This window comes from Mastigoproctus giganteus, chromosome 7 (assembly GCF_048544385.1).
Source record: "Mastigoproctus giganteus isolate SK-2022 chromosome 7, ASM4854438v1, whole genome shotgun sequence".
Classification (NCBI taxonomy): Eukaryota; Metazoa; Arthropoda; class Arachnida; order Uropygi; family Thelyphonidae; genus Mastigoproctus; species Mastigoproctus giganteus.
In genome coordinates this window covers 23783529-23927707 of record NC_143581.1, presented here as the reverse complement: position 1 = coordinate 23927707, position 144179 = coordinate 23783529, and the positions used below count along the sequence as shown (strand labels likewise).

The 144179-nt window shown below is 36.3% G+C and overlaps 1 protein-coding gene across 1 annotated transcript; it reads left to right on the top strand.

Annotated features, from left to right (window-relative positions):
- The first annotated feature begins 47422 nt into the window (after nt 1-47422).
- Nucleotides 47423-134831, top strand: LOC150082652 (G1/S-specific cyclin-E1-like). Its single transcript, XM_090378230.1, has 11 exons — nt 47423-47489; nt 47872-47924; nt 48073-48160; nt 48283-48336; nt 91810-92154; nt 97763-97909; nt 112250-112345; nt 114385-114525; nt 120953-121064; nt 133167-133324; nt 134691-134831. Exons 2-11 carry the CDS (start codon nt 47911-47913, stop codon nt 134829-134831), a joined length of 1296 nt encoding a protein of 431 aa, XP_090234356.1. The 5' UTR covers nt 47423-47489; nt 47872-47910.
- The last annotated feature ends 9348 nt before the right edge of the window (nt 134832-144179 follow it).

Below are 144179 nucleotides of genomic sequence, written 5' to 3'. Positions count from 1 at the left end.
TTCTTCCAGATCTGCAGCTTCCTTCCTCTGATAAGGTTTCTTCTTGTGTTTGGAGTTGCAGTAAAGCGTTTCGTTTGCACACACACACATACTGAAACTTTACCCCCCTACAGCAGTAGCGCAAGCAGAAAAAAGCAAAAGTTGTTTTCAATTACAGACTATCGCTTGCTCGAAGTCTCCGAAAATGAGTTTGGGCATTATCATTAGTAAAGGGACATGATGCAAGAAAGCAAGCTTATATAGCATCAGCCAAAAAAAAACAAAAAAAAACCTTATTTCACCCATCCACTTGCTGCAAATGTTTTTCTAGTTCTGCCTTGAATCTATTTAAGCTATCAACTTCTACGACAGATGAAGTTTGTTCCAGCAATCAATCACCCACTGGCTAAAGGCAAACTTCCACACATCCTACAACTATCTTTCCTCAATTTGAATTTATGCCCTCTCAGGTGATTATTCTGAGCAAGAGGAAGAATACCATCAGCATTGAGCATGCTCAAACCATTCAAGGCTTTATACACCGCTATTAGATCACCTCACAGGTGGCTAGTCTCCAGACGTAGTAATTTGCAAAACTTAAGCCTTTCTTCGTAAGAGCAACCCTTTTTTCCATTCACTAATCTTGTTGCCCTTCTCTGTACTCGTTCCAGCAGCTCTCCATCCTTCTTAAAATGAGCCCTCCAGACCTGTATACACTACTCAAGGTGTGGCTTGACCATTGCCTTATACAAGGGGTTAATCACCTCCTCATCCCTGCTAGAAAAGTTCCTGTAGATCATTGACAAGACACCATGAGCTACTCTTGCAGACCGTCTGCACTGATCAGAAAACTCCATATCTGCCTGCACAATTACCCCCAGGTCCTTTTCATTCTCTACCACTCTCAGTGTAGTACCACAGTTTATATGTTACTTGGGTTACTGCTTCCCACGTGCAGTTCTTTACAATTGTCAATGTTAAATGGCAGTTGCTACCACTCAACCCATCTGCTCAACTTTTCTAGATCCTGTTGCAGCAGTGTACTGTAATTAACAATCCTGCCAACCTTCATATCGTCTGCAAACTTGGACATTAAGCCTGATATACTACCATCAATATCATTAATAAATACAGAAAACAATGATACTACCGAACTGTTTGTGTGTTTATTCTCTAATGTCTGTGAAGCCAAGAATGTGTGGTAAAATGATTATATCTTGCTGCTGGCCAGGTAGCATAGTAGAATCACCGTCCTTGCCACAGTGGGTGAAAAAGACCTGAGTTTGAGTCCCATTGATGACGCAAGGAATTTATATGGGCTTTTTCGCAATGTGACTCAGTTAGTTGGTCTCAGGCATGGGTAGCAAGGTTTCTCCTCTTGGAAACTCTGGTTTTTCTTCCAGCAATCAGAAAATCGATCTCAAAACATACTCAATTTACAGCAGTATACACGGAGCATATGGCCGTAGTCGTTGATGCTCCTAAAACCATATTACAACATAAGGCAGTCACATTGCGAAAAAAAAGGCCCATGAAAATTTCTTGTGTAATTGACGGGATTCAAACTCAAGTCTTTTCCATGAATGGAAAAGGCCTTCAGTGTGGCAGAACACGCAGATTAATAAGTATCAATCTGTGGGAAGAATGGCAATTATATCAACTATACTTCCTACGAGGGCCAAGTTTGAAGTGAAAAATGGCTTACATCAAATTCCAAAAATCCAGTATGAAGCGTTGTTTCGTAAAAATAAAAAAACATGTAAAAAGATGAACCATATTGCAGAATTAAGTTATGTGTGTTGTGCTATAGCAACTAAGGTCACGAGGAGTCAGGAATGGAATTAAAATTAAAAAAACCCTGTGGTTTCAGGGTTTTACCCTTGGCACAATCAATTTGGGGACAGACCAAACACACTCCTGCCAATTATATGTTTAATTAATTTGGATTATGTTTAAGAATTGAGAAACCGTAGGAAAGTGGACACATGGGAAGAAAGTTGGGAACATGTCATTCATATATTTAAGATGAATACAAGACTAATCATTAAGGATGAACATTGATTTGTTAACTTAGGGGTTCTTAAACTGTGGATCGTGTTCCTTCCCCCCTTCGAGGGTTGCAAAATTTATTTAAATATGTCAGGTTTTAAGTTTTTTTTTTATATTCAATGAAATAGTTTATCTCCATTTATTTGATTTACAGATTAAAAATTAATTATTAAAAGGGGTATATTTATTTCTTGCAGTCATACCTAAATTCATTTAATATTTTAGATCACAGTACCACAAAATTTGAGAACCCCTATGTTAACTTATACAGTATTTTATAAATGTAATTTGTTTTGAATTATTAAAGGCACTTTGCATAAAATTCCCACAGCTAACATAAATATTTGGTGGCACCAGGCACAAATCAGTATGTTGGGGACAGTGTAGTTTATATCAATTCTTGACATAACCCACCCGTTTCAGGTATGGCATAGTTTTATCAATTCTCAATATAACTACTATACTGCCAAACTTTACTGGACACCTGTAATGTTTCAAAGAATCTTTTATCGATAAATTTAATATAATGCCCATCCTTGACCTTCATAACAGACTGTATTTCTTCATTGAACTCCAAACCAATTTTTAATAATAGAAAGGTGGTATTTTTGGTCTGTTCCTACTTCAGCAGAGATCAATTAAACTACCAAATGCAGACATGCACATTTGCACACCCATGCCTTCAGTCACTACAAGCTTGGGTTTTATTGGCACATTAGCAACTAAGGCTATAATGCGCAGTCACTACAAGCTGTGCAGTACGAGTGCTTATACATAGAATGCTTGCTGACCAGAGCCCATTGCCCACATCGGGTACATGCGTTTATCTGCTCACTGGCTATAGACACACAGAAAGCAGTTGGCTATTATCTGTCATCAGTTCTAGGAACTTGTGTCACACATGCTAGTCTGTATGTGTACATTAAGTGGTATGTAGACATACATGTGGTGTTGCCAACTTTAAAAAACTTTAATATTTTAAAGAAGGCTGATCACTGATTAACAAAAACAGTTTAACGCAGCAAAAATTATCAGAGAAAAGACTTGCATGAACTGAGAGTATATTTTCTGTGAATCCACCATTTTACCAATTCATTCCTCCAATTGGTGTGTGGCAACAATATAATCCCCACTGGTCAATTCGGTGACCAGTCCTGACATGCTGTTATTGTGTGCACTCCCATTAATTTATGATTCATTTAAGCTGCTTGAAGGCACTGGTTCCTAGAAAGTGGACCATCTGTATTCTTTGAGTAGGCACCCTACGACATGGGGCATGTCACCTGCCACAGTGTAGGCAGAGTTAAACTGTCTAGAATGTCATTTTACCATTTATTGACCATTATATGACATTTATTGTTGCAGGAACAACAATTGATGGTCCAAGCTCAAACAATGAGAAACAGCCGCAACAGCAGCTAGGATGGCATACTATGATAAATGTTCTTCAACAGCTGCCATACCAAAACACGGCCATCAAGTCTGAAATTTGCACTTCATAAAACAGCTTTCCAACATTCCCAGGTCTAATTTATGGACTGTGCACCACACCAATCAATTCTGAATTGTGTGCTGTGAGATTTGGTCAGCATTAAGTGCTGCAGCGCTTCTGCAAAATCCAATACTGTCGAGCTCCCTACATATCATTCTTCTATTAATATCAGTTCCTGTGACTTCCCTGATCCCCTTATTGACAATATTCTTGTTTATACTCCAGAACGACCACCAGGTCAGTGGAGTTTACAATAAATCAATCAATACAAATATTAATCATATTTAGCAGTCACGGGCTTGAACCCCAATCCACTCAAAGAGCATTTGCTACTGCACTCGTGCTCCTGACCATTCAGCTTGTCAGGCCTTATTATGTACTACTCTTCGGGACACCCTCCAGTTTCATTCCATCAATTTCTACAGCCTATCCAAATGTTTCCCATCTGTAGTGGCACCATGATATTTCCACTTTATTACATTAGCTATAATATTCAAGGCAGAACAAGACAAACTATTATAGGGGTGGCCAGGTGATGTGGGGAGTTGTTTTTTTTTTTTTTTTTATTTGGCTGATGCTATGTAAGCTTGTGTTCTTGCATCATTTTCCACTATTAATATTAATAAATGATCCATGTTGCAGTTTTGTTGCAATAACACAAACAAGCTGATTGCTCATATGGCATTCCATGGTGATTCCCTATTAGTTTGTTAAACTAAATACCCTGACCAACCTACTGCTTACTTCTAGCACAGTTGCTTTTATATATATTCCTGATATAAAATTCTATTGTATTCAAGCAGTGTCTGGATACTTTTGACATTACAGTAAGCTCTAATCTGGGCTCAAAACATGAAGGGGGGACAACTCTATTATATATTCAGGACTGTAGTAGGCTTCAATTCCTTTTAATGGACAATAAAATGCTCTCCATTGAATACAAGTGATGAAGGATTTTTTAAAGTGATATTTCCCAAACATCACAAACTGAAGTCTCCAGATCTGAATTCTGCTGTATATTTTAGAAAGCTGTGAGGAATTACCAGCTGACCTTCTGGAGGAGTATGCTTTCGCTACCATTTAGAAGTCATTAATTCCATGCAAGTCTTCAAGTGTTGTCATTGAAGACTTTCAAGAGTAATTGTATTTGCTATAAGGTTTACATCCTCAGCTGGCCACTCTTTTAAAGATGCATATTGTACCGGGATTTGAGTAACCAGCAGAGAACACAAGCTAATTTCAGGAATTAAATCAATTAAATAGACTTACTCCTATGTTTACACAAAGTCTTGTTGAGTCAATATATTTTCATACTAAATTTCATTGATTGGAGTCAAGTTATTTGCAAATTATTCTTTGTCATTGACTAGTATACTCACCTTTGGGAAATTCTGCTTAATTTAAAGTAGCTCAATACATGATACTCATTAATAATTAAAAGATGATTACTTATGGTGTGTCAAGCTTCAAAGCAACTAAAGCTATGAAGCATAAGTTTATTGTCCGTTGTTCGGTCGGTCTTTTTTTTTTTTTTTTTTTTTTTATGAAACCCCCAAACACAAAAGGAAAGGTATCAAAACATATAGTACTTAGTGCTGTGCATAGGTTGAAGGAGATGGGGAAGGAGGACATGCCTGAAACTTTGTTCTGGTAACTAAACATGTGTTTCACCACTTCAAGTCTCCAATAAGCAAAGTGGTGGTATTGCACCGATTAATGAGCGTCGTCTGCTGTTCAATGGTTAAAAAACCTGAGTTTCAAAGAGAATAAATACCATGCAACACAAGACTAACTCGCATATGTTGTGGAAAAAGCCTATAAAAGTTTCTTCTGTCATTGATGGAATTCGTATTCAGGCCTTTTCTACCTGGTGTGGAAGGATGGATAACCACTTATGAGAAAATTAAAACCATGCGAGATTTAAATTTTTTTCCACAATAGTTATATGGTTTGTAATTTCTGGTTACCATGTACAAACAGATTTTTCTCCTAACCTGTTAATCTAACATGTGAACATACAGGAAACATAGATGTAGAGAAATTCCCCCTGTTATCGGCTGTCACTGTGTTATGCATACATTGCACCCACTGACCAGGTTTGCTGGGTTTATCCATAAATTTGCAGTCAGTAACAGAAAAGTTAAAAATTGGATGTTTATGATATAAAGGCAGTAAAAATACAGAACTAAGAAATTCCCAGAGAGTTTAATGAATGCATACAATGCTTCTTCCATTTGGAAGGATTAGAATCTTTATTTTAATAAATACAAATTAAAAATAAAAAAGCATGCTGGACCAGATTCAGATTAAGCCTATTATCATAACAATGATGACAATAACAGCAATTAAATTAATATAAATCACAGCATTTACATTTTTCCAATTTAATCAACAGAGCTGGGGATGGAGGGGACTATCTCTTCCCCCACCGGATCTTCCACAGCTATGGCAGACTTATTTCATCACACATATTTCAACTTCCAGGCTTCCTGCAGTGCACTCATCTATTTTAAGTTATGCACACTACTTCAAATGATGTTTATGACAAAATCAGCTTTCATATGTATTTTTTATTTATGCATTTAGTGTTTTGGTGTTAAACATTAACTTCTGAATTTTAGAGCCATAACCTTTTTATGTATGTAAAAATTAAACCATAAAAAAGTTTGGTTTCTCTGATGTCCATAAAAAGTAATTTTTATAAGTTGGCAACCCTGTTAAAGATGGAACAGAACAGTTCCACTATTGTACATAAAGTCACTATTACAAAGTTGTGAAATTTTAATTTTTCTTCATACATAACAAAAATTCATTCTTCTATAATATTTTAATGAGTTTTACAATTTTACATTTGATGGTACTACACTTCCTTCTACCAAAACTAAGCAGCTACTTTATAGTCATTATTGACATGGTCACTTTCGATATGTGAAAATTATTCTATACAACTGTGAATTTTCTTTAAGGAAATTTTGATGCTGTTGCTTGTATTTTTTAAATTAAAAAATCTGAACCGTTTTGTATGTATAGTTCCAATAGCTATTGGAGCTATACATACACTTTCAATCCCATCACCAATTGATACTGATTGATCAATAATTTCTTGGTGATAAATGCTTAATGAATCATTTGATTAGTTATAGGGCTTTAGATCTCAGTGTAGTTTTTTTCTCTCCCAAGCAGCCTTTCTGATTAAATTTATGTTTCGAATTAGGTAAATTCACTATAACGTTATTTTTAATTTTTATTTATTTTTAATTCTTAATATTGAAAAAAGGTCTTGTCAAAGTATTAGCAGAACATTTTCTTTTAAAGCAAAAACTTTCTCTTTTCTCCCTTTGTAGAAACTATCATAAGGAACAGTCTCAACAGCAGGTCCTTGCTTATCTTTGACAACACACTTCACCATCTGATTAATGTTGAAGACCTGAATGACAACATATTCTGATTCTGACAAGAAGAACCAGCCATCAGTTTGAGAGTTCTGGAAGGGGTACCATATTAGGAAACCTACTGACAACATTGCAGCATCACTGGAGGAAGCCATTCAGGCTACAATGAAGGGTGTATAACAGAATATATGGCTGGAATGCATTGTATCCCTAAAATCCAGTTACATATTGTAGAATTGCCAGATGAAACTGGCTCTGACAAAGCATATGTAAGTAACATGAAGGAGATACTGAAATTTCTGGAAGAGGAAATGCAGCTAGCGCTGCCAGTAAAACAGCTCATGACAAACATTTTAACTCCCCCCACAAAAAAAGACTGTTTGATTAAACAAGGTACATACATTGCATGACTGTCTTTAGCCTTAACAGTCATAAGGCTCCAACTTATTAAACTCAAATCTGTTAGTGTAATCTGAATGGTTTTTCTTTTAGTATATAAATTTAAGTTCTTATTGCTCATTACATTAACTTTGCCCCAGTGGCAAAGTTAATCTAATTAGTATTCTGAATATATGTGGATGTGTCAGTGATGTCCCTGCAACAACAGTAATTGCATTGTTCTGAGATTTCCACTACCTTGGGGCCTTGGAGAAACTGTACTTTGGTAAATCTGGCCTTGGATTTATGTTATGTTGTTTGTTATTTGATTTTTAGGAGCATTAGCGACTAAGGCCATATTGCTCCGGGGATATGCGGTGGTCATTCCCTGACCTTTCCGCATCCTCCGTATTTGGTGGTGATGGGCTCGAACCCAGGTCTAATCAAGAAGCGCATGCTACACACTGCTGCCCCTTCCCACCTTGCTACGGAGGCACCTGGATTTATGTTATGACATCATGTATGCCTAACAGGAAATTATCTCTATGTTAATAATTACTGATATCATCTGATTCGGCAGTGCTACCACTCAACATTAACAATTTTGTGAACTTATTTATATATTAGAAGAAGAACTCTAATAATTCTTTAACTCTTTGCTGCCAATATGGTGTCTGAGAGATATCATTTTTTATAATTTTTCCATTTTTTTAAATTTGAAAAAAAAAAAAAAAATCTCCTGTGCCTGTGTTACTTTCCTCATCAACCAACATTCTCTAAACAATTTATATAGTATTTTATGTTTTCATTAATATACTGTGAATAAAAAAAAAAAATCAATTTTTTGTTTAGCATTTAACAGACACCAAGTGAGACACAACATCTATGTTTCTTGTAGTCAAGTGCCATACTCATATGGGAGTCTATGAGATGCCAGTGAGAGCTGCTTAATCTTGTAGAGCTTTGGCTTACCCACCTTCACAGAAACTAAATGTGAATATCTGTCAACAATACAATACATTCATGTGGCATTTTGGCAGATGCCACATGACCATATTTTAGCAGATGCCACAGTACGTTCATGTGGCATCTGCCAAAATGCCACAGGTATCTGCATTTCAAGCTGGGAATGGGTGAACTATAGAATTCTAAGAAATACAATAAAAACATTATTATTATTGGTTTCTCATATTTATTTTCATTAAGCCTATCGACTGATTTTATTGATATTTTGTAATTGAGTTCAGCAGATCATTAATAGCTTTCACATGATCCTCAAGTCAGTAAAAAGCTAAAAATTAATTTTTTTATAATTAAAGCAAAAAAAAAAAAAAGTGTTTTGCACAAGAATATCTGCTCCATTGCATAAATGACCAAGGGTTAATTAACTGCTCTAAATTTTGCATAAGCTTTTCCTTTTCTTAATTGAGCACTTGTTTTTATGCTATAGTAAATTATTGCGGTACAACAAAATAATTAGCAGTCATCTGCAATAATCTACATGCAACAGTTTACCGAAACTGAAACAGTTGCTCTTCACATTTTAAAGGCATCTGATCATGTTTGACATAAAGGTCTTCTAAATAAGCTTTCATCTTATTGACTACCAACTGTTTTTTGTAACTGGGTACCAGTTTTCTCTCTGACCACTCACTACAGTTCATAGTAGACAGCTCTGTCATCTGACTTCTCCACTAATGCTGGTGTTCCCCAGGGTTCAGTTCTTTCTCCCAGTCTTTTCCTCTTGTATACTAATGACCTTCTTGCATTGACTGGAAATCCTACTCAGAGTTTTGCTGATGATAGTACATTGCATTCCACCTTCCAGTGTGAAAAACCCTGCCATGTACAAATAGCTTCAACTTTTAAAATATCCACTACCAATTTGTTAAATGATAACTCCAGGCAATTCTCCAATGGGACAAAGACAACTCAGTTAATTCAATGCTTCTAAAACTCGATTCTGTCTTATATCTTGCAGAAAGGATTCTGCTGCTCCAATACTTATCTTCGACAACACTCAGATTTCTAGACAAGATCACATATCTCTATTAGGGATTACCTTGACTTCTAATCTCTCTTGGCATAAGTACATCATAAATATTACTTTCTCTGCATCTAAAAAACTGAGTTTTCTCTTTCATTCTTGGTCCTTTCACAACTTTGCTTCTAAACAGCTACTCACTCTTTACAAATCTCAAATCTGCCCTACAAGAATACTGTTCCAACATCTGGGGCAGTGTTCCCATAACCTCTCTCTTGTTTATAGACTCCATTCAAAAGAAGGCTGTTAGGTTAATTAATAACCCAATTCTTACAAAGTCTCTCCACTCTCTGTTTTATAGATGTTCTGTTTCTGTTGCATGCCTTTTTCTATAGATACTTCTAAGAACACTGTTCTTCTGAATTGGCTTCTATAATTTCCCCTCTCTCTCTCTTCTAAACCAGTTCAAACACGTGCCACAGCCAGTCAGCATCCTTTTACTGTTCAACTTCAAATTCATAGAACCAACTTTTCTTCTTTCTCATTTATTCCTTCAACTTCTGTTTTTTGGAACAAACTCCCTTCACATGTATTTCCTGAAAATTATAATCTACAGAAATTCAAGTCTAATATCAATAAGTATCTTTTCTTATATCTTCTCAACCGTCAACACATGCACAGTACAAAGTACTATAGGTTCTAATACTTTTTGTGTTTGTGGTTTTCATAAAAAAACAAATAAAAATAGACAAAAATATTACGATTAGCTCATTAACTGCTGCACTCTTTAACCATAAATACTCCCCCACCCTAATCTCTGTTACTTCTAAAGCTGCAGTCTATCTTAAAAAAACAAAGATGCTGCCGTGAAGGTAGACAACAGTTTTAGCCATATGGTGAAAGGTATCCCTAGGCTTTTGCTTTAGTACTTTTTATCGCTTTGCAACCTTTCTATGATATCTTTTTCTGCTATATTAGTTAATTGTATCATATAATATAATATACAAAAAATCACAATACTGCATTCCTTCCTAACCTATTTCTTCTGAATGAAAATAGGAGACTTTGAGTAGAACATCTAATAATTCATCTACTGAGCATCAAGAAACTCATTATATAACATTTAATAATTAGTATTTGAATTAGTATTGTAATGGCTAAATAATTTTTTGCTCTGACCAAGAAAGGCTTCAGTTCTGCAAATTGTGGCATCTTGAGACTAGGCACCTATAAGGTGATCTGATTGGGGTGTTTTAAGGGTTTGAATAGCTTAAGCAAGCTCAATGCTGATGAGATTCTTCCTCTTGCTCCATGAGGGGACACAAATTCAAACTGTGGAAGGACAGTTGCAGAACAGATGTGTGCAGAAGTATGCCTTTAGTCAGTGGATGGTTGATTGCTGGAACAAACTTCCATCTGTTGTTGCTGTGGAAGTTAATAGCTTAAATAAATTCAAGGAAGAACTAGACAAACTATTTGAAAGAATGAATCAGTGAAATGAGAGGTGTAATTTTTTTTTTTTTTTTTGGCTGATGCCGTGTAAGCTTACTTTCTTACATCATTTGCCTCTGCTAATGCCAATGCAAGGAAGTGGACTTTCTCTGCATCTGCCAAAAAAAAAAAAAACTCAAACATTCAATACCTTCCCAATTGCCAAAAAAGTGTCTGTCTAATTCTGCTTTACTTTAAATTTAACTCAACATCTTGCTTCAACCACTGTGGCCAGCAGTTTATTCCATCAATCCACAACACACTGCCTAAAGAAAAGGTAAGCTTCATGAGATCCAACATTCTGTTACTCCCAAAAATTTTATATTTGATACCTCTTGTTCTTGTTTTTCCTACCACTGAAATTATACTTCCCTCAATCATTTTACTGATTCTGTTCAGGGCTTTACATAGCTCAGTTAGGTCCCCAATGAGATGTCTAGTTGCCAAGCTTTGCAGTCTGCACCTTCCAAGCATTAACACATATACATATGGATATAACACATGAACATTGATTGACACTCTTAATTTGGTTGCCCTTCTTTGAACCCTTTCTAGAAGCTCTATGTCTTTCTTCAGATGTGGCCTCCAGACCTGAATATATCTGGTGAGTATGGGCTTGGCACACCCAGGGTCCTGAGCTGGATATCATCATTCTTCTCTTTCTTGGTGATTCCTTTCTCTCTCTCAGGGTTACTCGGGGATTTTTTTTTTTTTTTTTTTGGCTGGTGCAGGATAAGCCTCAGGCTTCCTTGCACCATATAGCTAATTACAATAATAATGATAATAATAATAATATTCCAAATGAGTTCTCAGCATTGGTATATATAAAGGGACAATGACATATTTTTCCTTAAGTAATAATTGAGTTCTAGCAGCACCAAGGCTACATCTGCAGCACTTATAATCTTGATCACACCACTCTGGAAACAAAAATAATAAATAATGTAAACTATTCTAATCATATTCCTATTCAAGAATGTTTATTTGTATATTTTCTGTTAAATTTTATACAAAATGTTAGAAAATAATAAAATTCATTACTTTAAAATCCAGTTGCTTGATAATTTTTTCACATAGCAAGTAGAGACACAGCAAACTAGTACACCTGAGATTCTTATATTGAATTTATGAAATGACAAAAACAAAAGTGAAGAGTGCACCATTCTTCACAGTTTCAGAGGCCCTTCCCCACTCTGCTTAAAATATTCCATAAGTAATGTCTTGCATATTGTTGCAAGCAGTTTTACTGACATCATATTGCTGTTTATGCTCCCCTCTAATCATATTCTTGGAATTTTATTATGACCTCTTCTGGACTGCAAAACGAAAAAAGATTTCTTCAAGACTGGCCCAGAGCAGTGTAACAAAGCTTCCTTTTTTAGTCCAATAAAGGTTATGAATCTGTGGTCCCAAATGAAATTAAGCCCTCGTGCCTCAAATGAGTTTGTTACGCTGCCGGTAGCAATTTTAGTAATACCTGCCTCAATGACCATGAACAAATGTTAATTATACCTACTGCTGCAAAATATAATGTCATTACAAGAGCTTGCACTAACAAAGGAAGGGGGGGAAAGAACCAGTGTAATTTACTTTATATATGTAAAGCATATAGTTATGCTGACACACACACACATCATTATAATTATTTGATTAATTTACTTTTTTGTTGATGCTGAATAAGCTTCTTCCTTGCATCATTTGCCAGTATTAATATATTTAAAGCCAAATTTATAATTTTTCCAGAATTAGTTGCATTCCCACTTCCTCGGTTTTCTCCTCTTGGACTGTTGTAGCCAGTACATTTAGATTATACAAGGAAGAAACAAAAATTTCCAATACTGAATTTTTATTTAAACAAATATAATATTCGCAGATAGCTGACATTGAATTTTTAAAAACAATGTTCTTTCTACTTATACATTTTTTTCATCAGTTATATAATTACAAAAAAAAAAACTTTAAAATCTGTTTCTGAAAAGTCCTAATTGTCTTGATTTTCCTGGCCTGCCTTGTTTAGTCCTTTCCATAATAGCATAATGAAAGAGGATTAATATTTGAAGCAGGTTGTTATTCTGTGTGCCTGCCAGACAAAATTTAACAGCCAAATCATCCCACAGCTGCAAGCCTAAACAGATTCTTGGTAGGAAATTACAGAGCAACAGAACTGCCATCTGTTGGCCAGTGAAAAAATTTTATGAGAATGGAAAATCTTGAGCTGCAGCTATGAAGAGATAAAAGCACTTTCAACGAAGAGGTTAAATGCATTTCAATGACAGCTGCACAAAAACACATTCTTGTGCTGAATTTACAATTAAACAAAAATTTATTACGGGTAGTACAAAAACTGGTACTGACTAAATACAACTACAAAATCAATTTAGCAGCTTGTAGCCTGTTCTACAGTATCTTAGTGGAGAAAATAAAATTAAAGAATAATATCTTAAATAAATCATATTTACCAGCATTCAAAAGTTGTGCCATGTATCCCATTTCAATCTGATTACATGTGCAAGAACAGGCACAGGCAAAAACCAAGTTTAACAATATTGAACTGTCATCTAGTCACAGTTGGTAGAGGGGGAAAAAAACAAAAACAAAACATTTCTCTTAAGCATAAAGAGAACTGGTGAATTTCAATATTTCTTATCAAAATTTTCACTGTCTACATCAGGGGATATTATTCTATGGTGTGCATGTGGGATGATTTCATAATTATTCTAATAAGGTATGCATTATGAGAGCCTTAACAAGAAAGTGATGGGTTTGCTAGATACAGTATTTCACTTAATTTGGCAAGCCACGTTTAAAAGACTGATAAATATCTCTTCAATGGGTGTTTAACACTTTAGTAATTATTTCTATAACTGTCACAATATATCAGTCCTATTTTTAAATGTAATAATCTAATCATTATTAAGCATTACTACTTGTTTGTGGAATGATCATCACTCATTAAATTCTGACCCTGTCTGCCTTATATTATAAAGCAAATGTTACCATCAAATGGCCATCATCACGCTATAGCTTTAATCGTAATCGAATATTAAGGTTAAGTAATGAAATGTGGACATTATAGGAATATTAGAAACATGATGCCACTCTGGCACAGAGGATGCAGAATTTGAGTATAGTGAGTACAATGTGTACAGGAATATGTATATTATAAGGAGGGGGTTTTGCTTTCATAAAGGTGACTATGGTAGTCTCAGACAATTTTTAAATTCTATGTAGTGGGATCAACTGATGATGTTGCCAGCAGCAAATTCTAAATGGGAAATTCAAGGAAGAATTAATCTTGGAAGTTACTAGGCTTTTCATACCAACTAAGAAATACTTCAAGGTTTAGGATTAGTGGATGTCAGGTGAACTAATGAGACTAGTGGCAGAGAATAAAAATGCATGAGATGCTTATAAATTATCAGGCAACACAGAAGCCTATGGTAGATATAAGCTAGTCTGTAATCAAGTCACAAAGTAGGTTAGGCAAGCAAAGGTGAATTATGAGAAATCTTTGGCAAAGAAAAACAACAAAGACTTCTTTATTTATGTAAACTCTAGAAGGAAGGGGATGAATCAGATTGGTGCACTTGATATCAATGGTTTGACTATTGATCCTGCTCAGTTAGCTGATAGACAATGTGTATTTTGCACCTACGTTCACAGATGAGGAATTCCGTAGGGAAGTGGAGGCCAGAAGCTTATCAAACTAACAGGGAGCTAAATGATTTTGTAATAACTGAGAGCAAAGTGAAGGAGAAATTGTTGAAGTTAAACGTAAGAAAGGCACCTGGAGTGGATGGGATCTATCCAGTTATATTAAAGGAGACAGCAAAGGAAGCAGGCAAACCCTTAGCCATAATTATGAGAGCATCCTTGGACTCAGGGATTGCCCCCACAAACTGGAGATGCGTAAATATATCCCCAATTCACAAAGGGAGATCACAGGGTGACACAAGTAACTACAGACCTGTTAGTTTAACTTCTCTTCTGGAGAAAATAATGGAGTCACTGGTTAAGGAAGCGATGCAGGATCATCTAGACAAGATTACAGTTATAGTTCAGACACAGCATGTATTTGTTAAGGGGAAGTCTTGTCTGACAAATTTGATTAGATACTATGATGTGGTCACAAAGGAACTGGATGCAAAGAATAATTTTGATATCATATAGTTGGATTTTCGGAAAGCTTTTGATACTGTGGCACATGGAAGACTACTATACAAATTGGTGCAGTATAGCATTCAGGGCAAGTTGCTACAATAGATAAAAGGATGGTTGAGTGGGAGAAGACAGAGAGTGGTTATCAATGGACTCTGCTCTTCGTGGAATAATGTTATTAGTGGAGCCCCCCCCCCCAGAGTTCGGTGTTGGGCCCATTGTTGTTTTGTATATTTATCAATAATATTGATGAAGGTATATCAGGGTTAATGTCTAAGTTTGCAGATGATATGAAGCTTGACAGGGTTGTTAATGACAGTAATGATAGTACACTACTGCAACAGGATCTGGAAAAGTTGAGCAGATGGGCTGAGAGGTGACAACTGAAGTTTAACATTGACAAATGTAAAGTACTGCATATGGGTAGTAGTAACCCCAGAGTACCAACTGGGTGGTACTACACTCAGGGCAGTGAAGAATGAAAAGGACCTGAGGGTAATTGTGCAGTCAGATATGAAGTTTTCTGAGCAGTGCAAAAAAGCTGCAAGAGTAGCTCATGGTGTCTTGTAGTGTCATTCCTGTATATCACAATCGATGATATACAGGAATTTTGCTAGCAGGGATAAGGAGGGGGGTGATTGTCCCCCTTGTATAAGGCAATGATTAGGCTACACCTTGAGTACTGTACACAGGTCTGGAGGCCTCATTTTAGGAAAGATGTAGAGCTGCTGGAACAAGTACAGAGAAGGGCAATGAGATTAGTGAGTGGAACAAAGGATTGGTGTTATCAAGAAAGGCTTAAATTCTGCAAATTTAAGTTTCCGGAGACTAGGCACCTGCAAGGTGTTCTAATTGAGGTGTATAAGGCTTTGAATGGATTGAGCAAGCTCAATGCTAATGGGATTCTTTCTCTTGCTCAGATTAGAATTCAAATTGAAGAAAGACAATTGTAGAATAGATATGCAGAAATTCGCCTTTAGCCAACAGATGGTTGATAGTTGGAACAAACTTCCATCTGTTGTAGTGGAGGTCAGAAACTTAAATAAGTTCAGGGCAGAACTAGACAAACATTTGGAATGAATGGATGGGTGAAATGGGAAGGGTTTTTTTTTTTTTTTTTTTTGGCTAATGCTAAGCTTGCTTTCTTGCATCATATGCTTCTACTAATGCTAATGCTAAGGGAAAGGGAATTTTCTTTTGTAAAGGTGAGATCACAATGGTCTTAGCCAATTTTTAAATTGTTTTCAGTTTGAGTAAGTGATGTTGTTAATGAATGTAGGTGCTAAATGGGAAGTAATCGTAGAAGCTACTAAGCTTTTTATACCAAATAAGAGAGATGTTCAAGGTGTAGACCTAAATGAGTCACAATGACCGATGAGCCTAGTGGAAGAGAATAAAAAATATATGGAACAGTGGAGAAGAAAAATGCATACAATAATTATAAACTATTGAGGGACACAGAATCCTACAGTAAGTACAAACTGGTTTGCAATAAAGTCACTGAGGGGGCAGGGACATTACGCAAACTAAGACAAATTAGAAGTTGTCTTTAGCTAAAAATACAAAGAAAATTAGTAGAGAAGTCTTTGCTTATGTTAACAATAGAAGGGAAGGGATGAATCACATTGGTCCCTGGACATGAAAAGAATAACTACTGATGATCCTGTTTAAGTTGCTGTCAAACTGAATAAATATTTTGCAGTGATATTCACACATGAAGATGTTTTTAGAAGGGAAACCAGAAATTTAACTAACTTTAACTGAGAACTAAATGATTTTATGATAAATGAAAGGAAGGTGGACGAGAAATTGTTTAAGCGTATGAAATCTATCCAGTGATATTAAAAGGATCAGCAAAAGAGATAAGCAAAGCTTTAGTCTAATTACAAGTGCATCCTTGGATTCAGGGGAGGTGCATACAGACTGGAGATGTACAGATGTCTCTCCTATTCATCAAGGGGGATCAAAGGGTACAGAGATTACAGGCCTATAAACATGATTAATGTGCTAGGGAAAATAATGGCTCCAGTGGTTAAATAAGTAAAATGCAGGATTAGTTGATATGAACACAGACAGCAATCACAACAAATATTTGTTAAGGGGAGAGCTTGTGTGACCAATCTGTTTAGCTAATATGAAGTCATCACAAAGGAAATTAATGCAAAAAATAATTTTGACATCATATTCTTACATTTAAGTAAAGCTTTTCATATTGTTTCTCATGAGCGACTGCTGTACACACTGGAGCAGTGTGGCATTAGGGGCAAGTTACAGCTACTAATAAAGGTATGGTTGTATGGCAGGAGACAGTTGTTATTTGGTTTTTAGGAGCATTAGCAACTAAGGCCATATTGCTATGGGGATATGCGGTGGTCATACCCTGACCTTTCCGCATCTGGTGGTCACAGGCCCGGTCTAATCAAGATGCGTGTACTACGCACTGCTGCTCCTGCCCACCTGGCTACGGCAGGAGACAGATTGTGGTCTTTATGGAGTAATGTTATTAATGGAGTCCCTCAGGATTTGGTACTGGCCCTTTACTGTTTTCAATATTTATTAACAATGTTGAGGAAGTTATATCGTTTAATGTCTAACTTTCCAGATGACATGAAGATTGGCACGTTGGTTGATGACAGCAATCAGGGTAGGCTACTCCACCAACACCTTGTCAGTATCAGCTTACTAAAATCATTAATTTTGAATTTATATAATTTTCCATACTTCTCTAATGTACTATGTTAAAGTCATAGGAAAAGAGAAACAAGGTTCCTGAAATTACACTTCCTCTTTTTTCTTGGAAATGACTAGACTCCACTGTATAGTGCAAGTCTGCCCAAACACAAATCAACCACAGTGGATAGTGGTAATTGAAATTTTAATTCCCTCAAAGTAATTAAAATTAAACAACATTAAACTACTCGACTTAACTACAAGACAGATATGGGTTCTCTCTCCCTGTCACCAATGCCTACTAAGTACGTGAGTAAGCTATTTGCCCAGATTAAATTTTAAGAGCAGTCTGAAAGAAAAGTTCTAAAAGGAGAAAGTAAATGCTCTACTACACATGATGTGGTAATGAAGAGTGTATTCATTGGATAAAATCTCAGTCTTGATTAGCACCTAGTTTTCAGTGATTGATAAGGTTTTTCTCATGTGGCCTAGGTTTTCAAAAAATGAGTTTTCATTGACAGAGATGGGGCCCTTAAAAGAGTAGAGGCAGAAAGAGCAGTCCCCAGCTTTTTTGATATACCAGGGTCCTGAGCTGGATATCATCATTCTTCTTTTTCTTGGTGATTCCCTTCTACTTCTCTCTCTCTCTCTTTCTCAAAGTAATTCAGAATTTTTTTTTTGGCTGGTGCAGCATAAGCCTCGGGTTTCCTTGCACCATATGGCTAATGATAATAATAATAATATAGTTTGGGTGGAAGGAAGAAAGGTCTGAAGCAGGTTAAGTGGACATCCCAGAAATGCATTGATCATAATTGCATGACAGAATTTCCAAGTTGAAAAAGTAAGGTTAATCCTTAGATTAAGTTTGTACAGTGGAAAGACAGGCAAGTGAATGGTGAAAATCAAAAAGGAAAAACCTATGGATCAACCAGAAATCCAGGTGAGAAATTAGAGGACTGTTCCAGATGTCACAATGAGAAGAACTGGTAATTAAACCATAGGAAGGCAAACTTCAGTAAGGGACTGTAAGTACAACCCTTTGTTCTAATTTTTTCCCAACAGTGAACTGATCAACAACCACAGGTTTGCCTGAATTAGGAAAAGTGGGCTTTGCATATGGTTCTCCTGAGCTAAAGGTTGCAGAAAGGTTGTAAGAGCAGACTGAGACTGAATGAATTTATTTGTGTGAAGTGCATCTAGTATATATGTGCGTGGGTATATTTGTATATGCTATTTTATTTAGAATGTCTGCAAAAGTCTTTAGAATGCTGACAGTTTATGGATCAATTTTCAGTACTATTAATATGCATAAACAAGAAGTATATTTAAATCTTAAGAGATATAAGAACAATATAGTAACTGCAACTGGGAAGATAGTCATATCATCACTATTGCATACAGCTGTTGAAGGAGTTCAGTAAAATTAAAATTGTATTAGAACTGTTAAACAAAAGATGCATTCCTACTTGTGGGACTGGTAAAAGGCAGGATCATAAGGAATGAATACCAAGGTTATTGTAAGGGTAGCTAATATTAAGAAATTGCAACCACAAAATTCTGTGGTGCAATTTGGCCATAGTAGCCCTTGTGCAAAAAACCAAAAACAACAAATTTGTGTTTGAATTAAATATAGAATTTTTTTTTTTTTGTTGTTTGTTTTACCAGAATCTGTTATTATTGTCTCGACCTACTGCTTACATAAGTTGGAATAAAATCCCCGACTGGAAAATTTTCTGACATGCAGAGGCACTAGAATCTTAATTGGCTGTTGTTGTTATTTGGTTTTTGGGAGCATTAGCAACTAAGGCCATATTGCTTTGGGGATGTGCGGTGGTCATTCCCTGACCTTTCTGCATCCTCCATATTTGGTGGTCGTGGGCTCGAACCCCGGTCTAATCAAGAAGCGTGTGCTACGCACTGCTGCTCCTGCCCACCTGGCTACAGAGGCGCCTTAATTGACTGTAATCAACATTTTTTTAGGTAGGGAAAAACTGGCTTATGGCATTGGGTTTGCACCTTCACATTATTTTGTGATTGCCTAATATTGGGGTAAGCTAATATCTTTAACCAGCATGTACTTTAAGGCAGATCAAGATAAAACATGACCCTACAACCTGGATAAATTAGGCAGATAAGCTAAAAATAAAAGTGGCAATTGAGGTTTAACTTGGCACTAAGCACACAGTACCTGTCAGATGCGTCATCAGAAAAACTTTTGAGTGTTAATTTTAGTGAAGTTGTTTTTGAAGTAATATTTTTATGTTTTTCATAGAGTAATAATGCAAAAGAATCTGACAAGTCCTGTGCAATCATTTTTGTAACCTTTTGTACTTTATAGGCATGTGGCACCTCAGAGGTCACATTCTCATTTCATGTGTATATTTCAAATTCACATTAAACAACTGTTGTTTTAGCCTAAGTTACCCACCAGTTATGCTGTCTAACTTAGTAAACAGCTGAAAACATGTGGCAACTCTTGACAGGGTTTGTTACATCTGTTCTTGTAATTATTTTTGTGTATAGTTTGTGAAGTGAGTAAGTATTCCACTTTTTTTTTGTTTTTTTTTAAATTTAAAACCGCAGAATCTTCTCATACATTAAATTAGATTCTATTCAATTTATGTTCCATTTATTATATAAAAATTAATTTGTTATCTTGATTATTATTGTAATTTATTTATTTAGAAAAAAAAAAACATATTACTGATGACATCTTTGGTCACTTATGAGTATTGAGAATTGTAAGAACAAAGAAAATACAGTAATGCAAGAAGTTAGTTTGTCATCACAAAGAATAGCAGCCACAAGCAGAGGTGATGTGGATTATAAAGCCTGCTGGGAGTCCTCATGGCTCAAACAAATGTATGGGCTGTGTTAGGGTTACCATGAGCAAATACAGGTGCACATATGCTTGTTTATACAATAAAGCTAGAAGAGTTGTAAACAAATGTGATGAATCTGAAGTACTGGTTAAATCACCAAATGCGTATGTTGCAGGGATATCGTAAATTTGGTTCCCCCTCAAACATAAGGAATGCATAATTTCAATGTGGCAAGTACAGGAAGGGCAGAAGGGGTGGGGAAGGAGTTGTGTTCTTGGTTAAGAAGCACATAAAATCTGAGGCAATGCATCCAATTTATGTGGGTGGCAAATGCAATGTTTTTCACATTATCATTGTTTTATTTGTTACAGAGCTAAAAACTACAAAATTAGATTTAAAGTGTTTGCATCATTCTGTACCTCTGGTCCAAAGATAGGATAGCTTTTATCTTTAACTTAGTACTGTATATATTATTTCTCCCTTAATTATCAAGTTCCAAAGGGGGTTAGGCAAGCTAAGCCATACTACAAGAGGACTGGCAAAAAATGCAAAGACTTCGTTACTTATATTAACACCCAAAGAAAAGGAACGAATCACAATGGGCCACTAGATATGAATAGTATAACTATTGCTGATCCTGCCCAAATTTCTAAGAACCTGAATAGATATTTTTCATCTGCATTCACACGTGAGAAATTTTTTATGGATAATAGGAATGCCAGAAGTATATCAATTCTAAACAGGGAGCATAATAATTTTGTGATAACTGAGAGGAAAGTGGAAGAGAATCTGTTAAAGCTAAAAGTAAATAAAGAACCTGGAAAGGATGGGATCTACCCAATTATACTAAGAGAAGCAGCAAAAGAGGTAAGCAAACTTTTAGCCATAATTATGAGAGCATCTTTGGATTCAGAGGAGGTCTCTATGGATTGGAGATGCACAAATGAATCCCCAGTTTACAAAGAGGAATAAAAATTGAGTAATTACAGACCCGTAAGATTGACTTCTCTTCTGAGGAAAAGAATAGAGTTAGAAGTTAAATTGTTGCAATCATCTTCACAAAAATAGAGTTATACAGAAATCACAGTATGGATTTGTTGAGGAGAGATCTTGTCTGACTAGCTACAGTGATACAATAATAAAGAAACTGATTGCAAAAAGTAATTCTGGTATCATATATTTAGATTTCAATAAATCTTTTGAAACTGTTACACACAAAATACTGCTGTACAAATTGGAGCAGTGTGGTATTAGTGGCAAGTTACTGATATGGATAAAAGGATGACCTAGTGGGAGAAGACAGAGTGGTTATCAGGTCTTCTTGGACTAATGTTATTAGTAGGGGTGACTGCTGGGCCCATTGTTGTTTTCTGTATTTATTAATGATACTAATAATGGCAATGAAGGCATATAAAATAAATTTTCTGTTTATACTCCAGGACGACCAAACAGTCAGAGGAGTTAACAAGATAGATAGAATACAAGAAACAGCACCGTATTCAGCAGTCACGGGCTTGAACCCCGGTCACTCAAGGCACATGTACTTATGCACCCGCGCGCCAGACCACTAGGCTATGGCGGCCTATATGGGGCTTAATGTCTAAATTTACAGATCAATGAAGGTTGGCAGGGTGGTTAATAACAGTAATTAGGTTTGTTATTTGGTTTTTAGGAGCATTAGCAACTACGGCCATATTGCTCCGAGGATATGCAGTGGTCATTCCCTGACCTTTCCGCATCCTCCGTATTTAGTGTTCACGGGCTTGACTGCTGGTCTAATCAAGAAGCGTGTGCTGCTCCTGCCCACCTGGCTACAGAGGCACTGCACAGTAATTAGGATATACTAATGCATTACAATTATGAAAAATTAGACAGGTGGTTCAGAAGTGGCTACTGAAGTTTAACATTGACAAATGCAAGAGTACTGCTACCCATACTGCATATGGGTAGCAATAATCCTGTTAACATACAAACACACAACAAATTATTATAAAAAACTATGCAGTATCACACTTAGGTTGGTGGAGAACAAAAGAGACCTGTGGGTTATTTGTGCGGACAAGATGTCAGGCCAGCTCAAGAGGTTTTGTCAATAAAATATAGGAATTTTTCCAGCAGGGATAAGGAGTTGATTATTCTGTTGAATAATGCAATGATTAAGCCACATCTTTAGTACTGCAATGAGATTTTGAAGCCCTGTTATAGAAAAGATATGGCCCCTTATGAATGGGTGCAAGGAAGAGCAACAAGGTTGGTGAGGAGAGCAAAAGGTACTCTTACCAAGAAAGACTTCTTTTTTGCGAACTGCAGGGTCTGGAAACTAGACACCTACGAGGAAATCTAATTGAGGTGTTTAAGGCTTTGAATGGATTGAGTAAGCTAAATGTTCATGGCATCCTTATTCATATTTAGCAACACACATAAAGGGATATAAATTTAAATTGAGGAAGGATGCTTGCAGGATAAATATGTTGCAATTTTCCTTCAGCCAGTGGATAGTTGACTGTTGGATAAAACTTAAATCTAATGTTGTTGGAAGTTGGTAGTTTAAAAGGAAGAACCAGGACAAATTATTGGAGTGGATGGACAGATAATGTGAAAAGTTTTGTTTTGTTTTTTTTTGCTGATGCTATGCTCTTTGCCATCTTCTTCCTTTCATCATTTGCCTCTACTAAAACCAGTTCTGACCAAAATGTTTTTAATAGTGTAGACTCCCATTATACAAAATATTTATCCACACTTTGTGGTACTGTCTGTGATCAGGCCTTCATCAGCAACAATACAATTTTTAAAACATCAACAAAAAATTATAAACTCACAAAGAAAATGATATTTAATGAATATGAAATAAACTAATTAAAAATATTTATTTTAAATATACCAGGGTTATTCAAAGAATGATCATAATTTTATACAATATACCTTTATTAATCATCCATATTTTGATGGTCCTTTTCAAAGTAGTCCCCATTTGACGAAATGCACTTACTCCAACATTTCTGCCTTTCTTCATAAACAGGGTGGGAGCCATTCTTTGACATGCATTTGAGAATCACCACCAGTGTCTTTACAACTTCTCCTGATGATTGAAAACATTTTCCTTGCAGTTCCTTCTTTAACTTTGGAAAAAAAAAAAAAAATCACAGGGTGCAAGGTCAGAGCTGTAGGGTAGATGAGTAACAAATTTGACATTAATGCTGGCTAAGGAGTCACGACTATATGAGCAATGTGAAGTCTCACATTGTTGTGATGCAGCATTCTCGCACCTGCATGCAGTTGTGGTCATATTAGCATTAGCATTAGTAGAGGCATTTGATGCAAGAAAGCAAGCTTATGCAGCATCAGCCAAAAAAAAAAAAAAAAACCACTTCCACTTCACCCCTCTGTTCGTTCAAAATACCTGTCCAGCTGAGCCTTAAACTTATTTAGGCTATTAACCTCCACCACAAGGGATGGAAGTCTGTTCCACCAACCAACCACCCGCTGGCTAAAGGCAAATTTCCGCACGTCTATCCTACATCTGTCTTTCCTCAATTTGAATTTATGCCCTCAGGTGATTTTTCTGAGCTAGAGGAAGAATCCCATCAGCATTGAGCATGCTTAAACCATTCAAGGCTTTATACACCTCTATCAGATCACCTCGCTGGTGCCTAGTCTCCAGACACTGTAATTTGCAAAACTTAAGCCTTTCTTCGTAAGAGCACCCCTTTGTTCCATTCACTAATCTTGTTGCCCTTCTCTGTACTCGTTCCAGCAGCTCTACATCCTTCTTGAAATGAGGCCTCCAGACCTGTATACAGTACTCTAGGTGTGGCCTGACCATCGCCTTATAAAATGGAATAATCACCTCCTTATCCCTGCTGGAAAAATTCCTGTATATCATTGACAATACTCCATGAGCTACTCTTGCAGCCCGTCTGCACTGCTCAGAGAACTTCATATCTGCCTGCACAACCACCCCCAAGTCCCTTTCATTCTCTACCACTGTCAGTGTTGTACCAAAGAGTTGATACGTTGCTCTGGGGTTGCTGTTTCCCATGTGTAGTACTTTACATTTGTCAATGTTAAACTTCATTTGCCACCTCTCAGCCCATCTGCTCAACCTTTCCAGATCCTGTTGCAGCAGCATAGTGTCAGTAGTGTCCTTGACAACCCTGCCAACCTTTGTATCGTCTGCAAACTTGGACATTAAGCCCGATATACCATCATCAATATTATTTATAAATACAGAAAACAATAATGGACCCAACACTGAGCCCTGAGGGACTCCACTAATAACATCAGTCCACGATGAGCAGTGCCCATTGATTACCACTCTCTGTCTTCTCCCCCTCAACCACCCCTTTATCCATAGCAGCAATTTGCCTCCAATGTCACACTGCTCCAATTTGTGTAGCAGTCTTCCATGTGCAACAGTATCAAAAGCCTTTCTAAGATCCAAGTATATAATATCAAAGTTATTCCCTGCATCCAGTTCTTTTGTGACTGCATCATAGTATCCAATCAAGTTGGTCAGGCAAGACTTCCCCTTAACAAAACCATGCTGTGTCTGAGCTATAACTGAAGTCTTGTCTAAATGATCCTGCAGTGCTTCTTTAACCAGTGCCTCCATTAATTTTCCTGGAACAGAAGTTAAGCTCACAGGTCTATAATTACTTGTGTCAGCCTTTGATCCTCCTTTGTGAATTGGGGTCACATTTGCACATTTCCAGTCTATGGGTACCTCCCATGAGTCCAAGGAAGCTCTCATAATTATGGCTAAGGGTTTGCTTACTTCCTTTGCTGCCTCCTTTAATATAACTGGATAGATCCCATCCACCCCGGGTGCCTTTCTTGTGTTTATCTTCAACAGTTTCTCCTCCACTTTACTCCCAGTTATTTCAAGATTCTGTAGCTTACTGCTAGAGTTGAATACACCTCTGGCATTCCCCTCGCTGAATAACTCCTCATGTGTGAATGTCGATGCAAAATATTCATTTAGTTTGTTAGCTACCTGAGCAGGATCATCAACACTTGACCCATCAATATCAAGTGGACCAATCTGATTCATCCCCTTCCTTCTAGAGTTTACATAAGTAAAGAACTCTTTGCTGTTTTTCTTTGCATCCCTTGCCAAGGATTTCTCGTAATCTGCCTTCGCCTGCCTAACCTCCTTTGTAACTTGGTTGCATATCAACTTGTATCTATCATAGGCTTCTGTGTCATGTGTTAATTTGTATGTATCCCATGCATTTTTCTTCTCTGCCATATGCCTCATTAGTTCATCTGACATCCATTTTGGCCTAAACCTTGAACAATATTTCTTAGTTGGTATGTAAAGCCTAGTAGCTTCCAAGATAAGTTCTTTGAATGCTTCCCATTTTGAATTTGCTGTTGGTAACATCATCAGTTGGTCCCACTGTATAGAATTTAAATACTGTCTCAGTCCATCGTAGTCGCCTTTACGGAAGCAATAACCCTTCCCTTTACCCCTAATGGTAGTTACCTCTTTGAGTAAATCCCACTTCAGCACACTGTGATCACTGCCACCTAGTGGTTCATTTATCTGCAGATTCTTAATGCATGAAGAATCACTGCTGATAATCAAATCAAGAGTATTACTCCCTCTAGTTGCCTCCCGAACATGCTGATGTAGAAAATAATCATCCAATAAATCCACAAAAGCCCTGCTAGTGTGTGAGTAACCAGCCCCCAAAATCCAGTCAATATCTGGGAAATTAAAATCTCCCATTATAAGACACTCTGATTTACTGGCCCACTCTATTTCCCTGTACAGTTCCTTATTATACTCATCAGAGTCATTAGGCCTATAGCACACTCCTACTCTCAATTTTGATCTCCCAATGTTTATGTCACACCAAACTGACTCCACACTGCACTGTCCAGCGATGTCGACTGGCTTCACTTCCTTGGTTTTTATGTGTTTCTTAACTAATAGCATAACACCTCCCCCCTTCCTATCCTGTCTATCCTTTCTGTAGACGTTGTACTCCCCAAATTGCAGTTCCGCATCCCTTATATCTGTGTGACACCACGTCTCTGATATCCCAACAATATCTGCCTTCGATGTTTTGAGCAATACCTCAAATTCATCAAATTTATTTACTAAACTCCTAGCATTGGTGTACACGCAAGTATACCTGCACCTGTTTCTATTCTTAGCTACCCTAACACAACCCATGTGTTTACTTGTGCCGCAATGGCTCCCAGCAGTCTCTGAAATACCATGCATCTTGTTTTTCAGGCTTCTGCTCATTCTAATAGAAGCAGTGCAAGAATCTCTTTCACCTCTGCCAGTGGCTACTGTCAATCTATTGGTCTTTGTCTCCCCCCAAGCTAGCAGTTTTCCGACCCACCTAACACTGCCTCGATAGCATCAGCAAATATTCTTGCACCCTTTCTATTTAAGTGTATCCCATCCCTGTAGAAGCAATCTCTCCTGTTAACAAGTACAGTCCAGGCTGAAAAAAATTCTACCCCTTGAGCCTTGCACAATCTTTCCAGGGCCGAATTGATCGACAAGGCTCACATCATATACTCCCTCCTATCGTGTCTGGGCAGAATTGCAGACACTTTCAAATTCAACCCTAATATGCAACGAACATATTCCTGCAAAGTGTACAGTTCTGCAGTAAGGTCCAACAACAGTTGTATGACATGCCATGATATGCTGGTAAACCATTCTTTGAATGTCAAAACAAGAGATGACCATAACCTTCATGCAGAAGCCACAACTTCTGCTTTTTTTCAGTGCTGGTGATGATGTAGACTTTCAAACAGAGTTTTGTTGCTTGCTCTCTGGGTTGAAATGATGAAGCCATATCTCATCCGCTGTTATCACCTTATGCAGAACCTCACCATCTTCAGTAACCATCAGTAGCAACTCCTGACAAACCTCAATGCAAACATGCTGTTGCTCAGATATGAGTAGTCTTTGAACCACGTGTCATATGTGTTTGTGCACTTGGTTCAAAGAGATCACAGAGAATACCGTGCACATGCTTCCTCCTGATATTCTCAACATCTTTGCCAGTTTCCTTACTGTTATATGATGATCTTCTCTCTTCTCTCACATTTACAGAAGCAATGTTTATGGTGATAGCAGTGGGTGGAACTCTGGGACCGTCAATTTTTTTTTGATTGAAGCATGTCCATGTGTCCACCTTTTAACATTCTAAGCCACTTGTGAGCTGTGCTTTCTGGAAGCTTAGATTCACCATAAGCCTGTTTTGACAGTTCATATACTTCAGCTGGTATTTTCTTGAGATGGAAACAGAATCTGAGAGCAGCATATTGTTTCTCGCGTATTGCATCCATTGTTGCGTCGTAGGTCTGAACGGGCATAAATTTGACCGGCCACCATGATCACACTGTGCGCATGAATCAACTGCGCAGTCACTATGTGACGCAGCTTAGTTTGGTCTTAAATTCTGCATATTGGCTAGCAACAGCAAGCAGTACGGTTGTTCATGAAAAAATTATGATTATTCTTTATTGAACAGCCCTTGTAATAAATCATAAAACACTGAAAAAAATAATTTAATAATATACTAATTGGAAAATATAGGAAACATGATGCTTGAATCCTTGTACTATTCTTGGTAATCTTTAGAAGGAATAAATGTTTAACTTCTCCCTAATTGTTTGATTTATAGGTTTATAGATACTTAGTGGAGGAAATAGTATTTCCTATCCTTTCCCTAGTAGAAAGCATTATTTAGAAAGTCCTAATACAATTAAAACCAGTGGCAAACCCTGAAATTTTGGCTGGTTAGGAGGGGAATCTAACTATCTATATACAGTATATATAATAAATCAATTATGAACCAAACTAGCTCAAGACATAAAATTAAGTCAAGTAAAGTAGAATAATAGAACAGATTATTGCCATTGAACCACTGATTAAATATTACATCAGCCTGTAATATAGGAATATATGGAGAGTTAGACAATTACACTAAATAAAACACTATGAGAAGTGTAAAGAGAGAAATAAATCTAGTGCAAGCCAAGAGTGGAAACTATAGCTTTCCAAAGTTTTACCATCACAAAACCCCACCACAAAAAAATAAACATAATATAATTATAGTATTTACATATCTTTTAGAAGGGGAATGGAAAACACACATATGTGCTTGGTGAGTTTTACAAATATCTTTTATATTAGGATGAATGTGGGTCAAGTTCACTTGCATTTCCTTATTTAACATTTTTAAAATTACACATTTCACTGTTTTTATACTGGTTATCACTGAAAAGCCTGCTTCACAAGAATAGGTGGTTGAAAGCTGCAACAAAACCATGAGAGCTCATTTGGGCAAATTATGAAAATCTTCTTGCAGTGACATCCAGATTACTTTCTTAGAATTTTAACTTCAAGCCCTGACTATTTTTTCAGCTCTGCAAATTCCTCTTCTTCTGCCAGAGAAAGTCCATTTTACAATGAAACAAAAGGATTTCTTATCCAGTCATATGCATTTGTGTTCAAATCTGGAAAATACTCTTCAAGTTTATGTCTCAGTAATATGAGGTATTCACACACACAGGGTAACTCAGAAATTTGTTTTTGGCTGGTGCAGCAAAAGCCTCAGGCTTCCTTGCACCATATGGCTAATAATAATAATAATAAATCTTTTATACCTTTCTTCAAATAATAATCAGAAGCTTTTGGTAACGTTTCATAACTGTCCTCTTCAACTTTCCTGGACCAAATTTTTAATCTGTCTCTGAGCAGTCAAAATGCTCTCACCCTTTTCTTGCATACTGGAATTTGTTTTGTTCAGGAGATCATTTATCAGATAGAAAAGATAATTTTGTGTACCAAGTTCATTTTTTAAAAAACTTATAAACTTAGTTTTATTTTCACACTCAAATAACTCCACTATTGCATCCTTCAGCTCATAAATGCAACTTAAAACTTGTGCCCTTGGTATGGAGGAGAAGGTTTTGTGTGTTTTGTACCCATTTCTTGACATATATAAGCAAATATACAATTTTAGAGGCCTGCTTTTAATAAAGTTTACCATCTACACAGTTGTGTCTGAAACTATCATTAAGCATTCACCAATAGTTTTTTTTTTTTTTTTGCAACAACACCTCTCGGTGTAGAAAGCAATGTGTGGTTAGTATTTTCTCATTTTTTTTTTGCCAAGGAAATAAAACCTTTTGTAGCCCCTGTAACTGTAGGAGAACCGTCTGTCCATTTCCAGCACAATTTTAACATAAATTCATCTTTTGCATTTACTCATTTAAAAAAAATCTTCTCTTGTAGTAAGCATGATTTCTTTTTAGCATAAATACTGTTCAATGGTTTTCCTTCATAAATAAAACACATGAAAGCCAAGATTTGAGCAAGTCTGCTAACATCAATAGATTTGTCCTTGAATTGCAAACATGGTACTGTTTTCCCAAATTTAACTCTCACCAAATTTCCAATTTTTTTCAGATATATACTGAATTCATGGCCCAATTGTGTTGTCAGCCCAAGAATTTCCTAATTTTATTGGAAATTGGCTTTGCATTCACGGTCGAACATAGTTTTTACTATGGCGGAGCATTCCGGAATTATGGTTTTATCGCCAACCGAGTGTGGTAGCATATTTTTTGCAATTATCTCAGCTACTAGATAACTTGCTTCGTGAGATTTATTGGAGTCTTAAACTTCTTAGTAAATAAAGCACTCTATGTTTCAGCATATCTCTGAAATAATTAACAGTTTTTTCCTGTTAAATTGGCTGTGTTCAGTAGAAAAATGTTGAAAATTTTTATTTGGTACTATACTTGCATTAGCCAGTTTTTCTCCACAAACTAAATGCAAAGGCATAGGACTGCCCTCATCACATCACGTGAAGCCCACTAGCCAGTGAGTAGTCAACAGACTACTCAATGGCTGTGGCAGTAATAGCATCAATCATGTAGTGCAGCCAGTTGTGATCCAAACTCTCTCATCCTAGTAGAAAAGACTATATGTGATATCAACTATACATATAGTGAGTAATTAGTCTTTGCCTTCTTCATTTGAACCAGACAATAACCAGTTATCTTTGTTGCTGCATACTGTATTTATAAAATCCATCTGCTATCTCATTGCTAGTGTTAGTAGCTAACACTAGCAGCTAAAATAATAGTATTTGATTTGCAAAAACAGTGTTTGTAAAGAGTACATTAGGTGGCATAATGGCACCTGCAAGGTGTGACTTGTTTATGGATAAGTATAGAGCTGATAAATTGTGTGAATTTAAGGCATTCCTTAACAAACAACAATATATATTTAATAAAAAAAAAAAACACATAAAAATCAGTATGTTTTGGCAAATTTAATTTCAACTCATTTAAAACCTTTCACAAATACTTATCTTTAGTGACACTCCGATTTCTAGGCAAAATGATATATCTCTTTTGGGGATTACCCTGACTACTTCTAATCTCTCTTGGCACAAGCACATTACAAATATTGCTTCCTCTGCATCTAAAAAACTTGGTTTTCTCTTTCGCTCTCGGCGTTACTTTTCTTCCAAATAGCTACTCACTCTGTATAAATCGCAAATCCGCCCTGCCATGGAATATTGTTCCCACATCTGGGGTGGTGCCCCCAAAACCTCTCTCAGGCTTCTTGATTCCATTCAGAAGAGGGCAAGTAGGTTAATTAATGATTCATCTCTAACAGAGTCTCTCCACTCACTTTCTCATAGACATACTGTTTCTGCTGTTTCACTGTTCCATGAACAGTGCCCATGGAAGTTCTACAGATACTTCCATGGGCCCTGTTCTTCTGAATTGGCTTCTATAATTCCCACTCTCTCTTTCAAAACAGTCCGAACACGTGCCGCCACCAGCCAACATCCATTTACTGTCCAACTTCAAACCCACAGAACCAACTTTTCATCTTCCTCATTTATTCATTCAACTGCCGTTTTCTGGAACAACCTTCCTTCATACGTATTTCCTGAAAATTACAATCTACAGAAGTTCAAGTCCAATGTCAACAAATATCTTCTTTCGTCTTCTCAACCTCCAACCCAAGCACGATACTAAGTACTATAGGTTCTAATACCTCTCATGTTTGGGGTTCACATTAAAAAAAAAAAAAAAAAAAAAAATGGCAATTTATTTAAAAATTTAAGAAAACTATAATTACATGCTCAGAAATATTCAATATGGTAGGTCTCAAAGTATGCAAACTCAGAGTACATGACTGACCCCCTAATTCACACTTATGTTTGTGCCTTGTAGTTATGGCTTTTCTGTTTTACGATGGCAGTCGGCTATGCATTAGAGGGTAAGGTTGACATCATAATAGTAATGTAGTATCAGATTTTTACTTAGGCAAGTAAGAATTCTGTACTTAAATTAGATGATACATGATGGATTAATATGGACAATAATGTGTCTTTAGCTTAAACACAGCTTCCCCTAAAATCATACTGTTCATGATGACACACTCATCCCGATCTTATTTATTTAAGATTTATGTATGTATGTATTTATGTAAGATTTATGTATTATTGATGCCTTTGCACTATACTTATACATAGATTTATGTACATTTAGTTTGCTCAAATAAAGTTTATATATATGCATACATGGGTTATAGGAGTTCACTTAGTTTATTTATTTGACCTTAGTAAATAGTTTTTTCTAGGGTTAACCCCAACATAAACCTTGCATACTTGGAGATCCTACTGTAATTCTCACAAGAAACACAGCAGCTGAACATATCAATGATATAGCCAATGAAGGCCAATTAAGTAGTATTACTAAAGACTTTTTAGCTTACTCCATAGCTATTGATAAAGGTACAAATACTGAGGATGTAACTCAGTTTGCAGAGTTTATTTGTAGTGCATCACAAATTTGATAATACCAAAATATGGTCAAATAAAGTTTGACCATATTTTAAAAAGAGTTGTATCAATTTCCCCCAGGGGCTCACATCTGGTGAGTATGGGCTTGGCACACCCAGGGTCTTGAGCTGGATATCATCATTCTTCTCTTTCTTGGTGATTCCTTTCTACTTCTACTTCTCTCTCTCTCTCTCTCAGGGTAATAGGGAAATTTTTTTTTTTGGCCGGTGCAGCCAAAATAATAGTGTCCAAGGATCAAATCATTGCCAGTTTTTTTCTTTTCTTACTGATGTTGAAAGTGAATACAATGGTTTTCCATATCACATTGAAATCTTTTGGCTTTCATGATACACGGAGTTGAAAAATTTTTATAATTTGGGATGTAAAATTATTATATTTTTAAAGGTGAGCATGATGACCAACATAAAAAGTATTAAATGGTGGAAAGATTTGACATGTTTGATGAAAGTGCTTGAATGGAGTAAACCTCCAACTTCAAGGGAAAAACAAACTCATAATAACAATGTACGAAGCATTTTTCTTATTAGCTATATGGTGCAAGGAGCTCACATCTGGTGAGTATAGGCTTAGCACACCCAGGGTCCTGAGCTGGATATCATCATTCTTCTCTTTCTTGATGATCCCCTTCTACTTCTATCTCTCTCTCTCTCTCTCTCAGGGTAATTCAGAATTTTTTTTGGCTGGTGCAGCATAAGCCTCAGGCTTCCTTGCACCATATAGCTAATAATAATAATAAAAAAATATATATAATAATAATAAAAGTGTTTCAAACAAAATATTGGCCCTCAGAAATTCAATTAAAAAATAACAACTAGATTCATTTTGAAACTGATAAGTTTGCATGAGCTTTACCTAGGGTTCAGTTGTTATGCAAATATTACTGGATCATTTAGAAATCACTTTGAAATTAGATTTCAAGCTTTGCAAAATGAAATTGTTCATATTCAATGCATAATTCAAGTTTGATTACATAGATCTGCAAATGGTGCTCATTGAATTGCAATACAATTCAATTCTAGGAAGAAAGTTTAGTGCCAATAGAGGACCAAACTTTTATTTACTTGCAGAATAAGTCTGAAAAATAATTCAATTTGACTATGAAATATATGCTATGTAGGCAGCATATATTTATGTGAACAGCTTTTTTCACTCATGAAAAAAAAACAAGAAAACAGAGAGATCACAACTGACACGGCCGACCGGGCTAGCCGAGTGGGTAAAGTACCTGCCCGGCAACCCAAAGGTCGCGGGTTCGATTCCCGCCTCGGGCTTGGATCAAAGTACTGCAAAAACCTTGGGAGGTGCAATATGGCCACAGAAGCCGATGCGCCAACAACTACCAAATCAAAAAAAAAAAAAAAAAAAAAAAAAAAAACAACTGACAGATAAACATTATGTCATTGGAAATGAAAGTTGTATCTACAGAAAATATTAAACCCGACCTCAAGAAGAATTACAAACAAAAGGTGCCAAGTTTCAGGTAAAAAAAAAAATTTGGATGATTAATTTTTTTTATAATGTAGTTTTCATCTACTTATATATTTTATTTATATGGTTAGAATTTTATTTTTTGTATTTCGTATTATAAAAAATAAATACCTCAGCTAGTCTATAATCTTGTTACCTTTACTGTGCTAGCTACTAGAGGAAACCAACTGTCTTTATTTACAAATGCATCTATGTTGCATTATGTTTGGAAGTCTGCAAACTTGGACATTAGTTTAATGTCCAAGTTTGCAGATGATACAAAGGTTGGCAGGGTTGTTAAGGACACTACTGACGCTATGCTGCTGCAACAGGATCTGGAAAGGTTGAACAGATGGGCTGAGAGGTGGCAAATGAAGTTTAACATTGACAAATGTAAAGTACTATATATGGGAAACAGTAACCCCAGAGCAACGTATCAACTCTGCGGTACTACACTGACAGTGGTGGAGAATGAAAAGGACCTGGGGGTAATTGTGCAGGCAGATATGAATTTCTCTGATCAGTGCAGACAGGCTGCGAGAGTAACTCATGGTGTCTTATCAATGATATACAGGAAGTTTTCTAGCAGGGACAGGGAGGTGATTATTCCCTTGTATAAGGCAATGGTTAGGCCACATCTTGAGTACTGTATACAGGTCTGGAGGCCTCATTTCAAGAAGGATGTAGAGCTGCTGGAACGGGTACAGAGAAGGGCAACAAGATTAGTGAATGGAACAAAGGGTTGCTCTTACGAAGAAAGGCTTAAGTTGCAAATTACAGAGTCTGGAGACTAGGCACCAGCGAGGTGATCTGATAGAGGTGTATAAGGCTTTGAATGGTTTGAGCATGCTCAATGCCAATGGGATTCTTCATCTTGCTCAGAATAATCACCTCAGAGGGCATAAATTCAAATTGAGGAAGGACGGATGTCGGATAGATGTGCGGAAATTTGCCTTTGGCCAGCGGGTGGTTGGTTGGTGGAACCGACTTCCATCACTTGTTGTTGAAGTTGATAGCCTAAACAAATTTAAGGCTCAACTGGACAGGTATTTCGAACGAACGGAGGGGTGAAATGGGAGTGGGTTTTTTTGGCTGATGCTGAATAAGCTTGCTTTCTTGCATCATATGCCTCTACTAATGCTAATGTCGAGTGTCATAAGGAAAATCCCACTTTATGTGGGATTAACATTACTGATAATACCATATCAAATGTAATGTCTAATTTTGCAGATGACAGAATGGTTAATGACAGGAATAAAGTCATACTACTGCAGTATAATCTAGAAAATTTTGGCAGATGGGCTGAAAAGTGGCAATTGAGGCTTAACATTGATAAATGCAAAGTTATGGATAATAATAATCCCAGTATGGATAGCAGTAATCCCAGAAAAAACATACCATTTGGGTAGGGAGAATGAAAGGACACACAAGGGAGAATGAAAAGACCTAGGAGTAATTATACAGTCCAGCATGAAGTTCTCTGAGCAGTGTTCACAGGCTGCTGGGACAGCTCATGAGCTTCGGTCAATGACAAAAATTTTGACCACAGGGACAAGGAGATGATTATCCCAGTGTAGAAGGCAAAGGTTCAGCTGCACCTTATATACTATATGGAGGTCTGAAAGTTTCATTTTAGGAAGTATAGATCTATTGCAACATGTGCCAAGAAAAGCAACATGGGACAAAGCATGTGGTTACTGACTAATGGGGCAACAAAATTACACTAACCAAGGAAAAGTGATCTTCTGTAAACTGCAGCACCTGAAAATTAGGCACCCCCAAGGATATCAGACTGAAGTTGTTGTTGTTTTTTGGTTTTTTAGGAGCATTAGCAACTAAGGCCATATTGCTCCGGGGATATGCGGTGGTCATTCCCTGACCTTTCCGCATCCTCCGTATTTGATGGATCACGGGCTCGAACCCCGGTCTAATCAAGAAGCGTGGGCTACGCACTGCTGCTCCTGCCCACCTGGCTATGGAGGTGCCTCTGACTGAAGTATTTAAGGCTTTAAAAGAACTGAGTAACCTAAATGCCAATGGCATCCTTACTCTTTTTCAGATGACTCGCACATAAGGGTGCGGGTCATCTGAAAAAAATTAAATTGCGAACCATCGGATACAAATTAAATTGAAAAAAACAAAAAGGATGGCTGCAGGACAGATGTACAAAAACTGGCTTTCAACCAGAGTAATTGACGAGTTGGAAAGACAACTTGTGTAGTCGAGACCCACTAATTAGCGGATCTCGACTACACAAGTTGTTTGTCCAACATGTCTAATAAAGTTGAGACTTGAGAATTTCCAGTCTGACACAGTAATTGATTGCTGGAACAAACTTCCATCTAATTTTGCGGAGGTGGGTAGTTTAAATTTAAGCAAGAATTAGGCAGGCAATTATTACAGAGGATGTTTTTTATTTTATTTTTTAAGTTTTATTTTTTTATTTTGGCTGATGCTGTATATATAAGCTTGGTTCCTTGCATCATTTTGCAATACAAATACTAACGCTTTCAACTTTTTATTGATTGATATTATTATTATTAGCCATATGGTACAAGGAAGCCTGAGGCTTATGCTATACCAGCCAAAAAAAAAAAATTCCCGAGTTACCCCCTGTGTGCGTGTGTGTGTGTGTGAGAGAGAGAGAGAGAAGTAGAAGACATCACCAAGAAAGAGAAGAATGATGATATCATCAGTTTATTGATTTATTGATTGATACATCATCAGTTAACTTGATTATATTAACCCAGTGGTTTTTGCTGCGGCACCCTAACAACATTCCAGGGGTGCCAAGTAATTTGGGTTTAAGTTACTTAAATTTATTATTATTTTTTTTATTTATGTTTATTTCATTATAAAGCGGTGTAACAGAATCTTTTTAATTTTGTGGTGATTTATAATTGATGTTTACTTAGTACCTCTATATAAAGAATAAAATTATTATATACTGTATATATATATATATATATATACAGGGTGTTTCAGTTAAATGTTTCAAACTTCTAAGAGGGGTAGGGTACATCCTGACAACTCGAAATCATATAGCAATGTGGGGTCGGAAATGCTTTCCTGAAGCGGTGTTGTACACAGAAGCACCATAAAGAAAAGAGACCGTAAGTGAGAAATCGTTTTAATAATACATGAAAAGAAGCAAAAGGTACATGGATTAAAGTAAGTGTTCGAAGTTTCTTCCACGGGCTACAATGCACGCCTCACATCTCCGACGCATGGACATCCGAACATTCTGGAATACTCCAGGCGAATTTCGAATTTCTTCGGCAGCTACTGCGATTCTTGCAACCAGCTCCTCAGCATTGTCAACAGGGGTGTCATAAACTAGCGATTTCATATGACCCCAGAAATAAAAATCAAGACATGATAGGTCGGGTGACCGAGCAGGCCAACGCACGGGACCACCACGTCCGATCCACTGTTGACCAAATGTGACATCCAGGTAGTTACGAACATCTCCGCTATAATGGGCAGGGGCTCCATCGTGTTGGAACCACATTGTCTGTTGCGTCGATGCAGAAATCTGTTCATCTCTCAAAAGTTGTGGCAATACTTGCTGCAGAAAGATCAAGTAGATAGGTCTGGTTAGACGACACGGTAACAGGTAAGGTCCGATGAGGTGATCTCCAATAATACCGGCCCATACATTGACCGAAAATTGAATCTGTGCTGCACGACGTCGTATTGCATGCGGGTTCTCGACCGCCCAGATATGGTCGTTATGTGTGTTGAAAATTCCTTCCCTTGTCAAGGATGCCTCATCGGAAAACAACACTTCAGCAGGAAAAAGGGGATTTGTAGCACATTTTCCAAGGTACCACTGTGCGAAAGTAATACGAGGTGCATAATCCTCCGGTTGCTGTGTCTGGACACGCTGTACGTGAAACGGATGCATGTATATATATAATTTGTATTATGAAATATAATTTTTATAATTATATCATTGTAATAACTATCATATAACATATATATATATATATATATACAGAGAGAGAATTGGATCTAAGAGGCAGAAAATTGAGTAGGGGTGCTGCAAAATAAAAAAATTACTTGGGGGTGCCGTTATTAAAAAAGGTTGAAAACCACTGTATTAACAGAATTAATTCAATTCCATATTCTAATGCCATGACCTAGTAAATCTTTAGCTTGATGGAGAATGTGTGGCAGATTTAAAAGAAATAGGCAGACTCCTAACACTTTCAGTAGTACATACATAAATTATGTTTTTGACATGCAGGTTCTGGACAATACATTCCTTTGATGTATGAACGGTCTTGAATTTTTTTTATTACTTGCTGCTATCTCTTATTTTTGTTATTACCTGTTGACCTTAGTTGTCCAATTTTTGGCCTACAAAAGCCAAAAATGAAAAATCTGTAGAATTCATATATAGAATTTGATTAGCATTAGCAGAGACATACAACACAAGAAAGCAAGCTTATGCAGCATTAGCCAAAAAAAAAAAAAAAAAACCTCCCATTTCACCCCTCCATTCATTCCAAATGCCTGTCCAGCTCAGCCTTAAATTTATTTAGGCTATCAACTTCTGCAACAAGAGATGCAAGTCTGTTCGAACAATCAACTACCCACTGGCTAAAGGCAAATTTCCGCACATCTATTCTACAACTGTCTTTCCTCAATTTGAATCTGTGCGCCCTCAGGTTCTTAATCTGAGCAAGAGGAAGAATCCCATCAGCATTCAGCTTACTCAACCCATTCAAGGTCTTCTACACCTCAATCAGATACCTCACAGGTGCCTACTCTCCAGGCACTGCAATTTGCAGAACTTAAGCCTTTCTTGGTAAGAGCACCCCTTTGTTCCCTTCACCAGTCTTGTTGCCCTTCTTTGTGCTCGTTCTAGCAACTCTACATCCTTCCTAAAATGAGGCCTCCAGACCTGTACCGAGTACCCTAGGAATGGCCTGACCATTGCCTTGTACAATGGGATAATCTCACTTCCCTGCCCCTGCTGCAAAATTCCTATATATCATTGACAAGACTCCATGACCTGCCCTGGCATCCCGTCCGCAAACTTCATATTTGACTGCACAATTACCCCTAGGTCTTTTTAACTTTCCACTTCCCTGAATGTAGTACCACACAGTTGGTACGTTTCTCTTGGGTTATTGCTACCCATATGCAGTACTTTGCATTTGTCAATGTTAAACTTCAGTTGCCACTTCTCAGCCCATTTGTCCAACTTATCTAGATCCAGTTGGAGTAGCATACTGTCTTTACTGTCATTAACAACCCTGCCAACCTTTGTATCATCTGCAAACTTGGACATTAATCCTGATATACCTTCATCAATATCATTGATAAATATATAAAACAATAATGGGCCGAACGCTGAACCCTGGGGGACTCCACTAATAACATTTGTCCACGAAGAGCAGTGTCCATTGATTACCACTCTCTGTCGTCTCCCACCCAACCATCCCTTTATTCATTGTAGCAACTTACCCTTAATGCCATACCTCTCCAATTTGTACAGCAGTCTTCCATGTGCAACAGTATCAAAAGCTTTCCTGAAATCCAAGTACATCCAATGATAAAACTGAATCAAATAGTACATAAATATATGTAGAGGATACTGCTGTATCAAGAAAGTAATGACTTGTTTTATTGACAATTGTCTTTTTGCAAATTACTTTAGTGCTGGGAAGCTTAATGATGCTATGTTATGTTATTATTTGGTTTTTAGGAGCATTAGCAACTAAGGCCATATTGCTCCGGGGATATGCAGTGGTCATTTCCTGACTTTTCTGCATCCTCCGTATTTGGTGAGCACAGGCTCGAACACTGGTCTAATCAAGAAGCGCGTGCTACACACTGCTGCTCCTGCCCACCTGGCTCCAGAGGTGCCACTTAATGATGCCTGTTTCCAGCTACACTGCCTAGCCACTTTATTATGACCATGGAGACTTAGGCTACAGGCAGCAGTCAGTGCAAAACTACGTAAATTGAAGAGATCATATGGCATGCAGCATGTGCAGGAAAGTGCTATAAAATGTGACCCAACTAGTTCCCAAATCAATTTACAAGCAATAGACAGGATCTAATGGCTTTTTAAAGAGCTATGATCGTCAGTGTTTATTTGGCAGGTGCTATAACAGAGATGAAGCTGAACTTGTTGAATGTCAAAGACTATTGTCTTTCACAAATAGAAAAATTCCTCAAAAGCATAAATGTACAAATATAGCAAAAAATATAAGGAGTGTCTGGAGCAGATTATCGAGTGTTACTGTCACCAAACAGTAAAAAATATTAACCTCTGCATTTAATACAGGGACATCACAAAGTAGCTGTACACTGCATCGAACCATAAAATGGAAGCCACCAGCATCAGACACAAACCAAAAAATATTGGTTGTATTGGTGCCATAAATGCAATTCATGTAATCCAAATTTACACTTTTCAGCACTGTTGAGAAAATGCAAGTATGGAAGAAAACAAACAGGATACTGGAATATTGCTGTTATGTTCTGACAGTACAGGTTACTGGAGATGGGATGGTGTGGAGCATGTTTTCGTGGTATACCCTTGGTTTCCTGATTCCACTAGAGTGCACTGTGAATTCCAGAGCATATGAACTTCATTATTCAGCAAGTAAACCCACCAATATTGCATATTCCACCAATCTTCCACCAAATGTGTAGTGGAAGATTACGCTTTCATTAAATGTGTGGTTTAAAGAAAATGAGGAAGACTTCAAGCATCTGCCCTAGGCCAGCCCAATTTCCAGATCTCAATCTTATCAAGCATCTGTTGGATGAACTGAAAAGTGTTCGTCAGCACCACTGTGTGTCAACATCACTTCCACAAATTTCAGAGTAAATAACTATTATTTACTCTATAATTCCTCCTAATTCCACTTTAAAGGCAAGCCCTGTGTATTTCTGCTCTGATGTTACTTGGCAAAGATTTCTTTGAACCTTGACTTTCTCAAATTTAACTTTACTAACATTGAATTAATTTTCCTTGGTAATTTGTTCACAACTGCAGCTGGCTTCAAATTTCTAGTTGTACAAAATCAACTGAGTGGAAATGATTGAGACTCTGCTGTTACCAATGATGTTACACAATTTGTTCATTTACTAAATAAAATGGCATAGTCCTATCCTTATGCCAAAATTTCTTGATTTTTTTCCTAACTGATAACTCTTCAAAGTACATATTTGGTGATGGTCTGTTCTTTAGAATGGCCCCAGTCCAAGGCCATTCTCAGCATCACATTACATCCCATCCCTCTTTTCCTTGGCTGGAAAACCTTTCAAATATCCTTATTTTAATATCTGCTCAGATCATTTCACTGAAACTGTTCATGTAGATATGTATCATCCTTTATTTAAACCATGGTTTTTCCAAACAGTGTACTAAAGCTGTTTAGGTTAAGAATATAGAGTATTGGCTTGAATACACAGTGATTTGTGAATCATTAACATCATTTTCTACCTATACCAAAGCTTGAAATAATTGTAAAGAAGATATTAATTAATCAGAACTCAGTTTTGAAAAATAGGAAACTTTTCCCACTATAAAGTAGGAAACTTGCTTTTTGTTCAAATGGTAGTTTCTGTCTCCTGCAAAACTGATTGGCTACAACTTGAGCTCAACCACACTTCCATGTCTGTTACATCTTGATGGTTGCATCTTTGTTTAAAGATAAAGTCATTAGCATCTTATTTTTCCCTCTAACTCCTATACTGATAAGCTTTATATCTTCTCCTGACATGGCAACAGCCTCCATTTATTGCTATTCTTGATCTTTGGACAGTAAGACTTCAGAAGAATCCTAAACAACCTTGATACCAAGATGCTTTTAGGATCTGATAGCATTTCTTCACTTGTCTTTAGTACTGTATTAGTAGCGTCAAATTATGCAAGAAAGCAATCTTATAAAGCATCAGCCAAAAAAAAAAACAAAAAACTACACACTTCACCCATCCATACTCTCCAAGAATTTGTATAGTTCTTTCTTGAATTTATTCAAATCACCCACTTCCACAACAACAGATGGATGTTTGTTCCAACAATCAACCACCTGCTGCCTGAAGGCAAACATCCACACATCTATCGGGCAACCATCCTATCTCAACTAATTTCCTGAGGTATTTTTCATTTCCCACTACCCTAAGTGAAAAGTACCACATAGTTGGTAATTTAAGCCTCCTCGTGTGTAGCTTCAGCAAGAGAAAGAATCCCATCAACATTTAGCTTATTCAATCCATTCAAGGCCTTATACACTTCAATCAGATCTTCTCACAGGTGCCTAGTCTCCAGATGCTGCAATTTGCAGAACTGAAGCCTTTCTTGGTAAGAGACCCTTTTGTTCCCTTCACCAATCTGGTTGTCGTTCTCTGCACCCATCTACATCCTTCCTAAAGCGAGGCCTCCAGACCTGTATACAGTACTTAAGATGTGACCTAACCGTGGCTTTGTACAAAAGGATAATCACCTCCTGATCCCTACTAGCAAAATTTCGGTATATTTTATTATTATTAGCTATATGGTGTGAGGAAGCCTGAGGCTTATGCTGCACCAACCAAAAAAAAAATAAAAAAATTCCCCGAGTTACCCTGAGAGAGAGAGAGACAAAAGTAGAAGGGAATTGCCAAGAAAGAGAAGAATGATGATATCCAGCTCAGGACCCTGGGTGTGCCAAGCCCATACTCACCAGATGTGAGCCCCTGGATTTCATTCACAAAACTCCATGAACTGTCCTGGCAGCCCATATGCACTGCTCAGAGAATTTCATATCAGACTGCACAGTTACCCCCAGGTATTTTTCATTTTCCAACACTGAGTGCTCATAATTGGTATGTTAATTTGGGATAACTGCTACCCATATGCAGTACCGTGCATTTGTCAATGTTAAACTTCAAGTGTCATTTCTCAGCCCATTGACTTAATTTCCTAGACCGTGTTGAAGTGTGCCACACTGCTCCAATTTGTACTGAAGCCTTTTATGAGAAACAATATCAAAAGCCTTCCTGAAATCCAAAGTATATGATATCAAAATTATTATATTTTACATCCAGTTCCTTGTTACTGTACCATAGTATCCAATCAGATTGGTCAAACATGACCGTCCCTTAACAAATCTATGCTGTGACTGCAGTATAATTGCATTCCTGTCTAGATGGTCCTGCATTACTTCTTTAACCAGTGATTCAGTTATTTTCACTGGAACAGAAGTTAAACCAACAGGACTAATTACGTGTGTCTACGTTTGATTCCTCTTTTCAAATTGGGGATATATTTTCACATCTCCAGTTCACAGAAATCCCCAAATCCATGGATGCTCTCATAATTATAGCTAAGGGTTTGCTGCTTCCCTTCATATAATTGGATAGATCCCATCCACTGCAAGTGCATTTCTTATAACTCCAACAATTTCTCTTCCACTTCCCTCTCAGTTATTACAAAATCATTTAGCTCCCTGTTAGAATATGATAAACTTCTAGCCTCCACTTCCCTAGAAAATTCCTCACGTATGAATGTAGATGTAAAATACTGCTTCAGTTTGTCAGCTACCTCAGCAAGATCATCAATAGTCAAACCATCGATATCATAGTATAATCTGAGTCATCCCCTTCCTTCTAGTGTTTACATAATTTAGAAGAGATTGAGAAGCATGACATGTGTTTTTTAAAAAACTGAAGTGGCATAAAATGTTAGTGCCAGAGTTCTTGATTAGTTGTGCTTTTTGAATGACAGAACTTCCCAGCAAGAGGCTAGAGCAAAATTCTGGAATTTTGAAAATGATGTATTCATTCATGGAGCAAATAATGGGAGTTAAACTGAGGATGAAGTATATATAAAGTGATCTCCATTATATGCTGTGGAGAAGGAAACAAAACAATTAAGAAATTTATGCTGAACATTTTCTAACTTGCTTATTAAATATCTGTGATGGGCAAACCATATTATATTACAGTGGTGAAAAATGCAGAGGGCTAGTTGTTTTTAAAAAACAAGAGTGTTGCTGAAGAATAAAATGCATTACATGAGTATTTGATTAGATCTATGAACTTGAAAGCATACATGGGCAATATTCACCCCACCCCTGTTTTTGAAATAGCTAAGTGCAAAAAGTACAGTAGTACGTGCATTTGAGTCCACATAACTACTAAATACAATAATGTATTTAGTATATACATTATTGTATGTTATGTATTTAGTAAATACATTATTGTATTTAGTGATCATGCATTTTCTATCTTGTAAACTCCTCTGAACCTATCCTGAAGTATAAACAGAAATTTTATTTATTTTGTATTAGCATCTGCAAGCTCTATGGACAAGTAAACTTTGTATGTCAATAAACATATGAATACAATTTTCATATGAGAATTTTATATGATATAACTTGATAAGCATTATGAAAGTATGAATTTTTGAAAGTGTTTCTAGTTTTATTTGCTTTCACTCTTATTTGAGAATATTACTGAAAATGTGATTCTTCAAATGAACTTAATATAATCCCATAATTTTCCATACTTTCTTCAAAATTCCTTTTACCTCTTTGATCAGGGTTGTTCAGCCTTCCTGTACAGGAAACAATATTTAAAATTTTTTCTCACCATCAACTCACCAAGCAAATTTTAGTACAGCAGCAGCTACAAAGAAGGGTTAGAAAGAATTCAGAACTAGGTGGACACTCATTTGCTATCTTGTTTTCATATTTTAGATAGAGTGAGCATATTTTCATATTGCAAAATTGGAATTCTGGGATACTTAGCAGAAGTAATGACATCACAGGTAACACATTAGCATATGTACATCGCACACATATATGAGACCACCATTGCCAAGTGGTCAGGAGTGGGAGTGCAGTAGTATATGCACTCTGAGTAGACTGGGTTAGCCCCTAACTGCTAAATATGGTTGATATGCCAACCCGCATGGCAGATTATGGTCCATTTTCCTTCAACATGAATCATTGAGGAGGCTTCCATCCTGCAGTGGATTGATAATGGCTGCAGTTTACCTTTTTATATATATGTTAGTTGAACCCAAAGATGACAATGAAGTTATGAGTTATACAGCAACATGCACTTTGCATTTTTTTGTGTTTTCCATAGATCCATTCGCAGTTTCTAGTCTATATTCTGTGCTCCTCCCCATTATTTTCTTTTAACCTTTATATATATATATTTTTTTCTTTTTGTGCTTTAATTTGATTTTTTCAGCAGTTTTTTTCCCATCAGGGGTGTCACAATATTTCCTGAACTGTGTACAACCAGAATTGTACTTTGGTATTGTAATTCAGCTTCACTCTATGGCAGTAACTGCTAGAATGAATTGGTTATTGCTCTTGACTGCTAAATTTGGTTAACTTAATCAAATTAACCAGTGATGTGTCAATCAATACAAGAGGAAAGTTGGATGCTCTGGAACTAGGAAGGATGGTGGCTGCCTATATCTGGTGAGTATGGGCTTGGCACACCCAGGGTCTTGAGCTGGATATCATCATTCTTCTCTTTCTTGGTGATTCCTTTCTACTTCTAACTCTTGTGTTTTCTCTCTCTCACAGGGTAATTCTGAATTTTTTTTTGGCTGGTGCAGCATAAGCCTCAGGCTTCCTTGCACCATATGGCTAATAATAATAACTACAAAGATAATAAAAATTTGTAACTTCAACATGGAAATTCAAGTATTTTGTTGAAATATTTATTATTAATTAATAAATGAAACAGTTATTAAAACACAGTTCTTTTGTGCTTTTATATTTTCATATGTAATTAAAAAATATTTTTTAAACAGAATATAACTGTCCTTTTTGAATTAATATTTACTTTATCAACATAAATTCTGGGTTTGCATGGCAGATTCTAACCCATATGCAATACTGACCAAAATTCCCACTCTGCTTGGTGAGAAAAATTTCCCTGATACACTTTGCAGTAGGGCCCAGCAAGATTGAGTAGGAAAACTTGGTTACCTATTGTAATCTACTAAGATGAAAACAAATCTGGACTTAATTACTTTATTAACAAAAATTTTTCGTCCTTTATTTTGTACGCACCTCTGTAAATCTGCTGCTGTTCGCTAGAATTATTATTATTCTGTCTTCGGTCAATAAAATAATAATAAAAAAAAAACTATTTGAAATTACTGAGACAGTTCTAGCCTTAGGCCTCTACTATTCACTGACCCCTCCCCATACTTTCTTTTTGTTTATGCATATACAGTATATACACACAAACAAAATAACATATATTAAAATAAACAGTACTTGGTAGAAATCGGTTTATATCCGGAAATTGATATCTAGTCCCATATTCTCTAAATTTATTCTGAAATATGATCAATTTACATAAACCTAATAATGATCGGTGAAACCTGATTGGCGGATAGCTTCGGGCTAATGACATAGCAAGTGTGCAAGTTCAAGCGGACAGATTCCTTTATATATGAAGATATATTTGTGGTGTACTGAATTTTTATAATTATCATTTTTTATAATTGTCAACACAAGATATTTATTAGAAATATATAATTTTCAACACAAGATATTTATTAGAAATTATCTGAAATTTTATTCTAAATCAGCAGATTTTCAAGTCAATGAAATATCGTTTATATTACACCAGAAAAAAAAATTTCTAGTGCAATTAAAAACTGTCCTGATTATTATTCAGGTCCTTCAATAAGCCACAATTACTATAATTTCCTAAAAATTTGTTATTTATTATCTTCCTTCAAATTTCGCGCATTATTACATACAGGCAACCAAATACTTTTCGACGAACCTTGACCAATTACGCACACGGGAGAAGCGCATGCCCCGAGGGAAAAAGATGGCGCTCAAGTATAACAGCTGTTCACCAGATAACGTTATCTAAAGTTAACTCGTTAGAAAAATTAAGTGTGTGACTTAAGAAATATATTACATTAAGTACTAAATACTGGTACTACGTCATATCTCCAAATGTTATTATTCCGTCGAAAAATAAGGAATCAAAACATATCGCACTACCACTAGAAAAGAGATTTTTTCTTAGACATAAAAGCAGAATGAGGCTTTGATTCTTGAATCATGAAAAACATCTATAAGTTGCTTGCACTAATTTATATACTGTTGGAATTCTTATAAAATCAATATAAATTAAAACAAGGAGTCAAATATATCATTTTTTTTTCTTCCTTTCTTTCTTTCTTTTCGTTAATAAGTAGCACAACTGCTGTTTCTAATTGCTACTCTGAATAGATTTACTCCGAAAAAGGAGTAAACAATCTTTGGCTGCATATTTATATTTTAAAAGTTATCATGTAGTTGGAATAAAATCTATATATACAATAATTGTTAATTTAACAAAAAAGCATTTATTTTGTATGAACAACTATCCCCCTCTAGAGGTAAAGAAAGAAAAAAAAGGGGGGAGATTTCGTACTTACTGCATATTGTCAGCTGTAAAGTTTGTAATCACCTTTTTATTAGTAACTTTCTTTAACTTGCAGATTCTTAATTAATAATGTACTTTTTACGTTGCAGTTTTACTTTAAAAATGTACTAACTGCCAAATAGTCTAACAGTGCTGATGTGACATCCGTTGCTATGCATGCGTAATCAGGCTGCGTATACCGCATTGGCTTTTGGCGCGACACCGGTTCACTCAGCTGGCAAGCAGGGAACTTAGACAGTCAGCAGGCGGGAGGTAAGAGTGGAAGGATGTGTATTGTAGTAGTTTCTGAGTTTTGGTCACTCTGAGCGTGTTTAATAAGTATGTGTAATTATGTTGTAATTTTGGGACGAAAGTTCCTTAATAATAATATAAAAGAATGTTCATAACGCCATTTAATTTATTTTTCCTATTATATAGCAATTTTCCCATATAAAATATATGTAGATGCACTGATGTGCCGTGCAGAAATAACTTAATTAACGTTTATTAATTATGCACTCCTTCAATTAAACATAACTCAATATGATTAAAATAGATCCGCTGAACTGCTAAATTATGTAATTGTAATCCTTTTTATTAATTTAATAGAAATAATCTAGGACTGTCCCGCCAAAAGTGTCGTTCGTTTTGTTTCTGGGCACTAATATATATGTAAATAAATGCTTATACAATTATTATTATATATTTTTTTTATATATAGGAGAAGACCAAAGTTTTACGTAAACACAGATGTTAAAAGATGTCCAACCGTAGGTTAGTAATTTATTTATTTATTTTTTTTTTTTAACCATAACGTACGTTTACAGTCGTTTTCATCTCCGTTCAGTGATCTATTTCACTTTCTCACGTTCGATGAACTTGTTCCGGCTGCCTAGTGATATTACGACTTCTGTTCTTCCAGTGTATGGCACCCTCGAGAAAGAAAAGTGGATAATAGACCTCAACCAGCCATCCTTAGAAGAAAAAGGAAATCGGAATGGGATTCAGAGGTATTTCATACTATTTTTCTTTTTGTGGGACTTCTTGTTCGTTGGCTGTAGCCTTTGATTACTTTTAACCTTTTCCTTACTTTTTTTTCTTTTCCTTTTTTTTTTTTTTTTTTGTTGTTTAGGATGAGCAAATTGATAATGAAAGAAATAAAGAAGCGAGAAATTCTGCAAGTCAGGTAATAATATTTAATAAATGTTTCACTAAGTTTATTTTATGTAATTTTATTTATTTATTTTTTTTTATGGCATTTCCCGCCAAGCTTAGTCGCGGGTAACCGCCAAGTCACTTGTACTTAGCATTTTATATCTTCTTATAGCAATTCATAAGCATCAGTCCATGCTTTGAATTTCAGTGATTCTAAATATTTTAAAAATAACTTTTGTTCAACTTAAAATAAAAATTTATAAAGTTTTTATTTTAATTTATTTATGTATAACTGCTTGTGCTATTTTGATTTTGGTAAAATTAAGTATTTCGATTACAATAGTTAACTGATTATAACAAATAGTTTCTTTGTTTTCGTAAGGGCAAAATTTTACTGATTGATTTCTATTGTTATTGTAACTTTCATATGAAAATAAATGCATTGGTAGCGTAAAATGAATTTGCCATTAGAAACAGGGAATTTCGATGAATGCCTACTAAATATAACAACTGCTAATATAAATTTAGCAACTACTAAATATAACAAATTTTATATGCAATTAGTCTGAAGTAATTTTGGGGGGGGGACGCGATTTTGAAAGATAGTTGGATTTGTAGAGATACTAACAGACTTTCAAATAGAAAAAAAATAATTCAAAGATTTCTATTTTATTACTCTTAATGCATTAAGGATTTCTGGCATTTTTTAAAATAAACGAATGAAGGGGCGAAATGGGAAGGGTTTTTTTTTTTTTTTTTTTGCTGATGCTGTATAAGCTTGCTTTCTTGCATCATAAGCCTCCACTAATGCCAATTTTATATAGTCTGCCTGACTGAATGTAAAGAAATGTTTAATATATTGCAATAAGTTTTTTCCTCAAATGTTCATCTTGTGTGTGTTGAACAGAATAACAAAAAAGTGGAAACAATAAGGCAGAAAAATTAATAGGAAGTAGCCTAGTGCAGTATTTTTTTTTTTTTTTTTCTCTCTCTCCCTCCTCTCATTTTATATATACAATGTCTGATGAACACTAGTGGGGCATGAAAAAAAAAAAAAAAAAAACCTTATTATTATTATTTTTTTTCTTTTGTTTTAGCCTTGGTACATAGGCTACTACAATGTAGCTGTATGCAAGTATTTTTTTAATTCCCATCCCCTACCTCTCAATCAGTTTGAGAGGTAGAGGATGGGTATCTTGTTTAAAAATCTGTTTATAAGCAGATTTTCACAATTTCCTGAGCTTTGCTATACAGATAACTCAAATTAAAAAAAATAAAAGCACTAATTTACAAAAATAAATATATTAATTATTGTCTTAACATAAAAAAAAGTTCGCATGCAGCAAAATATTTATTGCTTAGTCTCTTAATTTATCATCATTGATACTGAGATATAGTAGAAACTTGTTAACAAAAAATTAAAATTTGAAATTAAGATGCACAACTTCCAATTTAAATTTGCTATCTTGGAATTAAGAACATTTTTCAGTGGCAATTTGTGCACCATGTTGCATGCAGAAATAAAAAAATAAAAATACTGTCTTATGTTCAAAAAGAATGAAATCTTGTTTTAAACCAGTGGTTTCTAACCCTTTTGAGCCTGTAGCCCCCCCCTGCATGCCCTATGGGGTAATCAAAACTTTTTTTTTTTTTCTTTTCAGAATGAAAGAGTAAAGTTTTTAATAATAAATACAGCAATAACTAATTTGAAAGTGAAACATGCTGCACTGTTTTTGCCAACATAATTTAGACAAGTTAATTAATAACTGTATATTATAGTACTCCAAATGTTTTGGGAACACCGTTGATTCATTCCGAAATAAATAGTAAAAAAATGTTTAGATATCTAAATAATGCCAAATCCTCCCGTTACACCTTCCCAGGCACCAAGCTATAAGCAACAGGTGACAAAGAAGCATTCCTGAGACAGTCAGGAGATAAGAGGTTGTTCTTAATTGGATGCTTAGGAGTCCCCTCAGGCAGGGGTGTGTTCAGGGAGAGCAGAAGAGCTTGTCCCCCCAACCATGTGCATAACTGGTCCTAGATCCATCTAAATAACACTCAAAAACCTGGTTATCATCCCCCCCTCCTATGATGATACCTGGATACAGTATTGCCCCAGGGGTAATCTGGCCCTTTGCTGCATGTTGGGCTAAATGTCAGAGGATGTGGAAGTGATTCATTCTTCTCTCTGGCTATGATATTATGTTGCAGGTAGTAGTGATGGAGGCATGTGATGCAAGAAAGCAAGCGTTATGAGCTTATGTGGCACTGGCCAAAAAAAAAAAAATTTCACACATCCATTCCCTCTAAACGTTTGTCCAGTTCCTCCTTGAATTTATTTAAGCTATCAACTTCAACAACTACAGATGGAAATTTGTTCCAACAGTTAACTACCCGCTGGCTAAAGGCAAATTTCCGTACATCTGTCTTTCCTCAATTTGAATTTATACCCTTTCAGTTTTGTAATCTGAGCAAGCAGAAGAATCCCATCAGAATTCAGCATGCTCAACCCATTCAAGGCTTTATACAACTCAATCAGATCACCTCGCAGGTGCCTAGTCTCTAGCCACTGCAATTTCCACAACTTAAGCCTTTCTTGGTAAGAGGACCCTTCTTTCCCCTCACCAATCTTGCTGCCCTTTTCTGTACATGCTCAAGCAATTCTACATCTTCCTAAAATATGGCCTCCAGACCTGTATGCAGTACTCAAGACATGGCCTGACCATTGCCTTATTCAAAGGGATAATCACCTCCTTTTCCCCTACTAGCAAAATTCCGTATATTGTTGACAATACCCCACGACCTGCTCTGGCACCCTGTCTGCATTGCTCAGAAAACTTCATATCTGACTGCACAGTTTACTCCAGGTCTTTTTCATTTTATACACCCTCGGTGTAGTACCACACAGTTGTTCTGCTGTGGCCATAACATGAAAACTTTTTTGTGTGATGATGATAAAGTGGTGTATAGAGTTATCTGGTTCTTGTATGGCTTGGTGTCTATTGCTGGATTCCTTGTATTAGCTGGGCGCCTCCGTAGCCAGGTGGGCAGGAGCAGCAGTGTGTAGCACACACTTCTTGATTAGACCGGGGTTCGAGCCCGTGACCACCAAATACGGAGAATGTGGAAAGGTCAGGGAATGACCACCGCATATCCCCGGAGCAATATGGCCTTAGTTGCTAATGCTCCAAAAATAACAACTTGTATTAGCTGCAGGAGGGGGAGAGAACTCTGCCAGTGTTTCTATTTACTGTTTCTTAGTAATTGTTTTGGATGTGGAATGCTTCAAGGAGTTTGCTGGTGTGTACTATTTAGTGCTTCTGAATCTCAGTTGAAGAAAACTTGGTCCTCAGAGATTCTGTAATGGGTGTCATTGCTTTGGGTGACGTTCCACACATTTTATGGGTTGAATGTATTCATCAGTCCAACTTCTCATCTGTGTTTGGTTGTAAATATTTGTTATAGATTTCTGTTCCATTTAAACCAAATGTTAACACAATGCTTCTTTGCCAATTTGTAGAGAGACTGTCTTGAGGTAGTCTATGTACTGAGGAGGAAGAGGGTGTAAAAATTCTGTAGTTCTCTTAATAGTTAATCAGGTTTGCAGGGTATTGATTGTGTTTCAGCATGTATCTGATGTTGTTGGTTATGTAGGTTTAATTGTAAATTCTCAGGTTTTCTGAAGACAAAGGACTGAGCGTGTTGTTGGTGCAGACATTGACCTCTAGAAATAGTTTCGTTTTATCCCTCTATTGCAAATTTAATATTCATCTAGGGGTAATTAATATAATTACAGACGGTATTAAATTCTTCACTATGGCTCCAAATTAGATAAATCTTTCGCAAATCAACTATTTTTTTTGGGCGGGTAATCAATCCCTAAATGTTCTAAATCTTCTATGTATTATTATTAGCCATATGGTGCAAGGAAGCCTGAGGCTTATGCTGCACCAGCCAAAAAAAAAAAAACAGTTACCCTGAGAGAGAGAGAGAGAGAGAGAGAGAGAGAGAGAGAGAGAGAGAGAGAGAGAGAGAGAGAGAGAGAGAGAGAAGCAGAAAGGAATCGCCAAGAAGAGAAGAATGATGATATCCAGTTCAGGATCCTGGGTTTGCCAAGCCCATACTCACCAGATGTGAGCCCCTGGGGTTGTACTTTGCTGAAAACTAGAAAGTGGGGTTCTCTGTGTTTAAGCCTGCCTCTTTTTTTGACTTCATTAAAGGAAAAATAGGCTTGTCCAGTCCAGAGCTATGTCATTAATTTCTAGGAATTTGGGGGGAACAGTTGTGACAGGCAGTATCATTTTACTGGTGAAAGGAAATTGATGGCTTCTGGGAGAGAGTAAGCTTTGACCTAATATTAAAGCTTATCAGTATATAATCATCTTGGATTTGATATTGAAGTTGTTTGTTTGTGTTAATGAAATCAAACAACTTCAATATTAAATCATTGGAAACACTCAATGGGGGTGGCAGAAGTAGTAGCCTTCTCAGGTGGGTCGGAAAACTGATAGCTTGGGGAGATACAAGGACTAATAGATTAACAGTAGCCGTAGGCAGAGGTGAAGGTGATTCTTGCACAACGTCTATTAGAATAAGTGGCGACTTGGAGTGAGAGGTGTTGGGGGTTTCAGGGACGGATGGCAGTCATCCTGAAATAGGTGGGTATATGGGATGTGTTAGGGTAACTAGGAATAGGAATAGGAGCATGTATAGAAAATAAATTTGATGAATTTGAAGTGTTGGTCAAGACATCAAAGGCGGATATTGTTGGGATAGCAGAGACGTGGTGTCACACAGATATAAGGAATGCTGAACTGGAATTTGGGGAGTACAATTTGTACAGACAGGATAGAAAGGGAGGAGGTGTTATGCTGTTAATTAAGAAAAACATAAAATCAAAAGAAGTGCATCCAGTTGATATAGATGAACAGTGCACTGTTGAGTCAGTTTGGTGTGACATAAGCACTGCAAAAGCAAAAATAAGAGTAGGAGTGTTATAGGCCTAATGACTTGAATGAGTACAATGAACAATTGTACAAAGAAATAGTGGGCTAGTAAACCGGAATGTCTTATAATGGGGGATTTTAAATTCCCAGATTTTTGCAGTGCTTATGTCACACCAAACTGACTCAACAGTGCACTGTTCATCTATATCAACTGGATGCACTTCTTTTGATTTTGTTTTTCTTAATTAACAGCATAACACCTCCTCCCTTTCTATCCTGTCTGTACAAATTGTACTCCCCAAATTCCAGTTCAGCATTCCTTATATCTGTGTGACACCACGTCTCTGCTATCCCAACAATATCCGCCTTTGATGTCTTGACCAACACTTCAAATTCATCAAATTTATTTTCTATACATGCTCCTATTCCTATTCCTAGTTACCCTAACACATCCCATATACCCACCTATTTCAGGATGACTGCCATCCGTCCCTGAAACCCCCAACACCTCTCACTCCAAGTCGCCACTTATTCTAATAGACGTTGTGCAAGAATCACCTTCACCTCTGCCTACGGCTACTGTTAATCTATTAGTCCTTGTATCTCCCCAAGCTATCAGTTTTCCGACCCACCTGAGAAGGCTACTACTTCTGCCACCCCCATTGAGTGTTTCCAATGATTTAATATTGAAGTTGTTTGATTTCATTAACACTGGAACTTGTGGGTTGGTCACATACACTAGTCAGACTTTTGTGGATTTATTAGATGATTGTGAAGCCGACCGGGCTAGCCGAGTGGGTAAAGTACCTGTCCGGCAACCCAAAGGTCGCAGGTTCGATTCCCGCCTCGGGCTTGGATCAAAGTACTGCAAAAACCTTGGGAGGTGCAATATGGCCACAGAAGCCGATGCGCCAACGACTACCAAAATCAAAAAAAAAAATTAGATTGTTTTCTGCAGCAGCATGTTCGAGAGGCAACCAGAGAAAGTAATACTCTTGATCTGGTTATCAGCAGTGATCATTCGTGTATTAAGAATTTGCAGATAAAGGAACCACTAGGTGGCAGTGATCACAGTGTACTGATGTGGGATTTACTTAAAGATTTAATTACCATCAGGGGTAAAGGAAAGGGTTTTTGCTTCCGTAAGGGTGAGTACAGTGGTTTCCGACAGTTTTTAAATTCTGTACAGTGAGATCAACTGACAATGTTACCAACAGTAAATTCTAAGTGGGAAGCATTCAAGGAATTAATTAGCATTAGCATTATTAGCATTAGTAGAGGCATATGATGCAAGAAAGCAAGCTTATTCAGCATCAGCCAAAAAAAAAAAAAAAAAAAAACCCTCTCCCATTTCACCCCTCCGTTCGTTCGAAATACCTGTCCAGTTGAGCTTTAAATTTGTTTAGGCTATCAACTTCAACAACAAGTGATGGAAGTCGGTTCCACCAACCAACCACCTGCTGGCCAAAGGCAAATTTCCGCACATCTATCCGACATCCGTCCTTCCTCAATTTGAATTTATGCCCTCTGAGGTGATTATTCTGAGAAAGATGAAGAATCCCATTGGCATTGAGCATGCTCAAACCATTCAAAGCCTTATACACCTCTATCAGATCACCTCGCCGGTGCCTAGTCTCCAGACTGTAATTTGCAAAACTTAAGCCTTTCTTCGTAAGAGCAACCCTTTGTTCCATTTACTAATCTTGTTGCCCTTCTCTGTACCCGTTCCAGCAGCTCTACATCCTTCTTGAATGAGGCCTCCAGACCTGTATACAGTACTGAAGATGTGGCCTAACCATTGCCTTATACAAGGGAATAATCACCTCCTTATCCCTGCTAGAAAAATTCCTGTATATCATTGACAAGACACCATGAGCTACTCTTGCAGCTCGTCTGCACTGCTCAGAGAACTTCATATCTGCCTGCACAATTACCCCCAGGTCCTTTTCATTCTCCACCACTGTCAGTGTAGTACCGCAGAGTTGATACATTGCTCTGGGGTTACTGTTACCCATATGTAGTACTTTACATTTGTCAATGTTAAACTTCATTTGCCACCTCTCAGCCCATCTGTTCAACCTTTCCAGATCCTGTTGCAGCAGCATAGCGTCAGTAGTGTCCTTAACGACCCTGCCAACCTTTGTATCATCTGCAAACTTAGACATTAAACTTGATATCCCATCATCAATATCATTCATAAACACCGAAAACAACAATGGACCCAACACTGAACCTTGAGGAACTCCACTAATAACATTAGTCCACGTTGAGCAGTGTCCATTGATTACCACTCTCTGTCTTCTGCCACTCAACCATACCCTTATCCATAGCAGCAATTTGCCTCCAATGCCACACTGCTCCAATTTGTGCAGCAGTCTTCCATGTGCAACAGTATCAAAAGCCTTTCTAAGATCCAAATATATAATATCAAAGTTATTCCCTGCATCCAGTTCTTTTGTGACTACATCATAGTATCCAATCAAATTGGTCAGGCAAGACCTGCCCTTAACAAAACCATGCTGCGTCTGAGCTATAACTGAATTCTTGTCTAGATGATCCTGCAGTGCTTCTTTAACCAATGCCTCCATTAATTTACCTGGAACAGAAGTTAAACTAACAGGTCTATAATTACTTGTGTCAGCCTTTGATCCTCCTTTGTGAATTGGGGTTACATTTGCACATCTCCAGTCTATGGGTACCTCCCCTGAGTCCAAAGAAGCTCTCATAATTATGGCTAGGGGTTTGCATACTTCCTTTGCTGCCTCCTTTAATATAACTGGATAGATCCCATCCACCCCAGGTGCCTTTTTTATGTTTATCCTCAACAATCTCTCCTCCACTTTCCTCTCAGTTATTACAAAATCATCCAGCTCACTGCCAATGTTTACTTTACCTACATCATTCTCCTTCCTGAATAACTCCTCATGCGTGAATGTAGATGCAAAATACTCGTTTAGATTGTTAGCCACCTGAGCAGGATCCTCAACTGTTGAACCATCAATATCCAGTGGACCAATCTGATTCATCCCTTTCCTTCTCGAGTTCAAGTATGTAAAGAACTCCTTTCTGTTTTTCTTTGCATCCTTTGCCAAGGATTTTTCGTAGTCTGCCTTTGCCTGCCTAATCTCCTTTGTGACTTGGTTACAGACCAACTTATATCTATCATAGGCTTCCATGTCACCCATTAATTTGTATGTATCCCATGCATTTTTCTTCTCTGCCACATGTCTCATTAGTCCATCTGACAACCATTTAGGCCTAAACCTTGAACAATATTTCTTAGTTGGTATGTAAAGCCTGGTAGCCACCAAGATTAGTTCCTTGAATGCTTCCCATTTTGAGTTTGCTGTTGGTAACATCATCATTTGGTCCCACTGTATAGAATTTAAATACTGTCTCAGACCATCATAGTCGCCTTTACGAAAACAAAAACCCTTCCCTTTACCTCTGATGGCAGTTACCTCCTTGAGTAAATCCCACTTCAACACACTGTGATCACTGCCACCTAGTGGTTCATTTATCTGCAGGTTCTTAATGCATGAAGAATCACTACTGATAATCAGATCAAGAGTATTGCTCCCTCTTGTTGCCTCACGAACATGCTGATGTAGAAAACAATCATCCAATAAATCCACAAAAGCCTTGCTAGTGTGCGAGTGACCAACCCACAAATTCCAGTCAATATCTGGGAAATTAAAATCCCCCATTATAAGACTCTCTGATTTACTGGCCCACTCTATTTCCCTGTACAATATATTATTATACTCATCAGAGTCATTAGGCCTATAGCACACTCCTACTCTCAATTTTGATTTCCCTATGCTTATGTCACACCAAACTGACTCGACACTGCCCTGTCCATCGATGTCAACTGGCTTCACTTCCTTTGACTTTGTTTCTTAATTAATAGCATAACCCCTCCTCCCCTCCTGTCCTGTCTATCCTTTCTATACACATTGTATTCCCCAAATTCCAGTTCCGCATTACTTATATCTGTGTGACACCACGTCTCTGATATCCCAACAATATCTGCCCTTGATGTTTTGAGCAATACCTCAAATTCATCAAATTTATTTACCAAACTCCTAGCATTGGTGTACACGCAGGTATACATGCACCTGTTTCTATTCTTAGCTACCCTAACACAACCCATGTGTTTACTTGTACCGCAATGACTCCCAGCAGTCTCTGAAATATCCTGCATCTTGTTTTTCAGACTTCTGCTCATTTGAATAGAAGCAGTGCAAGAATCACTTCCACCTCTGCCAGTGGCTACTGTTAATCTATTAGTCCTTGTATCCCCCCCAACTAGCAGTTTTCCGACCCACCTAACACTGCCTCGACAGCATTAGCAAAAATTCTTGCACCCTTTCTATTTAAGTGTATCCCATCCCTGTAGAAGCAATCTCTCCTGTTAACAAGTACAGTCCAGGCTGAAAAAAATTCTACCCCTTCAGCCTTGCACAATCCCTCCAGGGCCGAATTGATCGACAAGGCTCTCATCATATACTCCCTCCTATCGTGTCTGGGCAGAATTGCAGACACTTTCAAGTTCAACCCTAATTCACGGCTTTTTTTCAACAGTGACCTGTACTTGCTAAGTAATTCCGCCGGTCTCCTACTCTTAATATCATTAGTGCCAACGTGTACAACTATATCACCTTTTGTGCCCTTAAAAGATGATATCCGCTCTACAACGTCATCAACCTTTGCCCCTGGCAGACATACCCTGGTCCTATTCCACCTATCCTTTTTACAAAGCATGTTCCCCGTTTCCCTGACAATAGAGTCACCAACAACTACTAGTTCCTGTGGGACCAGTGCATTCTGCCTAGGGGGCTGCCCCTGTGTTGCCTGATGACCAAGTGCAAGCTCTGGCGTTGATGTGGGCAGCTGAGAGCTTGATGGGCTTCATACCTATTAAGAAATATTGTTCAAGGTTTAGGCCTAAATGGTTATCAAATGAACTAATGAGACTCGTGACAGAGAAGAAAAATGCATGGGATGCATATAAATTATCAAGCAACTCAGAAGCCTATGGCAGATATAAGCTAGTCTGTAATCAGGTCACAAAAGAGGTTAGGCAGGCGAAGGCAAAAGATGCTAAGAAAATCCTTGGCAAAAGATGCTAAGAAAAACAGCAAGGATTTCTTTACTTATATAAACTCTAAAAGGAAGGGGATGAATCTGATTGGTCCACTTGACATCGATGGTTCGACTGTTGATGATCCTGCTCACATAGCAAACAAACCGAATGAGTATTTTGCATCTACATTCACACATGAGGAATTAAGGTTTGAAAATGGCAGAAGGTTATCAAATTGTAGCAGGATGCTTAATGATTTTGTAATAACTGAGAGCACAGTGGAGGAGAAATTGTTGAAGTTAAACATAAGAAAAGCACCTGGGGTGGATGGGATCTATCCAGTTATATTAAAGGAGATGGCAAATCAACTAAGTAAACCCTTAGCCATAATTATGAGAGCATCATTGGACTTAGGGGAGGTTCCCACGGACTGGAGATGTGCAAATGTATCCCCAATTCACAAAGGGTGACACGAGTAATTACAGACCAGTTAGTTTAACTTCTGTTCCGGGTAAAATAATGGAGTCACTGGTTAAAGATGCATTGCAGGATCATCTAGACAAGACTGCAGCAATAATTCAGACACAGCATGGGTTTGTTAAGGAAAGTGTTGTCTGACAAATTTGATAGGATATTATGATGTGGTTACAAAGGAACTCGATGCAAAAAATAATTTTGATATCATATATTTGGATTTCAGGAAAGCTTTTGACACTGTTGCACATGGAAGTCTATTGTACAAATTGGAGCAGAATGGTATTAAGGGTAAGTTGCTACAATGGATAAAAGGATGGTTAAGTGGGAGAAGACAGAGGGTGGTAATCAAAGGGTGCTGCTCTTTGTGGACTAGTGTTATTAGTGGAGTCCCACAGGGTTCGGTGTTGGGGCCACTGTTGTTTTGTATATTTATCAATGATATTGATGAAGGTATATCAGGCTTAATGTTGAAGTTTGCAGATGATACAAAGTTTGGCAGGGTTGTTAATGACAGTAATGGCAGTGTACTACTGCAACAGGATCTAAAAAATTTTTGATCAAATGGGCTAAGAAGTGGCAACTGAAGTTTAACCTTGACAAATGCAAAGTACTGCATATGGGTAGAAGTAACCCCAGAGAAACGTGCCAACTGTGTGGTACTACACTTAAGGTGGTAGAAAATGAAAAAGACCTGGGCGTAATTGTGCAGTCAGATATGAGGTTTTCTGAGCAATGCAGACAGGATGCCAGGGCAGGTCATCGGGTTTTGTCAATGATATATAGGGATTTTGCTAGCAGGGAGAAGGAGGTGATTGTCCCTCTGTATAAGGCAATGGTCAGGCCACGCCTTGAGTACTGCGTACAGGTCTGGAGGCCTCATTTTAGGAGGGATGTAGATTTACTTGAACGTGTACAGAGAAGGGGAATGAAGGGATCCTCTTACCAAGAGAGGCTTAAGTTCTGCAAATTGCAGTGGTTGGAGACTAGGCACCTGCGCGGTGATCTGATTGAGGTGTAGTGTATAAGGCCTTGAATAGGTTGAGCACGCTGAATTCTGATGGGATCCTTCCAGTTGTTCAGATTACGAACCTAAGGGGACATAAATTCAAATTAAGAAAGGACAGATGTAGAATAGATGTGTGGAAATTTGCCTTTAGCCGGCGGGTGATTAATTGCTGGAACAAACTTCCATCTGTTGTGGAAGTTGATAGGTTGAATAAATTTAAGGAGGAACTGGACAGGCATTTGTAGGGAATGGTATGGTATTTATTATTTTTTTTTTTTTGGCTGATGCTGCATAAGCTCATGCACTTGCTTTCTTGCATCACATGCCACTACTATTAATATTGGCAAAGATCTTAAGGATTCCAAATTGTTGCAAGTTCATTGATTTCGTTTTCAATGAGAAGTTTCTTCAAAATCTGCTTTTTTTTTTTTTTTTTTTTTTTTTTTTGCTAATGTTTTGTGAGATCTTTATTGAGAGGGCCATAGTGGGAGAGATTACTGAGAAGGTGCATAATCTCCACTTTGTATACCTTTCCTCCTTATATAATATTACAAAGCCACCATAGTGGGCTTTGTAATACCAAATTACCCTTATCAGCTCTGCTGATGTGTAATTTTATTTTTTTCTGAAAATGAGAAGTTCTTGCTGAGTTTGGCAGTATTGAAGGAGTGACTTGTTGAATTTATGAAAAGTACTAGATTGAATCTAATGTAAGTGCTTCCCAGGTTCTAGCATTTTCAGTATTTTTAACCAAAATGCCCAAATATGAAAATACCTCTAACTAATATGGTTAATTTTAAGATACATGGTCAAATTGTACTCCTTTTTTGACAGACCTTAATTTCATTGTAAGTGAGAGGTGTGCAACGGAGATTGGGAATAAGTTTATTCTAAAATAATCTTGCCTCTTTAAGGTTGGGGACTCCATGGGTTCTGGAAGACCCATTTCCTCAGTCTCTGGGTTTACATTTTCAGCTGTGGGGGCGGGGTACTGTCTGGAAGATTAGTGGCATTATGCCAGTTCTCTTGAATTAGTATTAGCTCATACAGAATTAAGGGCCTGTTTGGTTAAGTTCCTGTAATCCCAGCTCTGCATTCAAAGATATGAGAGTCTAGATTTTAAATCTTTGTGGGGAGTGTTAAGTACCAGAATTACCACTTCTGATGATAAAATAGTCATTCCTGGTGATGTTATAAAGACAAATTGCACCTCAGTAAAACTGCACAGTGGTGATGGCTTTGTTATATTAGATATGGAGGTATATAAAGTACTACAAAAATAGATTAACCTGAAGGAAAAGAAAATGCAAATAAAAGTAGAGTACAGATATGGTGGTGGTTTTTTTTTTTTTTTATTAATGCTGATGCCATATAAGCTTGCGTCATCGAAAAGAGAAAAAATAAATTTTTCACTACTAATCACTAAAATCAAAACTGCATTCAAAAGGTTGAATTTCAGAAATTTGGAGCTCCTCATCTTTGCAATATGAAGGCCCACAAATAGGATCTTCCCCAGGTTGATTTTAAGTAGAGTGGCTCCCAAGATGCAACTTAGTCACATTTGATTGAGTTATTGAAATTGGCCTCCCTAGCCACTTGTGGAGGATGCTTTCTTCTGCCATTTACTCTAATACTTTGCCTGTAAAACTCCTGATTTCAATGCAATCTGACAACCATATTTTTCAAGATGAAGATATGCTGATAAGCTTTGAAGTCAAGTCAGTGTTTACTGGTGTTTCTCTCCCAGAAGCCTCGCTGAATTGATTGAATCAAAAAAGAAATGTTTGACGAACATGTAAATAGAATTACAAAAGTGTGCAATTTTAAAAAAAATTCAAAATTATAAAACAAGAGAAGAGACAGGCATAATGTCAGTAAGTTTTACCTCTCAAGCATCGTTGCCAGAATCGACGTCTTCAGCTGATAAGTACACCACTGTGGAGGTTGACTGGAGATTTAGAAGGGGACGCTGCTCAACCTTACGAAAGAACACATTAATGAATGACTGGACAGTGGCTTTTTCCTTTTCATTGTAGATTTCTTTGTAGCAAGCAAGCATATCATTCACCCCTGTGTTAACTTTTAAAAATCGTTCACTGTCAGGATCCATCTTCTCAAACCTTGCCATTGCCATCTCTCTGGTGGTTAAGCGTCTTGGTTCCTCATTTGGTTCATCTTGAGCTTCGTCAGCATTTTCTTTTTTCACTATCGCTGCCTGCAAGTCAATAAGTTCTTTGTTACATAATTCCTTCTCTTCTTCCTCTAACTCCTCCACGTCTTTGGAATGAACCTCCAACTAAAGTAGCTTTTCAACCTTTACAATCTGATCTGTAACTTCTTCATATGATTTGTCTTTTTCAAATCCTTCGAAGTCTTTTATGTGCCGTAGGCATATTTTCTTTCATGCGCCATTTAAACAACTTTAGTAATTTCCGCCCAGGCCTTATTAATGTTTAAGATGGTGTAGTAAATATTGTAAGATTTCCAAAAGTCTCTTAAAGTAAAATTTTTCTCATCATCTACTGCAGACAATGCCTGAGCAAATGTTGTGCATAAATAATATGCTTTTAAATTCGAAATAACACCCTGATCCATAGGTTGGATGAATGAAGTCATGTTTGGTGATAGAAATATGACTCTCACATTCGAATTGAAATCTTGATGCATAGGATGCCCTGGAGCATTATCTAATAGAAGCAAAATCTTGAAAGGAATGTCGTTGTCTTTACAATATTTTTCAACCTCGGGAATGAAGCAGCATTTAAACCAATCCTCAAGGAGAGATATTGTTATCCCTGCTCTCTGGTTCGATAGGAAATGCACGGGTAGGGTGGCTTTATTGATGCCCTTAAATGCATGAGGATTTTCAGAATGGTACACAAGCAGTGGTTTTAATCTGTAATCTCCCACTGCATTAGCCCCAAGCAAGAGCATGGCCCTATCTTTTGACGCCTTTAAACCTGGCATTGTCTTTTCCTCTTTGGCAATCTATGTTCGACCCGGCATTTTTTTCCAATAGAGAGCAATCTCGTCAATGTTAAAAATTTGCTGTGTTGTGAATAGCTGCCTTCATCAATAATTTTTTCCAACATATTGCAGAATTGGCACTAACGACTTTAGCGTTGTGGGAACCAGCATGCTGCTTGAACCTATTAAACCACCCATTGCTTGTCACGAACTTGGGTTGGAGTTTGCCATACTTATCCTTAATATCTTTATAAATACTTGTTGGTTTTGCTTGAATGGTCATTAGACTCATGGGGTGCTTGCTTTTGAATCTGATGATTTTCCATCTTTGATATAGCACTTGAGTGCTGTTTTGTGATCATCGTTGTTGATCTTTTGACATGTTCTTTTATACATGAACTGTCCTTTATAGTATTCACCATTGAAGCAGCGAGACCTAATTCCCTTGCAATAGATGACAAACTTTGTCCTGCTTTGTACTTCTTAATCATTTTCATCTTCATTTCTAAATCAATTTTGTTTTGTTTCCTGGCACTGCCACCACTTGCACTTTCCCTTTACCATTGTAATAAGTAAATAGGAATGAAGAGATTCTGAAAATTTGTTTTTTTATATGATTGAAGATTTCAGTGAAGGGGAACACATTTCACCATAATAGCATAAAAACTCGCACAATTGCAGTTATCGGTATTATTGCAAATGCAATAAGATCGAGTTTACTACCCATTTATAATTAGATGCACTAACAGAAAAGCCCAGTTAACCGAAAAGTGCATATTGTTTTTTTGGTTGTGACCTCCAGAAATGTCCTTTAGAAAAATATCACAAAGGCGTTCAAAATTGATTCTTATAACGGGAACATATGATAACGATGAAAGTGTAGTGCAATTTCCATTTTAAAAATGGCCTTTTAGAGAGAGCTTAGTTATATAGTGAAATTTTCAACTTCCAAGGGCTTGGAATGAATTACAAAAAAAAAAAATAATGTTATTGTGTTCACATTACAATATTTTCACGATACCTCCATTTATTCCTATGAGATTCAAAATACGTTTCCGCAATTTTTTTTTAAGTTTGCACCAGCCTGCAAAAACTTAATTTAAGGTTGAATTTCCGTAAGTCGAGTAATAAGTAAGTCGGGGAGGTTCCAGTATAGTATTTAGAGCACTCAGATGCCATTTTTGGGTGTTACTAATGACATTTTGGTAGGGAGGAAAAGAATATATGGTTAAAGTTTAAATGAAATATGACAGAACCATTGGAGTACAAGTAATACTGGATGTTACTAGGCTATTTATTCCAAAAGTAAGTTTAATAAGGGTAAGAAGACAGTGGTTTTACCCAACTAACAGGACATGGCTCATTAATCTAAGCTATGTGATCTAGGTCTGGAAACAGATCCCTTGTGCTCCTGTAGGTTCAATGAGACTTGAGATCATATTTTGTGTGACTGCCCAATTTATGAAGAATTTAGAAATAAATTAAGAACTAGCTTGCCTACACTGCATAGGGAAACTGAAAGAGAATGGTTCAGTGATGGAAAATGTTTTAAGCTATTACAGGAATTTTATAGGAGCCTATTTCTTAAAGGAAGCAGCTATCTATTTTTATTAGTGTACATTAGGTTTTTAGTATGATTATACTTTTTTTTTTTTTTTTTTTTGCTGGCATCAGTTAAATATTGCTGATGTGGGATTGTGCTTCGTGACTGTTTTTACTTTGGTGGGCTTGTAAAGGGAAATTATTTTATTAGTTTTGCTTTGTTTTCTGGCATCAGTAGAATTTACTGATGAGAGATTGTTCCTTGCAGGCTGGTTAAAGAGAATTTTTAGGTTTTTTTTTTTGCTGGCTCCTGGGTTTGGGGAGATGCCGGCACCCATCATCTCCACTACTGCCGTTGCGTGTGGGATTTTTGTGCTATTTACAACTGCAACGTGCCGGGGATGGACCCCAGGATGCAGTTGCCCTGGTGGTGCCTGCTGGATAAGAGGTCTTCGTACTAATTTTTTTTTTTTTTTTTTTTTTTTTTTTTTTGGATGTTCCATTTGGATACACGATTATAGTTGGAAATGGACATCAGTCTGGCTGCCACCAGAGACAGTTATACATAAACTGAACTTGAATAGTACAATAAATAAAGCCAGGGAAACCAAGGCTGTGTATGAGGAAAGCATTGACTAAGAGAGCAAAGAATGGGGACAAGGAATTTTTCTTGTATGTGAGTACAAGAACAAAAAAAGCGAATCAGATTAGTCTTAAACAATCCAGCTGACGTTGTGGATAAATTGAACAGGTACTTTGCACCTGTCTTTACTGATGAAAGACCCTTTATGTTGAGAAGAGGATGTGCAAGTGAGGCTGAGCCATATTAAATTAGTGATTTCATAATAACAGATGATTATTTATTAGAAAAACTTTTGAGCATAAAGGCCAGTAAAGCTCTCTGAGTTGATGGCATATACTCCAGTTTTGAGGGAGAGCATATTGTGAACCACTGAGGTTAATTATGAAAGCATTTTTGGACTCGGGAGATTCCTTTGGATTGAAGAAGTGCCAATGTATTGCCAATACATAAAAGCGGTTCCAGTTAGTCTGACTTCAATGGTAGCAAAAATCTTACAGGTAGTGTGCGAGTGCAATCCAGGGACATTTAGATAGATATGGCATTCTTAAGGACACACAAGACGGCTTTGTTAAGGGTAAATCATGTTTAACTAAATTAGTAAGCTATTTTGACACAGCTACTACCTGGATTTAGGGAATCACCTCGATATAGTTTATTTGGATTTTAGCAAAGCATTTAACTCAGCCACTCATGAGAGGTCTGTATAACCTTGAACAGGCTGGGATTACTGATAAGATTCTAAGATGGATTGCTGTGTGGCTTCAGGTCAAAAAGGTTAATGGATATTCTTTGGAATATCCATTAACCTTTTTGGATATTCCAAAGGTTATCCAAAAACAATACCAATATACCAAAATCTTTTCGATTGGTGTAATGTCAGGATTGGGGTTCCTCAAGGATCGGTTCTTGGACCACTTGTTTCTCATCTTCATAAATGAGATCACTGAAGGGATAGAAGGCATGATGTCAAATTTTGCAGACGATGTAAAGATTGGCAGTCATTAATGATTATTACAAATAGTACTCCTTCATCATGACTTGAAGATATTTAAAAGATGATAAGAGAGGTGGCAACTATGTTTTAATGCTGCTAAATGCAAGGTCTTACACTTGGGGAATAGCAACATTAAAACATTTGGAATACTGTGTTCAAGTATGGAGAGCTAAACTGAAAAGACACTGGGCTTCTCGAAAGGGTCCAAAGACCAGCAACTCAAATGGTGAGATTTTAGCATTAGTTGAGGTGATGCAAGAAAGCAAGTTTATACAGCATCAGCCAAAAAAAATAATAATAATAATTAAATAAATGAAAAAATAACCTTCCTATTTCACCCATTCGGTCACTCCAAATCTTTGGCTAGTTCAGCCTTAAATTTATTTAAGCTATCAACTTCCACTACAACAGATGAAAGTTTGTTCCAACTATCAAACACCCGCTGGCTAAAGGCACATCTATTCTGCAACTGTCTTTCCTCAATTTGAATCTATGCCTCCCCAAGTTCTTAGTCTCAGCACGCAGAAGTATCCAGTATCCCATCAGCATTGAGCCTGCCCAAACCATTCAAGGCCTAGTCTCCAGATGCTGCAACTTGCAGAACTTAAGCCTCTCTTGGTAAGAGTACCCCTTTGTTCCTCTGACCAATCTTGTTACCCTTCTCTCTCTCTCTTACTCATTCTAGCAACTCTACATCCTTCCTAAAATGAGGCCTCCAGACCTGTATACAAGGGGATAATTACCTCCTTGTCTCTACTAGCAAAATTTCTATATATCGACAAAACTCCATTATCTGCCCTGGCAGCCCATCTGCACTGATCAGAGAACTTCATATATGACTGCACAGTTACCCTCAGTTTTTAATTTTCCATCACCCTGAGTGTAGTACCACACAGTTGGTACATTTTTCTTGGGTTACTGCTACCCATATGCAGTACTTTGCATTTGTCATTGTTAAACTTTAGTTGCCACTTCTCAGCCCATTTGCCTAACATTTATAGATGCTGTTACAGTAGCATACTGTCTTTACTGTTATTAACCACCCCACAAAACTTTGTAGATGATACAAACTTGGACATTAAGCCTGATATACCTTCATCAATATCATGGATGAAGCCCAGCACTAAACCACGTGGTACTCCACTAATAACATTATTCCACGTAGAGCAGTGTCCATTTATTACCACTCTCTGCTGTCTCCCATTCAACCATCCCTTTATCCATTGCAGCAACTTGTGATTAATGCGATACTGCTCCAATTTGTAAAGCAGTCTTCCGTGTGCAATGGTATCAAAAGCTTTCCTGAAATCCAATATGTAATATCAATTTTTTTTTTTTTTTTTTTTTTTTTTTTTTTTTAACATCCATTTCCTTTTGTAATCAATCGTAGTATCCAATAAAATTTGTCAGACAAGACTACCCCTTAACAAATCCATGCTGTGTTTAAACTATTACTGCAGTCTTGTCTACGTGATCCTGCATCACTTCTTTAATCAGTGATGCATTATTTTCCCTGGAACAGAAGTTAAATTAGCAGGTCTATAATTATTTGCACCACCCTTTGTGAATTGGGGATACATTTGCACATCTCCAGTCCATGGGGACCTCCCCTGATTCTAAGGATGCTCTCAATTATGGCTAAGGGTTTGCTAACCTCCTTCCCTGTCTCCTTCAATATAACTGGATAGCTTCCATCCACCCCAGGTGTCTATGTTCAACTTCAACAATTTCTCCCTCACTTTGCTTTCTGTTATTACAAAATCATTTAGCTCCCTGTTCAAGTTTAGTAAACTTCTGTCCTCCCCTTCCTTACAGAATTCCTCATGTGTGAATGTAGATTCAAAATACTCCTTCAGTTTGTCAGCTATCTGAGCAGGATCATCAACAGTCGAACCACCAACATTGAGTGAATCAATCTGATTCATCCTTCTAGAGTTTCCCTAAGTAAAGAAATTTGTTTTTCTCTGCATCCTTCGCCAAGGTTTTCTCGTAATCGGCCTTTGCTTGCCCAACCTCCTTTTTCAACATCATTATTACCAATGTATCTGAGATTCTCTTCCCTAACCTTCCTCTGATACTCAGAATCCTTGCTGTGGTCATCCATCAAAAATAATTTGAGTTATTGTAGTTATAGTTGTTAACCAATCAGTTTGCCCATTATCAGAAGTAACTACTTATTGTATTATTTAAATTTAGTTTATCCCTGGTTAGCTTAAACAGAAGCCCCCAGGGATCAATATTCCCAACACTGAAAACCAAATCTTGCCATGCCTTAATCTTATAATTATAAATGGCTTTATAATACAACCCCCTTTTAATTTTATACAAATCTTTATACACATCAGCTTCAAAAGCACCCCAACTTCTCAGTCTGTGGTACTTCCTCCTTAGGTCAAACACCTCATTCCTTAATTCAGTTGACCACCAAGGTACTTTGTGTGAAATGTTTCTCTTATGCTTAATTGCGAAACATAAAGCATTCAGTAACATAGACTGGACATAACACATTCTGTAGCTGTAACAATATTTAAAGATTGGACATTTAAATCTAAGCTATTATGCAAACAAGACAAACTTTCTTCAATTAATTGATTTAAAGTTTAATCTAGTGTGATCTTGTAACATAGGCTTATTTAACTGACCGTTGTATAAACTCGAATAAAACAAAATGGATCTGTGATCGCTATTAGTAAAGTTATCCTTAACATACCAATAAGAAATTCTTCTATCTAAAGACTAACTAATGTGATATCACTATTAAAACTGCCATGTAAACTGTCAAATGTATATGGCTTATTAGGCAAATTTAAAATATTCAAATTATAACATAAAATAAAATCCTCGAACTGTGCCCCTTTGCTGTCTCCAAAATTGCTGTTGCGCATTATTGACTTAGCATTTGCATCTAATGCTATGATTACATTACTGCCAGCTACAAATTCCATAAATCTTTCTAAATATCAAATACTAATGTCAATACTAATTGCATGAGAACGGTGTAGAGACACTACAAACTGATATTATGGAAGTGACAGTGTGCACATGTAGCATATTCTGAACAAAAACTGCATATAACAGTTACATTTAAACTTTTATTGAAAACAACGATAGCTGTTTTCGGCTTGGATGTTACTGGAAAACCAGTCACTTCATATGTTTCTTCAAAAACACCAACATATGGTTCTTGCAAACATAATACATCTATAACTATGATCTCATCCATAACCCTTCTGCATCTTTGACCATTTAATTGCATAAACTTGATCAATTCTACATTGTTAACATCACAACCTCTAGAATTTATACCACTATTATTCATTAGAAACACACATACTGGCAAAATCTAATGCTTTTATATATTCTGGTCACAGTTCCTACCTCTCCTTTTACAATTTATACATTTAGGAAGCGAATCTTTATTTTGACAATCGTTATAAATATGACCAGGCTGAGCACCGCAGCCACAAATAAAAGATTTGCGAGTACAATAGACTGAATAATGTCCACGTCCAAGATACTTGAAACATTTAGTAACTATTACAAACTTTCGAAACTTATGGCAATTATACCCAATAAATATTCTGTCATTCTTCAAGATACCATTATACACCTGTGGGACCAGACCAATCACCCAGTTTGTCACCCGCTGTTTAGATCCTGTACTAAATCTGAAAGTTGCACCTTGTGCTTCTTTCTCTGTAAAACCAAAATCCCTGAACTTTTTGCAATATAGATCTTCCAGTATTTCTTCCTTGGTTATACCTTTCAGCACATCAAATACTAAAATTGTTGGATTAGCTAATCTACCCCTATCAGAATTAATTCCCTGTCCTGAAGCCCCACAAAACTGACTATCCTGTTGAGATCTTCAACTTTTTCTATCTTAAGGAGGGAGGGACACCCTTATTTCCAATCATTTGCAAATGCCGTACTTTTATATCTTTTCAATCCTTTTTTAGAGAACCACTGCATCCTTAACCTCTTGACTAGTGCTAAACTTGGCATCATTATCAGCCCTCAATATTAATACATTATTAACCCTGGGCTTAACATTTCTAGACCTGTCAATTTCCCTACTCTTCTCCCCTCCCATTACATGAGAATCCCTTACAACTTCATCACCCCTGTTTTGCGTAACTCCTGCCTTCAGCATAAGAAAACTGATACTCTCCTGAGGAATTTACAACAGGTTGGCTCCTCCTCAAATAGTCAAACAAATTAGCCCTTGCTTGGAGCTCATCAAATTGTGCTTTTAATCTTTTGTTGTTTATTAGAAGTGCAGTCGTGATGATCTCCATATCCACCCACTTATTGAGTATAAAGTTGGATGCTGACTTTGTCACCTTATTAAGTTCATATGTAGAGTAATCAACAACAATTTTTTTTAATTTAGTAATTAACTCATATATGGTGTTGACATCACCATAATGGCACTTCTGTTCATGTATGTTGGCTACTATTATATCACACTCCCTGACATTAGTTCTAGTAGACCTCCTACTGACATTCCCACAAAAACTGTCAACATTGACATTCAAAATTTTGTTGCATTTCCAACTCTTCAGGAAAACACTGTTCAGAGTAAAGCTGCAATTCTTGAATTTATTCTATCTGTATTCCTTGTTCCATTGCTTCCACCTGCTTTTCACAACATACCTCCAAACCTGTGTCACCAACCTCCAAGTTAATGGCCAAAGTAGTAGCTGTAGAAACACAGTCCCCGAGGAGCTAGCAGCTGAAGGCACAGCAGCACTAACATTACTTAACGTACTAGATTTAACACTCTTGCTCTTCAAAAATTTGCTATCTAAAACTTTCTTAGTACCTTCGGCATGCAATTGAGGCACACAAGACTGTAACGGGATGGAGCACTAGCTTCATCTTCCTTCCCTCACCTCTCTGTATTTTCCTTTTATTATCCATTATTTATGAAAATAAGTAGGAACAGGAGTAAGTAACACATCAATCCTTATTCAATAATAAAACTGTCACAATAATAGAACTTGGACAATGTAACACTAACGATCTTTCAAAATAGCAACCACTACACCCATTCACTGCAATTTCACTAGGTTAAAGAAATAACTATTTGATTAGTAAATAACTCAGATTAAATATTAATATAACTTTGAAAACAATTAAACACAAAATAAACGATGGTGATGGGATTAAACCCATTAAATTAGCACAGCGATCGACAATCTGCAGAGCTGAAGCAAACACGTCGTCCCATGTGGTACTATTAAAAATCAGCTTGTACCTATTGTAGGCTTCAATAATTTTCATTGCTCTGTAACTGTCCCATGCTGTCTTTTTCTGCTCTATTTGACCAGCCTGCTGTACAGTCATCCATTTTGGCATCATACTCCTGCAATATTTTCTCAAAGGTATGTATGCATTCATGGCTTCTGTGATTTTTGCTTTAAAAGTATTCCATAATTCAAATGTATTCTCCATCCCTTAACAATCCTCCCAGTTCACATATTCCATATAGTGCCTTAAATTGTCCAAGTCCCCTCTTCTGAAGTTAAATCCCATGCTTTATCTTTTAACTACTGCAATATCTTTCTTCATCTTCCAGCTGACGATTGCATGATCACTTCCTGACAATGGTTCCTGTACTTTAAGCCCTGTGATGTCATTTGAATCGTTAGTAATGATGAGGTCAAGAATATTCTCACCTCTAGTACTTTCTCTAATATGCTGCAATGATGAACTGGAGAGGCTGAACAATCAAAATGGCACCTCCCTCTCAGAATAACACTCTCAAACCTCTCAGGTCTAAAGAATATGTTTGTGTGCAATATCCTACAGTTCTTCAACAGCTTTGAAATAAACTTTGATAGCTTTGTCAATAATAGGTCTTACAGATGCCGGATGCTTGAAGAAACCTGCTATCAAGCTGCCCATAAGGCCTGATGAGCTATATCCTCTGCTCCCATTGCTCAAAAGGAGACTCATCCGTGGATGTTGAAAAATTGTATATAGACTATTTCGTTATAAACTACACTCTGTAATAGCATTAATATTGCTCATGGCACTGTGCATATGTTAACTGGTTATATATTATTGATGTTATAGTTTGATATGTTTGTAATTTTGAAATTATTGTTTGTGCACACCTTATGTAATGCGACTTTTGTTATTTGATCTGTTAATAGTATAGTTAAAATCTGCTTTATCTATATCATTAATAAATACACCCTTCTAGCCTGCAGGCTGTTCAGGGGATGAACTGATAGGCCAATAAAGCAGATTTTAAAAATAATATTACCATGACTATAGTATGACCCATTTGTTATATTCTGGGATTACTATTACCCAAATTAATTAACTTTTCATTTATCAATATTAAACCTGAAATTGCCACTTTTCAGCCCATCTTCCTAATTTAGCCAGGCCTTGTTGGAGTAACATATTCTGATTACTCATTAACCAGCCTGTCAACCTTTGTATCATCAGCATACTTAAGACATTGAACCTAATATGCCTGTATCTATATCATTAATAAATATTAAAAACAGTAAGAGCTCAGCACTGAACCCTGAGAAATCCTACTAATAACATTAGCCCATGATGAGCTGTGACCTTGAAGAACCACTCTGATTCTTGCCATTGTTTTGCTTTCTTGCATCACATGCTACTACTACTCAACCATCTCTGTATTCATATCAATAATTTACCCCTGCTGCCACTATTCCAATTTGTACAAGTCTTCACATGAAAAGTATCAAAAGCCCTACTGAAATATAAGTACAGTAAACCCTTGCTAATCCGGTTACAGTTAATCCGAATGGGAATACAAAATTTTTCTTAGTTCATAGTTGAGTACTGTACTTTGAAAGACACAGGGGATTTAAGAAGGCAGATGAGTCGCCCTGACTGTGCAGAGAGAGACAAAACATACATCATTGTTTTGCATGTTGTTGACACTTGAGTCGAACGGGTGTAATTGCTTATATCACTTGATTTGCATACTTCTTTATACGTATATATGGCAGTTTCATCGTTTTTCTGATAGTCGTGCCTTTAATGCTATCAGATGTGTCCACAAAATCTAACAGCTTTCCTTTATTTCTTACGATGTTGCATATGGTTTGGTTACCAACGTTAAAATGGTTCATTAAAGATTTAACTGATGCACCGTTTTTACACACTTGAATAATTTCAAGTTTTTGTTCAATTGAAAGCACAACTCTTGTGTTTACCCATCATTTTTATGATTTCTAAACAAAAAAAATATTTACTATAAAAAAAACTGACACTCCTGACAAATATATTCGAGCTTATTTACAACAAGCAAAAAGCCATGATGATTTTAATTTACGCATATTCCCATACAATCGGTTACTGTTATAACAAGCGTACTACACGGATATACCAAACAAATTTTGGTAACTATGCAGACATTCTTAATTGCTCAGGTAGTCGGAAAACCCCAATTCTTGGAATAGACGAAAATGAAAAGCACGACTTAGCTTATAATTACCTGCATCAGATTAGCGGCCAGTTTATGACCTTGTCCTCCAGGAACTGGGTCTATATGATAGTGTGTTGCAGTTCCACTTGTCACATTACCCTATTTACAGATTGTCTTGTATTCACTGAACCATAAATTTATTTTGGGACTTCTAAGAACTTTGTATGCAGATCACTTTATCATTTTAAAGTAAAATCAGTTAGAAACAAACCCTTCCTTCGGAAAAATGTCTACTAACCAAAGAAGGTGTCTCTCGATTCAAGAAAAAGTCTAAATTATTTGTGGGTTAGAATGTGGTGCAAAACGTGTTGAAGTGTGTTTTCTTTGTCCTATTCAACAGTATCGACATTGTGGAAGAATAAAGATGTTTACATGTCGGCACTGGAAAAGAACATAACCAGAAAAAAAATTTAGAAAGTGCAAGGTTACAAACATTGAGGAAGCATTGCTTCAATGGTTCACCACACAAAGAAGTGCTGGATTTTCAATAGATGGTCTGACCTTGGAGGCTGAGGGCTCAGGCAGAAAAATCTGCTAAACAATTTGGACGTGACGATTTTGTGTGTAACAACGGTTGGCTGGATCGATTTAAAAACTGACATAACATCTTTTATGCAGAAATTAGGTGGAGAATCTCGATTTGCAGATCCAGTAATGGCAAATGAATGGATTGACTGTGTTTGAGCAGAAATCAGGAAAGATTTGAATGATGAAGATATCTACAGCAGTTGTGCTATTTCAACAGGATCTAGAAAACTTGGGCAGATGGGCTGAGAAGTGGCAACTGAAGTTTAACATTGACAAATGCAAAGTATTGCATATGGGTAGAAGTAACCCCAGAAGAACATACCAACTGTGTGGTACTACATTTAGGATAGTAGAAAATGAAAAAGACCTGGGAGCAATTGTTGTGTCAGACATGAAGTTTTCTGAGCAGTGCAGACAGGCTGCCACAGCAGGTCATGGGGTATTGTCAATGATATTCAGAGATTTTGCTAGCAGGGAAAAGGAGGTGATTATCTCTTTGAATAAGGCAATGGTCAGGCTGCATCTTGAGTACTGCATACAGGTCTGGAGGTCACATTTTAGGAAGGATGTAGAGTTGCTTAAGCATGTACAGAAAAGGGGAACGAAGGGTCCTCATACCAAGAAAGGCTTAAGTTCTGCAAATTGCAGCGGCTAAAGACCAGGCACCTGCAAGGTGATCTGATTGAGGCGTATAAGGCTTTGAATGGGTTGAGCATGCTAAATTCTGATGGAATTCTTCTGCTTGCTCAGATTAAGAACCTGAGGGGACATGAATTCAAATTGAGGAAAGACAGTTGTAGAATAGATGTGCAGAAATTTGCCTTTAGCCAGCGTTTGGTTAATTGCTGGAACAAATTTCCATCTGTCGCTGTGGAAGTTGATAGCTTAAATAAATTCAAGGAGAAACTGGACAAACTTTTAGAGGGAAGAATGGTTGTGTGAATTTTTTTTTTTTTTTTTGGCTGACGCTACATACTCTTTCTTTCCTGCATTACATGCCTCTATTACCACTACAACACCGATGAAACAGGACTGTTTTTTATAATTTGACACCTAACAATACATTTAAATTCAAGGGGGGGAATATGTTGGTGGGAAAAAAAATCAAAGGCTTGCTTGACAGTGCTCCTGTGCACAAATATGACGAACTGATAAAAAAAAAAAAAAAAAAAAAAAAAAAAACTGTTTGTTTGCAAAATTGTTAACCTCTGTGTTTCAAAAACATGAGGAAACTTCCTGTGGATTACACTGCAAACAAGAAAGCTGGGATGACTTTGGATATTTTTCGGCAATACATAAATGATTGGAATGAGGAGCTATTCAAAAAGAAGAAAAATATTTTATTGTTAGTTGATAACCGTCCTGCACATCCCCAGATTCAAAATTTGTCCAAAATTTAAGCTAGTGTTTCTGCCTCCCAATGCAACATCAATTTTACAACTAATGGACATAGGTGTAAGAGTTTGAAAGGATTTTATAAAAGATTTCTAGTTCTACATCTGGTCAGTCAAAGAGAACAGAAACTTAGTCTGTATTGGATGCTATAAATTTATTGAATGAAGCATGGAACAACGTTACTTCGACAACCATATCGAATTGCTACAAGAAATCGAAATTAAATTCAAATGAAATTTCAATTGTAGATGAAGAAAATGGAAAGGAAGAAAACAACTTACCATTATCCGAATGGTTGCTACGTAACAATGTTGTAGGTTTTAATACAGATAACATCAATTAATTTGTACGAGTCAATGAACTTATTAACTAGTGGTCTTCCTACAGAGTGACATTGTAGATGCTGTACTCAACAAATACTATAACGACAGTGGTAAAGGCTATGATTGTGATGATGATATGATGACAATTGAAAGTGAATCAAAATCAGTGCTGATAATTTCACCAGCTGAAAGTGCAATGGACAAATTCAATTTTTTTGAAGGAACTGAGGGAAGTAATGAGATTTAACACGTTGAGTGTTTTAAGGGGAAACTTAAGAATATAAAAGTGAAATCTTTAAAACAAACATGAGTTTTAAGATTCATAAATAAAGACTAATTGAAATCGTGTTTATTATTAAATAGTATTGTTTTTAATTACAGAGAAATAAATTGTGTTTAGTATTTAAATGTATTGTAGTTTATACAAGCATATTAATACAAATAATATGTAGGTGTATATTTATGTTATTTTTTTTTTCTCTCTAATATTTCTTTTGTTTTTTGAATCTATCTTTTTATCAAATTATTGAGAATTTTAAAAAATAGGTAGATTTAACTCATCACTAAAATGCCCAGGATTTCAGTCGTTTGCCCCGCATTGCAAACTGTCCTGGATTGGACATGTATCCTCCATATTTATTTCTATAGTAAATAAGCTGTGGACGTCAACAAAAACACAGTTGACCGTAGGAATGTTGAAAGCAATGCTGCAAGTTAAGTGCAATTTTGCTAATTCTTGCGAAGAATTTTACGAAGAAATAGCAAATAAGGAAAAATTAAGAAAAATTCACTCAGCAGAAAATATATTTAATTATATTATTTAATTTCTCTTGTTTTTATTGTTAAAAAGAAGTATGTATTTTTGATTTTTCTCAGGAAAAAACCTAACCTTTTTTTCACTAAACAAAAATGAAAATCAATTAAAAACATGACCTCTCTAATAAGTGATTTTTTTCCCCCTTCTAATTATAATTTTTCTCAGTTCACACCCTTCACGCATCCTTCTGTTCTTTACGTAGCGTAGCATGAGGGATACCATATACTGAATTTCAGCCTTTCTGTGAAGAAGAAAAAAAATGTGCATATATATATTAGTATGCATAGATTAGATTTTAGCTTATAGTTTAATGAATACTTACGTGCAACGTTAATGCCATTGTAATTATGCCAATTGGACATTATACGTGCTTGTATATATATGTGAGTGTATGTGTTTTTTTTTTTCCTTTTTAATGGCGCTTTGACATAAGTATTATTGTTCATACAAATCTGGTAATCAAGTTAGCCCAACTAGGTTATCTTAATTCAGTATGGCCTATACATATTAATTTTAAGAAGTATATTACTATGTGATAATGAATTTTTCATTACACTTTACTGATGAATTTTCATTACATTACCTTCAGCTAAATTTATGTTTAAGTCAATACTGATTTTAAATAACAATATATTTACATATATTATAATATTCACATAGTAATATACTATGTGATATACATAGTAATATACTTCTTAAAATTAATATGTATAGGCCATGCTGAATTAAGATAACCTAGTTGGGCTAACTTGATTACCAGATTTGTATGCACAATAATACTTATATGTCAAAGCGCCATTAAAAAGAAAAAAAAACACATACACTGATATATATATATATATATATATATATATATATTTGTTTTTATTTTTTTAAGAAGTCTATATTTTATTTATATTTTGTATGTGAATATTTTTATATAAAAATTTTTAAAAAATGTGTATATGGGGGAATGCTAACGATCTGGTCACTTTACTCATCACTGATATAGTGTTCATTGTTTAACAGCCCCAGGGGCTTCCCTATCTCTGCTGTCACTGATATAGTGAGTAATGGTTATAACAAATTAAATTTTGTCGATCCCTTAATGCTTGTTATAACCAAGTTAGACTGTAACAAAACTTTTTATTTTTTTGTGGTGCTAGGGAACACAACAATCCATACGATGCACTAAAACAAACTAAACATTTGTTCTCTTTCCACAGTTTTTTTTTTTTTTTTTGTTTTATTTTTACACGGGGATTGTGGGATAATGGGTACATCCATCTCCCAATCACGAATTATAATGCTGCTTCTTGTCACTTATTTACAACTTGCAAAACATCTGTTTATACCTTTCTATTTGTTACTTTTTTTATGATTTCTGGTGGATATATTTTTTTTTTTTTTTTTTTTTTTTAACTTTGAAGTCTTGAAAGTGTCCTGGTTAATCAAGTCTGCCGTACAACTTCTGAGTGTTCTGTCGCTGTTTGTTGATTTTTGGAACAAACTTCCAGCTGTCATTGTCATAATGGACAACTTAAATATAAATTGAAGGCAGAACTAGACAAGAATTTGAAGCAAATAGATGGGTGAAATGGGGTGGTTTTTTTTTTTTTTTTTTTTTTGGCTGATGATGTATAAGCTTGCTTTCTTGCATCATATGTCTCTGCTAATTGATTTGTGTTCTAAGTTTTTTTTTGTCTTTTTAAGGCAATCTTTTGCTTCACTAATCCAGATGACCTCTTCCCCCAGTTAATCCAGATTAGCAAGGGTCTACTGTATATGATGTTGAAATTATATGCATCAAGTTCCTTTGTGACCGTGTCATAATAGGATCATAATTTTGATCAGATAAGATCTTCTGATCAAAGGAATTTTACAAATTCCTTTGATTGCCATGTAACTGCATTCCTGACAAGGTGATCCTGCATTACTACTGCAATCACTGACTACATTATTTTCCCAGGCTCAGAAGTCAAGCTTACAGATCTATAATTACTCACTTTGCCTTCTCTGTTGCTTACTTTGGACAATGGACACTTTGTAGGTCTACTGCAATACTAGTTTTCATTAGTCTACTTTTATGTATCACAGTTTGTTAATGCAAAGTAACAGTGAGTGTCGTATTATGCTGCAATATTCACACGACACATTTGTGCATGCTTGATAAAAAAAAAAAATAAATAATAATAACAATAAAAGAATTTGAAAAATGGAGTGAGAATGTTAATTGTACCATTACAGTTTAACACTTAAAAAGAAATAGTGAAATAAAAGTAAATTTCAAGTATATGCTGATTAATTTTCTTAATGAAAGGAATAAAATGGTTAGAGCAAGAAGTGCAAAGGAAATTTTTAATATTAGTTTATTGCTGCTAACTTTGTTTTGCAAGCCTAAATCAATTCAGTACCTTAAAGGCAAGGAAGGAAGGAAGAAAGAAAGAAAAATGTTTTTGTGAAGTTTAATGCTTTTATTTTACATTTTAGAGACAGACAATACACTGCAATTAAGTAGTTTGTTAGCAATCTGTAAAGGTCATCAATAGTTGTGCCATTTATGTCCAGTAGATCAGCGTTTCATGTTGAAAGACATGTTTTGTAATCTGCCTTAGTATGCATAACACTCTTAGTAACTCAATTGCAGACTGTTTTATACCTATTGTATAGGTGTTCTGACCAAATGTTTGCAAACCTACCATATATTTTCAAAAACAATATAGATACATATTTACATTTTGAAGATTTACCCCTAAGGAATAAAGTCACAATCAGATCTTAACATGTTGGAATTCAAGATCATTTAGATAGAAATGGAATTCTGAAGGATACTCAGCATCGTTTTGTAAAGGGAAAATCATGTTTAACTAATCTGGTTAACTATTTTGATAGGGTCACTCAACAGCTGGACTTAGGGAATAATTTCGACATTGTTTATTTGGATTTCAGCAAAGCATTTGACTCAGTCCACCATGAGCAAATACTTTAAGCTGAAACAGGTTGGAATCACAGGAAAAGTCCTTAGATGGATATATGAATGGCCTCGGGGCAGGAGGCAGAGGGTTGTGATAAATGGTTATTCGGTTATTCCTCAGATTGGGTTGATGTAAGAAGTGGGGTTTCCCAAGGATCAGTATTAGGACCACTGTTGTTTTTGATTTTCATAAATGACATCGATGAAGGGATAGAGGGTGTTTTATGCCTAAATTTGCAGCTGATGTAAAGATTGGTAGAGTAGTTAATGATCAGTGACCTAGATAGACTTCAGGGATGGTCAGAAAAATGGCAGCTATGCCTGGAGAACAGTACCCCCAAAATAACTTATACACTTGGTGGAGTTAAACTAAAGCCAGTAGTTGAGGAAAGGGACTTGTGTGTTTTATACAATCAGATGTGAAGTTCTCCGAGCATTGTAGACCAGCTTTCAAGAAAGCCCATGATGTCTTATCGATGATTTATCGAACAATTGCTAGTAGAGATAAGGATGTCATAATCCCATCATATAAGGCTGTTGTAAGACCACACTTGGAATACTGTGTTCATGTATAGAGACTGTACTTAATGAATTAATGAAAGACATTTGCTTCTTGAAAGGGTCCAAAGATGTGTAACTTACCTGTTGAGATTGGCAAAAGGGCGTCCGTAGGAAATACTTTGAATATGTGGGTTGCAGAGCTTGGAAACTAGGCACCTTAGAGGGGACTTGATTGAGGTGTTTAAGGCTCTGAGAAACATAAGTAAAATGAATGAGGACGAAATTTTCATGGTTGTAAATAGTTCTAGAACTAGGGACCATAATTTTAAGTTACCGGGAGAGATCTTTAAAATGGATTGGAGGAAGTTTTATTTTAGCCAGCGAGTTCTAAATTACTGGAATAAGCTACCTACATGGGTGGTAGAGGACTGGGGAAATTCGAAGGTCAACTGGACCTATGGGAGGAGGGAAACAGATAGGTTGTCTATTTCCTTTTCTTACTTTTATTAATTATTATTATATTTATATATTTATTATTTTTTTTTTTTTTCTTGGCTTGTGCAGCATAAGCCTGTAGGCTTAATTGTACCATGTGGCCATTACTAATACTATTGCTAAACATCACACCTTCCAAGAAACTCATCTGCTTCAATTTGGCACAGAAACCATTTGCACATTTCAAGTCAGTCAGGACCATCCTCAGTCAGATGATGCAGGATTTGAAGTTTGTACAGATGAAACTTTTCTTTTTTTCAGAATGTCATGCACTCTTGGGCATTCTGATTTCAGCACTGGTCTGTCTGTGGCTGGCATGAAACTTAGTAATCATTCCAATTCGAGTGTCTTCACTAACAGAATGGTGATCATGTCAAGGCTTGTTGGCGACTGATCCAGTCTCTTTAAATTTCCTCACCAGTTTCTCAACTGTTCTGTGCATTACTGGATTCCTTTCAGGATGTCTAGAATTATACTCTTCTGCCACTTCCCTCTGGGTCCATCCCTGATGACCACTAAGGACTATCTCCACCCTTTCATCCAGTGTTAATGCCATTTTTCACCTGTAAAGAAAAACATATATTATACATTGGTTCCAGACTTTTCAGACACCCTGTATATCTTGGTGAGCCAATAGTGCAGTCATATGATCAGAGACAAATAGTGTTTTCAATTATGTAATAAAATGAGTGAATTTTTGTTTTAACTAAATAATCTGAAGATATAGTCATAAATCAGATTTAAATATTTTTATTAGATAATACAGTAGCTGCGATGACTGACTAATACAGTATTACTATGAATTCATTGTGTAGTATTGAATGTCTCACATTAATTCATAATTAAAATAAATAAATAAATAATAATAAAAATTAATAAAGAACTATAAAAACCCTCTGCATTAGTATCTGTCAAGGTGACCTTTGAATTTCCCCACTCTGTCAATCTCATTCGTTTTATTTTTTCTTCTTCAGAATCTTTTACACTTCAATTAGTTCACTGAAGTGCCTAGTAATTTTGCTTTTCTAAGTCCACATATTCAAAGTTTTTGCTCATATGGAGACCCTTTTGCCGATATCAGCGGTGTTTTTTTCTTCATGTACAAGAATTGCTTGTTTCTGTTGTTATTTTGCCTGTGTGTGTTAAAGGAAGCAACAGTGTAAGATATTATTAATAATAAAAATAATGGTTTATGGACCTGGGACACTGCTATATGCAGAAAGTACCCAACTATAAGTTAGTAGTTGTGAAAGGCAATGTGCTAACATTATATTTTATTTTTTATCTTCATATACCATCCATAAATACCTGAAGAATGCTCACAGAACTATGTTCAGGGTCCTACTATAGGAACAGGTAAAGCAACCCCGAACTGCCCTAGCACTATCTTTTGTCTTCTTCAGTACTCTTTATGCTTTCCTACCTCCTATATTTTTATTTCTCGTGAGTCATTAGTTTACCAAACGCAATACCCGAGATGCTCCTTTTCTGCTTTAAAACACTTTCCTCACCTATACAAAGTTCAGCGACTTTTTACCACTACTTCACTGGCCCATTATTCTTTTCTATCCTGAGATGTATTCCTTCACTTGTTTAACCTTAAAAGGGTAACCCTACCACTAACCCCATTTACATTCGTAACAAAATTGGTTTAATTAATTTTAATTTACTAATTTAATTAACCACATCGCTAATTTATTTTAATACATCTTCAACTTGCGACACATGGGGTAACTAGCCCAACTTATTTAATTTTAAATTTTCCCGATTTCTCACACAAGGTGTCGCCAGTTTATACCATATACTGTAGCCCACATTCAGTTTAAACCTTTTATTTCTCCACAGCAGTACAGATCGCCACAACCTACATGATCCCAGTAAGTTATCCATTTCTTGCTTTTATTCTTTTAATCTTTACTTCCAACCTCTGTCAGGTCAGCCATGAAATATACACACGCCAAATGATTAAAACTAAAAAATAAAAAATAATAAAAAAAAAAAAAATTTAACTAACTTTACCTGCTTTTCACGTACTCCACATGCAGCATGTATTTCATGTCAGAAACAGCGGCTTTACCCACTTATTGCCGCTTCCTCCTGGCACCTCCGTGGGCAGGAGCAGCAGTGCGTAGCACACGCTTCTTGATTAGACTGGTTTTGGCGCATTATAGCCTTAGTTGCTAATGCGCCAATAAAACCCAAGAACCAACCATCTTGATTAGACCAGGGTTTGAGCCCGTGACCACCAAATACGGAGGATGCAGAAAGGTCAGGGAATGACCACCGCATATCTCCGGAGCAATGTGGCCTTAGTTGCTAATGCTCCTAAAAACCAAATAACAAACAACCGCTTCTTCCTTTGATTTTGGTGGCTGGCCCTTGAAAAAGGCACTGAGGTCACAAGATGAATGGCACTAAGTTATTCTTATTACTTCTCCTTTAACTTACCATATTTCCCCATTTATAAGACTCACCTTTTTTCGAAAAATTTGGGGTATAAAAACTGGGTGCGTCTTATACAGTGGTTGTAGATTTTTTTTTTTTACTTGCATTTCCCGCTTTTTCGTGCTTGTTGTCTTTGCGCTCATTGTTTCACACTTGTTACCAGTATATTAGGTTACGTTTTGCTACATTCTGCCCAGAAATGGCTCAGAAAAGATTTTCGTACAGTGCTGAATTCAAGTTAAAAGTGATCCAGTTTGCAAAAGTGAATGGAAATCGTGCTGCTGAACATAAGTTTGGTCCTCCTCCAACTGAGAAAACAATCCGAGACTGGCTATGGGAAGAAGAAACCCTACTGAAAACGCCACAGCAGAAGAAAACCATGAGAGGCAAGTCAGCAAAATGGCCTGATTTAGAGAGGGAATTGAAGGTATGGATTGAAGAGCAAAGGGCAATTGGAATTCCTGTGTCCACAAAGATGGTTCAGCATGAGACAAGAAGAATTGCTAATGAAAAAGAAGTTACGGATTTCAAAGGAGGACACAATTGGTGCTTTAATTTCATGAAACGGAATGGACTAAGCATGCATACATGCACCAGACTTGCCCAAAAGATGCCTGAAAGCTATGAGCAGAAGGTCCTTGAATTTCATCGACATTGAATGATCGGAAGACATCATTTTGAGTTGGGGCAGATTGCAAATATGGACGAAGTTCCCCTTCAATTTGATAAGAAGGGGGTGAAAACTGTAACTGTGAAGACAAGTGGACATGAAAAGAGCCATTATAGAGTTCTAGCTTGTGCTGACGGAACCAAGCTGCCTCCTGTGCTGATTTTCAAACACAAAACAATGCCAAAAGAAGACATTCCTCAAGGAGTGATTGTCCACGTTCATGACTAGGGTTGGATGGATCAGGATGGGATGAAGATCTGGTTTGAGAAAGTTTGGAGCAGAAGACCAGGTGGGCTCTTACGCAAACCTGCCCTATTGGTGCTTGACCAGTTCAGGGCACACATAACAAAAAACACAAAGAAGATTGCTGCAGAGCAAAAAACAAAACTTGCCATCATACCTGGAGGCTTCACGTCCCAGCTCCTGCCATGAAAGACGAATGGAACCAATGGATGAAGTCTTCTGGGGACAATTTGACACCAGCAGGAAGAGTGAAGAAACCAACTATAGGAGAAGTTCACATTGCCTTTCACGACTACTAACATATATATATTCTCACACACACATGCGAGTGCGCGCGTGTAAAACCCCAAGCTTGAGAGGTAATAGAACCTGTAGTACTTAATACTCTGCATGCATTGAAGGTTGAGAAGATGAAAGAAGATATTTGTTGACATTAGACTAGAAAATTGTAATTTTTAGGAAATATGTATGAAGGGAGGCTGTACCAGAAAATGGAAGTTGAAGGAATAAAAGTTGGTTCTTTGAGATTGAAATTGGGCGGTAAAAGTGTGCTGACTGGTTGCAGCACATGTTTGTGGCTGCTTTGGAAGAGAGAGAGAGAGTGGGAATTATAGAAGCACAATTCAGAAGAACAGTGTTCTTGGAAGTATCTATAGAAGAGGCATGCAGCAGAAACAGAACCTAACTGCTCTCTTTAGAATGGCATCTAGAAGCCTAAGAGAGGTTTTGGGGGCAATATTCCCTGGTAGGGTGGATTTTCAATTTTTACAGAGTTGAACAGCTATTTGGAAGAAATGCTGAGAACAAAGGAGAGAACTCACTTTTTCAGATACAGAGAAAGCAATATTTGTGATGTGCTTATATCAAGAGAGATAGAAGTCAGGGTAATCCCAAACAGAGATATGTGATCTTGGTATAGAAATCTGAGTCATCAAAGATAAGCAGAGGAATCCTTTTTGCGAGATATAAGATGGGACTGTGTTTTAGAAGGGTAGAAATCAAGTAAGTTATCTTTGCCCCACTGGAGAACAGCATTTAAGGAATTGGTAGTGGATATTCGAGGAGTTGAAGCTATTTGAGCAGGGCGAGTCTCCTCAGACTGGAAGGTGGGATGCAATTTGCTATCATCAGCAAAACTATGGATTGGATTTCCAGTCAACAGAAGAAGAAGAAGAAAGTGATTAATTACAAGAGGAAAAGAGTGGGAGAAAGAACTGAACCTTAGGGAACACCAGCATTAATGGAGAAGTTACAAGCAGAAAGTTATCTACCATCACCTACAGTGAATGGTCAGAGAGAAAACTGGATACCCAGTTACAAAAAACAGTTGTCAAACCATAAGATGGAAGCTCATTTAGAAGAACTTTATGCCAAACACATTTGAAATGTCAAGAGCAACTGCTTGAGTTCTGCCAAACCTTCCCATTGAATTTGTCCATATATGGGTAATATAAACCAGTATATCACCATTGGATAGACACTGGTGGAATCCTTATTGGGGATCATTGACCAGATGGAAGATTATTCGTATTCGTCATATTCCTTTCATTATATGAAATATTTCACTATAGTATTCAACATATAGTGCAAGGAAGCCACAGACTCTTGCTGCACTGGCAAAAAACAAGTAGATAAGAAAATACAAATTATATGTTTCCCTCCTCACACAGGTAACTATCCAGTTGACCTTTGAATAAATTCAAACTGTCAGCCTCAACTGCTAGGGCAACTTGTTCCAGCAATCAGTGACTTGCTGGCTAAAAGAAAACTTCCTACCATCTAATCTAAACCTTAAGCCTTGTAATCTGAATTTATGGTCCCTTGTTCTCAAATTCTTTATAACAGTGAGAATTCTGCCTTCATTTGTTTTAGTGATCTCTCTCTCAGAGCCTTATATATCTCAGTCAGGTCACCTCTGGGGTGCCTGGTTGCCAGGCTCTGTAGCCCATATTAATTGGAGTCTTTCCTCATACGGTGTCCTGCCAATCTCACCATTCAAGTTGCCCATCTTTAGACTCTCAAGAGCTCAATGTCTTTTTTATGGTTTCTAGATAGTTTGAGTTTGGAAGTTAATAGATTTCTCCATTACTTTAGAAACAGTAGAAATAAGTGCAATAGGACAATAATTGGAATGGAGAGGGGTTTTTTTTTTTTTTTTTTTCCCCAACCTTTTTGGGACTGGCTGATTTTATGAGCAAATTTCCAAGCAGAAGGTAAAACACCTGTGGAATAAGAAAGTGAAAATTCAGAACAGGAGCAAGCTAAGGAGCACAGGTTTTAATTAAATTGGAGAAATACCATCAGGACCTGGCACTTTCTTGGCATTAAGAATGTTAAATTCTTCTGACATTCTTTTGGTGGAAAACCATGGGAGGCACTGATAGGAGCATACTGGGAATGTTTGAAGGTGGTTTACCAAGATCATCAATACATGAGTTAGAAGAAAAGTAGAATTCCAGTAGGTTGGCTTTATTGTTGCGTGAAGTGTCAATAGAACCATCTGGTTTTATTGCCACTTCAATAGAACCAAGGAAATGAAGAAAAGAGATCTTGCAGATCATCCCATTTGGCATTCTTGTAATGCCAAGCAACACAAGGTTGAGAATGGCAGAAGAGACCATAAAGTTGTGATCTGAGGTGCCTAGAGGGCCACTCACCTCAACCATGTACTTGGAACTGGTTGTTTGTGAGAAAAAGAACAAAAGTGTTTGCTGTGGCTAGGATTATCTGGTATTCTGGTGGGTAAATGAACAGTCTGTACAAGGTCATTAGTAATTGCAAAAGCCTTGGCATTTTGACTAGCTGGGTCTGTGTGATTATGAAACAGAAGCCAGATCGATTGTGAACATTAAAATCACCAGGGAACTCACTGTTAGGAAAGTTGGACTGGAGACATCAAGTTTCAAAGCAAGAAAGTTAAGAGTTCCAATTGATTAGTGGAGTTGGGAGAGTGATAGAGGCAACAGATGAATTTGACAATGTGGGTCAATCTTCTCTGGCCAGAGAAGATTGACAACAGGATATTCCAAATTACTAAGTCTCTGACAGGGAATATCAGAGCAGTTATACACAAGTACCACCATTGAAGTGAACGTAATCATACAGCGAATAATGAGGGCAATTGAGATGAGCAGTAGTTGGATCGACCAATAATAGCAGTAATGATAATAGTATTCACTGTATAGTGCAAGGGAGCCACAGGCTTTTGTTGCACTGGCACAAAAAATTAAAAAAAAAAAAAAAAATAATAACAACCCCAAGTAGGTAAGAAAATACAAATTATATGCTTCCCTCCTCACACAGGTCAACTATCCCGTTGACCTTTGAATTTATTCAAACTGTCAGCCACCTGCAAGAGTAACTTGTTCCAAAAATTGACTCGTTAGCTAAAAGAAAACTTCCTACAATTTAATCTACACCTAAACTGCTGTGATTTTAATTTATGACCTGTAGTACTGGAATTCTTTATAACAGTGAGAATATTCCATCTTCTTTCATTTTACTAATCCATCTGAGATGCTTAGTTGCCCAGCTCTGTTAGCCCACATAATTTGAGTTTTTCCTCATGTGGTTGTCCTTCTGCCGATCTCACCATTTGAGGTGCCAGTCTTTGGGCCCTTTCAAGAAGCTGTCTTCTTTCAAATGAAATCTCCATACTTGAACACAGTATTACAAATGTGATCTTAAAATATACAGTGGTATTATGTGATCTCCACAGGATAACATTCGATATATCATCGATAGGACATCATAGGCTTTCCTGGCTGCCTATTTATATTGTTTGGAAAACTTCATATCTTCTCATATCATAACTCTCAGGTCCTTTTCCTCCTCCACTGTTTTTAATTCAACCCCACCAAGTGTATAATTTATTTGTGGGTTGCTATTCCCATTTAGCAGCATTAAAACATAGCTGCCATCTTTGTAGTGTGTTCAAGTCATCCTGAAGGCACCTTGGCACTGATCATTGACATTTGCCAATCTTTACATTATCTGCAAATTTTGACATCGCACCTTCATCAATGTCGTTTATGAAAATGAGAAACAGTGGTCCAAGAATGGATACTTGAGGGAACCTCCTCCCGACATTACACCAACCTTAAAAATGTCCATGAATTCTAACCTGTTCAAGCTTATACACTAACCTCTCATGAGGGACAGGCTCAAATGCATGATTTACCCTTAACAAAACTATGTTGTGTGTGACCTTCAGAATGCCATATCTATCTAAATGTCCCTGAATTGCACTCTTAATCATTGCCTCTAAGATTTTTCGTACCACTGAAGTCAGACTAACTGGTCTGTACTTACTAGCTTCACTCTTAGAACCACTTTTATGCATTGACAATACATTGCCACTTCTCCAATCCAAAGGAATTTCCAGAGTCAAAAGATTCCCTCATGATTAACTTCAGTGGTTCAATACACTCCCTTGTGCTCTCTCTCAAAAGGGTATATGCCATCAACTAGAGGAGCCTTAATTGCCTTTATGCTCAAAAGTTTTTGTAATAAACAGTCATCGCTAATTTCAATGGCTCGGCCTCTTCTCAGTATGAAGGGTTTTTCATTAGTCAATACCAATACAAAATGTGCATTCAATTCATCTGGGTGATCTAAGACTTTCCCATACCCAGTGCACAAGGGTCCAATTTGATTAGCTTTCTTCTTTGTATTCAGATGTGAGATTCTGACGAAAAAAGTATGTGTAGTTTGGCAGACTAAGTGTAAGTGGGCATCATTTAGGTCGGAACTGAGACCATGTATATTTGTGAAATGAATGAAGAAGTGTCCAGAAGGTTGAAATCTTTTCACAGATAAGTTTACTCAATTAGCTGGATAATTCATGATGTATTCAGTAGTAAGGAAAGGAGGGGGTCAACCCATATGAAGTAACGAAATTTTTGGATATGGCATGCGCACAGCAAGAATATACCCAGCTCCTTGATATAATGTCTTCAACAATACCCTCACATCACGCTACTCTGGCTCCCTCTAGTCATTATCTGGCAGAGTGAAGGCAGCAAGGTTATACCCTAGCTGCTCCAAAACTCTCCTGGAGAGTTACCAATAGGTTTGGTCCAGTGCACTATCCAGTGGTTGGCATGCAAACACTGTTTTAAAACTGTACTATCAATGAACAGAAGATTGGATCTCATCATGATATTCATCACAACCTCAAAAGACATCAGTCATACTGCATGATTGGAAGACTTAGGTGGGGGATTACAGAGCTTTGCTCTGGATATTAAACATAGGTTCCACCACTTTAATCCTCCAGTAAGCAAAATTGTGTTATTGCACCAGTCAATGAGTCATCTACCACCTAGTATTGCCTGGTAACACAGGTGGCATTTCTGTGTGGTGTGGATGCCACACCTTGATCCCCTGCTTATGTTAGTTTGCACCTGTGTGATCACCTCCAGTATACTAGGTACCATATTTCAGGGCTTGCAAATGGGGGTTTTACCCAGAGTTACTAACAGTCCCACCAACGTGAAAGTAGAGAATTTGGCTGTCACAGAGTGATTGGACTGTGCCAAAATTCAGTCCACTTGACTTAAATATCATCTGAATATTAGTTCCATCAGCAGCTTGACATACCTGAGAGAATGCCTGTTACTGCCTCAAGGACTGGACATGGCACATCATAGCCTTAGTCAACCATGTGCCATTAAAAACCAAAATCAAGCCTAAAGGACCACATTCTCTTATTGGGCCTTCACTCCCACTCTCTCCTTGTTTACAATTCTCATAAGTTGCAGTGTCATGCAACAATCTTAATATTCCCCTTCTTTTTTTTAGTTGTATAAGATCTCTCAGCCCTATCTGGCATACTCATTTTGATATTCTTTACTACTGTAACAAATGTTTGTGGCTTCCAGGATATAATTTAAGCTTTCCCATAATTATATCCAGTTTGCCTGAAATTTGCAACCTCAACTGTTAGAGCCTAAGAAGTCCCTCCAACCATTATGGTATTACCCTCATTCTCTTCAAATTTAAACACCCCTCCCCTTTGCTTAGGGCCTAAGCAAAGTAAGTAACCATTGTGGTTACTTACTGCTGATAGTTATTACACTTGTATATCTTTGATAATAATTGAATCCTTAAAGTAATTACCATTCAGGTGGTTCCAAAAAAACTGACCCTGCTTATTGTATTGCTTTGACCATGAATTCAAGTCAGTAAGTAGCAAGTTAATCATGAAACATTCACTCTTGCTTGCCTCTTCTGCTTTCCTAAAGAGATTCTTTATCATATTTCCCACAATCATTAGGCCTGTAGTATAATACTTTTAACTGTCAACTTCCTAATGCTAGATTTGCACATACAGGTGACCCCCGCTTAACGCTGATCATTCGTTCCGGAAAAACAGAGCGCTAAGTGAATCCGCGCTAAGCGAGCGCCGCTTTCTCATAAGGTAACATATGTATTTGTGAGCTGCGGTCGGTGCCATAGGATATTTCCTAATCAATAATAAACAGTAGTGAAAAGATGCACAAATGTCGGTCAAAATATTTAATATTCAAATATTTGTACATATAAAATATTCTGCATTACATACGTATAATTATGTGGTAACTACTTGCGTCTCAAAAGTAAACAAAATTCCAATTAAAATAATGAATTTAATTGATTTAATTTAATGGATGAATTTAATCATGAAAAATGTGTGGATTTTGAGTTGAACTTTGGCCCTCTTCCAAATAAACTAAAAGGGGTATTAATTTTAAATGGCCCGCAGCGTTACCACCCAACAATAAAGTCAACCGATCCTTCGCCGCTTTGAAACTTGGCATGTTTTTTGTTCTTTCAATATGAAACTTCTTTTAGGCATTCGTTTCCACAAAAGTCCTGCTTCATCTATGTTAAAAACTTGTTGAGAAGTATAATACCCCTCTTCAATAATTTTAACAAGTTCTTTTTTGAAAGTTTCGGCTCCTTAATCTGCACTAGCGGCTTCTCCCGGGATTTTAAATCTATTCTACCAGTTTTAAATGGATCCACATTTTTTTTTTTTAGGCGAGTTTTCTTCAGATCATCGTATTGGCTAATCTCTTTCTCTCTCTCTCTCTCTCTTTTTTAATATTTAACTTAACTGAATTCTGCATTGGAATATTATCTTCAAAAAATTAGTCTTTCCATTTCAATCCTAATAGCCGGTCTAGTCCTAGTTGCTTGCAGTGGAACAGCTATCTTTCCCGCTGCTAAAATTAATTCTTTATTTTTTCATAATTGTTCTTACAGTTAAATTTGCGAGTCCTAAATTATGGCACACATCCGCTTGTCGTTGACCGGAATCGATTCGCTTCAAAACGTCTAATTTAATTTTCAAATTCAGTCTTTTTCTTACATTTATAGTCTTCGTACTGCGCCCAGACGTTGTTGCTTTTTCATTCTTATTAGCCATTATTAACTCTTCGAAAATGTAACTGCGTTGGTTGAATTAATTATGATACAATGTTCAAGTAAACTGTCCGTTACGCACGTTGTCTAATACTGTACTGAGTGATGAGTAACTAGACTTCGGATAAATGCATATAACGCAAATATTACAAGGAATATATTTGATCATTTTTTAAAATGTTGATCTCGGAACTACGTAACAAGTGACTGTACTTAAATTAGCGTGAGAGAAAATTTCACCGAGCGTGGGAAAATTGCTCAAGTCGGCGAGTATAGAGAGGGTGCACCGAGTACTAAATCTTAGCCACGATTTCGTTAAATATGTCAAAAATGTAATCTGTAAAAGAGCGTTATAGTGATCTGTGACAGCGTTATAGTCAGATACGGGTTATAATATAAGAACAGCGTTATAACGAATCAGCGTAAAGCGAACCGCGTTATAACGGGGGCCTGCTGTACACTGAATTATTGCATGCACTTGACATGAACCCATTGCATGCAAGCAGTAAACTTGAAAATGGGGGAACATCTGAATTAGAGGTTTATAACGATAAATTTAGTTTTAATTATTTTTTTTAAGTCTTATGAACTTTATAGTTAAAAAAAAATATGCTTCTTTTTAATATGAATTTTTATGTAATAGGTATGTGTTACTTCAAGAAGTAGCAGTACCTGTTCAGGATCAGAGGAAAGTAGCACATCTCCTGAAAGAGACTTGTTAGAAAACGATAGTGGAAAAATGGCACCATCAGATCTATTAACAGTCATCACTCCCAATCATTTCAGAACTGTCTCAAATTCTCATATGCAGCAGTTTATTTTCAACAGGGAATCTCCTTTACCACAGTTTACCTGGGCTGATGCAAGAGAAGTTTGGGATGTAATGGTACTTAAGGATACATTGTATGTTCGAGATCATACAATGTTAGATAGGCATCCTGCTCTTCAAGCAAAAATGAGAGCTATATTACTAGACTGGTTAATAGAGGTAAGTGTAACATGTGTAGCTTTTTCTAATTTAGGTTAATTCAAATAAAGTTAAATTTAATTATTTCAGCCACTTCAAATTGTAGTAGTGGACTTCTTTATTTCTGTTTTTTCAATGGGGATGGCAGTATTTTCGAATTAGGTTTAATAAAAATGCCAGTAAGAGTGAAGTTGGATGAAAGAACAATAAGTATACATTTTTGTTTTCATTCCCATGCAACTATGTTGGATGGAAATGAAATGAAATAACTAGAGTTAGCATTTCATTTTCTGCTTTAAAAATTCTGAAGAAATATTCAATATGCTTTTTGAGACAGGTGAACTACGTCGAAGCACTTCCAAGAAACCCCCACAGTGTTCAAGCCACACAGACTCTGTCCCATCAGCTATTTCTTCAGAGTATTACACTCTAACCCTTTGTCTTCTCTACTTCATTTCCTTTCTTTCTGGGTTGTAGAGCCAGTTTGGTTTTCTTAAATATGTACACTTTGGTTTTGATTCCCTTAGTAGTGCTTATAAAGCCTCCACGGCGTACAAAATACATATCAGTTTTTACAGTGCAATAACATGCATTTTTTTTCTTCCTTTTATGTTTTCTTTTCTTATGTGCCACTCGGGCTACTTCACCGCTGTGCCCAGATAAAGTTTTTAATTGTTATGGTATATAGCTATTTTTCTTCATTCTTCTGAAGATATTATGTGGTTTTTGTAATTTTGGCATATCGGGGATATAGTAGCAATGTTTTATTAGTCATTCCTGAGTTACGTAAAAGTAGACTTATTTAAGAAGCCCTGGAGCTTATGTATGCTGGGGACAGACTGTATTTGGAAAGGAGAATCCTGGTGGTTGACAGCCCAGCTTTTAACATGCCAGGCCCCTCACCACCAGAATTTCAGTCTCCCTGCTTTGCAAAACAGGAGTAGAATGGCTCACTCGGGATCAGTCAGCTAGTGGATTTGTCTTCAAGGGTCAACTATGTTGATGCTATGCCCCCTACCCTCAGAGATTAGGATTTCAGCTGGCAGAGATGCAGGTATGGGGCTTAGGTAGCCCTAGTGTTCTACTCCTGAGTGCATTTATTGGTTGCCAGGTAGTGGACATCCCTTTGGGCTTCATGGTGGATGGGAACCCAGTAACTAAAGCAAGGAAAAATGCTCATGAATCCTGATAGTTTATATCTTTCTTCTTGGACCCCAGTACAGACCACATCAGAAAAGAATGGTTCTGAATCTCAGTGAAGAGCCCTAGAATAGAAACCACAACAGGTCCGACACCTAGATACCTGACAGTCCATTCCATTTGTGAGAAATTATAGGAAAAATATCATCCTCCTTTATTCAGGAAAGGTTGACATGCTCCCCTAAATCCATAAAACAGCTAGCAGCTGCATTATGGAGACATCCTTGTTGAAACAAAATCTAAATAGCACTTGGAAAAGCTCCCTGAGCTACCTCTGTTTGTGACATTCCCACCAATGGAGGTGACTGCAACCAGAAAGTAATCCACTCATCCCGAGATTTTATCTCTGAGTGGTAGCTCTTTTGAAGTGCCTGAAGAGGAAATCTCTTTTGAACTCAAAACTTGATGAGTGACAGCTGCAAAATGAATATTTGTACATTGGAATGGGAATCTAGTCCACACTTGAAGCCTCATCCTTGCTTTTAATACACAATCTTCTAATTCACTCAGACTGGGTATCTTCACTGCCAAGTACAGACACTCACAGATATCCTGCCATGGTGCCCTTGATGTGTTCAATATTGTGCAAAGGACCAAACTCAAAAACCCACATGCATTTAACTGCCAAGGTGAACATCCTGCATAGCTAGAGCATGGCCAACCGGGCTAGCCAGGTAGGTAAAGTGCATGCCTGGCAACCCAAAGGTCGTGGGTTCGATTCCCGCCTTGGGCTTGGATCACAGTAAAATGCGAAAACTTTGGGAGGTGCATTGTGGCCATAGAAGCTGATGTGCCAACAACTAACAAGGGGAAAAAAAAAAAAAAACTAGAGCATGCCAGTGGTGGAAAGAGGAAAAGGAGATAAAGATTAAAAGCAGAGCTGAACGTTTCACACCAAGATGCAAGGGAATAAAAGCAGTGAAATAGCAGAAAACCTTCATATGCTCAGAAGGTTGTAGAGAGATGTTCAGTTCAAACACAAACTGAAATGACTCTTCCCCGTAAGCTTACAAACACCTGCACAAAAAGGCCAATCAGCTTTACCTCCCATTGAAACCTAGTGATAAAGAAAAACCACAGAAAACTTGTGTACCACCAATAGCACAAGAAAAATGGATTTGGAAGTTGAGTGATCAGTCTTGGAGCTTTTTTTTTACTGAGGAAGAAATGGACACTGGTCAGATCCATTTTTCTCCAAAAGGATAAATCCAAGACTGAGAAAAATAAGATTATCAAATTGGAAGTCGGCCAGTGAGATCTACCAAGCCCAAATAATGGCTAAATTCCTAGAATGGAATTGTGGATTCTGTCGAAATGCAGATGTCATCAAGTCCCTTGTGTAAATGAAGGCAAATGACAATCCTGCCTAAAAAAATTGACTATCATTTATAAGAACAGAAATGGGGATATTTTTGTTGCTAGAGTTGCTGTTTTTGTGGGCAGTAAACCCCATTTCAGCCTTGCTACTTGCAACCAATATAGAGGCAGTAACAATTGGACTTTTAGTTGGGTGTTAGGATTTTAATAGCATTCTTTGTCTATTTGCCACTTCAGACAGACCTTGACCTGGTTTTTTATGCAGTTACCTTCTTCCTTGTCTTACTTCTGGGGAGATTTTAATGAATGTAATACCCTGTGAACATTAATGGAAGGGGACAATCCATAAGTCATATGCTCACTGGCTAAATGTGGGGACTAACATCCGCTATATGCCTACACAGATGTTTACTGCTGATAATCTCTGTCTGCTCTCCTCGTGCGCAAATGGCCTTTCTTCTCTAAAATGAATAAATCCAAGACTGAGAAAAATAAGGTTAAAAGATTCTTGAAAAAGATGGTTGAAAAAACCCTTGCAGAAATTGATCATTTCCCTCATGATGTCTATCCTGTGTAATGGGAGACCATATCATCCTTGAGTATTCCACATTGGAAGTTTGATCACGCTAAATGAAATGCCTTTAAACATCTGGCAGAGTTTAATACTACCAGAGTCACCAACAGTCAATCAATGCAGTGTAGTGAAGTACAGAATGTACTATCCAAGTAGCAGCAGTTGTAATTCCAAAGAGATCTACTCAGTTATCACCATTTCCAAAACCATGGTAGGATGCCCAGTAGCAGCAAGAAAGGCACAAAGCAAGGTGTGGGGGAAGATGGGTATATTCTGATGAGATCCTACCTTAGATTATCTAACAGCACCAGAGCTGCTATGTACAACATTAAGTCAAAAGGAATTGTGGATCTGCTTTACAACTTGTATCACCCAGGCAAATTGCACCAAGGATGTTTGAGACAAAATCTAGAAAATGAAGTGCAAGCATATATCACACCTTTCATTTATCCTAGAACATAATGGATATACAATTGCCAACACACCTAGAGAAACATTTGCTAGAATATCTGCAAAAACAACTTGCTCAGTAGAGTTTTTAGCCCTAAAATGAAAACCTGAACAGTAGACTTTGAGGCCTACAGCTGGCCATTCACCAAATTTGAGTTTAAAAATTCTACTCACCCTTTCAGAAAAGTGTGTTAGGCCAGGCAACCATTATAAAATGATTAAATATCTTTCACCAAAATCTGGATTTTGTGCTCAGTCTATACATAAGCTAGGAAAGGATCTGCAACTCCCATCTGGTGTCTCTGACCTCTACTTGTGCAAAATCCTGGAAAGAATGGTTAGTGCTTTTATGTGGTATTTGGAATGATCTCTTTTCCAGGACACAGTGGTTTCTGATGGAACAGATTAACATTCAACCACTTAATTTGATTGGAAATATCTATTCGTGCTACTTTCTACAAACACAAGTACTTTGTGTTGGTTTTCTTTCACGTGGAAAAAAACAGATTTGGAATTTTAAGACATTTATAACTTTGGTCTTGTTGGATGCCTTGCAATATTTATCACAAACTTCCTTTCAAAGTAATTATTCCAAATTTGGATCCGAAAATAAAACTTTGTTATCATGCACGAGAAATTTATCAGATTTCTTCACAGCACAATTGTTATCATTCCATATTGACTAAATTAATCATTGACTGTATATTCACAGATGTGATGCATTATTGGTAGTAGCAAAATGATGTAAGTATGCTTATATACAGCATCAAAAAAATGAAAAGAAAAAACTTCCTGCATCAATACCTGAGTCAGGCAGGGATCTAGATTACAAATTAGTGTCTATCTAGATAGACACTAATTTGCCGAACTGAAGTCTAGTATACTCTTTTGTTCCCTTCGCTAATCTCATTTCTCCTCTCTGTAGAACTGCCAGAATGTGGCTAGCACAGAATTTTCAAGATTTCAGTGTGTTCTTGGTACTACTGCCATTGATCTGATTCAGAACCAAAGAGAGCAGCCACACCATGCCAGCACCTCCTCCAGATTCTCTGTGGGCACTGTACTCGAACTGCACACTGTAACATGATTCATCACTCCATAGGACCTTCCTCTCTGATTCCAAGAATGATAGGTTTCTGCGCTGCTCCTGTGCCAAGAAAACTGTTCATTCCCCAAAGCTTTAATGCACTTACTACAGACACTCCCTTTGACGTCTGGAGCTTCAACATAATGTTTTTTGTCGATTGATCAGTTTGCTTAAAGTCTGCTTTTTTGCCTGGAAATATTTTCTTAAGATTCTGTAAAGTTGTCTAAGAATTAAATGGATGAAATCCTAATATTTCTTTGAGCATGCACCTGCAGAATGATTTTAAAAAACATTGATTCAGTTCTTCAAATGAAGAATATAATTAATGCCAAAAGAAACCTACCCTGAAAAAAAAAAACACCAATTCATTAGTATCCTACAAGTTTAAATAGCTATAACTTGAACAGTTATTTTGATTTTATAATCACTTCAAATTATTTCATTCTCTTATTGTTTTATTATTACTTGTTTTTCCAAAGTTATTAAAGATGAGCCTTTTTTTTAACACTTCCTTTTGATGTAAGTGTTAAAGACCATTAAAACAGGCACAAAAAAAAATCTGAGAAAGCACACTTCACTGTGTGATTTGTAATATTGTGAACATAAAGTTCAATAAATTAACATAAATGCTGTAATGCTTAGGATTTAAAATTTGGCAACGACTGGTATGAAAATTTAATTATTATTTAGATTTTCTTTTATTTATTTTTTATCCAAAAGGCCTTAAAAACAGATATTGATGGCTAGTGTTAATTTATTCATTTAGTTTTCTGAATGTATCTAAATTCTTATCAGCTGTAGCAAATTCTAAATCTCTGCAGCATTTTAATGGTAAGCTGATTGAGCAGTTGTCCACGTTATTTTATTAAAGATTGTTTACAGTGTCATTTCTCAGAAAAGCTTTCTTTTGTAACAAATTATTATTTGTAATTTTATTACAAATAATAAATTATTTGTAATAAAATTTAAAAATTTATTTTACCTGAATTTTAAATTTTTAGGTATGCGAAGTGTACAGACTTCACAGGGAGACTTTCTACTTAGCTCAAGACTACATTGATCGGTACTTGGCCATACAGTCTAATGTGCCGAAACAACAGCTACAGCTCCTAGGAATTACAGCTCTTTTTATAGCTGCCAAAATGGAGGTAAAACAAATTTCATGTATAAACAAACAAACATGTATTCTACACACACACACACACACACACACGATATGCAAATTGAACCTTACTGAAATTATTCAAGTTGAATGATTTGGTGCAAGTCTTAAACACCTCTTTGCAACAAAACATACTATTGAAGGTTAAACATGTTAGCTAAGTGTAGCACCTACAAAAAAAGAAATGAAATTTTGCAGTTATATTTTCTTTTAATAATACTGTTTTCATTGTATTTTGAACCCTGCTGTGTAATCTTTGGAGCCAAGAACTGGATAAGAAATAAAGGTATTTATTGAAAATCTGAATCTTTAGAAGTGAGAGTTTTAAGAAAAACAAATGGAACTAATAGTTGGAAGCATTGAGAGGACCATATTACAAATGAAAAAATAACTCATATTTGAGGTATTTATCAAAGGTAAGTGAAGCAAACTTAAGGTGGCATGAGCATGGAGAAAGAAAGATTTACTAAATTGATATTGCAAGCAAAAATGAATGGCAGTCTGATAAGCATTAGAAGCAAATGCACTTACTCTGGATATGGTTAAAGATTAACAGAAAGTAGCAGCATGGTGAAAAATGTTAACTTGGAAGGCTTATAGTTCAGAAAGATTTATTTTATCATTGTGATTTGTGTATACACTGGGAACATCATTGTCTGCAGATTTAGATGATGATGATGATGATGTTTAAAATATCATTGATAAAGTTTTATAAACAAACAATAGCAATTTTTTTTTTTTTTTTTATGCAGGATAATAACATCAATCATTGTTATCATTCATTCACATGACACACACACGCAGCATTGAAGTACATAATGTACATCAGCATATTATGAATCTTCATCCGTCTTCTTTATTAGTAATAACTATAATGCTTATAGTCTATTTCCTTAATAGTTTATGCTGCATCTTCCCCAACATAGCTATTTGCTTAGCTCTCTAACCCCTATATGTTCATTAGCCTATGGTGGCCCCTTTGCTATTCAAACCAGACAAGTCACCTTTCTTTAGACTCTCTCACAGAACTTCTTTCCTTAGATGTGAACACAGTATACCACATGTGGTTCTAACCATTGACTTGTATAATGTAACTACAACATTCATCAGATCAAGGCAAATATGCTTGATCTGATGTCAGCTAAAATAAATAAATATTGATACATGATCATGTATTTCATCAGGGAACTATACCTGACCATGTATTGGGAACTGCATTTCTATATTTGTCCATAGTAGTAGAAGAAAAGTGATAGGTCAAAAAGCAACGAAAATGAAATAAGCACATTCTAATACAGTATGTACAAGGTAGTCCCAACGCAGTGTAATTTATTTAGGTAAAAATAAGGATTAAAATAAATTTATTTGGAATTTATTTGGAAAACAAATAAATATATTTGGAACAAGCACATGGTATAGGGTGAGGTATTAAATTGAGGATGGGGAAGGGAAAAAGGAGTATTTTAAATAAATAGAAGAAAAATAGCAACAGAATTAGGATAGTAGGAACGTTCATATCACTCTCGTGTACAATAATAGTTTTACGAACGGGAGACAGCAGAAAGATAAAAAGCAAAGAAAACGTTATTAAATAACACTAAGCTTGCTGGGGTTGTGAAGACCAACCATATAGTAAGGGCTCTGGCATTTGTAAGCGTTAGTATAAAAGGGAGCTAATACCAAATGCTTGTAATGAAATGAAAAATGTGTGCTGAAACATGCTGAGAAACAAATCTAAAACGAAACCGAAAATATAATGTGAAAGTGAATGATACTTGGAGTATTTCAAGAAATACGTAGCGGAAACAAGCTGGTGGGGAAAAATATATACGTGGCAGGGGGATGACGTGCACATATTCATTAAAGTAGATGAATGCACGTAAACTTTAACCACATTAGCAATATAACTACATGATAAAGCAGTTTATAGCAGCATAGCGGACTTAATAGTAAGCTGCGAAGAAATTTAACACAGTGGGAAGCCCATAATTCTCTTAATTTATCATAACCTTTAGAATATTAACATTCTTTCACAAATCTACTACACTTCTTTTTCTACTTTCCACATCCTTCTAGTTACTGGCACTTTGTGTAACTTTCACATCCATTTATGCATACTTTATTCAATATATTAATACAGACTTATACTCTTGTTTCATTTAATGCTGCTTTGTGCTTTTAGGCGCATCTCTCATACCTGATTTATTAATCTTTTATTCATTGAAACCATTGTATCAACAGAATACCTCTTCATCATATGTAACTTTTTAAACATTGCCTTTAAGAGGTTACATTTAACATTCATTTATATATATAGAGTAGGAATATATAACAGACACAAGAAATTTGAAAGGCTACAAATTTTCAAAGTTTGTGCTTAACACGTGTCTACAGCACATGTGCACCATAGCATGTTGGAAACAGAAGCAAGAACTTTGCCATCTTTCTCATAATTGTTTGTTATTTTTAGGAGCCTTAGCAACTAAGGCCATATTGCTCCGGGATATGCGGTGGTCATTTCGTGACCTTTCCGCATCCTTCGTATTTGGTGGTGATAGGCTCGAACCCCGGTCTAATCAAGAAGCGTGTGCTACGCACTGCTGCTCCTTCCCACCTGGCTACGGAGGCGCCTCATAATTTCATTGGATGACCTCTGATGAAGACACTGAAATTGTGAAAAACAGTGCAATGTAGTCTTATTTTGGTCACTTTTTCATATCTTACTTGGTCACTTCATTCTATCATACATCCCTACATTTCTTATCCATTTTGTTGAATTCGCTTCTCGTGTATATCATAGATTCAATAGGATTGAACAAAATATCTTCTTCACACTTTCTTCATACCATAAAATATATATACATAATGGCTATAGGGTGTCTGCTTATGTAGTGTCCCTGATCCATAATTAACGTTATCTTCCTTTTTGCTACAATTACGCTCCACCCTTACTCTTATTTTCTTAATATTATTATATACCGATGAGCCAAAACATTATGACCAGAGAGTGGTTATGCAAATCGAAGCAACTGCAGGTGAACTACGATGTGTGCGCGGGTCGGAACACTGTATAAAAACACCTGATACTGAGCTCCATTAATCAGTGTTATTCTTCTTCAGATGGGAAAGGCAGCGGACTTAAGCAAGTTTGACAATGGCCAAACGACTGGGTCAGAGCATATCCAAAACCGCATGGCTGGTGGGATGCTCATGGTCAGCCGTGATTAGTACCTACCGAAAGTGGTCTGAGGAGGGGGAACCCACGAACTGCTGGCGAGGTGTTGGACGATCACGGCCCATCGATGCTCAAGGTGAGTGAAGGCTCTCCCGGATGGTACATGGCAAGAGAAGGGCAACTGTGGTGCAACTTGCCGGTAATTGGAATGCTGGTGACGGGAATAATGTTTCACAACACAGTACACGGGCACGTGAGCATTGAAACTGGACCTTGAGCGATTGGAAGACAGTCGTCTGGCTGATGAATACATTTTCTGTTGCACCATGTGCATCATTTATCTGGGGAAGTGATGGCCAGCATCATATTAGGCAGGTGGTCATAATGTTCTGGGGTGTGTGTGTGAGTGAGTGATCTTTCCAAGTGGCTTGGTTCCCTTCCTTAATGATCTGAAGGCCTTTTGGTTCCTCAGAATTTTATGTGAACTGGATATGTATTCAATGACTATATCACCAAACTTTATTTTACCCATTAAAAAAAAAAAAATCTGTGAGATCAAGGACAATCTTATAAATCGCTTCTCATTTTCTCTTACCCACATGCAATTATCTACAGATTGTTAACACTTTTTATAAAACACATTAAGTGCCCTGTTTAAATTAGGTATAAATAAACACAGCGTGTTTGTTAACAGATGTTTATACAGTAAACCCTGCTATTCGCGGTCGCTGATTTAATATAAAATGAAACCTTAAAAAATGTGAATTTTAAAGCGCCGTGAACATTTTCCGCCATAAAAAAACATGGGCGTGGCTAAAGTTATCTTTCTTGGTCAAAACAGCACACAGTTGGTGGGGGGAGAGGGGTGACAAAATCGAGAGCGTGGATGTTTCTCGCTAATCCTTGTTCAGTATGTGTTATGCACTTGTCATGGAAGGTTTTGTCGTTTGCTTTTAATTTATATGCTTATAAATGTATCGATTTATAAATTGATATGCTTACAAAAGTGATAAATCTACCATTTTTCAGTGTAAAACAGACTTTTTCGAGTGTGTTAACGGAAGAAAGTGTCTTTATTGTGGACAAGTTCTTTCTAACCTGTACAAAGATATGGCTACGAATAACAAGGGAAATGTGAAAAGATCAAAGAAGGTGATGACATTAGCAAATAAAATTTAGTTAATAGATAAAATTTCTAATGGTGAAAGTGTCTCCTCAGTGGCAAAACATTATAAAATCATTGAGTCAACGGTACGATCAATCAAGAAATCGAAAGAAAAAATCCACCGTAGTGCCCGTGAAAACGCGCTAGTTGCTTCAAAAATTTGCTCTGTAACTCGTGATGTTAAATTAGAAAAAATGGAAAAGGCTTTAAATTTGTGGATAGAAGACCGAACTCGAAATAAAATTCCGTTAAGTTCACTCACCATTCGTGAAAAGGCAAAACTCCTTTATCAACGCTTTAGCGAAACTGGTGATAGCACTGGCGGGATAAGTTTTTTAGCTATAGCAAAGGCGATGGATTGAAAGATTTGTTTGAGATTTCTAATAAATATTATTTTTAATATTAAATTGTTTCTTATTTTCATTTCGATGCCTTATGCTTGCGTTTCACTATGTACTGTCTATGTACATAGTCATATTATGAAGGTAGTATAATACATACATAGACAAAATTTTAGACTAGTTTTTCTTATACAGTATATTTCATACTTTGGAACGGAACCCCTTTATTACTATGTGAGCCATAACTCAGTATTCGCGGCATTTCTCAGAAACGTAACCCCCGTGAATAGCGGGGGTTTACTGTACAGTTGTCTGTAATGTAGTGCAATCAACACTGGTTCAATATGGTATTCTGTACCTTTTGATACATTTTCCAGGGTTGTCTTTTCCCTTGAAATAGTGTTGTTCACTTCAAGAGCCTTTGGGGATAACTCAGCATCATGTGCTTAAGTCTGTGGGGTCACCTTTTGAAAAACACTTCTGCTTTTCATTCATAATTGTCCAGTTGTAGCTCACTCATTAACTCCCAACTTTTCTTTGATTTTATTTTTACAAATTGTGGTTTTTGATGATTAATTATTGACTGAAAGGCCAAACTGTAATTCTGCTTCTTTTTTTTTTTTTTTTTTTTTAAGTTCCTGTTAGCTTCTGAGGAGGCTTACATGGGGTCAGAGAAAGGAAGGCCAGAAAAATTTACTAATACAGTAATGTGTTTTGTGGTATCAAACGGTATGTGACACCTCATGCAAATCATGATTATGATCACCAGGCAGGTCTACGCAAGACCCCCCTTTTTTTTTTATTCATATTACATGCAGAAAGTGCTAAATTAAATTTCCTTTTATTTTTTATCAAAAAGATTTTTAATAAACTTTTCTTAAATGTCTACAAAGTGTATTTGATAGATAAAATAAATTAATGATAATTAGTGCCAAAAGTGAAAGATAAAAATTGTTAAAAGGAACAGAAATTAAAAACTTTCAGATTTTTCTAAAACTGTTAAATTCAGAAACCTTTTTCCCTAAAAGTAAATAGCATTCCTATGACTTTCAGTGAAGAATTACAAAAATTTAAGATAACTTCAATGGAAGCTGCAAAAGGAGTATATGGAGTAGTAAATTCCAGAACACAGTTGGATGCAAAGTTGAGAGAGAGTTGGTTGGGAGGATAGAATTAAATCTGTAATGGAATATAATGACTGCAAAATGACTAATTTGCAAAAAATGTTTCAAAAAACCTTTTGAAACATTTATCAGAAATTAAAAACAAGTATCAGAAGGGTTGAAAAATGTGTTGTGTTTTTTTTTTTTTTTTTTTTGTCATATCTAATTAAAAAGATTTTAATTAGAAGAGAAGGATAGTTCAGAAGTATGGAGTGAATAATTTCAATTGCTAAATGAAAAAACTAAAGACATAATGAAATTGGAGAAATTTTGTATATTGTCCATTATTAAGATTTTAAAAAAAGTCATAGAAAATATTTAGTATAGGAAGGTGGCAGGGCTGGATAAAATTAGAACTGAAATTCTAAAAGCTGGGGAGAAAATAGCGTCATTGTGTTAAATCAATTGTTTTTGGAGGTTATTTTTTGAAGATCGGAGCAAGTTGTTAATTTTACTAATATAGAAGAATGGAAAGAGTTGCATGTGGAAATTACAGAGGGCTAAAATTATTGTTAAATATAACCTTGTGATCACATATCCTGTGTAGCCAGGGTCCAGGCCACATAGGATATGCCAGTATCAAATATGACAAATTATATGAAAATCATGGGAACATAAGTATCTAGGGCTCATTGATCTTTTCCAAGATCAACTAGATGTACCCGGAGTAACATATGCAATCTTTCTGATTATGGCGTAAATAGTTTAATCTAGATCTTTTCCAAGATCAATGAGTCCTAGATGGTTCTTATGTTTCCATGTGACAAATTTATCTGAAAATCTGCTCTTCCAAATTTTAGGAAAATACAAAAAATGAGGATAATCTCTTAAGGGGAATAAAAAGTTTGTATAAAAATGACAACTTTGTGGTGATGAATAAGTATTGGCATTGTTAAATGATTTAAAGTTAAACTTGGAAGGGCTGCATCTTATGACCACTTATTTGTATAATTTTCATGGGCTCTTTAATAAAACAACATAAATTACTGACAGAAGTTGGAGGTATAAAAATTAGATTATATGCAGTTGAATATTGATAAAGTAACTGCAGGATTTTCAAGAATGGATAATGGATGAATAAATTTAATACAGGTTCAATATAATTTGGCATTAAAATTTGTCGCACAAAAACCAAAGTTACAGAAGTTGGAATAGACGGAAAATTTACAAGTAGCCTATATGACCAAATTTAGTCATTTTTATGTATCTAGGAATGGATTTTAATTTATATGGGTTTATTAAGACATGGAAATAAACAATAAAGCAGAGAGAATATAGGAAGCCAGTTAAACAAATAATACATTTAGCAAAAAAGAGGAATTTAAACAAAATACAAAATTAGCTTTGTAACATCATTTTTCAGCATATTTTAACCAACTAGATGTACCCGGAGTAACATATGCAATCTTTCTGATAATGGCATAAATAGTTTTAATCCAGATCCTTCAGTCTTCACCATTCTTGTTTAGTGATGATATAATTCTACAGCAGTCATCTGTGGGATATATGCATATCTCTATTTGCAGGGTTTCCCCATCTTCTCCATCAAATATTGCAGCAACCTCCATTTGGATGTAAGTGCATTATATTGTCTCTTAACTATCTCATCCAATTGTTGCATTACTTCGGCCATACACCCTTGGTTTGATTGTTTTTCAAGCTGTTTTGTTGTTGTTTCAGCAGAATCGAAATATAAAATTGTCCATATCCTGGCTTATTTGCCTTGTTTGGATATAGTGGCAAGACCAAGTGGAAAATCCGGCCATGTATTCTAAAACAGTATGAACCATTTCCAAGCGGTGATTTAATCTCTGCACCCATTGCTGAGTTGTACTCACGTATATGTTCTCTGTATTATTTGCTTCATGTGTATCCCCTGGAAGCAACTCTTGTAATAGAGTAGGTGCCTCAGACCAGTGGTTTAAGTGAAACCTTTCCATCATAACAGCGTTTAGTGTATTTATTCAATGTGTTTAACTCATGTCCCCAATATCTTGCATTGCAATACTCGCAGTTGTAACACATTTCCTATGTCATGCTCTTCTGCATTAATTACAGCTTGTTGATTATTCGGATCTTGTACTTCTGTTTGATTAGTCCTACAGCGTTTCGCCCATCTTCTCGTTTCCAATCTTGCTTCTTTTTCTTCAGTGTTTTCTGTCAGTCTTCATAGTCGCAGGATCTCGTTTCGGTCTCTTAGTCTATTAAATCTCTCCTCTAATGTTTCATTAGCATTTCTTCTACATTTTCTCAAAGTTCTTACACACTGTTCAGCCATTTTTACACTTCTTAAAATTTAGAACAGTTCATTAAAATTGTAGACAGATAAAATAAACATACATTGATAGCTTTCAGGCATAGGTTGCCTTTCTTCAGTCGAAAAACATTAGTACAAAAATTAATAAAGAATGCCCGGCGGTCAAGTGAGGTGAACAGGGTGCTGGCAACAATTAGCAGTTGGAAAATTTGGGCAGCATACCTAAGCGTTTTATATATATATAGATGGAGTTAAAAGCTGGGTAAGAAATAAAGGGGTTGATTAAAAATGTGAATAATCAGAAATTTAATTTTAAGAAAATTAAATGAAACTAACAGATGAAAGCAATGAGTGCCTGTGTTATGAATGAGAAAAGAGAATCCTAGGGTAACAAATATCAAATCAAAGGTGAAGAAAAGTTATGATAGCATGGACATATAAAAAGAATAGGAGAAAGAAGATTAGGTAAACAGATATTTGAGAAGACAAAAAGGAAGGCTGTTAGTTTCATATGTGAACCAAGGAAGGTGAATCAGTGTTATCAAGCAGGCATTAGACAGAGGGCTTACTATGACTGAAAATAAGTCTAACTGTGAAAAGGATTGCATAGGAGAATATAATGAAATGAAAGGCTATGGCCTGGGAGACCAGTTTGTACTACCATAGTAATCTCTCCTCTAAGGCAGTTTTGTTGGCCCAATGTGCTGCAGTCTGCCACTCATTTGAAAAGGTTTGGATTCAGTTCCCATCAATTATTGGAGGAGTCTTTTTCAGTATAGGTCGATTCAGCTGGAATGAGTTGATTTTTTCTGAGTTATTCCCAGTTTTTCAGCCTGCACACCATGCACATTGACCTGTAAACACTTGCTTTTATTGATAAATATGCATTTTGATGAGTGACAAGCTCTAGTGATTGGTGTTCCCCACAGATAAGGATGGTGGATGAAAATAAAGTTAACTTTTTCAAATTAAGTTCAAGGTTAGTAAACTTCCTGGGGGGGGTTTCTCTCTAAAATCTTTAGACAATTGTTATCAGTTAAAAATTTGATTAATCATGGTGTTATAATATCAGAAGCAATAAAAAAAAAACTGGTGTAACATATGTTGAACAAACCTCAAAAATATAATTTTATCTTATTTTTGTTGCCAAATAGTACCATTTTGGTTTATATTTTTCAGTTCAAACACTATTCCCAATCCAACATTTATAGTCAGTTCTGCTATAATGCAGTACGTGTGTGTTCCTAAAAATATGTGCGTTATGGTATTTCGCACATTAAAAACAACAGGGCTTATGGGAAAAATAGAGATGGGGCAGAACATTAAAAAAAAAAAAAAAATGTTCAATCTGGTAAGCAAAATGCTAAAAAAAGTTAAGAAACCCAATAAACTTGCTAGCACAGGCTACATCTCAAATTTCTAATAAATAAATAAATATTACAGTAAATATATCACTAAATATATACATACTAATTTATATTTCTGTTCATTGACTTTTTTTTTTTTTTTTAGATTGTAAAATTCAAAAAGTAAAAAAGATAAGCAATCAATAACGACGAACATGTCACACACAAATTACACAAGTGAGATATGCAGTAACAATTTTGCACGTTAAAAATCAGAACGAGAAGATTCTGAAATTTTTTTTTGTATATGATTAAAGATTTCATGGAAGGATGGGAAATTCATTTCACCATAACAATGTAAAAACCCACAGAATTCCAGCTATCAGTATTGTCACAAATGCAATAAGACAGTTTACTACCCGTTTATAATTAGATTGCACTAACAGGAACGCCCAATAAACTGAGAACTGCCAAAAAAAATTTTTATTATTTTATGGTTGTAACCTGCAGAAATGTGATCCTCTGCTCGTGTTATCCCACCTCAGAAAATTTCTGTGTAAGCTTCATAAACTTGTATGTATTGCTGCACAGGTCACTACGTTCAGCTTGGTGCTGGGTTTTGCATTCACCTGGGTGTAAGTTAGAGATAATCGCGCGTAAGCCAATCCAAAAATTCCGTTATACTCACATTGTTCCCTAATATATCAGTCGCGTTGCTAAAATGTGCATTATAGCACAGCTGACTGTACTAATGATCAACTTTGCATTTTCTAGAGCAGCTCTATGAAATGGTATCAAAAGTTTGATTGAAGATAATACATGAAAATTAATATCCACACCTACTTCAAAAGCAGTACACCAAAAATATTACTTACCAAGAAGTTTTATAATATAATACACTCCAGTGACAGTGTTGTGTTGTTAATACAGTAAAATTGGGGTTTCCATAAAAAAAAAAATTGTGCATTGTGCCCAATCGCATGGGTATAGCAGCTGTCTGTTTTCTTTTAATCAGTTAATAATGCTTATCTTTAATTTGATAAGATATTTTTTGGAAGTCAACTATATTTGGAGGTATTTTATAACATGTACTGGTAAATATTAAAAAAATGTAACTCATGATGGCTCAGATCCTTTTTGGCATAAAATTAATAAAATTTCAAGTAAATGTAACTACTGAACACATTCTTATACAGAATGCAAATAAAAGTAACATTAAATATATAACTAGTTTTTTTTTTTTTTGTCACTTAAGGGAACATACAAATATGCATTGGCTTGTTACAATTCAAAACTAGTTATGTGTATATTATTACCTAGAGTTTATCCCATCCAAGAAAAAATGCATATGACCAGTATTGAACAAGAGAATGAGTAAATATTTAGTTTGACTTTTTTTAATAATTTTGCTTTTATTTATTGGCCTATAGTAGTAGTAGTAGTGGCATGTGATGCAAGAAAGCAAGTGTATGAGCTTATGCAGCATCAGCCAAAAAAAAAAAAAAAAAAAAAATCACACCATTCTCTCCAAATGCCTGTCCAGTTCCTCCTTAAATTTATTCAACCTATCAACTTCCACAATGACAGAAGAAAGTTTGTTTCAGCAATTAACCACCCGCTGGCTAAAGGCAAATTTCCGCACATCTATTCTACCTCTATCCTTTCTTAATTAGAATTTATGTCCCCTTAGGTTCATAATCTGAACAAGTGGAAGGATCCCATCATCATTCAGCGTGCTCAACCCATTCAAGGCCTTATAGACCTCAATCAGATCACCGCGCAGGTGCCTAGTCTCTAGCCACTGCAATTTGCAGAACTTAAGCCTCTCTTGGTAAGAGGATCCCTTCATTCCCCTCACCAATCTTGTTGCCCTTCTCTGTACACGCTCAAGTAAATCTACATCCCTCCTAAAATGAGGCCTCCAGACCTGTACGCAGTACTCAAGGCGTGGCCTGACCATTGCCTTATACAGAGGGACAATCACCTCCTCCCTGCTAGCAAAATTCCTATATATCATTGACAAAACCCGATGACCTGCCCTGGCAGCCTGTCTGCATTGCTCAGAAAACTTCATATCTGACTGCACAATTACTCCCAGGTCTTTTTCATTTTCTACCACTTTAAGTGTAGTACCACACAGTTGGTACGTTTCTCTGAGGTTACTTCTACCCATATGCAGTACTTTGCATTTGTCAAGGTTAAACTTCAGTTGCTATTTCTTAGCCCATCTGCCCAAATTATCTAGATCCTGTTGCAGTAGCACACTGCCATTACTATCATTAACAACCCTGCCAACCTTTGTATCATCTGTAAACTTCGATATTAAGCCTGATATACCTTCATCAATATCATTGATAAATATACAAAACAACAGTGGTGATCAATGGGTGCTGCTGCCGAAGAGCAGCAGCACCCATTGATTACCACCCTCTGTCTTCTCCCACCCAACCATCCTTTTTTCCATTGTAGCAACTTACCCTTAATACCATTCTGCTCCAATTTGTACAATACTCTTCCATGCGCAACAGTGTCAAAAGCTTTCCTGAAATCCAAATTTTGATATCAAAATTATTTTTTGCATCCAGTTCCTTTGTAACAACATCATAATATCCTATCAAATTTGTCAGACAACACTTTCCGCTAACAAACCCATGCTGTGTCTGAATTATTGCTGCAGTCTTGTCTAGATATCCTACAATGCATCTTTAACCAGTGACTCCATTATTTTACCCGGAACCAAAGTTAAACTAACTGGTCTGTAATTACTCGTGTCACCCTTCGATCCCCCTTTGTGAATTTGGGTTACATTTGCACATCTCCAGTTCATGGGGACCTCCCCTGAGTCCAAGGATGCTCTCATAATTATGGCTAAGGGTTTGCTTAGTTGCTTTGCCGCCTCCTTTAATATAACTGGATAGATCCCATCCACCCCAGGTTCCTTTCTTATGTTTAACTTCAACAATTTCTCCTCCACTTTGCTCTCAGTTATTACAAAATCATTTAAGTATCCTGCTACAATTTGATAACCTGCCATTTTCAAATCTTAATAACTCCTCATGTGTGAATGTAGCTGCAAAATACTCATTCAGTTTGTTTGCTATCTGAGCAGGATCATCAACAGTCGAACCATCGATATCAAGTGGACCAATCAGATTCATCCTCTTCCTTTTTGAGTTTATATAAGTAAAGAAATCCTTGCTGTTTTTCTTGGCATCCTTTGCCAAAGATTTCTCGTAATCTGCCTTCGCCTGCCTAACCTCCTTTGTGACCTGATTACAGACTAGCTTATATCTGCCATAGGCTTCTGAGTCACTTGATAAAATATATGCATCCCATGCATTTTTCTTCTGTCACGAGTCTCATTAATTCATTAGATAACCATTTTGGCCTAAACCTTGAACAATATTTCTTAATAGGTAATAAACTTTTAGTAGCTTCCACGATTAATTCCTTGAATGCTTCCCACTTAGAATTTACTGTTGGTAACATTGTCAGTTGATCCCACTGTACAGAATTTAAAAACTGTCTGAGATCATTGTACTCACCTTTATGGAAGCAAAAACCCTTTCCTTTACCCCTGATGGTAATTAAATCTTTAAGTAAATCCCACAACAGTACGCTGTGATCACTGCCACCTAGTGGTTCCTTTATCTGCAAATTCTTAATACACGAATGATCACTGCTGATAACCAGATCAAGAGTATTACCCTCTCTGGTTGCCTCTCGAACATGCGCTGCAGAAAACAATCATCCAATAAATCCACAAAAATCTTACTAGTGTGTGAGTGACCAACCCACAAGTTCCAGTCAATATCTGGGGAGTTAAAATCCCCCATTATAAGACATTCTGATTTACTAGCCCACTATTTCTCTGTACAATTGTTCATTGTACTCGTTTGAGCCTATAACACACTCCTACTCTTATTTTTGCTTTTGCAGTGCTTATGTCACACCAAACTGACTCAACAGTGCACTGTTCATCTATATCAACTGGATGCACTTCTTTTGATTTTATGTTTTTCTTAATTAACAGCATGACACCTCCTTTCTGTACGCAATGTACTCCCCAAATTCCAATTCTGCATTCCTAATATCAGTGTGACACCACGTCTCTGATATCCCAACAATATATCTGCCTTTGATGTCTCGACCAACACTTCAAATTCATCAAATTTATTTACTATACTTCTAGCATTGGTATACATGTACCTATACCTGGTTACCCTGACACATCCCATATACCCACCTGTTTCACGATGACTGCTATCGGTTCCTGAAACCTCCAGGTCGCTACTTATTCTGATAGAAGTTGTGCAAGAATCACCTTCACCTCTGCCTGCGGCTACTTTTGGTCTGAATCCCCCCCAAGCTAGCAGTTTTCTGACCCACCTAACACTGCCTCGAATAGCATCAACCAATATTCTTGCACCCTTTCTGTTTAAGTGTATCCCATCCCTGTAGAAGCAGTCTCTCCTGTTAACAATTTTTCAAGGATAAGTCTTCAGCAAATAAATATAGAATTTCATTGTGTACTTACTCCAAATACATTCTTTCCACAGTGGCAATTTTTCTTTATGAAAAGAATATAGAAGTTAGCTATTTTCGGCTGTCTTGAACATACCTGATTTAAAAAAAAAAAAAAAAAAAAAAAAACTTTAATTGGCATTAAAATTATTTATTATAATTAGATCTGTTATAAACTGTATCATTTAAGGAATGCTGTGCTTTGTTTAAAAAATTGAATTATTCCCTTCGCATTTCTCTTTTATCTAGTTTTAAAGACTATTTTCCACATGGTTTTTTTTTTTTTTTTTATTATTTTAGATAAACTTTTGACCACTTTTCCTCTTTTTTTATTATTATTTGTTTGATATTTCAGGAAATTTACCCACCTAAGATTCATGAATTTGCATATGTTACTGATGGTGCTTGCACAGAAAATGAAATACTGGAAAAGGAACTAGTCATATTAAAAGTAAGCTGATAAAATTTATCCTCTTGTTCTTGACATACTATTTAAGTACTTGCAGATTTATCCAGCTGTTGATTAGCAGTAACTAGCATTATTGACATAAATATAGCTGATAGTGTCTGTAATATTGTGTGATCTTTGTTAGTTAACCCATAAATTTGAACTACGTATGTAGTGTAATATCCTCTGAAAATAAATAACAGTAGTCTTCTCTACTAGAGAAGCGTTATTTATTTGAATAGTGCAATACCAGCTATCTCGTTGTGAAGGCACCCACAATATGAGATACTATTAAAACAATGCCTTTTACACTACATACGTAGTTCAAATTTATGGGTTAACTATGGTGTATCTTCACCCATATTATATAGTTAATTACCAAAACCCATAAGGATCATGCGTTATGCATTTCGTCTTCAAATACATTATTACCAACACCCTTTGGCATCTCTCATATTGTGGATATAACCTCGCAACCGTGATGGTATGTTGCACTACCAGGGTACCTGCCCACCCACTAGCTTCAAAACGATCATCTGGGTGGTGGTATCCTCTGAAAATAAATAACAGTAGTCTTCTCTACTAGAGAAGCGTTATTTATTTGAAGTAGTGCAATACCAGCTATCTCATTGTGAAGGCACCCACAATATGAGATACTATTAAAACAATGCCTTTTACACTACATACATAGTTCAAATTTATGGGTTAACTATGGTGTACCTACACCGATATTATATAACTAAATTATTTAATAATGTTTCTCCAGCATTACTCTATCCTTAATTTTGTATGTTAAATTCTTCGCTCTACTGGTTCGCCACGCTACTGGTATATTTTCATTTCTTTTCATTGAAACATAATATTACAGTTATATACATGCAACGTGTAGTGGTTTTTGCATTTTTGCTACCACTGATGTCTGCTCTACTATCCTTATTATTTTTTATTTTCACTTAATTTTGCTCTTATTTTTGCAGTCTAATTTTCGATTCATTTGGATTTAATTAATATATATAATAATGGATATCTATAAGTACCATGTTCTATATTTTTAACTATATAGCCTAATATTAGTATGTGACCATGGCCTAAAAAGGGAACCAAAAATCCACCATAATGAGCGAAGTCATACTTAATTTAAAATTAACATAACAGATCAATATATATATATATATATATAGTGTGGCTTACATTGATACCGATCCAAGTTGTGTATACAGCATGCAAAATGCAGATCACTGTATTATCATATGTCATAACCCATAGACTGGCAAATTTTTGAAAAAAACTAAATTAGTTAAGTAATTGATGACATATCATTAATCCCCTTTACAACACATTCTTATTTACAGGTCCACACTATTTCTCTGTACAACAAACATTTGTGCAGAGAAATAGTGGGCCAGTATACCATGTTTGATGAAACGACATTGTGTTAGAATAGTTATTGTTCAAATATCTGATGTAGTTTTAAGTAAAATATTTGACTTTTACTGTAATTCTCTTGCTGTGTGAGGGTTGGTGTATATTGCTCCTTTTAAGTAGTCATTTGAAAGGTAATAAATCTGGGGTTAATGGATGCTCAGTTAAGAACATGTGCTGTTACTGGGAAAATGATCTACTGCATTTATTGTAGAAAACACTACTACACTACTAAAACTAGCATATAATAACAATAAATAGTTAGATATCTAGGATGACCAGTACTGCTACTGTAGCACTTAGAATCAAAATCTGTGAAGTTGTCAATGATAAATTAACGCTTACAATTTGGGTTGCATGAATTTTGAATTGCTGTGTTATGTATTAGTATATGGTCAGTTTTTTTCTTCTGTTGCAAACAGTTTTTTGTAAGAAGGATAAGAACTTTTTCTTTATTTTGGTATATCTCCTAATTAATTATTTACCTTCATGGTAGGTGTTTTCTCTCATTAGAAAATATCTAATACCTTCTAAGTTAATGTTGAATGATAAGTCTTAGCAGATTTTGTTCATTAATTGAAATTAACAAATCCCCTACAATTAATTTTTTTTTTAAATAGGTATTAAACTGGGATCTTACACCAATGACAGTCAACAGTTGGTTGAGTGTGTATCTTCAATTGTCCAATAATTCACAAAAGAATGGTGATGAATTTTTGAAACCTGATGTATCTGCCCATACATTTATTCAAGTAGCTCAGGTAATTAGTTTTTTGTAGTTTTATTTCTTCTTTAATATATCCCTCCTTATATTTGGAAACCTTATATATAATTAAGGTGAATCATGTTTGCGACATAGAAAAAAAATACTACCTGAGACACTTTCTATAAAGAACAGTGTCTCAGGTAGTTCTTGTGTTGTAATCATTTCATATTCCCAATGATTACAACAACACTTATGTTGTAATCATTGGGAATATGAAAATTCATAATATTTTAATTAAAAAAGAGAAATTAACACAGCACTGTATTTTTTAAAAATTAAATTGGGACTGACTTAACTGCAAGCTGCAATACATTATTGAGCTTACTTTGGCCTCTTCCTCGGTGGTTAAATAACATTAACATAAAAGTATATCTTTCATTTAATGTATCTTTAGTTTAAACTAATTTATTTCATATAAAATATAACTGAGGAGCCTAAAACCTCTTTCATAGCAGCTTATGTGCTGACAAATTGTCATCTATGATAAAAGTGGCATTCCTGATAGGGAGAAAATCCTAACAAATGTTTTTTCTTTAATTGAAAACATTGAGTGGAGTGTACAGTTGCCAACTGCTATCCTAACAGCTGTCCTCACTGACTATCACTGTGTTCTAAAGGTGATTAAAATGCCTTTAGTTGATCCCCTCCCCCACCCAAATTGTGTTTCAGCTCTTTTTGACCTAAGGCGTCATGTGTTTCTCTCCGCTTTAGTATAGTTCCTTAGGAGTAACACTTCTTGATTTCTGATATTTTTAGATTTCCTTATAGCTCTTTATCCTAAAAGTCTTAAGGAAAGGGCCAGAAAGAAAAGCCACCTTTCTGTAGTTTTTTTATATGGAATACAACCCTTACTAATCCCTCCCCTTCCTTTACTTGGTAATTTGGGGGTAAAAATGGATTTTGTGCCAGTAGAGCCCTAATCTGGATAACAAAGAAAATTACTGTGGCTCTTCTCATCTAAAAAAGATAAAAAAACTTTACATCAAAGTGTTTATTTCCTCCTTCCTGGTATAGTGCATACCATGAAGGAGGAAAAATAGTGCATTCCTTGTACCAAAAAAGAGGAGGGAGGGTGGATGGCATTCAACCAGTTGCAAGTTTCCCAAAAATGGTTAAAGGTTTTAATCAGGGGAACTTCTGATTAAAAACATTTTCATCCAATTATTTCCGGTCAAATTATTTTGGAACTGGTTAATCATCTCGAAGGAGGGAATAGTTCAAGACCAAAGAGTATAAAAGCAAGATGTATTATGATTAGAAAATTAAAACCATATTCCTATTTGGAGTGTCCTACTTATTTTTAATTCCCCATTCTACTTCAAATATTTAAAGTTGCATAATACTTCTCATATCAAATCTGTCCTTATTTACTTGAACCCCATCAAATGTCAGAAATACCAGAAATACGGTTACAAGTTGTATGTGGAAGTAACTTGTGGATTGTTCTCTTTGTCTAGTACAAAGAACATAAATTAGTATACAGTCACCTCCCCCTCTTCTCTAAACTACAAAGGAAATTGTCCTGCCTTCTCAAAGTTTTGTGAAAATATAAACTTTTGGAAAAATTCCAAAAAAAAATATAAAGTGGAAAACAACAGCAAGAAGAATGTTGCAATTATGCCTCCATGCTCATGTACTGCTATTATCAAAAGCTGGAAAACAGTTGTTAGCCAAATTGTTTGGGGAAACAACAGGAACCCTAAACATTTGGGGAAACAGGAACAGTTGTTCCTGTTTCCCCAAATATGTTTAGGCTGCCTACCCATGACTGGTACTCAGTTCCATCAAGACATTCATGTGCTCAAACAGTTGATGAATGATGAATATTCCATTTAATGTAGTACCTAACAAACAGCTAATCCCACAGAAACTAGCCAAAGACACTCCATGCAGGTGATGACTTAGATAATGGCTCCCCTGTATTTTCAGAAAAAAAAAAAGAGTTGTGATTTCCATAAATTAGTGTCTTCAAATAAATTAGGTTTAAAGACAAATTCTAAAACCAAGTAATGTAGAACTTTGATACATTGGAATTGTTGAAGTTTATTAGCATTAGTTGAGGAATATGATGCAAGAAAGCAAGCTTATGTAACATCAGCCAAAAAAAAAAAAAAAAACCTTCCAATTTCACCCATCCGTTCACTCCAAATGTTTATCTAGTTCAGCCTTAAATTTGTTTAAACTATCAACTTCCACAGCAACAGATGGAAGACTGCTCCAGCAATCAACTACCTGCTGGCTAAAGGCAAACCTTTTATGCAGCAATATAGATGAATTAGCAGGCAATAAGTGCCTGTAGGTGTATAGCTACAGGAAACATATCTGAACTCCCAGAAATATTTGTAGTGATGGTGTGCATTATTATCCAAATTTACGATTCCTAGCCTTCTGTATACATCCTGCTAAATTTCTTGTAATGACTTAATACTTTGCTATTGGCTTGAATTACACCAAACTATATCCAGTTGTTACAGGATATAGACTCCTCAGTGTGCTCCCCCTTCATCTATCCAAGTGGATTTGATCAGAATTTCATTTTGAAAAAAATGAAAGAAATCCAAAATATTTCTTTAAATTTGACCCAGATGCAGGTTTCCCATCATTATGGGAAACCTGAATCTGTTTTTGCATCACTAATCACTATATTCAATTTCATCTACTTCTGGATCTGAATTCCTGTGAAGTTTGGCTTTTGTGATTCAGAATTGGGTAATGATGGCTGACAGGTACAACTCCCCCCCACTTCTCCAATTTTAAAAGTTATTTTCATGCTACCATCTTAAATGCCCTTTATGGTGCTTTTGATGAGACTTGCTCCAAAGAGCATTATGGAGGCTATTTCCGTTATTTAGTAAATAACTTTTTTTTTTTTTTGTTTATATTAAGTTAAACCTGTACACTTAATGCACTACACCTTCTTTTTTGACACACCTTCAACTCGCCTACATTCTGAACAATTTCTAGAAAGTAATCGAACTTTTACAATTATTGATTCCTAGAATTTGTAATTTGTTTGCCCCTTTCGTGAAGCAAAAAATCAAGAGGAAAATTATGTCTGGGTTATTTTATATATATATACAGTTGAACTTCTCTATAACGAATTCGATAAATCCAGCAAAAAAATTCGTTATAGAGAAATTTTGTTATACAGAGAATATCTTTTTTATTAGATATTATTTAATTAGAAAATGAAAATTAATCTAAATTTATTTTTAATGTATTTTATTTCAAAAACACTTACTTAAATTACGTTTACACAATTTTTGTTTGCGCAGTACAATTAAAAAATGTCCAATTCTCAAAGAAAACCTCACATTTGTTCAGAGCATTAAAAACATTATCAGGAACATTTTCACAAAACTGTAGACCCATACGAACCGTTTAAAAAGCGTTAATAATTTCTTCGCAAATAATTGGCTGTTCTATGTGCTGTTCTGATGTGTCTTCAGCATCATCGTTTCTTCATGATCATGGTCGCGTTTAACGCTGTTCAGCAGTATTTCATCTTCATTTGGATGTTCTGTTGTAGTCAGATCTTGATCTACATAAACATAACTATCCAGTGTTATTTCATTTTCGATGTTTCTGGACGATTCTAATAATGTCCAAAAGTTTTTCAGTTGTGAAAGGGCCAATTCATCTTGTTCGTCCAGTTGTTGTTCGACTTCTGTATTCAATGCAAATCCCGCTTTCGAAAAACAATTTTGAATAGTGTATTCAGTGACATCGTTTGTCCAAACTTTTGCTAGTTCAGAGATGCAATCTCTAAGGTTAATTGTAACCTCCAAGTTTCTATTTTCTGATAATGCATTGACAATCTTCATTATTATTCTCTTTCGATAATGAAATTTAAAATTTTTAATAATGCCTTGGTCTGTTGGCTGGAGTTTTGACGTCACGTTTGGTGGTAAAAACAACAACTTCACACTTTTAAGTTTGGCAGGATGTGTCGGACAGTTGTCAGTTACCAACACGATTTTCCTTTTTTCTTTTGTTATATGCTTGTCTAGTTTTAATATCCAGTCTTCAAAGATGCTTTTTTATTAAAGATGTAGTCAACTTCCAAAGATTTCATGCCTCTAAAACATCTTGGGTTTTTTGATTTTCCGATGACTAAAAGTCTTAATTTTTCACTTCCTGTCATATTTGCTCCAACTAGCATGGTGATTCTTTCTTTGCTTTGTTTTCCGCCAAAACATTTATCATCCTTAAAAGCAAGTGTTCTATTCGGTCAACATTTAAAGAATAAACCCATTTCGTCAGCATTAAAAACATCCTTAGGTTCATATTCTTCCAAAATCTTCTTTAAGGTATTGTTCCTCCAACTGTTGCAATCTTTTTCTCCACAAATAACCTTTTCCACAATTCTGTGGTGCTTCTTAAATTTATCTAGCCACCCAGTGCTCGCATTAAATTCTGTATGTCACAGGGACTGTGCATATTTCAGAGCTTGTTGCTCAATTATTGGATCCGATATTGGTATATTCTTTTCACGTATCATTTGCACCAATTTTAAAACAGCTTTACCAACATCTTCATATATAAAAAAAAGTAAAGTGCAGCCATTATCAACCCACTGCAGGATGGAAGCCTCCTCAACAATTCATGTTGAGGGAAATGGACCATAATCTGCCACGCTGGTCCAGTGCGGGTTGGCAGATTGACCGTATTCAGCAGTCAGGGGCTTGAACCCCGGTCTACTCAAAGAGCGTGTGCTACTGCACTCCCGCTCCTGCCCACTCGGCTACGGAGGCAGTCTTCTCTTCGTATATACACAACTTAATTCGCTTCTTGTCTGCTCCTCCTTCAATTGCATTTAAAATTGATTCTCAATTTTTTAAAATCGTAGATAAGCTGCTTGCAGGTATGCCATATTTCTTCCCAATATCTTTTTTCTTAAAACCCTGGTCAACATCACAAAGAATCTTTACTTTATCATTAATACTTAAAACACTTTCTCTTCAACATTGTTTCCGCAAAAGTAAAAATTACTGGACTGCTGCAGCTCTTGCTGATACATACACCGCAAACTTTGCTGCAATGGCCATATAGTGAATTGTTAATGCCGCCTACTCAATGACGTTCGCTTGCCAATTCAACAGTATCACGTGACTTTTCCTTCAATCACTTTGAAGAAATATACAACTTTCATTCACATGTACACGAAAGAAAATTTACGGTTAATGTATGCTGTGTTACTTTTCAGAAAAAAAAAAATACAGGAGCATATAGCCTATGTAATTGACAAATTGTTCTAAAAGAATGAAATTAAAAAAAAAAAAAAAAAAAAAAAAATTCGGGAAACCATCTACTGGGAGTCCAGTTAGATGAGAAACGGACATATCATATAATGATTGACAGGAAGGTCACGTGGTACAGTTGAGGTGAGAAGCGAGTGTCACTCGGTAGGCATTACTAAAACAGACTATGGTAGCATTCTATGTATTGCCGCTGCAGCACACTAAAGGCTTACCGCAGAGAATTTCATTTTCCCCTGAGCCAACATCAATTTACAAATCTACCTTATTTATTGTAAAATTTATGACCACTTTTAAGAAAACCCATTTGGTTTTATAACTGTAACAAAAATGAGACAAAGACCCTCCTATGGGCGTCAATGGCCACAAGTATTCACTAAAAGGATGACAACTCGGAGGGAAGGAGGTCATATATTTGAGCAGCTGTTTAGCAGTAAATGCTTGAAAATCTTAAAAAATGCTTTTACTAATTTTTTTTAAAAATTTGTTATAGACTAACACTTTGCTGTATGGGGTTAATTTTACATGTAATTTCGTTTCAAGATGCAATGTTTTGCAAAAAAATTTGTTAAATAAAGTTCATAATAGAGAAGTTCCACTGTATATATATTTATTTGTAACTTTTAAGTGAGAAAAATTTAAATGGGAGTGCTATAGCCGTAAAAAAGTATGTTACCTTAGGTCTCTAGCACAGCAAAGAACCTTCTCAAGTGTGTCAGAAAAGACCTTTCTCCTCAAGTGTGTGTTATCAGCACTTAAACTTTCTCAGTAGTTAATGTGCCACTGAGAACAGATAAGTGCCGTGAATTGTCTGGCGCTATGTATATAATTCTCTTATTAAATTTCCAAATTAAATATGCTGCTGTGGAATTTATTTTCTTAACATTATTTATACCTTGTTCAAATCCATGCCCTTTAACTTTTCATTATCAACAGATTTTTTAATAATTTTATTTAATTTTATTTTTTTACAACCACATATCTAATCATTTCTTCTATCTAATCATAAAATGTGATACTTATTTTCAAATTCATTGTAATTTTTTTTTTTTTTTTTAATATAACTTGTTCTTTTCCCCTCCCGCTTTAAAAACAGAATGGCAATTTTTCAAGAAAATTTTGTTACCTTTTGCTAATGTTTTGTGTTCTTTTAATTTGTTCCAGCTTATAGACCTCTGTATTCTGGATACTGGATGTCTTCAGTTTCCATGTAGTGTTATTGCTGCTTCAGCATTGTACCACATTACTTCAAAACCCCTAGCACTGTCTGTTTCAGGTAAGCATTAAAAATTGAGTCTTCATTTATTTGGACTTGCATGCATGAAATCTTATCCCATATGACGTTCTCGTTTGTAACTCAAACTGAACGAGATCACTTCAAAGTGGAAAGTATTAAGAGAGTGGTCCAAAAAATAAGGTAACGGGTATTTGTGAGAAGAATGTTATGAAATTGTATTACAGTTGTGGTCTGAGTGTAGTAGTTTCTGAAAGCTGCAAAGCAATGACAGTGCTTTTCATTGTTTACGTCTAGCAGGTAACACAAAATTGCTGTGCTACTAGAGATATAGTCTAGAGTGGTAGTGCATTCAGTAGTTTGAATATTGCTTGCTACACTGCATCAAAGTGGCAGATCCTCAACAAGTCAAGCAGATGGTATCTGCGACCATTGAGCATTATCCAGATAGACCCGTATACTCACATATTTACAGTCTCATATGGTTTTGTGCCTTTGGAGCACTATGATGTTAACCTTGTAAGCAATTGCCATAATTGTATGCTTCTGATCCCTGTGATCATCCCAGAGTATAAACAGAAAATTTATTTATTTTTATGTCAAATTAGAAGCTAATGTATCTTATAAATCCAAAAAAACAGGTTTTGGTTTCACTTTCATTATCATTTTAGCAATCGAGTACGTTGCTTTTGTTGTTAAGCCTCTTCAGTTTTCATTTTTTTCAGTGGAACAATAATTTTCAGAATTGTTTTTACCATGTGGTTCAGATGAGAAAATGTGAGTGCCCCTGGAACCATTGGGATGAAAAAGAAAAAAAAACTCAATTTCTTTTGAAGCAAAAATGGAAACAAGAGCCTAAAGTAGTGAAGGTATGGCTTCTGTTGGCTGTGAGTTAGGATTAGCAAGTACAATAACGTTGGATAAAGGGCGAGTCGTGAAGTGTGCAAAAATGGGTTTCAGCAGTCGGTAATGAATAAAGAGAAGGAAATGTGTACAAGAATCCAAAAATTGGTTTGGGAGGTGACAGATAATTTTGATCTGGGTAATGCAAGTTGGGGATGGTTTCAAAGATACAAGATCTGTATAGGAATACATAGTAGAGACTGCTAGTGCAGATTATGAAGCATCCTTGGGTTCCCCCCATCTGCTTTCTGAAATTATTGACGTGGAGATGCAATGGTAATCGAGTGTTCAGCATGGACAAAACAATTATTCTGTGAGCATTAGCAAAGGCACATGATGCAAGAAAGCAAGCTTATATAGCATCAGCCGGGGGCGGGGGCTTTTTCGCCCATCCACTCACTCCAGGTGTTTGTCAAGTTCTGCCTTGAATCTATTTAAGCTATCAACTTCTACAACAACAGATGAAAGTTTGTTCCAGCAATCAACCACCCATTGGCTAAAGGCAAACTTCCGCACATCTGTCTTACAACCGTCTTTCCTCAATTTGAATTTATGCCCTCTCAGGCGATTATTCAGAGCAAGAGGAAGAATCCCATCCACATTGAGCATGCTCAAACCATTCAAGGCTTTATACACCTCAATCAGATCACCTCGCAGGTGCCTGGTCTCCAGATGCTGAAATTTGCAAAACTTAAGCCTTTCTTCGTAAGGGAAACCCTTTGTTCCCTTCACTAATCTTGTTGCCCTTCTATATACTCATTCCAACAGCTCTACATCCTTCTTAAAATGAGACCTCCAGACCTGTATATAGTACTCCAGGTGTGTCGTGACCATTGCCTTAAACATGGGGATAATCACCTCCTTATCCCTGCTAGAAAAATTCCTGTATATCATTGACAAGACACCATGAGCTACTCTTGCAGCCTGTCTGCATTGCTCAGAAAACTTCATATCTGCCTGCACAATTACCCCCAGGTCCTTTTCATTCTCTACCACTGTCAGTATGGTAACACAGAGTTGATACGTTACTCTGGGATTACTGCTTCCCATATGTAGTACTTTACATTTGGCAATGTTAAACTTCATTTGCCACCTCTCAGCCCATCTCCTCAACTTTTCTAGATCCTGTTGTAGCAGTGTACTGTCATTAACAACCCTGCCAACCTTTGTATCGTCTGCAAACTTGGACATTAAGCCTGATATACCATCATCAATATCATTTATAAATACAGAAAACAACAATGGACCCAACACTGAACCCTGAGGGCTCCACTAATCAAGACCACAAAGAGCAGTGTCCACTGATTACCACTCTGTCTTCTCCCATTCAGCCATCCCTTTATTATCCATAGCAGCAATTTGCCTCCAATGCCACACTGCTCCAATTTGTGCAGCAGTCTTCCATGTGCAACAGTATCAAATGCTTTTCTAAGATCCAAATATATGATATCAAAGTTATTCTTTGCATCCAGTTGCTTTGTGACTACATCATAGTATCCAATCAAATTGGTCAGGTAATACTTCCCCTTAACAAACCCATGCTGTGTCCAAGCTATAACTGAAGTCTTATCTAGATGATCCTGCAATGCTTCTTTAACCAGTGCCTCCATTAATTTCCCTGGAACAGAATTAAACTAAATCCTCCAGTCCATGGGTACCACCGCTGAGTCCAAGAAAGCTCTCATAATTGTGGCTAAGCGTTTGCTTACTTCCTTTGCCGCCTCCCTTTATATAACGATAGATTCCATCCACCCCAGGCGCCTTTCTTGTGTTTATCTTCAACAATTTCTCCTCCACTTTACTCTCAGTTATTACAAGATTATCTAGCTTACTGCCAGAGTTGACTACACCTTTGGCATTCCCCTCCCTGAATAACTCGTGTGTGAATGTCGATACAAAATATTCATTTAGTTTGTTAGCTACCTGAGCAGGATAATCAACAGTTGAACCATCGATGTCAAGTGGACCAATCTGATTCTACCCCTTCCTTCTAGAGTTTACATAAGTAATCTTTGCTGTTTTTCTTTGCATCCTTTGCCAAAGATTTCTCATAATCTGCCTAACCTCCTTTGTAACTTGATTTCAGACCAGCTTATATCTATCATAGGCTTCTGTGTTACATGTTAAATTTTTATATGTCCCATGAATTTTTCTTCTCTGTCACATGTCTAATTAGTTCATCTGACATCCATTTAAGCCTAAATCTAGAACAATATTTCTTTGTTGGTATGAAAAGCCTAGTAGTTTCCAAGTTAAATTCTTTGAATGCTTCCCATTTTGAATTTGCAGTTGGTTCTACCGTATAGAATTTAAATACTGTCTCAGACCACCGTAGTCACCTTTACAAAAGCAAAAACCCTTCCCTTTACCCTTGATGGTAGTTACCTCTTTGAATAAATCCCACTTCAGCACACTGTGATCACTGCCACCTAGTGGTTCCTTTATCTGCAGATTCTTGATGCACGAAGAATCACTACTGATAATCAGATCAAGAATATTACTCCCTCTAGTTGCCTCCTGAACATGCTGCTGTAGAAAACAATCATCCAATAAATCCACAAAAGCCATGTGTGTGTCCAACCCTCAAATTCCAGTCAATATCTGGGAAATTAAAATCTCCCATTTATAAGATTTTGTGTTTCTTAACTAACAGTATAACCCCTCCTCCCTTTCTGTACACATTGTACTCCCTAAATTCCAGTTCTGCACTGCTTATGTCTGTGTGACACCATGTGTCTGATATCCCAACAATATCTGCCTTTGATGTCTTGACTAGCACTTCAAGCTCATCAAATTTATTAACTATACTCCTAGCATTGGTGTACATGCACCTGTTTCTACTCTTAGTTACCCTAACACAGCCCATGTATTTACTTGTTCCACTATGACTCCCAGTAGTCCTGCAAATTCCAATTTGCTTTGCTTTCCATGCTGCTGCTCAATTGCATTTCAATAGCAGTAAGGAGAATAATACCTGCATATATTGCAATTGATAAGAATCAAAGATATGTGTAGGCACCTCCGTAGCCAGGTGGGAAGGAGCATCAGTGCATAGTACACGCTTCTTGATTAGACTGGGGTTCGAGCCCATCACCACCAAATACGGAGGATGCGGAAAGGTCAGGGAATGACCACTGCATATCCCGGAGCAATATGGCCTTAGTCACTAATGCTCCAAAAAACAAACAGTACAAAGATATGTAAATACAAAAAAAAGAAAAGATTTTTCCTTTATATAATAATAGATGGAAAAAAGTCAATAATTCAGCTGATGAATTGAATGAGTACTCTCTACTGGTGAAAAGTCCTTTTGTGGCATGTAGAGGCTGTGCTAATTCATCTAAACACTGTAAAATGAATGTCTTTAATTTGATTGTATTGTTTTTATACATACCTAAACCCCTCGCTTCACTGAATACATTTTGTCCAGTGTTGAACCAGATTTTGTATGCTGTTGAGGTAGAATTGTTTCTTCTGGGAGATCAACTCTCTTCTTTACTACTTATTTAACTTCTTCATAGAGTAATCTGTTTTTTTTTTTTAAAGCCTTTCAGAATAACAAAAAAAAAAAAAAAAGAAAAATCACTTAGGGCTAAATCTGAGTTGTATGAGGATATGTAACAACTTCAAATTACAGTGTTTTGTGGCTGCAACGAGTCACAACTTTAAGTTGAAGCAATATTGCTTTTGTTGAGCTTCTCCCCCCCCCCCCCCCTTTTTTTTTTTTTTTTTTTATGAATGTAAAGTCAGTTGCCTAGCGTGCTTTTTTTTCTTTTCTAATATAAATCTATGACCACTTACCACATGATCACAATTTTCTTATTGTGGAACTTCTTTCACTATATACTATATGATCCTGTCCAGCTTTGTTCAGAAACCAATTATGCCAAAACTTTGTAAGACTTCCATTTTTATTTTTTTTTCAATATTTGATGCTTTCCTTGAAATGCTGTCATTTTATCAATATACTGTTTTTCCTTTATATAATAAAGGAAAAACAGTATATTCATACTATCCATTCCAGTATGGATAGTAACAATATATATATATATATATACACACACACACACTGTGTATACAGGGTGTTTCAAAAACAGCCTTACAACAACTTTGAAATTGTATATAAATTTATTTAGATGATGTACACAATATTTTGAAATGTCAGAATGTAGCAAAACTCTTCAAGTTTTACCTCAGATAATTATGGTTCAATGGGAATTCCATTTGTAATGCGGCAGCCATCCCACCTGTAGTCAATTTCTTGCCACATGCAGCGTAGAATCTCTGGCATCACTTCGGCAGCGGCGGCAGTAATTAGAGTTTGGAGCTCAGCAACATTTGCAGATAAGGATGGTGCTTACACTAGATCTTTAACAAATCCCCATAAGAAAAAATCCATAGGTGTAAGATCCAGGGAACGAGGTGGCCACACTATCAGTGCTTCTCTACCAATCCACCGACCTGGGAAACTGGTGTTGAGGTGCTTGCCCACTTCTCCAAGGTAATGAGGGGGTGTGCCATCTTGCTGGAAGTGAATGAATCCTTCTTGGTCATCTTCATCAGTTTGTGGAATGAGGAACTGTTGGAGCATGTCTAGATGCAAGATACCAGTAATGGTCATCTCCACGACAAATAAGGGGCTGTACATTTTTTCTTTGCTGAGGGCGCAAAACATGTTCACCTTTGGACTGTCACGAACATGTTCCTGGGAGGCACATGGATTTTTAGTGCCACAAATCTTGCAGTTGTGGGTGTTGGCCTTACCAGTAACATGAAACATGCTCTCATTACTGAAAAGTGTGGAGTCCAGAAGTCCCTCGTCGTCTTCTATCCGATGCAACATTTTCATACAGAATTTCTTAGAAACCCGCTTGTCTGCATTTGTAAAGTGCACAGTGGATAATTTGTATGCCTTTTAAGTGTAAACATTTTCATAACACTCATCACACAGTCACATGTGGAATACCACTTTCCCAAGACGTACGTCATGTTGATTTTTGCGGACTTCGAAGTTATCCCTAACCCTTTCCACGACATCGTCAGGAACACGTGGGTGACTTGGCGTGGCTCACAGAACGTCTGGTCTCAACAAAATTCTTGAGCCACGTGTACATTGTAGGCCTACAATTAGGTGCATTACACTAGAAGTGTATTGCTACATTCTGACATTTCAAAATATGTACGTCCTCTAAATAAATTTATACTCTTTCAAAGTTGTAAAGCTGTTTTTGAAACACCCTGTGTGTGTGTATATATATATATATATATATATATATATATATATTCGATGTTCCTATATATATATATAGGAACTGCATATAAATTTTTACACACCAAATATATAGCAAATCAAAAAAATATGCAAAATGTGCTCAAATCTCTCTCTCTCTCTCTCTCTCTCTCTCTCATTCTGTATACCATTCATTCATAATACCTACTGTTTACATAAGCAGTTTGTTAATGAGAAGAGGCAAAATTGACGTGAATGTGCTGCAGAATAGCCAGTGACCTATTTAGCTAGACCTCATAGGGATTCTCTACTGTAGTGAGAGAAGGTGTAACATGGCAGTGCATGGGTTTTGTGCATGTGTTACTTTGGTGTGTGTTCTCAAATAAATATGCATGTTGTAAAGACATCCCTCACTAAGCACAGGACATACATACTTTAAAAGTATCACATTTGGCAAGTCTAGGATCCCATAGAAGATAGGGGATTTAAGAGAGAAACACTAAATATGCTAATAAATTATGTGAGAAAAAATAACTTTTTGATTTGCGTAGCATGTATTGAATGTTTAGAGTCTGTAATAAAGGATAACATTAGTTTACAGCAGAGTAGTCTTCAAAGTGTTATGAAAACAAATCCAGAATACATCTAGTAAAAATAAATATTAGCTAAAAGCAAAAAAAAAGATTACAAAGAACCAGTGATGTCTCCACACACACACAGTACCATATGCTGTATTTGCTACCTGGGAGTCTAAAATGCTGATGGAACTGATATTCAGGTGATACTCAAGTCAGGTGGACCCAATTTCAGCGAAGTCCATACAGTCTATCACCACCAAATCCTCTGGTTGCACCTTCATTGTCGTGGGACTGTTAGTAATCCTGGGTATAATGCGCAAGCACACTGCGGGTGACCACCCAGGTGCAAACAAACGTAAGCAGGGGTCAAGGTGTGGTGCCCACATCACATGGAGGAATGCCGCCCCTCTGTTTCCAGGCAATACTAGTTGTAGATGACTCATCAACTGGTGCGATACCACCACTTTGCTTATTTCAGGCTTCAGGTGGTGGAACCCATTTTTAGTCTCCAGAGCTAAGTTCCGGTCAACCCTTCCCATCTCTTCCATCATGCAGTGTGACTGATGACTTTTGAGGTTATGATGGACATCATGGCAAGATCCAATCTTCCTTACATTTCGAGGGTACAGCTCTAAAACGGTGTTCGCAGGCCGACTGCTAGTTAGTACACCAGACCTATTGGTAACTGTCTAGAAGCCTTCAGAATCAGCTAGTGTATAATCTTGCTACCTCTACACTGCCAGATAGTGACTGGAGGGAGTCAGAGTAGTGTGTATGTAGGGGGCATTGTAGAGGCCACATTATGTCAAGGATCTGGGTATATTCTTACCATGTGTACGCCATATCCAAAAATTTCATTACGTCAAACAGTTTGCCCCCCCCCCCCCACACACACAATTCATGGTGTATTGAATACACCATGACTGTTAAACTAATAGAGTAAGCTTATCTGCGAAAAGATCTAAACATCCCAAACACTTCCTAGTTCATTTCACAAATATACGTGGTCTCAGTTCTAATCTCAAAGATGTCCATTTCCACTTGCAGTCTGCCAAACCCCATGTACTTTTTCTGACAGAATCTCAGTTATCAGTTGATTCAACTACTGCTCATCTCAGTTGCCCAAATTATTCGCTGTATGATTCTTTTCACCTCAAAGGTGGTACTTGTGCATATGTCCGTTCTGATATTCCCTGTCAGAGACTTTGTAATTTGGAATCTCCTCTCTTCGATGTTCTCTGGCTTAAAATCTCTCTACCTCATTGTGTCAAATTCATCTGTTGTCTCTACCATTCTCCCAACTCTGCTAATCACTTGGAGCTCTTTGACTTCCTATCTTTGCAACTTGACTTTCTCCAGTCCAACTTTCCTAACAGTGAGGTAATTTTCCTTGGTGATTTTAATGTTCACAACTCCAGCTGGCTTCCATTTTCTAGTCACACTGACCCAGCTGGTCGAGATGCTATGACTTTTGCAATTACTAATGACCTCACACAGATTGTTCATTTACCTACCAGAATACTGGACAATCCTAACCATAAGCCAACACACTTGATCTTTTTCTCACAAACAATCCTAAGTACACGGTCAAAGTGAGTGGTCCTTTAGGCACTTCAGATCACAACTTGGTGATTGTCTCTTCTCCAATGGAGCCTTTATCTCATGGCTATTCCCAACCTTGTATTGTTTGGCATTACAAGAATGCAAAGTGGAATGACCTGAGATTTCTTTTCTTCATTTCCTTGGTCGGATTACTATTTCAAAACTTCCAGTGTCAATGTTTAAGCAGATCATGTCAGTGAAATTATTTTTGTAGGAATGTAATCCTTTATTCCACACTCCACTTTAAAATCTCATCCTTTATCTAAACCTTGGTTTTCCAATAAATGTGCTAAAGTTGTTCAAGAGAAGAATGTTGTATATTGTAATTGGCTTGTGTCCAATTCTTCAGTTTCATTTTCTGCCTACACCAAAGCTTGCAACAACTGTAAAGCAGTTATTAATCAGGGCAAACTAAATTTTGAATAGGCTACGAGTAGAAAACTTGCTTCTTGCCCTAATGGTAGCCGAGCATTCTGGTCCTTTGCCAAAGCTATTGGCCACAACTTATGCCCATCTCTGTTCCCATATCTGTCAAGTCCAGATGCTTCTATTGCTAATTCAGCCAAAGACAAAGCTGACCTGCTAGCATCCTACTTTTCTTCCAACCCATGTATTGATGATCTTGATAAACAACCTCCTATCACTCCCAGTACACTACATTCAATGCCTCCTGTTCTGTGTCGTCTTTTTTCACTTTCTTATTCCAAAGGTGTTTTTCCTTCTGCTTGGAAATTTGCTCATATCCAGCCAATCCCTAAAAAAGGTGACAAATCCTGCCCATCCAATTATCATCCCATTTCAATTACTTCTACTCTTTCAGAAGTAATGGAGGAATCAATTAACCGCCAACTCTTAAACTAGTTAGCAACCTTCTGTCTGATCAACAATCGCCAGTATGGATTCCGTCAGTGTCAATCCACTGGTGATATTCTGGCTTACGTTACCCATTTATGGACTAATTCAATGGAAAAGTTTGGTGAAACACAAGCAGTTTCTCTTGACATCTCAAGGGCTTTCAGTCATGTTTGGCATAAAGGTCTTCTTATCAAGCTTCCATCTTAGGGTTTGCCAACTGTTTTTTTGTAATTGGTTATCCAGTTTTTTCTCTGATCGCTCACTGAGGGTGATGGTAGATGGTTCTCTGTCTTCTAACTTCTCCACTAATGCAGTGTCCCCCCCAAGGTTCAGTTCTTTCCCCCATTCTTTTCCTCTTGTATATTAATGACCTTCTTCCATTGACTGGAAATCCTATCCATAGTTTTGCTGATGATAGCACATTGCATTCCAGTTGGAGAAACCTTGCCTTGCTCAATCAGCTTCAACTTCTCAAATATCCACTACCAATTACTTAAATGCAGATCTCCAGGTAATTCTCCAGTGCGGTGCAAAGACAACTTGGGTGATTTCAATCCTTCTAAAACTCAGTCTTGTCTTATATCTCACAATAAGGATACAGCAGACTCTAGATTAACCGGAACACTTACTCTAAATTTAAAAAAAAAAAAAAAAAAAAAAAAAAAAAAAATCAACCAGAAGTCATAAAATTCAAGTAATAACTAGAATAGGTATAACAGATATTTTGCAAGTCGTAAATAAGCGACTAGCGGCATTATAAGTCTTCATTGGGAGATTAGTGTACTTATTATCTTGCAATCCCCACTGTCTTCACACCCGCTGCTCAAAAAAGAGAGACCAAATGTTAGTTTGTTTTAGTGCGTCGCGTCGATTGTTATGTTCCGTTGCAACACAAAAGGACAAATTTTGTTTCGTTACTTTTTGTGGGGGATGTCAGAATTTTTTTTTTTTTTTTTTTTTTATTGTTTAGAAATTGCAAAAATGATGGCTAAACGCAAAAGAGTTAAGTTTTCAGTCAAAAACTTGAAATTATTCAAAAGTTTGAAAACTGTGCATCTGTTAAATCTATAAAGAACCATTATAATGTTGGTGACCAAATCATACGCAACATCATAAAATATAAAGAGAAGCTATTAGAATTAAAATCAACATCGCAAAAAATAAAGGGACGCGGTGAGTTTTTTTTTTTTTTTTTTCCCTCTCTCTCTTTTTATATCTATCACCATATTTTTTACATAGGTTGCTGAACACTTTTCGATACAGTAAGTCCCTGACTTATTGAACTACAGATTTACGTAAATATCTTTTCGCTCAGTTTAAAACAAAAATAATAAATAAATTAAATAAGCAATCAATACGACAATCACAGCATGCAAAAATTGTACAAGTGAGACACCGAATAACAAGTAAAAAAAAAAATAGGAAAGAAGAGAAGCTTCTTACAACTTATTTATGGGGTTTTTTTTTTTTTTTTTTTTATATGACTGAAGATTTCAGTGAACGGGACATTTCACCATAACATAAAAGCCCACACAATTCCAGCTATCTGTATTATCGCAAATGCAATAAGATCGAGTTTACTACCCATTTATAATTAGATGCAAGAACAGAAAAGCCCAGTAACCTGGAAAGTTTAAATGCAGTGACTTCCAGAAATGTGCTTTAGTAAAATGTGAGTTTGTGTGAGGTGATAATAGTGTGTTTCTCCCTTAACCCTGTGAAGTTCTTTTCAGAAAATTTCTTTTTTTGACCTTTATCATGGTGCCAAGTAAGAGAATAAGTGACAACGCTACTAGTAAATCTACCAACAAAAGGAAAGCCATTGATCAGAAAATTAAACTAATAAGGATGTATGAAAATGACCAAACATTAACAAGTATCACACGGAATTCCGATTTGTCAATAATAATATAGTTGCAATACGTTATTAGTCATTCCCGAGTTATGTAAAACTCTGCGAAGTAAGAAATCCTGGAACGTATCTCTTACATAAGTCAGGGACTTTTGTATTTTTGGATTAACCGGGAAATCTGTTATCCGGGATTTGTTTATTACCATCTATTCCGGAAAATTGAGAGTCTACTGCAGAAGTACAGTACTTCTGCTCCTATGCTTATTTTTGGTGACACTCCAATTTCTAGGCAAGATGATATATCTCTTTTGGGGATTACCCTGACTTCTAATCTCTCTTGGCACAAGCATATTTTAAATATTGCTTTCTCTGCATCTAAAAAAACTTTGTTTTCTCTTTTGCTCTCGGCATTACCTTTCTTCCAAACAGCTGTTCACTCAGTACAAATCACAAATCTGCCCTACCATGGAATATTGTTCCCACATCTGGGGCAGTGCCCCCAAAATGACTCATCTCTAACAGAGTCTCTCCATTTGCTGTCTCATAGACTTACTGTTTCTGCTGCATGCCTTTTCTACAGATACTTCCATGGGCACTGTTCTTCTGAATTGGCTTCTATAATTCCCGCTCTCTCTCTTTCAAAACAGTGCCACCACTGGCCAACATCATTTACTGTCCGACTTCAAACTCACAGAACCTACTTTTCATCTTCCTTGTTTATTCATTCTACTGCCGTTTTCTGGAACAAACATTCCTTTGTACGTATTTGCTGAAATTTACAGTCTACAGAAGTTCAAGTCAACAAATATCTTCTCAACCTCTAAGCCAAGCACATTACTAAGTACTCTAGGTTCTAATACCTCTTGTGTTTGGGCTTTTCATAAAAAAAAATAATAATAATAATACTGATTATATTTAATAAATTAATAATCAGCCAGTTTTTCTAAAATTATTCTAAACTTTCTTCTTTGATTCTATGATAATCCTAAAATTACTTTTGCATTAAAATTAAGTTTTGTAGTATATTGGCTACGTTTAAGTGATCCATGAATAGTTACCTAAGGCAGAATTTATTATGTGCCATAATTAGAATTCATGTCTTAATTTTTCTTTTTCTTTTTTAGGTCTCAAATGGATTGATATTGCACCATGTGTTAACTGGATGTCTCCATTTGCTTTAACTATCAGAGAAAATGGAGGAGCAGAACTAAAATATTTTCAGCAAGTTACAACTGATGATATGCATAACATTCAAACACATAGTGTTGACTTACAACTACTGGTAAATATTTGTACTTCTTTCACTAGAATATTCAGTTTTTTGAATTAGATGTTTCTTATTTTAACTTATCAGAACAGCCCACTGTCCATTTTCTTGTGAAACACTGTATAAAAGGGGTTTTTTTTTTTTTTTTTTAAGTTCTGTTATATTCAATTTTTAATGGTTCTGATCCTGCATCTGACCAAATACTAAAAGTCAGGTGTTTGTTTAGTTTTTTTATTTATTTATTGGCAACCCGTGAGCTGTGAATAGCAGTAGTACTTATTATTTATATAAATGTCTATGAAAACTACTGTATATATGCTATACTGATGGCTATAACAAAAAAAAAAAAAAAAAAAAAACTGGCAGCCAAATCTTTGAGTATTGTTATTGAACAATAGAGACTTGTGGAAGTAACATCTTTGATTAATCTGACTTACTTGCAGACTCTTTAACTTGTTCTCATCTTTTTTAATACCATCTGTAACTCCTTATTAGTGTCACGAAAACAATAGATGTAAAAATCATATGCAGTCTTTTTTTTTTTTTTTTTTAATCAAAGAGTAATGTATTTAGAAGGCACACTAGGTAGTGACCACTCAGTTTTGCAGATGGAGATCCCTGATTAGATAGGCTTGTGGGGAGCCTGTTAACCTCATTGAATGATCTGTTAAATGAGCATGCCAGTATAGGACTAAGTCAACCGTGAAAATCAACAGACCTTTCTCTCCTTCTCTGTGTGGGAACTAGGACACACATACAGTGCTAAATAAGTTACTGGAACAACCAAAAAGATATCTATCATCTGTATTAGGAGCATAAACCACAAATAAATGGAATAGGCTCAGAACTTTGTCATTATATCAGAATAGTAGAAATCTCAGAAACCACAATAAATATCAAAGAATTGCAACTAAACTGAAATTATAAATTTATATATTTTCTGGAAGTAACTTACAATGCATGGGAGTTCTAGCTTTTAGAACTATTTTGGAAGAAAGATTAATTTGCTGAAGCATTAATAGTAGACTTGTTTGTTATTTTTGGTTTTTAGGAGCATTAGCAACTAAGGCCATATTGCTCCGGGTATATGCAGTGGTCATTCCCTGACCTTTCCACATCCTCCATATTTGGTAGTCACAGGCTCGAACCCTGGTCTAATCAAGAAGCATGTGCTACGCACTGCTGCTCCTGGCTACGGAGGTGCCATTAATAGTAGAGATATTTGAACAAAATTTAAGGTGAAAAGTTAGTTTGTAGTTTAAATTTAAGTAATTTTAAATTACTTCTATTTAAAGCCTTTCATTATTAAGATAATGTATGTAAAATAATTTGTTTATCTATGTGAATTTAACAAATTTCTTTCTTCTTTCTATCTTCACAGGAAAAGGCTCTAGAAAAGCAGTGCCAAGTGTTGACAATTAACAGTGATAAAAGTCCACGTGCCACTGCAGGAATATTGACACCACCTCAGAGTACTGAAAAAGTTCCTGCTGCACCAAAGCACCTAGAAACACCACCATGACAACTATGAAAAATCTGTTAAAGCTATCTAAGCATTTTTTGTATAGGGTTGTTGTACAGAACTGGGAGGAGGGGGGGGAAGAACCTTTTAAGCAATACTCTCTTCATTCTAGGTCAAATTGCATTTTTTTTTATCTCTAGTCTTTTCACTGCCAATCTAGTTTTAAGGAGATGATTATGATCTTAAAATTTACTACCGTGGGTGCAGATTGTCTTTTCTCCTTCATGAGAATGGCTATTTCAATACTTAAAGCAAATTAGCCTTATAGAAAAGTTTTTTGTAAAACTGTTATTACAGCTGGCTTGATAAAGACATAAGGAAATATCCATACACTACCCTTCATGTCATTCTCCTTAGCCAGAATTTATTGCTTATGCATGTGTACACACATATACATACATTCACTTAAAAGTTGCATTTTAGAATCACTTTTAAAATTTGTTATTAAAATGTCTAGAGGTATATTTTTCATAAATGATGCTGTCGTTTTGATAAAATTGTTAACAAAATATTAGCTATTGTGGTGCAGAAACAGGATTTTAATAATGGAACTTTTAGAAATTTTTCAATAAAAATTAATTTATGAATTGCTTTAAAAATGTAACTAAATTTATTTTTAAAATATTGCAATAAAATATACTTTTAATTGTTGCAGTATATTATGGCCTATATTTCAACTTGTATGTCAATTGGAGAGGATAATTTGTGAAGCAAAAAACCATTCTCTTTGCTATAGAAACAACTGTTCTTGGTGTGAATTCTGTAACTGTTTGCAATTCTTTTGTGCTGAGCTGTTTTGTGCTTGAATCACTTACACTGTAAATTGGTAAAATAAAAATGTTCAGTTACTGCCCTTAAAAGAGAATTCTACCTTTCTGGTGGAGCATCGTTGTTGAACTGTGGGCCTAATAATGCCAGAAATTAAAAGGTGGTTTTTTGCATCAGGTTTTCTTTTGCTTAGGGGAATATAAAATAACACGTTCAGATGAAATATCAGCTCAAGTGCCTTCAAACAATTTTTGAATTTTAAAGATGCAATAATACAAAAATTGGTGGTTTTTGGCCTTCAAAAGTAACATTTGAGGGGAAGAAAAAAAGTGTAGACTGCCAACTTCTTAGTTGTTAAGATTTCTAGATAATATCTGAAAAGTGTGTTGAATATTGTATTTTTTAAAAAAGAAATCCATTTCATAGTTCTCAATAACCTTAATATTATTTAAGAGGGAATATTTTAAGATCACTTGTAAATTTAATGTACCATATAATGAGATTGGTGTCTGAAGAGGAACAATAAAGAATCCAATAAGGTTAAATAAAAATTCCATTAAATTAATTTGCATAGCGCTCTATATTAATATTTAACTTGTACCTTGCAATGCATTTATTCAGTGAAAACTGTTTCTTGGTTACCTTACATGTCTGCATAGTGTAAGGGAATACATAGAATATGTATAGGACTGAATGAAATGCTGAACATTCCTTGTGAGTAAATAATCATATGCTCATTACATAACTAGCAATCATTGACTTCAGACATTTTCTTATCCATTTCACATATTAGATAAATGTGTTTTGCAATAAAGGTATATTTTTCATATGTTTTGGTTTTATATTTTTCTGAAACTGCATTGTGTTTGTATATAATGTTGAGTATTTACGTCATATATTCTGAAACACTAAGCCTACTTCCATATCAGGTGTTCATGACTTGTGCAATATGTCTTTCGAAGTGATGAGCTTGTCATTTTCTCATTAAGATGTATATTTTTTCACTCTCACCTGTAAAAAGTACAATGTTACTATTATCTTTGGTAATTAATATTATTGTAATGGTTTACCTGTTGGTTTCATTGTAGAGCTAAACATTTCTATTGTCCGATTTATGTGTGTTACAAATGAATCACTGATTTGCTTTGGTATTAGCTGCAGGAACTGCACATACAAAAATCAGTGTTGAAGAAGTTGTAAATTGACCATGCAATTTGTAAATGGCACTATGCAGTTTTACAAATTATTTAAGCTACCAACAAATCTCAGTGTGAGATTTTTCTTAGTCAATTTTTAATATATCTTTGCATTTTTGTAAATTGACAAATCTCATCTGCATATCAGTTTTGCAGGATGTGTAAAAAAATAATAATAAAAATAAAAAAAAAGTAGCATACCCATACTTAAGTACGTGTAAATTAATAGTATCAATGTAGTCATATTTTGCTACCTCTTAATGTAGAATTTCTCCAGTCTCAACCTAGTAGAATGATTCATTTAACTTTCATGTTGGTTTTTTAAATATGTATTTCTTTCATAGCAGTGTCGCCTCATGTAAATGAATAGCATTCAAAGAATAGTCTTGTGAGATTGTTGTGACATGTGACAGTGTGCTATCTGAGGTCACTTTGTGTTTGGTAGCAATAGCGAAATTGCTGTTGCTACCAAAATTATTATTCACCATGGTTTGAAAAAAAAAAAAAAAAGGTTTAACTTACTAGGAAAAATTGCCAGCAGCTGTAATGTTACTTTTTTTTTTTTAATTTGCTGGCCAAAATAAAGCTATTACTCATTCAGTTTGGCATGCTGTTGGAAATCCCTGCTCATGTGGTATAGCCTAGATTTGATTGATTTTAAAAGGTGTTTGATCTTATCAAATGTGAATTTATTTTATGCATTAAGAGGTGCACAAGTTTCTTCCAACATTGTTACATTTATAAAAAAGTGTATTGCATATCATCTGTATTTCCGTGCCATCTGCTCACGTACAAAGTTTCTTTTGAAGCAATTAAGAATGGTGTGCATGTGTTTAGTCCTGAATGGATGTAACAATGGCATTTGAAAGGTGTATTAAACAATACACTTGTGAAAAATTGCTTCTTTATGCTCACATATTAAAAATGCTTATTTATTATAAATGTCTTTAAATGCCAATATTGTAATGGTGCCATAACTTGATTAAATATTGCACATGGTGAAAGGTTCGATTGTGATATGCCTTACTAGAATTTACCCATAATTGAAATTATATATTGCCAACAAATAAACCTGCAATTTCTACTTAAATTACATATTTTCATGAGTAGATGTTTATTGTGCTAATTTGTCTTAATGGAAATTCCTAATTGATGAAATCACTGCCGTTTTAATTTAGTTGACTGATTTAGACTGCTAAAGGAATCTTTGGAAAAATAATGCATGAAGTTTTCAGTTGAAGGATTTCAGAAATATGAAGTCAGATGTAGCACATCAGTTTGATATTGAATATCAAAAAGAGATGGCAGTAGATGGCTTTTTAAAAGTTTTTAACCATTTCATTTAAAACCCATTCTATTATTGTAGGTTTTATTGAAACTGATTGCTTTAATGATACAGTTCTTGTATGTAGAGATGAATTTGTAATTTTTTTTTTTTCACACTTGTATATGTGCTCACAACTAGCCATAATATTTATTGTGATATTTTCTTTTCAAATGTGGTGTTCTATGGGACCAGTTTTTATACTTTGCAAAAAAAATAAAATAAAATAAAAATTCAGTGTCTCTATAATTTGACAGTTCTCCATATCTAAAACTATAACTGGACAAGTGACAATTATTGTCAGACTCAGCTTGTCTGCAACTTTACAAGGGAACCCAAGAAGATTGTAGTGACAATTATTTTCCTTATAATTGCTGTCAGCATTAAATTCTTAAAAGGCTGAAGTTGTGATTATATGAATTATAGTCTGAAACACTTCCAGTTGTTTGTTAAGTAATAAGTTTGCCATTTCCAAAGGATTATTCTACTTATCCAATATGGTGTCAATAAAATTATCGAGTATGCTATTTTCAATTATTTCTTGTCTTTTATCCCAAAACATCTAAATAGTGTTTGATGTTATTTTTAACAAGTGAACCCTGTTTAATTTAAGCTAAAGTTCTATAAACAACTTGAGTTGGGCTGCCTACTTGCTGATTTTATTAGCTTATGACTACTTTTTCAAAGGATTTGCAATTTTTTGTTCACAACACTAATTCATTGCCCTGGTGATGTGGACACTTGCAATAAAATAATACATTGTAGGTTTTTATTGCCTAGTTATCTTTTTTGAAACAAGGAGACCAGGTAGCCAGGTGGGTAAAGTGCCTGCCTGCCAACCCAGAGGTTTTGGGTTCAAATCCCGCCCCTGGCTTGGATCAGTGTAAAATGCAAAAACTTTGGGAGGTGAATTATGGCTACAGAAGCTGATGTGCTAACAAAAAAAAATAAAATAATAAAATAAATTGATTTATTTGCATGGGCTATTGCATTTATATAGTCTAACTGGGAGTGAAAGATATTTCAGATAGATTTCCCAAGAATTTACTAAAGCAAGAAAGGATAAGTTTGTCTGTATTGCAGACAAAGTTCTTCATGGCAGGACGATGATGGAACTAGTACATTTGATTGTGAAGGTTTTGTAAGCTATTTGAAATATAGATGAGACGGTTTTGAGTTTTTTTTTTATTAACAAAAGATCTGCAAAGGAGGTGGTGATACAATGGGCCTACAAAATGTATATGCTCAATTAGTTCCGCTGTCATCCAATTTTAGGGCAGGTGGCAACAAGAGATCGCATGCACAAACCAATCAGGAACACGAGTTGCAATAATTGAGTATATTCCCATAATTTGTGTTGTGGTTTGCTTACAAGAAGCCATGCCATAACTCAAGATAGCTATTTACTATAGTCAGTGTGGCAGAGCAAAATAGCCTCCGAATAAACGCTGGCAAGCACAATTTGTATATTTTTGTGAGATTCAAAGAAAATGGTGTTAGAGCAGAGGTACCCAAACTCATACTTTGAACTCCCTTACAAACTTCAAAAATTTCATGTCCCCCACCCCAAGTGCAAATAAACAGCTTTGACAAAATTTAGGTATGAATATATACACTTTTATAAATTAATATATACAGTACTTGAATATTTTTTCAGTTTCTTTAAAAACCACTTGGTTTGTCAATCCTCAAAGTTCCCAGGGGGATACATCTCACACTTGGGGAACCTGTTGCAAAGTGAAAGAAGGGCTCTTTGTGTGGGGAAAATAGAATGTTCAACCTATTCTGATAATGGAACACTGGGCAACAGACAGAAAAATCAAGCAAACTCTGAATGATGAAATGAAGGTGTCTGCAATGCAAAGAAGAAGGAATTTTTAGCAGTGAGTAGATCCACTAATATCAATGTTAACAGTATTATGTTGCATGTGAAGTTTTTACATTAGCAGGGAAGGTTTTTAAGGATATACAAGTGGAGTGAGATTGTGAAAATCAAAAGGAATCAACGGCACTATTAAGAGAAAGTAATTAATTCACTAAATACCACTTGCTGTGTGGACTAGTATTTTGGGAACATGCAGTGACAAATGTGGCATTATAAGCAAGTTACTATTAACCCCAGGGACCCACATCTGGTGAGTGTGGGCTTGGCACACCCAGTGTCGTTAGCTGAATATCATCACTTTTTTCCTCTTGGTGATTGCCTCTTCTGACTCTCCATTCAGGGTAGTTCCTTTTTTTTTTTGGCTGGTGCAGCAAATATTGCACAAGGAAGCCTGAGGCTCCCTTGTGCAATATGGCTAATAATAAAGTAGTACCTTTTATAGACTTCAGGCTGGTCCTGTACTCTTTCTAATAGTAATGATATAGTATGGTGATTATAAAAATTATGGTTAATGAGGGTATTGGTTGTTTTGTTGAGAGTTTAGGCTCATCAGCAACGTAGGTCATATTTAGTCGGGTGTAATGTCTTTAAATTGCTTGTATACTGTGGTTGTTTTGTTGGACAAATAACCTGAGTTTCCAGGAGAAAAATCCGTGCTACTCTTGTCTGAGACCAACTAACTCATTGTGATGTCAAAAAGACCCATAAAAGTTCCTTGCATCACTGCCGCGATCCGAACTCAGGTCTTTTCTATCAGCTTTGGGAAAGATGGTGATTAAAAGAACTGTGCTAACCACAAGGGCTAATGCGGGTATTCTACCCAAACTTGCAAATAAATTATTTTAATTATTATTATTATTAGCCGTAATTGCACAAGGAAACCTGAAGCTTATGCTGCACCAGCCAAAAAAAAAAAAAAATTCCCGAGTTACCCTGAGAGAGAGAGAGAGAAGTAGAAAGGAATCACCAAGAAAGAAATGATATCCAGCTCAGGACCCTGCGGTTATTTGGATAGGCTTCGGAATATCAGAATAGCACTATTTCAGTCCAGTGAGCATGGTACTTATGATCGTCCTATCATGCTATGTGATTTGAAACCTGTGTCTATGGCAGGTGCTTTTTTATACAACAGCCGAGTTATTCAGTTTTTGGATGTTTGGATTTTATCTCCTTGAAACCTGAGTTTTTCATTCTGGAAAGTGAACAAAGGATACATGCAATTACAGAAAAAGCAATGATGTCTTGCCTTTAGTTGCTCTTAACATACATTAAAACGCACTATATCTGGACAGTACCTACAGTATCATATCCCTAGATAGTACCAAACTCAAACTAGTTGATAAAGAAGTAACTAATGCTAAACACCTGTAATGCATAGGTGTACCCATGGGGCAGAGGGGAATAAAGTCCTCGAAGAGAATTTTGTTTATATAATTGTGCTTACGCTTGTGAAATATCTACCAATGTGGAACATATAAGCACCAAAACAAAATTTGTAGGTGTGCAACTGATTGGGCTATTCACAAGGGGAACATGCTGGATGTGATTAACCCAGGCATTAACACAAGTGGCGCACAAGTCATCCAGGCCCCCCGCTACCATTCCATGATCTTGGTTACCACTACAGTGTAGCAAGTTCTGTAGACAGCTGACAAGCTAATAGGATATTATACCTCCCCACACCGGGTGGAAAAGGCTCGAATTCGAATCCTGTCGATGACGCGAGGAACTTTAGTGGGCTTTTTTCACTCTGTAGTCGAGTTAGTCGGTCTCAGGCGTAGATAGCAAAGTTTTTCCTCAGAAACGGGTTTTTTTTTCATTCAGCAAAACAGGCAAATCGACCAGAGAACACACGCAATTTACAGTCATATATATATATATATATATATATATATATATAGGTATATGTAAGAGAGATTACGGGTGACCCTAATATTATAATTTGAATTTTTTTTTTTTTTTTTTTTGTTAGGACATTATTGGGTTCTGAAGATGATACAATTTTGGCATTAAAGGCAAAGAAATTATTCCATAATATATTCAGATAATTTTGCATTAGAAATTACTTTTTAGTAACTGGTTACACTTTTAATATGCAACCAAAAGTGGGGATACACCTAATTAGCGAGTTTTTTAGAACTCGTTTTTCAAAAGGTGATAGTGTTCAAAAACATTTGGTAAGGTAGTATGCATTCCATACTGAACAAGGCATCTTGATTTATATCCTAAGCATCCTTCTTTTCTGACACAAATTTCATCAATTCATTTATTTCGATTTCTACATTGAGCCATATATCAAAATATGAAACTGTAGCATCTAGAATTACGGTCTGGTACATTCCTGATTTAGCATGCTTATTCCATATGTATTTAAACCGCTCTAGCTGATTTAAACTTAGACATCTAAGGGTAACATGTTCTTATTTGCCTTTAGTTGGTTGTTACTGTATTCGTTAGTTGTTGACGCCTGGGATACGTCAATCCAGGTGATTTCAAAGATTCGTTGTCATTCAGTTCAACATGCGCTTGGTATACAAGAATGTTCAGATACATCTTACATGTGATAGAGCCCCCACATAACGAGAATAGGCCCCTTCCATAAAAATAGTTCTCAAAAGAAAAAAAAAGTAGTGGTGACCTGTACAAAGATCAGGGTACATTTGGGACCCATTGATTCGTTTGACCTCCTCTGTAGTCTCTAGTGCTAAACAGTGTGATGCATTTATGTACGCCCTCGTGGGTAGCACAGTCGACAGCATGGGCGCTGGCAGCGTGGTGAAAGTGCACTACCTTTGGATTTCGAAGTAATACACAATTTTTAATATTTTCATTAATTTATTGAAACATAAGATATTGCATGTATTCGAAAATTTGGTGGACAAAAAATTTATTCCCACATGCACCACCTTGCAAATTTTCCTGCTGACACGCCCATAGTTGGTAGAATCGCCATCCTCCCCGCACCGGATGGAAAAGACTTGACTCATAGTCCTGAAATCCCGTAGATGACGTGAAGAAATTTTTTGGGCCTTTTTCACAATGTGGCTGAGTTAGTCGGTCTGAGGCGAGGGTAGCAGGATTTTTTTCTTTCAGAAACTCTAATTTTTCGTCCATCACAATAGAAAATCGACCACACAAAACACGCAATTTACAAACAGTATACACGGAGCAATATGGCCTTAGTCGCTGATGCTCCTACTTCTAAAATCTTACCTACTACAGCAGTATTTATGTGCTCCAGCGATTATTGTGACTGTTTCCGGCACCATTGCAAACTAATATGTATGTTCCACTTGCGCTTAAGAAGATTCTGAATTTTCTTCAACTAGATTCTGACACCTAATACGAAACAAAAATAAATAATAAATAAATAATCTGCTTTTGCTAATTACTGCAATTTTGTCTTCTTATCTTTTGTACACAGCAGGCTACATATCTGCAGTTCTAGTCATGGTGTAATTTCTTCCTATCAGACTTGTTCTCGTTGCTGGTTTCTCCTACAATAGCCTTCGGCCGAAATTCTGGACATTGTCTATACATGGGTGAACTCTACTACTGCCTTAATGAGACTCCTAGTGCAAGGGGCACTCATCAACATGCCTCTCGTGTCGTTGTCTGCTGTTCCTATTTTAGCTATTCTGACTATGCAATTAATTACTCTACAACATCAGTTATCATGAATTATCGACAGGTCATCGGCCATTTCATTTCTTCTTCCAGTCACATAACTCCCTGAGGAGCTGTTGTGGCAACCAACAAATTCCTCCAACTGCATCGATCGTGTGATCTACGAGCAGCATCGCAAAGTATCATGTCCAGAAGTTCACTGATCCCATCCTTCCACCTAGTTGCAGGTCTTCCTCTTCCCCTCAATTTTTCCTTCCATTATTTGCAAAAGATATTGGGATGCTTTTTATTTAATAAATCGGTAGAGATGAGTACTGCATTTCTGTGTTATGGAAGAGAGGGCATATGCCCTCTCCTTTTTTTTTTTTTTTTTTTTTTTTTTGAGCAAATGGCATATATCCTCGCCTTTCATTCATTCGAATGATTCAAATGATGTAATCGAATTTCGATTGTTTCATTCTGTTATATCATTCAAATGATATAATTGAATAATTAGTAGTTAGAAACAACTAATCATTCAGTAGTTAGAAACAACTAATCATTCAGTA

Coding starts and splice junctions, on each gene's coding strand:
- LOC150082652 (XM_090378230.1), top strand. Junction 112,346..114,384: donor AGGAACTAGTCATATTAAAA/GTAAGCTGATAA, acceptor TTTTTTAAATAG/GTATTAAACTGGGATCTTAC. Junction 114,526..120,952: donor CATTTATTCAAGTAGCTCAG/GTAATTAGTTTT, acceptor AATTTGTTCCAG/CTTATAGACCTCTGTATTCT.